The 144,179-nt window shown below is 36.2% G+C and overlaps 1 protein-coding gene across 1 annotated transcript; it reads right to left on the bottom strand.

Moving 5' to 3' along the window:
- Nucleotides 1–37,450: 37,450 nt before the first annotated feature.
- LOC150107433 (carbonic anhydrase-related protein 10-like) lies at nucleotides 37,451–110,987 on the bottom strand. The gene is made up of 10 exons (XM_090392095.1): nucleotides 110,896–110,987; nucleotides 93,738–93,785; nucleotides 72,303–72,439; nucleotides 71,910–72,104; nucleotides 68,396–68,497; nucleotides 65,212–65,278; nucleotides 51,707–51,861; nucleotides 46,484–46,612; nucleotides 41,287–41,329; nucleotides 37,451–37,548 (listed from the first exon to the last, which is right to left on the bottom strand). Exons 1-10 carry the CDS (start codon nucleotides 110,951–110,953, stop codon nucleotides 37,451–37,453), a joined length of 1,032 nt encoding a protein of 343 aa, XP_090248221.1. The 5' UTR covers nucleotides 110,954–110,987.
- Nucleotides 110,988–144,179: the final 33,192 nt, after the last annotated feature.

The following is a 144,179-nucleotide window of genomic DNA, read 5'->3' as shown; positions in this document are numbered from 1 at the left end:
CTGTCTTTTCTTGTATTCGGGTTACTGCAAAGCTCTGCCCATTTATCTTGTTTGCACTTCCAAATTTCCTGCTCTATTTTGTGTGTTATGTCCGTTAATTTCTTTCCGGATTCATCAGTTTTATTAATTCTGAATTGTTCGTTGATATTGTCTCTTTCTGTAATCATTGAATCAATATTGTGATCCTTTCCAGTGTGGTTTTTTTTCCGCTTGCCTCTTGGTATTGTTACTTTGGCAGCTTTACTGATGTGTGAAGTAAGGATTTGTAATTTTCTGTCGAGGTTTCCAGAGTCAGGTTCATCTTGACAGAGGCTCTCCAAAATTTGAGTGAACCTTGTCCAGTCGGCTTTTCTGAAGTTCCATGTCCTTTTGATTTGCTGTTCATGATCAATCTTGAAGTTTAGTGTTGTTATTATGGGTCTGTGGTCACTGATGGCATTTCCCAAAATTTTCTATTGTGCACTTGATGCACAATGGAAAAATTTTAGTTTTAGAGAGAAAATTTAGTTTTAGAGAGATAGGTGCTCTGTCCATTGTTAATTGTTGTGAGTTCCAAATCTGTAAAGAGGTCTTCCAATTGTTGACCTCTATGGTCTAAATCGGGTGAGCCCCAGTTGGGCTTTTTGCATTTAGGTCACCAAGTATAATGGTTGTATCAGGTGGAGATTCGCTTAGCTTTCCAATGATGTCAATATTTGTATTATCAGGGTGGCAGACGTTTGTGATTGAAATAGATTGGTTTGATAGGTGTATTTCAACAGCTTGAGCTTCTGTCGAACTGTTATTATTTAAATATTGATTTAGGGTGATTTCTTTGAATTTGATTTCTGGGGTCTTCAAAAGGATAGCAAGCCCGCCACCTGCTCTTTACTCTCTATCCTTTCTAAGAACCGTGTATTCTTTGATGCTGAAGTTCAGATTTTTGTTCAGCTTTGTTTCTTGTAGACAAGCTATATGAATATTGTTTTTGTAAAGCATGTATTTAAGTTTATCCATTTTTCTCTGTGATATTGAGTTGCAAAATGTTAATATGAGTCCTCGTAGCATATTTATCATCAGGAGCCCAGACTGCAGCCCCAGACGCGTCGGCTTCCCCGGAACGCGGAAGCATTGGTCGATATCTTTCTCTGACTCTTCATTGGAAAACTGGATGCTGTTACCACGTTAGTCACCTTGAAATTGGACCTTAAGAAATTTGAGCAAGAGTTTCAAAGGTCCAGGTGGGGCCACGAGGAGGTGTGGTCGGATTTCCCCCCCCCGGTCTTCTTTTGTCCAATCTATTAGGCCAGCAGTGTATCAGATCACTGGTATAGCCCAAGAATTCATTGCTCGAATTGTGTTTAATCCATTTAGTTTTGTTTTTCAGACTATTTTTAACTCTTTTGGTGTATTCTGCTGCTGCTTGTTGTTTAACGTTCGAGTGGAGAATGTCACTGGCTTCTAATATTCCTAGGTATTTATAGTGTTCATCATCTGAAATTGCTTTTATATATTTATCTTGATCAAAATTAAAATTGCTCGTATTATTAATTCATCCTCGTTTAATAGATAAAATTGCACATTTATCTAAACCCAACTCCATTTTGATATCCTGACTGAAAATACGAACTGTGTTTAGTAAAAAGTCCATTTTCTGGGCGGATTTTCCATACAACTTCAGGTCATCCATACGCAACAGATGGGAAATTTTAATATTATATTTAGGAATTTCATACCCAAGTTTTGTTTTCTTCAAAATCATAGACAAAGGTATCAACGAAATGTTGAGGAGCAATGGTGACAAGGAATCACCTTGGAAAATTCCACGTTTAATGCTAATATCTCCGAATCGTTCATTATTGACTACTAAGGTTGTTTTCCATGATTTTATAGCAGCAGCCAGAAACGAACATATGTTTTTGCTAATTCCAAATATTTGTAGTGATTTTAGGATCCAGTAGTGTGGGAGGGGATCGAATGTTTTATTCATTTATTTATTTATATCTTTATTTATTTCTTTTATTATTATTATTATTTGTTTTATTAAAATAATGTGGAAAGCTAGTAAATGAATCAGTGCCCTCGCGTAACATTGGCTAAACCCCATCACTGAAGTGAAAAGTCCTTATAAGAATGTACGACGGAATTTGAATCTCGAGGTTTTCTCAACTGAAGGACAAACATCCTTGAGAATGCAGTACAGAAACGTTGTGTACTTATGAGGCTGGTGTTATTGGAATTAAGGTCACAGTGGTAAGAAGACATGTCTGTGTTTTTGCGGCAGGTTTGTCTGTTTCTTGGGCTGAAAACTCGACTTCTTCACCTCAAGAGACAAGTGAGTTCATTGCTGTCTTTTAGAAGGGATTAAATGGCCATTGGATTGGTTTACAACCGCATTTTTAGAAGAGTGGGAATTAAAAATATAGAAAAAAAGCCCCCCCACACATATGGGAAAGATTACTTTGTTTTTTAGAGGAATCGGATCCAGGTAAATTATCTAATTTGGAGAAACGATAATCTATGGTTAATCTTATCCGCTTTTGGACAGTTACCATAGAAAGTTCTGAAGAAACCTATGGAATCCCATTCGATATTTCCATGGAAACTGATCATAGTTTGGCAGCAAGGCCTTGTCAACAAGCTATCATCTTGTGGTCTTTTCTTACTTCCTGCAAGAAAGATCCCACTTCGCACCCACTCATTTTTTGTTAATGTCCCGATTGTTTTTCAAGGTTTCGCCTTTCTGGGTTGACTGTCACATCCAGTTTATCGTAGCACAAACATACTACATCAATAGTTCCTCAGTCTAAAATATTTCATTCACAACACAGCTTCTCTGCTGATCAACTCCGAACAGATTATAAATCTCCAGTCCGACCGAACTCTTAGAATATTATTCTCGCATTTCTGGTGGAGTACCCACCAGAAATGTAGGTACTTTTTCTAGCACTCCCCAAGTTTCTTTCCCATAGATGCTGTTTCTATAGATATCTTCGTGGACCCTGCTCTACTGAGCTGTCCACTGCCATTCTCCACTTTCTTTTAATCATGTAAGATCTAGAGCAGCCACTGACCAACGCCTATCACTGTCCAACTTTAGACATATCGAACGAACTTTTCACTACCTTCCTTCATTTCATTCACCTCTGGTCTTGGGAACAACCTCTCTCTCTCTCTCTCTCTCTCAACCATAACATTTTACTCAACTAATACAACCTCCACCTTTTAAGAACCGTTTAATTGTTTACTCAGAGTTAATCCCATCCATGTTTTCAGTTTCCAGAGACGTTTAAAAGACAGCTTCTATCTCTGTAAGAGACTGGCTAACTCACCTACCGATAAAAATCATTATAAAGGTCTTTTATGTCCTAAAAAAGAATTCGAACCCAGGTAATTTCATCCAAAGGGCGTCATCGTTAACGGCTGAGCCATGAAAGCTACAACACGCAACTCCATTCATATGGATACTTCTATATATTTTTTACGTCAAAAGGATCGCAAGCATATCGTGCACTTCAATGTGTGTGTGGATTAAGGGTCAGATAATCCTTTTCCTATGATGTGGAGACCAAACGTTTACACCTTTTTTTTCAGGTCTCCTGTAACCATGGTGATGCGAATCGCACACCCAGCGATGAAATTCATCCATCAACTAAAGACCTACAAACATTCACCGATGACATTATTCGAGCCCACGTTCATGTTGGTTGTGGAGCAGAAACACGTGACCATTCAAGTCATGTTTTCAATGGACCAATCAAGCCGAGAAACTAGATTAAATTTCAAAAATCTGAAATTCATAACTGGTGTAAAAGTCACCATTCCTTGTTAGGAAGCAATCAAATTATTCGGTTTTTCATTGCTTTCATGGACAAACGAGATGTTACAATAAATTAGACATTTCTGCTTGAAATATTAATGCTAATTTAGATCGCTCACAACAATCCGATCCACTAAGTTCAGACCACCTAAAGCAAGAGTGTCAAACTCAATTGAACCGTTTGCCATAAAAGTGTATCTCGAGTGGGCCGCAAAAAAGTTTCGAAAAGAAAAAAAAAAGCTGTACTAATTAGAATCGAAGGGAAATGAAAGAATAAGTAAAAATAAACTGGGAAATTAATAATGAAACTTTAATTTATTCTAGGTCATTACCAGACATAAAATGATAGCATAATGATTATGAGAACTCAAAAAAAATAAATAAATAAAGAATATTTTTCATTATATTAATATTTACAAATATAAAACATTTAAAGTAAATTAAACCGAAATTAAAATATTATTTGAACAAATCAAATATTTATACAGTCTAAAATAGTAAAGTCTCATTTACTAACCATCGCAAAAATTTACAGAGCCTCAAGTTAGTTTAAATTTTGTGTTTGGGTTGAAATAAAATACATCTTTTTTTATTGGAAATGTCTATATTTTGGGGAATTTTTTAAATGTCAATGATATTTTGGGGTAAATATATATATATACTTGCATAATATGATTATAGTAATTTTAAGTAATGTAATTGTAGTATTTTTTCCCCCGACACTTGACAACGTTTCTTGTTAACCAGCTTGCCAAAATTTGGACTCAAAGCTCCTACAACCTTCCTTATGGCAGAAAGATTGACGTTCGTTAGTCTTGACCTGTGGGCTGTTTTGTTACCTTTCATACATGAGAATGATTGTTCGCATAAACAGGTGCTTCCAAAATTTATTTATAATTTATTTTTTTCATTTCCGCATATTTTTGACCTAAATGAGTGTATATTTTTGGAGCGCTGACTTCTTGGTATTTCTCTTTTAGAATGGAATCATTTTGGAAACCAATAAGTTTCATTTGAATAAAAATAGGAGCTTTTTCGAAATGAAAGGAAAAAGGACTTGCAAAAAACGAAAAAAAAACTTTTTCTTGCATCTTAAAATCTTTAAATCGCCTATCAAATTCTTCTTTTATCTTTTCTAGTTTGGGACAATATTGAGAAATGGTAAAACTTTGATTCTTATTGTTCAACTGTTCACACATAGGAAAGTCATTTAGAATATTCTCTTTTTAATGATTTTGAAACAAAACTAACTTACATATAAAAATTGCCAGTGCATCATACATGTGTGTTATTAAGTGATCTTCCCACTAAAGTTTGACATTTAAATCACTCAAATGTTCGGTAAAATCAACTAAGAATGCTAGATGATTTTCCATTTCTAGGAACAAATTTATCTCCTCTAAAAAAAAAAAAAAAAAAAAGCTTTTTAGAACTTTATGACAAGATAACCAACGAATCTCTGTGTAATAAGGTAGTCTTTCAAATTTAAAGACTCTCCAAGTAAAAATTGGGCAATCTGGCGGTGTTTGAGGTCTCTGGGTCGGATGAAGTTCACAGTATTTGTCACAGCCTTGAGTACACCCACCGCTCATTTCCAATGCTTTGAGGCACAAGACCTGCTGATGAATAATGCAGTGGAAAGATTGCAGTTTTGGAATGTCTGGATACATTTTTGAAATTGCGATATAAATTTTTATTATTGCAATTATATTATAGCAGGTCGTTGCATCCATATTGTAACTATAAATGTCATATGAAAACGAATAAATCGAATGTTTAAATCGATATTTCTGTTTTATTATAAAAAGAAACCATCCTGTTTTTTTGTATCTTTCCTTGAGGCGTCACGGTCCGCAAGGAATTGGTTTGGGGGGGGCCGAATTAGACTCGAAGGCCGCCAGTTTGATACCCTGACCTAAAGCAATATTTTATATCCAGTAAACGAATTGGTGAAAGATATTTTCGTAACGCAATGTCCACAGGGCTCCGTAACGGCGTCGATTTTGACTGCAAAGACCTTGGTTCAAATCCCGTATTGGATGGAAAGAATTTTTTTTAGGGCTTTTCGAATGAAGATGAGTTAGTCTACCTCATATGAAGATGTCAGTTCCGGATTTTTCCTCCCGGAATTTGTATTTTTCATGTCACAAAAACAGACAAATCAGCCAAAGAACTCATTTCATATACAGACAAATATATGAAATAAGAAGACCAAGGAAATAAGGATTAACTACTCTATTCTGTCGAATCTGGTTTCGAAAGCCTGATTAGTTCGATATGGGCCTGCACGTAAGATGATGTCACTCAGTATTGATTCAAATGTAAGCATCGAGTTATGGATTATTGTGAAGTGTTTTCAAGCTCCAGTATCAGCAATAAATCTACGTTTGGCGAATTACAATCCATTTATCCACCTAAATCTGTTGTGATTGATGCATTTGTTCTACATTTTATGAATATCCACATTAACTGATGTCGCTTTGTTACAATTGTTTCTCCGAAATATTCTTCAGGATCGTATGAGTGAAAGTCTCTCCAATGTGTCACGTGCTCGTGCGTTATTGCATTTCTTTTGTAATTATTCTTCTTCTGCGTGACAACATTAAGCTCGTATAACTTAATCAACACCCACTCACATATAACGAAGGTGTTAGGTTGCTGTGTGTCTTTGTTTCAGAGCGAAAATGCACTTTATTATCTGATTATTGATGAGAAGGTCTACAGCATCCCTTTCCTCCGACTCCATCGGAATTCCGGGATGCTTTACTACTACTTTAAAGCGGTCAAGTTACTAAGAAGTACTTCAATCAATTTTCAGACTAATGGTGTTGGTGAAGACTGTTCTAGGAGGGAGAGTGTATCGTGGAGAGGTTCTCAAGTATCTCTCTGAAAGATAATGCTGTAAGGCGGTATTTTCAACTTGTGAGTGATAGCGAGAAGCTCGCATTTCATGCATTCACAGTCCGAGGGGTTTTTCTCTTTCTTTCTTTCTCTCTTTCCCCCCATACCTTCCGTTGAAAGTGAAAAATATGTCACATTTCAAACAGAAGAAATAATATCAAAAATTGATATGCAACTAGCTTGTAAAAAGATAAAAAGATAAAAGGGGAAAAATCTGTTAAATAAAAGTAAATATTGAATACACGAGGTGAATCACAGAAAGAAATAAAGAATAAGACTAACCAAAAGTGTATGCATCTCTAAGCACATTTCAATACATTTGAAATCTTAAAAATCAGCACGTTAACAGAATACCAAATCGAAATCACCACGCGTGCTAAATGCGTATAATAACCAATGTTGTCGATAGATGGCAGCACAGTATGATACATTACTTACTAAATTTCGATGCTGATACCAATATAGTTCGAAAATTAATCTGGAAATCATAAAACAGCAAACTTTACCGTGATAACATTAAAGTTAATATTAACAAATATCTATTAACTATTATATTATTCTAAATGCGTATAGTTATTGTTATAAGTCGTTGTAACACTTTACACTGTGTAAGTTTGACGTGATGGGAGAAGAGGAGGAGGATAGCGAACAGACGATAATAGCGATGGGTTGTCACATTTCTTACATTGGTTTCGATGTTCTTTCTACTCCATAAAGGGTAGGAAAGAAGAAGAAGAAGAAATTGAAAAATGAGAGGCGAAATGGACGAGATAAGAACGGTTTTGAATAAATTCCTGGTTGTATTTGCACTTTTGACGAATTGTAAGCATCGAACTGTCTTGGAAAATGACAGCCACCATTGCTGAGATAAAGTCATCCAGCGATAATCCAACGGCACCCTGTCAATAATACGTTCTGTGCTTTTCTGTATACATTTTTCACCATAGAAAAATGACTTCTGCTTATAGGAAGGCTGGGAAAGTAAAGCGCCTTATTTCATTGAGACCTACTGCTTGCAACTGATAAACTTCTTTAGAGTTTTCTCCCTTCGCTCAATGTTTGTTTATTTTCTGTGTACAAATATGTTGATCCCTCAAGAAAAACGTCTTCGATTTTTTGAAAAAAAGTTATTTCAATTACATACGTTAATTCTTTTTATATCCAATAGAGGGCGTAGTAACATCTCTCTCGTATTCATCTGGATGCAGATGAATATGAGAGAGATGATGAATAGGAAAATTATACTTCCCGCTGGACTATTTATTTTATTAACGGAAATCAATTTATTTATTATTCAGTGGTGTTTAGAGTCTAAAGCATTGGTTCTTAACCTGGGCGGTACGCCTCTCTCCCTGGGGCACTGTGAACGTTGAAAGGAGCGGTAAGCGGTTAGGGGAGCTCTGAGGGGGGACGGTAAGCGTTATAATACTACTAATATAACAGAAGCAAAAAATTCCGTATTTAATTTAGCCTCCCTATTTATATTGCATGTTCAGAACATTGTATGTCTGAACATATTGCTCAAATTTATTCGCTGCTTATTTTTTTAGAATTTTTACATTGAAAGTTAAGCAACTGGGCTACGTTTTGGTCTGAATTTTCTACATTGAAGATAATTAATTTGGGCTATTTTTTTTTTTAATCAAAATCCACTACTTTTATAAGTTTTATCTGCTACTTTGCTAACGCCTATCTGACAACCTTGGTTTGCAGTTTACATCTAGTCCGTGGTATCATGTGGCGCACTTCGTTGATATTGTGTAGCTCATTAAAATGAGTGAAAAAAAGAAAGTGTCGTCAATATTCAAGTGAATATTTAAAATATGGAGTTATTCCATCTATAAATAATGAGCAGTTACAAATGTGTTTAATATGTGAAGAAACTTTCTCAAACGAAGGAATTAAGCCTTCAAGAGTGATTGAGCATTTAAGAACAAAGCATCCAAATACAGGAAAAATGATGTTTTATTATTTTTTTTTTTGGTGATACCGAACAATTCAAATTCTACCCAAGAATAGTCTGTCAAGTGGCGCCGTAAAACATGGACTGTTCCAAGTAATGCTGTTTTATGTAGATCATATGGGGTCACTTCGTTGATGTTTAATTGCTGTAAATAGTTGGATAACTTCTTTGAAGTTGCACCAAGTGCACCGATAACTATTGGGATGACTTTGGTGTGTTTAAGCCACAGTCGGCCAACTTCGATTGCCAGATCTCGATATTTAGTAATTTTTTCCAGTTCTTTGTTGTTAATGTTGTTATCACTGGGTACTGCGATATCGACAATCCAAACCTGTCGATGTTCGATAATTGTGATGTCAGGTCTATTGTGTTCCAAATGCCGATCAGTTTGTATCCTAAAGTCCCAGAGAATTTTTGCTGTTTCGTTTTCCAATACAGTCTCTATTTTATGCTGCTACCAGTTATCAGAAGTAGGAAGGCCATATGTTTTTGCATACCTGCCAATGAACGCTTTTGGCCACTTGATCATGACGGTATTTATAGTCGGTTTGAGCCATCTTGCTGCAGGCACTGATTAGATGTTCCACAGTCTCATCTTTCTGATCGCGTAATCTGCATTTGCTGTTATTATCGATGTTAAAATTTTTTGCTTTGATTGCATTAGTTTGTAATTCTTATTGTTGAGCTGCTAGAATAAATCCGTCTCTTTCTTTTTTTAATATATCCATAATGTAGCCATTGCCACGTCTTTTTCACGTCAATTTTGTCCCCAGTGTCTCGAAGAATTTGGCCATGCAAGGGCTTATTTTTCCAGCGCACAAATCGGCCAGTTTGTTGTTTCTTTTTGTAATCGGATTTGTTTCCTGTTGCTTTCAGAAGAACTTCTTGTGTAATAATTGCTTGAAGAATTTGCTCAGAGTTATCGTCGATGTAACTTCTTAAACTAATTTCTTCTTCTTCCACAGTTTCTCTCACTTGCAGCAGACCCCTTCCACCTATTCTCCTCAGTAGGTACAACCAGTCAACATCGCTTTGTGGATGTAATGCATGATGCATTTTCATTAGTTTTCTAGTTCTGAGGTCCAGTTTGTCCAGATCTTCTTTTGTCCAATCTATTATGCCAGCTGTGTATCGGATCACTGGTGTAGCCCAAGAATTCATTGCTCTAATTGTGTTTAATCCATTTAGTTTTGTTTTCAGAATATTTCTAACCCTTTTGGTGTGTTCTGATGTTGCTTGTTGTTTAACTTTCGAGTAATATCATTGGCTTCTAGTATTCCTAGGTATTTATAGTGTTCGTCAGCTGAAATTGCTTTTATATATTTTTCTTGATCAAAATTAAAACTGCTAGTGTCATTAATTTATCCTCGTTTAATAGATAAAATTGTACATTTATCTAAACCAAATTCCATTTTGATGTCCTGACTGAAAATACTAACTGTGTTCAATAAAGAGTCTATTTGCTGGGCCGATTTTCCATACAACTTCAGGTCATCCATACACAACAGATGGGAAATTTTAATATTACATTTAGGAATTTCATATCCAAGTTTTGTTTTCTTCAGAATCATAGACAAAGATATTAAAGAAATGATTAAGATATTATTATTATTATTATTATTATTATTATTATTATTATTATGTTGAGCCCATACACGAGAGGTTGGTAGATCAACCTATAATACATTAGTACCGCGTATGTGTTAAATGTGGAGTGGAGTTCTTTCGCGAATTTAAAAATCGTCCTAGACTTAAAAAGGGTTGTTTGCAAAACAAAGTAACCAACAAGAGAAGGGACCTGTCGTGTTTCACAAACTTTCAAAATTAATTGCGAAATGCGTAAAGCTACGTACTATTGAAGAAACTCATCTTACTGGCTATAAATGAAGTTTTCGATATGATGATGATTGGCCCAGGTAAAAGTAATATGACGTCATCAATTCCTCTCAACAATAGTTCAGTATCAACAAGAATTGACGAAATGGCAAAAGACATTGAAAAAAAAAAAAACTTTGTGATGACTTAAAAACCATAGAATCCTCTTCGCAACTCGACGAGACAACTTGACAACGAAGCTTTGTTAATGGTCTACGTGCGTTATATAAATACTAATGAAGAAATTATTGAAGAGTTTCTATTTGCTGAACAACTGAAAATTGACACAAAAGATTCTCCGATCCGTGATGTTGTTAAAGACTTCTTTAATGCTAAAAACATTCCTCTCACAAATATTATTGCGCGTGCAACTGATGGAGCATCAGCTATGATTGGTCGTCCCCGTGGATTTATAGCACATTTAAAAGAAGCAGTTCCAAATACCTTTACCAATTCACTGCATTCTTCATAGACAGCACTTAGTTTCAAAACGTCTTAGTGGTAGACTACATAAGACTTTGGATGATGTTATTAAAGCAGTGAATAAAATAAAAGCCCACTCATTGAATATCAGTTTTTTTCGGGAACTTTGCCATGAAAATGAAGAATTTGAGCGTCTTTTGCTTTACACTGTAGTTAGATGACTTTCAAATAGAAACTGTCTGCGATGCTTTAATATTATTTTCACCAAATTCAGTGAGATTAGCATCGAATTGCAGGAAAGCAACATGAATATTATTAAAGCAAAGGGAATTATAAAGGTTTTATGCAAATTAACATTCTACAAGCAGAGTATTGCCAGACGAGATTTTCTGCAGTTCCAAGTCTACAAATAATAGAATGATGATTTTATATTCGATACAGATTTGGATTGTTATTGTTCTCATCTTCTGACACTGAAAGTACAGATCAGATTTAAAGACTTTGATGAGTTTAAACTACCCAATTGGATCATCAACCATTTCTTTCTGATCCCACTTCTGTTCATCCAAATTGGTGAAGAATTTATTGACTTAAAAATGATTTTGAAGCTCAAGTACAATTTCAACAACGTGGGTATGAAAGATTCTGTCCAAACATTCAATTCAAGTATCCTCAGCTTTGGCAAGAAATAAAATAAAATAAAATAAAATAAAATAAAAATGCTGATTGCTTTTCCTTCTTCATACTTGGTCGAGAAAGGATTCAGTGTCGTGTTGCAATTGTTAGCAAAGCAGCGAAATAGTTTGCAAATAACTGAAATACGAGACTTGAAACTTCATTTGTAGACCATTCAACCTAATATTGAAAAAGTAGCAGAATATAACAATCTAATCAGACTGAGGGTAGCCATTAATGATTGGCTTATTAAATACACTAAGTTTACATTTTTTTTTTTTGAATAAACATTAATTTGTATCAAAGGTTAATTTTTATTTAACTATCAGTTCAAATATGTTGATGGGAATTTAGATTTGCCTAATAATATATTATAATTATCTTATTGAATCATTAATCTAGTGTAAAATTGAGCAGGGGGGTCATACAAATAGCTGAAAGGGGGCGCCAGACAAAAAAAAGGTTAAGAACCACTGGTCTAAAGGTACGCGATCTTCTACGGATCCTTGGCTTTGGCAATCAGAAATTTATTAGGAAAAGGTGGTTGGTCTTATGCCTAGATAAAGAACAAATAATTAATTTGCAAACGAATTTTGTTCGCGAAAGGGAGTGACGAGGCTTTTAGAATCCGAGGATAGCCAATCTCCGTCCTTAGATAATTATAGTAGCTGGATCAAAACTCTTGACGATTTTAAATGGTATTCGCGGAAGAGAGTACAGTAGACAACTCCCGCCATCTAGCGGTCCCTTACCCTAACATTATATATTTTTGTCTGAAAATGCACGTTCTGCGGTGCATTTTCTTGAGTTGAGGGATTAAAACACTGAGTTTTATAGGAAGAAAACCGTAAATGCCCCTGCCAGAAATCGACTAAGTCAGGAACCAGTGGAAAAAAAAAACTCTTAGAAAAAGTTCCATAGTCAGAAGCTAGAATCGATCTTATGCCTATAAAAATATATTTTTGTACAGAAGTTGGGCTTGTTCTTGTGGCCCGTTTGTGAAATAAAAAACCGAGAGAGAAAACCCTTCTGCTCCAGTGTCATAATGGTTAGTTCACCTTCAGCTGAAAAGTCCTTAATAAAGACTTTGCGTCATAGACGGAATTTGAACCTACCTCTTTCCAAACAAAGGGCATCCATCGGTACCAACTGAATTATAGAAGCTTTTAGAGCATCGCTAATTTCCTAATATTCATTTCAGAATTATAAATTGCGTTTCTTATGGAAATAAGATCCCTTTATAAGTCCTTTTGCATAAATATATAGAGTGTGGAGAGCTACATTTTCTTTAAAAGCTTGGAGTTTGATATTTAAATGCTGGGTGGCTTAACTGAGTGACCTCATTTTGCCAAACAAAATTTCTCTTCGACAGGATTTTTTAAATGGTAGAGGCAATGTGTATGAAAGCCGTTTATTCATATTGATTGGATTTTTTTTCTTCGATATGGCTTTTTCTCCAAATTCATAAGATCTTTCTTTTAGTGGCATTTGTGTAAGCGAATACTTCTTAAATTCTCAAAGTAATTTTTTTTCTACTAATTTTAAAATCTCAAAATAAAAAAAAATGTTAAGGACGTTCTTTTTCCAATTGTGATTTTGAATAATGATTTAAAATATTTCCTCGCAATAAAGCGAATAATTTTTTTCAGCTTCATTGATTGAAACAAAAATAATAAAGAAAGAAATATAAAATGGATTATAAAAACTCGATATCTTTACGACAAAGATCTCAAGCAGAAAACAAAAATATTCAAGGAATGAGTGAACTACACCTGTGGTTCAAACACAAAAGGTGACGAAAAATTCGGAAACCACAGGCCCGTTGAACAATGCAGATTTACATTAGGTCTTGAGAGACAAACAAACATTCACCCATTTTTATAGATGAGATTATTTTTAGTAATTTAGGAAGATAATATCGACAATTCTTCTAACTGCAACGTTGTATCGCGATAATTATTAACTCATTTTGTTTTCTTATGTAAGCATTGATGTAAACACAAATGCTGATTTATACATAATTATTTGCTTCATGGTTATCACACGCATCTGCTAATTTTTACGAAACAATTAATGAGCTTCCACAAATGAATTGTTCAAATATCCATCACCATAACAACAACAACAATAAAACCAAAGCGACCTCTTGTGTTTCGCTGTAACAAGTAAAAAGTGTCACTTTTTATGCATTTTTGCTGGTGCAGCCAATAAACTGTGTCATCACCTAATCATTAATCGCTAAAGTTACATTGGGGATGGCCACGCGTGCAGAACCCCATTTCTTTACTACGAACAAATACCCATCAGCCACCCCCATCGCGTTCACCTGTCACACGATGCTGTTGACTCGCCATTAATCTGCTGATTTATGGTTCGTTGGGATTTTTCTCAAACTAATGACGTTAGACAGCTGCGTTTCTTATAGCCTCCTCGTGCATCTTCTCATTACCCTAATCCCATCAGTGATGACTGCTTTGCAACCTAAAGTTCGGAAAAGGAGAAGCTTGATGGCAAACAGTTGGTTTCGTTGGCGGATAGCGTTACAGCAGACGGAAAGAACGACACCTGTAGCAACGCTCTACTAACCCCCCAACCCCTCTTAACCACCATAATTCGAAGTCTCAATGCCCCATTTATACCATCGGAAGGTGGAACTTTTTTTTTGAGATTGTCCTGTCCTTAATAGCTCCCAATTCCTAAATATCTTTCCAAACTCTCTACATTCGTTTTTTTTCTTTCTTTTTTCCTTCAAAGATTTTTAAATTTTCTTGTGAGATATTTTTGCCGACGAGATTCTTTTACTATGTATTAGGAGGCTGAGCACTACTTGTTTCCTTCATATATATAATATTATTATATTATGAAAACATAACCTTTTAAAACTTTCTATAAAAATATTAATTTTTTTACATTTGATTATAAAATATCGTTATATCTATAATATTTTCTAAATTAATTTCTTATTTTTAGAAAAATTTACAATTTTAGTTCTATTTCTTAGTATTCAATTATGCACCTATTTAGAGTTCACTTATGAAAAATTTAACTTTTTCTAACATTGGATTGCGGTGGAGCTGAATATATATACATTCATCCTTTGAAGTAAAGTTATTATACATCGATAATATGAAGTGATAAGGAAAGAAGCGACTAAATAAATAAATGAAGACGTGTTGAAAGAAGTAAACCAGACATTAATAATAGAAAAATACAGAATTAAATGGGCAATAATATTAACGTACTATAGGTTGATTAAACAGCCTCTCATGTATGGACTCAACATAAAGAAAAAAAAGAATGGAAAGAGCATCTAGAACAAGATAGAATACTACTACCCAGGGAGATTAAGATGACAAACTACAAACCAAATGGTAGAAACAGACCCTTGAAACACTGGGCCGAGATGGAAACAGGCCACCGGGACTAAACCTGAAAGAAAAAGAAGCTTTTGTCTGGTCTCTGATGAGAACCAACAGTTCTAAACAGCTGTTACGCCAATGAAATCTTAGCACTAATAAAAGGCGAATATACACATTCCTGCGCAGAGTTCGTTTGTTCGTTCGTGTTCTCTAAATGGTGCAAACTAAGGCAACTCCTTTACCGAAAGATACATTCTCCGAAATTTACCGGAGTAAGCTCTCTTAAATTTCAAAGCTTTTAAGTTTCTTTCTATATTTGTCTATAAAATATGGATGGATCCATAATATCCTCCATGACAATATCTTACTCATGCTGAATTAAAGCACTGTACTTTAGCATATAGCTACTAATAATGTTAGAATACCTCACGTCATGGATAGAGAAATCAGGGTATGGATGGGAGATATTCCTATCTACAAAAATATCCTGTTTTTAAGGGGAAGTTCAAAGTTTTCTGAATGGAAACTGTATATTATAAATCTGCAAAAAAATTAATACAATTATTTATTTATTTTATTTTAAAGAAAGAATTCTCACTTAATGCAATCTCCCTTTACATTTCGGTAATTATTTATTGGAAATGCATTAAATGAGAATGAGCCAAAGTATATTGGAGGAAATATAAATTCGCAACGTGGCACGTAATCACTCACGGGTGTGGAAATAAACAGAAACATGAGCAACATTATTAAAAAGAAAATATCAATAACAGGGAATAATACATCATAATGTATCGTTGAAGTAATAATGAACAGAGCTTTGTGTGACGTGTTAAACTGTTCGTTTACAGCATTGTGACGTAAGTGAAATATTAAAAAAAAAAAAAAAAAGGAAATGAAATCTTATAATGGATACAGTGCCAAACGAAGGTAAAACCGCACTTTCACTATTTTATTATTAAATTAACTCATAATTTCAATTTAAAACTATTTAAATATATTTCAATTAAGTGTATTTAATAACGTCAAATTAATACGATTTGGTCCAATGGTTTGGAGATAATTAAGCGAACAGTAATTTGTACTTTGCAAACGGAAAATTATTTCGTTTCGATTTTTTTTCTTCTTCTTAATTTCTAAGCGGATTACAATCTGGATTTGCATTTAGGGAAATCTGCATCCGACACACCTGGACAAAAAAAAAAAAAAAAAAAAAAAAAAAAAATTAAAACAATCGACATACTTTCGCAAGATCTCTTAAACTAGGAATTTTAAGGAATGACAAACGAAGCTTCTGCAATTAAGGGAATCAACCTTAAGAGCAAAATCCGGAGCTTCTGATAAATGGAAAGAGAGAAATGACTCCAAAAGTTTCTATTTGCATTTCATAGATGAGATGAGGAGACACATAACATTAATTATTTTTTTTTACTCGTTATGAAAGTTCTTCTTCTTAAAATAATAATTTAAAAAAAAAGTAAAATTGTGAAGCAGAAGTGAATTTTTGAATTCCCCGATTTTGAATTTTCATTGTGGTGTTTAGCAGAATGATATTTGCGTCCCTATCTATGAATTGGCGAGCCTCTAATTCAGTTTGCAAACGACGATGCCCTTTGGTGGAAACACGCGAAAAACTTTTATGAGCCCTTTTCTATCGAAGGTGAGTTGTGGGGGGGGGGGAATGGATTGCAGGATTTTTTCTCCTAAAAACTCAGGTTTTTTAACCCTAAAAAAAGAGACAAGCCGGTCAGAATAATACACAATTCAAATACAACAAATACTGCCTGATGGCCTTAGTTGTTCAGCCGTAATGTCAAAATAATAAACAACCTACGAGAGGCCCATTTTAATTCGTGAATTCATTCAAAGCATTGTAATAATTTGCAGTTTCTTTCATTGAGCAAACATCGTTTGTCCCAACGGAAAGAGTGGTGATTCAATGGTGGTCGTGGTTTTTCCCTTTCAGTCGTTTCCGACCGTAGGTGACTTTGTAGGCATTACCTACAAAGTATTCCTGGTGAGATTTTCACGGGTAGTTCACCATTGCTTCCTCTCCCCCCCCCCCCATTTTTATCCGGGATCGGGACCGGCATGTGGCTGGCACTTATTCATGACTGTAATCCATGTGTGTTCACGGGGCCGGTTTGCCTGTTCTAGGGGACGAGAAACCCGAGTTTCCGGGTGAAAAAATCCCCTACCTCCGTATGAGACAGGTTAACTCACCTTTCGTCGAAAGAGACCAGATAAAGGTTCCTCAACGGGAATCGAATCCATGTGTTTCCGCCCGAAAGGCTTCGTCTATACTGACTGAGCTACGGAGGCTCTGGTGATTCAGTAGGCATGTGCATTTTAATTTTAATTGCAATACAGACGATGGGCGTGTGCCTTTATTTCGAATACGCTGACAGTTGTACGATATTAACGGTATCTTTACGGGTCTGGTTTGCAACTAGAGCATAACCACGCTCATAATAACTGAAATCCGTCTTTACTCGCGAGCGTGTCTACTGAGTGCCGTACTTGATGAAGACAGAAATATACTTTCCGAAACGTCGTACTGATATCACGATACCCCTGCTATATTGCAAGGGTCGGTATTACTTCTCGTCGTGTGATTTTATTAAATGTGATTTCCTATTGGTTGTTATGAGGTCTTGTGGTTCAGAAAGTCCGTCAACTAACGGGAGAAAAAGAAAACTTCCAGAAGCCATATTACTATCGCCCCCCCCCCCCCTGTTTCCTGCAATGTCAGTAAACCCGGCCTATCGAATGTCGAAATGGAGACGGCGCATTTTACGGGACTGTGAGGTTAAATTACTAGCCATTTGCGCACTGGTGGCGAAACGGTCTCATCTCGAAGGTGGGGGCCCTAGTGGCACGCGGTGTGTGCGGGGGTAATGAAGTGAGCGACAGGCTGACTTATGGCCCACAATTACGTTCTCCGAATGACCCCACCTGCACAAATACCACAAAGAAATGTGCACAAAGGCACGAATTTGTCACCGCGAAGGCTGGTGTGTGTGTGTGTGTGTGTGTGTGTCGTTTCCTTCCGCTCTCGTGCTTCGCCCTTATTTTTCATAATCACGAGAAAAGCGTGTGTGAGCAACCGATGTTAAATAGCATTCACTAGTCTTCGGCTGCGCGTGTATTTAGAAATGCTCTTTCCTCCCCCCCCCCCTTCCAGACAAGCTCATCCACTTACACTTTCCAATCGGTTGTACAAAACACAAAGACAGCCTTTTAATAGTCTGTTTAAAGGTCTTTCAATCACAAACGAAGTTTTGTTTAAGTTTCGTCGAATCTCTTATTAGTGTACTGGACACAAAAATAACACTACAGTTAGGAATTTAAAACAATAAAATAATTTAAATGTTAAACATCTTTCACATTTCTAGCATCATTCATTCTAATTTCCAATTAGTTTTCTTTCTCATACGTTTCAAAAGCAATTTATTTTGATTTTTTCTTTCCTTTTAGTATCGGATGAACATCATCGCTGAGGAAACTTGTTTCCTAGGAAACATCCAATTTAGTTACTGAGAAAAGTTTCCATATACGCATATCATCCGTAAAATTATACCGAAAAACAAATACTAAGTTTGTTCAAAAAAAAAAACCACAGATATGTACAATGAATTATGACGATATCAATCGCTTTTTCATTTTTACGACAACGTAGAACATGTCCGTACATGTTTAGACAAAATAAATTTATTAGCTGCAGCGATGAGCTAATAAAGCTTAATATGTTTTATTTACTGGAAGTTTTCACGATGTGGGATAATCCTGAGAACCGTATTTGGATTGAAGACTCATTTGTTGAAATTAGTTTAATATTGTTAGGGGACGTAGACAAGTTTTGAGTCCATAGATTTAAAGAGTGAAGAACTTACATCCACTGATTCTACTCCGGATGTCCAACAACGTTCAGAAACGAATGAACTGCTGAAAACGGGGAATTTACTTCGCAATGGTCGACGGTTAGCTGCACGTGAGACAGGTAAAGACACTGGAATTCCTATAGGCTTAAGCAACTCAATTTCAATCCAAAACCTAAACACGTAGTGCCTTTAAGAAACGTTTTTCTGTCTCGTCTGCTAATATTTTTGACCTGAATGTGCTGAAGAACAGCAACCCTTCGTTGAGAACCGTGTGGAAGGTGCTTAAGCCCGTTTTCAGTAGTTCAGTCGTTTTACTTTTACTTTTTTTTTTTTTTAGTTTTTTACTTTGAATGAGACTAAGCCGAACCATGTAAGTCTCCTCTTACTCTTCGTTGCATTACATTAATTTGGGCATTTTTTTTTAAAAAAACCGAGCTGCTGTTTGGATCAGCGTATCAGATTTTGCCTATTTTTCATATATGCCGTGAAACGGAAACCAACATCACGTGAATAACTTATTTTTTTAAATATCGATCCCATATATGAGAGGTCACATGACCTAATTAACACAATAGTATCACGTGTGGACAATAATTAAGAAGCGAAGTAATCTATTGAAAACTTTATTGAAAAGCCGAGGTTGCACTCATTGGGAAAATCAGCATGGAGAAGGCTGTTCTGGAGAAGAAAAGTACGAAGAATGAAGGCAGATGGTCCGAGATGTTTAAAGTTGAATTGTGTGGATGCTGACCAGTGGTTGCTTGCATTATGAGAGTGGGAAGTTCGGTGGAGCAGTGCTGATGGAAGTACCTTTAAAATGCATAATATACAAAAGGCGCCTACGAAAGAGGCAGGAGGGATTGTGTGAGGGGGGAAATCACCTATTAGGTGGATTGCCCTTTTCTGTATACACCAAAGAATTCTTAGAGAGGTATTGGGTACACCACTCCAAAGATAAGAACAATATTCCTAGATTTCATTAGTTATTGATGTGAAGAAAGAGAGTGGAGAAGAATACAGAATCACTCCGGCCTTGTATAAATAAATCTGATCCGATGAAACAATTCTTCATTACGCGAACTGCCAGAGCTACTTTTGTCATATCAAGAGCGACCACACAGATTTCTTTAAATCTTTCAATGACCTTTGTCCAGAGGTGAGTAAGTTAGCGAGGAGATTTGCTGTCGAGAAGTCGGAATCCCTATTAGTGATCACTAATTAAGTGATGGGTCCTCAAGTTATAAAGAAGTTGGTTGTTGATTATGTTCTCCGATAGCACTTCACTTGAAAAATACCCTAGGTTATATACGATTCCATACCGCAAGTTTACATCGGACACACTGGAAGAAGTTTTGAAATTCGTAAGGAAGAATAGCTAGGAGACGTGAAAAACAAAAAGAAAGAAAAATGTAGTTTCACTGTACACGTCTTCTCTGAGAAAGATGAAATGGATTGGTCATCAGCATCGATGCCTTACCTAGAATACAACGTTTTTACTTAGCATGTGAAGTGATTCATTCACAAGACACCTTAAACCAGGGCCTTGTTCTTCATGACATTTGGAGGTGCACCAATCTTTAGGTCGTCATTCGCTGTTCCAAACATCTTGGAAAATTTTGAGCAGGACATCTATGGTAGTTTCTCCTCCTGCTCTGAAGTTACTCCATCTCTGCCTGGGGATTTTCCCATCTTCATAGAATTACTTGCTACTTCTACTTCTTCTCTGAAAATAGGGAAGTCTCCTCTTCAACGTTTGGATTATTAAGGCCACTGTCTTCTGAGAAAAGATTAGCTGAGTAACCATGCTGCAGGATTTCACCCATTCTGGTCAAAAGCTTCCCTTTTCATCCTCAATGGACCAATTTGTGTTAGTGAAGGGTTTTGTTAATCCCCTTATAACCGATCTTTTAAGTATTGTCAGAACAAGTATATGATCAATTAAATTGTGCGCAGATCCATAAGTCCAGGTCCACTTTCTTTTTGTCTTATGAGGACATGAAGTCTTAGTAATGGTTAAATTATTTTGAACGGCAAAATCACAAAGTTTGCATCCTCTGTCACTGGTTTCACCAAACCCGAATGCACCACAATGGCGGAGAAAATTCGATCCAGTTTCTACCCCCAATTTTTGAATTCCAGTCTCCTCTCCTTGGACAATGAGATAGTCTTTAGTTGGAATTTGTTTTATCACTGAGTTAATTTGTCCCTAGAAGCCATTCTTCATTGTATAACGGTGCACATGGAGGTACATAGACCTGTGCTATTGATACATTTATTGGTTTTTATTTAAAAATAATATAAAGCATTAAATAAAAACGTAGAAATATAAGTTTAAATTGTATCCGTGTGCTTAATAGTCTTAGCAAGTTGCATAATAGTGTGACGCGCCCGCACGCACACACACATGTAAAGTGTTTCCATATTTCATTCTTAGCAACAATCGAAAGACACTGAGAACGAGACTTTCCGCCACTCTTCTGTTCCTTCAATCCCGTGATTCCTCGCCTATTCGCACCCAGCTTAGACTTTTCCTAAGCACCCTGGCAGTTCTGTTTGCTTTGATAGCAACTTCTCAGCTCCTGGTCCACTGAAACGCTTTTGACTTAGGAGTCTTTGTATGCGTAACGATGACGGCAAGCACTGCTGACGTATCGATAGTTTTTCGGTTCCGTTCTTTCCGCTATTAAGAAAGAAATGCAAGAGTAGGGATGCTGACTGTTATCTCGACCACTTCCTTTTTGCGTTCGCGGAAACTGGCACGCGCGTGACGTACTTGTTTATAGACAATCCGGAGGAACGTTTGCAAGAGATAACAAACATTAACGGCAATGGCCGCGTTCCGATTCGTTGTTATGGCAACGCTACTTCTGTTTTCCGGATGCAAGAGGCTCGTGGAGGAACTAGACAACACTTCGGGTATCGAAACGATTTCAGTAAGAGAGTTGACTGAATTTGTGGCGATTTTATTTCGGAGCAGTTGTTGGAGAACGATAGAGGCGATACTCGCACGGTTCGAAAGCTCTACCTGTTTATGAAATTCTGCTCATTGGACTGTGTGCTAGTGAAATGAGCATCAGTAGGATAAACTGAAAATAAAAAAGAACTCTACTTAACTTTTATGATTTTATTTAATTGCTTCTTTCATTCTCGCTTAAGATTATTTTTAGTTTTCTTTCCTTAGCAGCTTATTCTATTTTAGTTATTTAGATTTCACATATTCTTTTGGCTAAAAGAATAATATTACTTAAGTGTTTTGTTAATATTATTAATACAGTATTGTTGTATATCTAATCTAACTTTTATTATTATTATTTGTGCCTCGCACGTTGCGTTTCCTAGCAACAATCACAGTTAATTGCGAATCAGTAGCATTTTTTTTCCCATACAGTTACTGACTAATAGTATGTTAGGCATTCGACAATACACTTCATTGTTGTCTTCGATTCGACGTTGCTTAGTTACCAGCCCGTTCATTTCTATTGTTCATTTCTTCTGTATATAATGGAAATTCGGTTATTTATTTCCAGCTCAGCGTTGCCAAGGTTACCCAATTATACATTGTTACTTTCCTAAGCAATCTAATGAAATCAGAAGATAGTTATTTTAATTGTTTCTTTAAATAGTTAAGAACAATTAGTTGCTGGTTTTTTCCCCCACAATACATTAATCCCCAAAGCAAAATGTCTTATCTGTTGAATGTGTAAGCTTCAAAGGTATTCTAGAAATACGTAATTACCAACTAAAGGACTTTGAAAAAGAAAAAAAAAAAAAACGGGAAAGCAATAGTAGCATCGAGAACACAAAGCACTATTTACTGTACACTTGAGCACCACACTTCGGTCTCCACTTATAGAGAAACGGCTGTCAGAGAAAGGGCATACATGAAGGCACCACATGTAGAAAATTCCAGGTAAAATTGTTCCCTTTGCGTAGTAATTTTCTTCTCATTCACACGAGAGTGGATTCCATGAAAACGCCATCGTACTTGGTAAACTCCTAAAGGATAATTTGGATTTTTTTGCGGTGTTTATAACATCATCCCACTACTGCATCGTTTACATACTCTTCACCTAACCATCATGAATATTAGCACCGTTTGTTTGGTTATTATTGCTTAGATTTTTTTTTTTTTTTTCAATTCGCAGTATTATAATAATTGCCCTTGTTTCAAACTTTTATTGTAAACTGTGTGAACAGGTCAAAGAACTCGATCAGGAGTTTGATGTGGTGTAAATGAACACCTAAGGGTTTATCACATCAAACAACGCAAGTCGACTGTAGCTCCCTTACTTTATTGTGGGGGGGGGTGGATGGGAGGGAGAGATATCTAATGGATGTCTCACGCTTTATTCTTGAGCCTAGCACGCCACTTCCTACTTATCGTTTAGTCTATCAAAGTTTTCCAAGTAAGTTTTGTTTTATTTGAAAAGGCATTCCTCTTCCTAAATGTCTGCTATAAACAAGAACAATAAATCAAACTTAGAGTTTGCCTTTGCACTTTTCATAGTTTCAATTCTTTTCGTTTTGGAAACCGGAAGTGACGTCATTGTTGGTATAAAGTGGAGTGTTTTGGAATTTGTAATATCAATGACCAACTTCTTTGTTTACGCACAGTAAAAAATTAAATCGTAATTTAAAAAAAAAAAAATAGAAGGTATTGAGACACTTCCGGTTTGGAAGAGAGTGGAGTCCTTTGCAATTTACCATTTCAATATCCAACTTCTTTTTTTACGCGCAGTAAAAATTGACGTCACTACCGAACCGGAAGTGATGTCATTATTGTAATATTGATATTTCTATGCCTTAAAAAAAAAATGGAAGTTACGATTTACTTCCGGTTTCAAAATTTAGATTTTTTTTTTTTTCTGAATTTCGTTTTATGCATGTTCGAATTTTCACAATCTTGAAACTTACGCTAACATTGTTTTCATCAAAAGTTTGTCTGCAACGGAAGTCTTTTTAACTTATTGTGTGTCCTAAGCCTTTCCGTTTAGATGAAGATGAATCCGAGCTACAGAATTGCTCTTTTCTAAGCCTATTTGAACAGCAGCAGCTCTTTGTTAGTGATTGGTAAAGATATATAGTTCCTCTTCAGGCATTTCTCCTGTTTTATAGCTTCCATAATTACGTCACTTTATCTCGCTTCTGGAGATTATTATGTTTGTTCAGCGGATTAACCAAATATTGAATTTTCAGCGAGTTCTATTCAACAATTTCTGATTACCATTGATCAGATTTTAATTACTTTTTTTTTAATGATCATTACGCCTTCCAAATGAAAAGATTAACGCTTTGATTTAGGCAATTTAATAGATTTTTTATTATCATTTTTCAGTGACTGTGCCAGTTATTTTAATTTGCAGGAAGTCTTCTGCGCAGGCGCAAAGTTCTATAATGACTTCCAAGTTGCTGCTGTAGTTTGGTAGCCGAGTTATAATATGGACGATGTCTCTTTTCATTGCTTTTCACTTATGGCGTCAGCCAAAGCTAAAATTTTTTTTACGCTTTTGTTAATAAAAAAAACACAGAATTTCACAGGTGTACTGGAATCTCAAGTAAGCAACAGACACGGAACTCTCTCTCTCCTATCACGAAAAGCAATAATGTAAATTCGATACGGCTCCATAAAAAAAAAGTACTGCACCAAGCATCGATTATACATTAGTAGATCGGTCAGTGCAAGAGACTATTGCAAGTGTGTATGAACTGATAGAACGAAGAACTCACTGATTAGAATTGTCTTCTAATAGCAAGCAGCCAGGTGATGACAAATGATACTTCTGAAAAGGGCCAGGCGAAGCAACGGCGTGTAATTATTTGTCTAGCGAATGACATTCCTAAGGATTTATGTTATATTTCAATTTTTTTTCGGTTCTGTATATGGCTCCCTCTAGCGTCAGACGAGTGCAATAATGTGAAATTGTTAGATAGTCGGCTTGTTATAGTAAACGTGGGACTGTTAAACTAGGCAGTCTTTTAGTTTGTTAGCAATCCTAAGACCTCATCGAAGAAGTAGCGCATGCGCAAGAACTCATTGACACGCATTTCAACCAATTAATGAAATTATTTGATTTCTGCAGTGGCACGATAGCTCTTACCAACCCATCAACAAGTGAAAAATGAATCACCAACTTCGCTGCTCAGTTGAACTTTCCATAAAACACTCGTCGAAAAGCAACCATCAGGTCAGTTTTGCTCTTCCTTTTGTCCGCCCTTCCATCGCCTTCCGTCGCTCTCGAGACACGACTTCCTCGACGGAGACAATATTAAGACAAGAAACATCAATAACTCGCACTCGGTGACGTGTGGCTTAGTGCTGGCCCATGTGATCCGCCTGCGGCCGCCTTTCCTCCCTTCCTCCCCTCCCCCCGTATAAATCCAGAATGCCGTGACGGAACATCGGACTACGCAGGGGCTTTGCCGAGTCCTTGGCAGCGGCCGCTTTTCGTCGCCCCTAATAGCCTCGGGACACTGATACGGACGATATATCACTGATGACAACTTCACTACTCTCGGAAGCAACGCAAGTACGGACGTAAGATAAGTTACGAACAAGCTGACCGGACGACAAACCTTATTATCTTGTCCACCCTGCGCTGTGTCATGTGGTTGATGAAAGATCGGGTTGAGAAGACGCCGTTATCTGACTAGACACTTCAGTGGCCAGTGTACAACTTAACCCTAGTGTTACAATGTCTCAGAAAAAGACACGAACACAATAAAATACATTTTGGGCTACTGAAAGTCGCTTTCTGAAACAATACGAATGAAGTCAGGTTCATTACTATCAATACTATGTACAAAAAGCACTTAATTTATTATCAAACACAGAAACATATAGCATTTACTGCAGCTTACATTGTTACGTCATCTTTTTTTTTAATTTTTATTTTAAGTTTTGACAATTACAGAATTTCAATTGTTTGTCATACATAGAAACCTGAAATATACACCAAGCCTTTCACTTACTCCAGCAATGCATTGTTATTTATTTGTTGTTTATTAATTTTTTAACAATTACAAAATATCAATTGTAATACCGATATTAAATATAATACTTGATGAGTAATTGTTGGCTAAAGAAAGTAATACCAAGTTTTTTTTTTTAATTAAAAAAAGCAACATGATAAAATATTAAATCATTGATAAGGACTAAAAGAATAGATACATACTGGATTGGACATCAAACGAATACAGAAAAAAAAAATCAATATAGTGAAATTGGTCGTTCTAGATATTTTTCATGTCAAGGGCAGTCTGAGAATTATATCGTGGCTACTAATTTTTGAAGCTTATAAGTAATGATAAGCCATACCGGTGATATTTAAAAGCGGTTGATGACATTGAAATCGCTCCAACAACCAGGACAAATAAAAAAAAAATAAATAAAGAATAAAAGAATGATAGTAAGAAAAAGACAGAAAGTACTTCCAGGACGACAACAATCCCCTTAAAAGCCACCGATACATCATATAATAGCATAAATAATATCTGCTTCATTGCCATTTCGTCTTTCTTAAATCAATAAAATAATAGCTTTTGATTTTATTTTTATTTTATTTTTTTTTTGTAAATTTCAATTTAAAAATATTTCCAAGTAATTTTTCTCCTAAAATATGTTTACAGCAAAGCATTTTACAATTTTTTTTTTCTCTCACTGGATTAATTTTAAGCTATAAATAAAGTAAATTTCTGAGTGCTCCGAATTTTCCTTAAAAGCAGCCAAACCAACTTCAGAACCCAGTGTAGTCAACAAACCTTCCATGATGCGTAGAGATCAGCATCTAAGTTTTGATTTGATCAATGGACTGTTTAAAAGTGTATCGAAGCACACGAACAAAGTTTTTGCTATTGTGTTATGAAAGCGGCAGTCTGAGTGAAGGGTGACTATCGCCTGACTGGGCTTTTCTATGTGAAATCAACACAAAAAAGACACTTCCGTGGATTTAGTGCAAAGCCACAGTTACACCCTCAGCCATATGATATAATCCCAGGTAATGGAAGATGTGGTCGGCAAAAGGTATTCCCTGTTTAAAACTTATGGCATCTCTTATCACGGACGTCATAGATAGCCCGGCTAAGTAACCATGGAAATTGAAAGGGACGTGGCTCATCCTCTACAAATTGGGTCTTATAGTGCGGTTAGGTCTTGCAGAGAATATATTTACTAGCATCGGCACGATCCAGGTCACGTGACCTGTAGCAATAACACCCCCACCCTATCTTGTTACTACGAACGGGACCCTGTTATGGTGGCGTAATAAGTATGCCGGTTGCGTGGAGCTTCTGAGCAGTCCAGTTTCAGCTTTTCTTCTTTAGCTTCTTGTTATGATACGTCTTATTGACAAAGAGTTGCATCCATACCTACAAGACTGGCTTACCAAACGGTGTTCAATATTCGAGTTTTGTTTCGCAAAAGGTTGCAGTGAATTTAGTGACTTGGGAATTTATTTGTGCACATTTGACAGTTCAAAATCGAATTCGAAAAAGAAAAGTTAATAATACTATTAAACATAATAAGAATTCTGCTTTGTGCTTAAGAAACTTATTTTCTCCTTTTTTTCTGTGTTAAATGAAACAATAAAAACGGGAAATGTATGAATAAACTAATTGGATAAAAGCAACAATGGCCCTGACTAAAATATGAAGTAACAATAAGAAATCGGAAATGTACAAACAAATTGGAAATAATAAAAAAGAAATAATAGCATCGACTGAAATATTTTTTTTAACAATGAGAGATCGGAAATGTACAAACAAACAAATTGAATAAAAAACAATAATGGCACTGACTGAAATATAAAGTATAACAATGAGAAATGTACAAACAAACTACAGTACTTGGATAACAAGCAACAATGGCACTGACTGATATATGCAATAACAACAAAAAAGAATAAACAATGAAAACGGGAAATCTACAAGCAAACTAATTGAATAAAAGCAACAATTGCACCTGACTGAAATATGAAGTAACAGTGAGAAATGTACAAGCAATCTAATTGGATAAAAGCAACGATGACACTGACTGAAATATGAAGTTATCAATGAAAAATCCGAAATGTACAAACAAAATAATTGAATAGCAAGCAACAATGGCACTGACTGATATGTGCAATAACAATCAAAAAAGAAATAAAACAATAAAAACGGGAAACGTACAAACTAATTGAATAAAAGCAACAATGACACTGTTGAAATCTGAAGTACCAATGAGAAATCGTAAATGTACAGGCAAAACAATTGATAAAAACAACAATAGTTCGTGTGCTAACAATCATCAGAAACTTGCAAACGATTCTAAAGGCGCCATTCTCGTTATTATTTTTAACAATTGTTATAAACGACTATAATAATCTCGTCCAAACTGCCTGTAAGAGGTGCATATTACTAAATAAGATTAATTATTTTTCTTCGCTACAGAAGTGTACTGTTAGTCCCTAGTCGTATCCCAATGTTCATTGGCAGCCATGAAAAACGTGTATGGGATCGTTTACACGAAGAAATAGGAAAGAAGATACTTTGTAACCCTCTCAGGATGATCCACTTGTCAGAAACACTTTCACCTGTTCGTTTTTCCATGGCTATCTCCTCCTTCCGGTAGCGTTGTTAACCCTACCGAAACATACCACATCGTTGTGCACTAATGGCGGCCAATTATTTAGCGGTTCAGAAAGAATTGGTTTCATTTAGGAGAGTTTCCAGATACAAAGAACTTTGTTTTTATCGTTTCTTTGCCTGTCTCTTCGCTCTATTTATCTGGAACTGTTTCTCGCATGCCTGCTAATGGCCTCGTACCATCGTTAAGGGTACTTTATCCAACAGAACAAAAAACAAAATTGAGTGTTTGTCAGAGTCTTAAAAAAAATCTGAGATTTCTCTTTCGTTTCATGAATTAAGTAGCAGAAGGAAAAAAAAATCGTTAATGGTATTGATATATTAATAAATATTTATATACAATTAAGTGATCATTGTTTTCTCCATAATAAACACCGTGATTGTTATTAGCGGTTAACAATGCTTACCAAACAATTATAACTCAATGTAATTATTTCTGATAGTACAAAGCAGGGGTCGACAATCCGCGGGTAGCATGCTGCCCAAACGTGCATTTTTGGCGTCCCACGAAAGGTTGAGCATATTTACATGGCATGTGGCCCATATGTTGAATTATTTAAATAATATATTTTATAATACGACTCATAAATTAAAAATAATTTTATATCTATACTTCGTGATATCGCGTGCAACAAATCTTGTTGATTTTCATAAAAATAGCATCGAAATGCGATTATGTTTGAACCCTTTTAATGTCGACATTGATGACGTACCAAACCAACTACAGATGGAAGTTTTGGAATTACAACACAATCAAACATTAAAGAACGCATTTTCGTTAGAATATATCGAAACATTTTATCGATGCTTACCAAAAAAAAATTGAAAGTATTAATCAGTTTCGCAGAGAAGATGATAGTCGTATTTGGAAGCATATATATTTGCGAATAAGCATTTTCTGAGATGAGTTTCAGAAAAAATAAATTTTCTTGTCGACTGACTGACTGATGAATATTTGCATGCTTCGATTCGAATTTGCACCTCAGGTTATAAAGTGGTTATATAGATAATTTGGCTAAGGGAAAACAATCACAAAAGTCACATTAAGCAGGGAGACGCATATTGTGATGCATAAACTATATTACTTTGTTAATGTGAAATTTTTCATTGAGTTTCGCTTGAAATATTTCTTTTTTTTTTTTTTTTTTGAATTGATATAATAAAAATTGATAACTTAAATATTTTTTTCCACTCACTATTTTCTCTTAATTAAATGCTTGCGGCCCGATTATTAAAAATAAAAGTTGAATGTGGCCCGCGAATCTGAAAAGGTTGCCGACCCCCGATGTAAAGCAATTCGGTTTGCTTCCGGTAAGTCATTTATAGTCAGACAAGTGTTGGAACTTGTCCAAGGAGTCAATTTATTATTGCTATTACAAGAAATAATATATTGAGCCGTTTTATTAAGATCTGTTGGACGCTCCAACACATCCTTGATTTAAGTCTTTCAAGAATGCAAATCAACCGCGAAATTTATCTCAAAGGCGTCAAATGTGACCGGAAATAATGAACGATAGAAGCGTAAGATGATTGGTGGATAATCGGAATTTAATTGCTGTCAAAATGATGGAATAACTGACGAAGATATTTAGGTCAAGAATACTTGAATTCATTTGCGTTGCCAACTTGTGAAGTGTCGTACGAGGAGTGAGTGATAGGAATCAGAGACCATCGTTTATGCATCGGCAGATGTTTGCTTACTTTGCTGATCTTAATGAGTTCCTCTGAGGACAGTTTAAAGTCTGTCTTTATGGATATATTCAGTGGAGTGTGTTAAAGAAATATTTTCATTTTTTTTCTTTTTTTTATTATAGCGAGTATTTCTTAGAAATAAATTGTTTAAATCGAAAAATGTTTTTCTTGCCCTTAAATAAAGAACCATGTGTCGCATCGATGTTCCTTCCCAGTACCAATAAAATCATGCACAGGTGACGTCATCCAGATTTTAAAGTTAGAGTTTATACACCCCTTCCCACCGTCTTGCAATAAACATTATCATAGTTTAAAAATATATTACGAAAAACTACAGTGCTGTTCAAGATGACAATTTATTGAAGAGTATTTTTTTTTAATAGATTAGAGTTTCGGTGCGCAATGCGCGCTAAAGGGCAAAAGGCGGTGCCGTTTTGGCAAACATCGTGCGATGCTACGTTCTTGAGTTAAAGGATGGATTTACAGCGCTGACATTTGAACATCAACTCTGTCATGCAATATCACAAACCATGTAACGAAGTCCTGACTTACAATTACCTAATTTCCACTATCAAGCACCTAAATTTAAAAAAAGTGTATTTTTATATCTTCCACTCACAAATGATTATAAACTTATATAGTGCATTATTACCGAGGATAAACTGAGATTTTTTTTTTCTATTTTATTAATTTTATGTTATATTTTTATTTATTTTTAAATAGTCCGGAAATCATGCGCTTACGAATCCCAGTAAGCGGAGATGCAATATCACACCGGACATTCATCTCACCCCCCCCCCCCCCATGACTACAGAGGGAACCCACAGTCTGTTTGGTTGGAAAGCGGGCTAGGAACATTATTGAAGTTAATCTTTCGAAGGACAATGGAAATATGCACTGACTACTCTACCACCTAATATACGCAAGCAGAACCTGTTACAGTCATGCCATTTTAGTAGACGGACTGAAGGTATTTAAGAATTATTATAGGTTATGAATGGTCAGTACAGCTATGAACCATATTCTTATGATTTAAATAAAGAAATTCCCCCCCCCCCAATTAATAAACAAGATATTTATTTTTGAAATGTGTTATCTTGATAGCAAAAGATCCTCAGGTAAGAATACTGTATTGCAACTTCATTCAAGATCACACACACCATTACCGGACGTTATGCAAATTCAGTGTTTTCATTTATCATATTTCAAATTGATCTTAGACAATTTTTTTTTTTTCAGATTTAAATTTTTCTACTTGGAAATCAAGTGTATTATCCAAGTTATTTCCAAAAATATTTAAAGGAAGCAGAATACTGAATAATCAATTTTAGCATTTGGAAATATTCCTTACCTTTTATTATTATTATTATTATTATTATTATTATTATTACGTTTCCCAAAATGGGAATGGTTGAGATTTCTGATAAAATATGTCAAGTTATCTCAATTTTAGTTGAAATGCGGCAATTTCTATTGACAAAAGTAAACGAAACAAAATTATGTCTGGAGGAAATAAATCTAAAACAATTCTGGGTTCAACTGTCCAGAGAATCAATGACGTCACAATACAAGAATGCTATTGCGAAACACAAGGTTTTGAAATTCGGATTATTTCAATTCTTGTTGCTAGTACATGCTCCCATTAAAACCTTCTATAAACAGAAAATATTTTTTTTTTTGCTCAAAGAGAAGTAAAGCGATTTTTTTATATTCTATTAGGTTACATATTATCATTATTTATTATTCATTTAATTAAAAATGACCTGATATATAAAGAAGCTAGCAAAATATTCTGCAATATGTACTTTCAGGCACATTCGCAATATTTAGGTTAACAACTGTCATTTAATACACCAAAGGCAAAAATATAAGACTAAATACTTGCGAGGTAGATTAGGTTTACTGAGTGCGAATAATATCCTTAGGGGGGGGAGTTTAAATCACCTGAGCTCAAGGGTAATTTCGCTTCACTTGTTTGATTCAAAATGGATTTCGGTCGTCATGTAAAGGGCTACTTATTATTATCCTTTCCCGTTTCTTCCAGATTGCTTAATCCATTATCAGTTATCTCTCGTGGATAGTTAGCTAATAAGGGCCGTTTGTGTACAAACGAAACTTAAACGTCAAGCAATAATAATAATAAGGGATTGGCTGCATTTAGAAAGCGGCTGACGTTATTAATCGTTAAAAATGTATCTCATTGAGTGATGCAGAAAAACCTTAAGATGAAAACGATGTCATCTGAGTAACTATTTCTAAATTTCAGGATATCTTGCGTTCCTCACTTTTCTCAGCATTTTGACCATTTTGTACCTAAGAAGCATGGATTTTTTTTAGATAAAATAGTCAAGCCGTTTTAATATTTACGATACAACTTACTACGTTATTTACTGACAGTTGAGTTTCTCAGCGCTACTTAGGACTTGAAGGAATATAATCAGTAGCCGTGTTTCAAATTTGGTCGAAATTCGTTGAAATATGAGACTTGAAGTGTATGAACAAAAAGTGTTTTTGATTATCCTTCTATCATTTTAGACTACTTTAGTTGGCTTTTGTAGGTAAGCAGCGTAAAGAAACAACCCTATTTGAAATCTAGCTGCAGTAAGTTTGCCGATGTGTCTCATTAGTTTCACTTCAAAAATAAAACAAAGCGAAATGAATATTACGAAATCAGTATAATCTAATTGCAATGACATTTCGAAGATATATTCTCTGCATCAGCAGACTACCTATGCTGGCGATTGAGTTGGCAATCCATTATTAATTTCACTCATGTTGCGTTAACTTTGAGTAACTTTTTATTTGTATTTTTTCGTATGTTTTACGTAAGTTTGATTTTTTGCGAGTTGCCGAGCACTCAATGACGTCATACAATGACGTCACTATATCTCGCCATATTTTCACATGATTTTGTTGGCCACAGGCGTGTCGATCAGTCGTGTTTTCTTCAAAATCATAAAGGTAAGTATCAAAGAAATATTTGAAGAGTAACGGTGACAAGGAATCATCTTAAAAAATTCGACGTCTACGAGTAATGTTAACATCTCCAACTTCTTCGCTGTTTTTTTTAAAATTCCGAGTAGCTTTAAGGATCCAAGAATGTGAAGGGAGGCAAATGTTTTCTTGTCTTGTTTAAGTTCGGTTTTCGCGTCTCTGAATCTTTGAGGATCATTTTATTAATAAGGATCTGGTCTTTTATACCTCTACTTTTTTTAAAAAAAAAATTGATCTTGTGTTCAGTTGGATAAATTTCATCATCTGATAAATAATGGTACACGGAATTACAGTGAACAGCTTAAACGTAGCTGGGATTATGTATATTATTTCTGGGAAAACTCCCATGTTACGGCAAAATAGCCGTAATTATAATAGTTATAATAGCTGGGATTGTTATTGTACTTGTATCTACGCCCTTATTCTTATCTTTCATGAAGAGAAATGTATGCTCTGATAACGTCTATTTTAATTTTTTTAAAACGTCTTTAAAATATCTTTTAAAATTTTATGTGCAATATTGCAACAGCTCTTTGCTTTTCTTCTATAACTTCAGCAATTATTTTGTTAATCAAATTATATTTATTTATAATCTTATTTTCGATGCTATTATTTTTCGGAATGTGTAAGATTAAGCTCTATAGCGCAATTGGAAGAATGGCGGAACATTGCACCCTTCAGTTGGAGAAGATCCAAGAAATCCAAAAGATCGTGACGAGAGGAATCTTTTATTATTATTATTATTATTATTATTTTCAATTGAAGGTGAGTTGGCTGATCACATGCAGAGGTAATAGGGTTTTCCCTCCAGGAAATTCGGCTTTTTTTTTTTTTTTTAAATTCTCGCATACAAGCAAATGGGCCAAGAGAACACACACAATTTACAGACAAAATATACCATTAGTGCCGGTAGATGGCGATGTGTGGTTGATGTGTAGTGTGTGAAGAAAGTGACGTTGTGTAGATGGAGGTTTAAAATAGTGTGGAGTAGAGTGTCCTCCGGCGACGAGTCCTTGAATTTCTTGAAAGTGTCAAGCAATAACAGTAATAATGTGTTGCTAAGATCAGCGCGCAATTTGTTGACTTTAATAGGCCTTTCCATGAGGCTTGGTTGCAAACTGCAACCAAGCCTCACTGTAATGAATATGGGCTGTGCTACATAAAAGCTGATTTGTTTCCTTTAAACTTTCATTTGGAATTGTTTTTATTGGCCACATTTGCGTCTAATTGAAGATATTTTAGACTACATTTATGGAGGGCTTTTAATGTTGGTAGACTTTATCGCTCATTAAAAGCCCTCCATAAATGTAGTCTAAAATATCTTCAATTAGACGCAAATGTGGCCAATAAAAACTCTTAAGTACTTACAAGTACTTACTAAACTCGAGTTTCACACAGCATTTCAATCAATATAATCAGAGGTCGTCAGCATTTTCATTGAGTTGCATTTCCTAGTTCTGTAGTTACTTCCTGAGCAATTGTAACTACTGGAGGTGTCTGTTTCGTACAAAATTCTTGAAACTCGAGTTTAGTAAGTACTTTATTGTGGAAAATAGAATTCCTTAGGGTCCATAAGTGTTTGTTCTGATATTGCGGCATCTGGGAAGTTTGGGGGAATTCCAAATCATGCTTTCTAAAACCCGTTTTTTCTGTTGTAAAAAACTTTTCGTAAATTCTTTGTTCTTTAGAACAGCCCATTTTTTTGTTTGTTTAGTTTCTTCCATTCGATTTTTAGCTGCTTGCTCTGTAAGGAGAATTCGATTCTGTAGCCCACTTCCCTGATGGCCAGGATCCTCCAACGTATGACGCACTACTTGATGACCACGGCATTGACCGATCCAGTATGGATTTCTTCTTAGTTTTCACCACTAACATGAAAGTGTAATAATGTTAGTCTAGCTTTTCAGATGAGATTACTCGGTCTTTAGTGATATTCTGGTGCAGTATGTATACTGATGGTAACATAGCTACCATTCAGGTAGCTATGCTACCATCAGTGTATATATATGATGTTATACAAATCTAAAGCACTTCAAACAGAAATCAGATCTTTCTGCTTAATTGTATTCCAAGCAGGATTAGTTTACTCAGTCATGCTTCGGTATATGATCTAGAAAAAAAAAATAACATACCGTATGTTATTACGATGGTTAAAACATCTGTGAATTGTGCTATAGCATTGTTAGTGTATTGAATTCTTGGCAAACAAAGCTACTCAACACGAACTCCTTTCTCTACTAACAGAATCAGCCATTCAGACAGTTTTAGATTCTCCATCGAAAAATGCCTTCTCAGGGGGCTTTCCCCGTGATTCCCCCAATACAAAAGTCTACGAATGTTCCGACCGAACAAGGCAATTATCTGTAAAAGAGCTGAGAGGGAGTCTGCCGGATGAGCAGCTAGATGCGGCTGACTGGGTCCTCTGGATGGCTGTGGCGGCAGATTACCCGAGTCTGCTGAGTCGGAGACTGAAAGTGCTGAGCTCCGCACCCAACGGCGATGACCTCCGATGCCGATAGCAGATAAAGGAGGCGTAATGCTGTTTAGTAAGTGACACGATTGGTGTGAACTGGGACAGAAATATCCGCTCGGTTCTAAATAAAAAAGTCCGGGTACGTTGCCGCTGTTGTATCTCGCGTTGCACGCGCTGAAGTATTGTAACCGCTCACGGTCAACGGACAGCTCTAAGTTCACAGAGGCGGCGCCGACAGGAGTGAATATCTTTCGGAGGAAACGCGAGTCATGATAGCGTCAGGGAACAACAGTTCGTTGTTCGTAGATTTGACTGTATTTGGTCTCGTAGAACTTCACGTTATTGTTATATTCTGTTGTAATGGGGGTCATCATATGACTGGCGATGTTGTCTTTCTTGGAATAATTGAAGGGGAAAAAAAACATACCGATCCTTACAGTCCATTATTAGAAATGGACTGTAAGGATCGGACTTGCGTAAAGAAATTGGTATGAACAGCTGTTATGAAGTCGAAAGTATCCAATACATAAGCGGACATGGAAACATTCATTCGCCTGTAGCCACGAATTTGGTTGTGTGATTTTTTAACCACTCACAAATTAGTGTTAAACACCAGTATGGAAGCCACTCTATTGGTTGTTACTTCTGATTCATTTTTTATTGCGTTGTTGTCATTATCTCCACTTGCGAAGGAAACTTTCATCGAAAGTTGGCACACTGTATTGAGCTTTCAACGCGGTGAAAATATTCAGTAGTATTGTTTCCTTATGTTGACCAGACTCTGTGGATATTTTACAGTATAAGTTCGTTTGCTCATGGAATGGGACGTAGTGTTTCGATGACAACACTTCCGCTTTTAGCAGCTCAATGGTAAACTGCGCACTTCAAAACATTCTACGCTGACGTACAACTTACGTCACTAATTTAATTTTGAATTTTTTATGATTTTGCGTGCTCTGTAAACTACACGGGGTTGGATGACAGTTGACAAACTATTTGCAGTCCAACACATCGTATTTTAATGCCATTCTTAATTTTAATTCGTGTGTTTAAGGACAGTGAACTTAATGTCACTTTTACGTACTGATCAACTACGATGGAACTTGTAACGTGAATTTAAAAAAAAAAAAAAAAAAAAAAAAAAAAAAAATATATATATATATATATATATATATACATTGTTTCATTGCCAGAGGCAACCATAAAACTATTACCATCGCGCATGCGTCACATTACTTTAGTACCAGAAAGTGTTCGAAGAAAGAGCCTACTGAACCTTAGGTATCAGCTGATTACTTGGTCGTCGATGTGGAGGGTTAGATGACGAGAGAGAGGTGAATTTGGTGCATCTATGACGTTATCGCAGCACGAGAAAGCAGGCACCTTATCGCTGTGTTATGCATGAAGGGATCGCTGTGTGTGTGTGCTATCGCGTAGTCTTTCTCTCTTGCAACGCACCTACGGGTGGCGTTGATTCATATTACCTGGTGCAATTAACACGTCTACGCCACGTGCTCTGCAGGATGGGATGGTTCAGGTAGTAAACGGCACGACAGATATTTTAATGAACGTCATGCATGGCTTGTTTCCTCCCCACAGCGGACCGGTGCAAAATGGCGTCCCTCAAGCCTCAGCGAAAACTTGGACAATGAATGTTCTGGATTGGAATTAATTACTTAGCCGTTTTGGATATCCAAAGAATTATCACTTAAATCTATAGAACAACCCCCCAAGTGCTTTGAAAGGGGCTTTCGAGCAGTCAAGAAGTAAGAAATTGAGTGAAAGATTGGCTGTCATTCAAGGAGATCGAATGACAGAAGAAACTCCAAACACATTACGAAAGTCTGAGAAATTATGAATTTTTGAATCTTTCTTTCTTTCAATCATTGTGTTTTCTGTTAAAGGAAAATAAAAAGACAAAAATACACATTTAAACTGTGCATAATTTAATATTAAGAGGTTACTTTATTTCCTATAGAATCTCCGACATTCAAGGCGTAAGTCTTCTCCCTTTTTTACATAAAATATGCCAAATTGTCAACGAAATTTTCATCGTCAAGTAATCTTAAGGCGATGAAAAATATCTACGATCCGAATAAAATGACTTTGCAAAACCGTCGGCCGCGTAACAGCAAAATAAAACGTGTATTTACGCCGTTCCCCCTTTCAAGAAACAGCGGTAGGCAGATTTCGGTAATTATGTGTCTTCCCCCCTTCATAGACTTCAAGTAAGTCTTCGTTCTCTTTCAAGGTTGCCGAACAGCGACAACAAATCATCATGAGAAGTTGTCGCACACAACATCACAATCTGTACCTTCTCACATGGAAGTCTCAAGATCCGGAAGACATCGTCGAAGCTATAGAAAATTTATTTGAACAAGGTGTCAAAACTGGAATTTATTGCAGCATTACAGAGCTGCTGGAAGACTCATAAATTGTAGGCTAAGACCGACTTTGGTGGTGTTAGCTATTGATATATAGCCTAAATAGAAGCTGGCTTTGTTTAAAAAAAAAAATCAAGTCCTGCCTGGGCTCCACCACTCACTTCGCTGTTTTAAACATAAAACAGGTAATGGAGAAAAAGCCTGTTTTCCATCCCTTCTTGAGTTCGAAGATAACACACAAAAGAAGCATCCCCCATCTTCCTCCCCCTCCACAAGCCATCTAAGAAACGGTAATGGGTTACACTGCCTTTTCTAAACAAGCCTGAAACCAGGTCTTCCACATCACTTCTCCTTTTTAGTACGGATTAAAATTTATATATCGAATATATCAAAGAACAGACCGTCGAATCTGAATAGGTGGCTGAAAGATAGTCATAACGTTAGCATAATTGGGGAATATAACGAAAGAACTCCAGCAGATAAAAGATATTGGAATCTCGTGTTTAAATATATAGCAATCTGGCGTATCCTTTGTTTTTTTTCGATTTCAAGTCATTTTAAGTGTCGCATGAATTTTCTCTTACCCAACTCTACTTCGGTACATGTCGGGGATGGATTAAGATCATCGCCGAGTGTGGTTTATAGTTCAGTTTTCTGTCTTCTATGACAACGACAAAAAACAGAAGTAGATATGCGGAAAGATGAGATTTAATTAGGCTGGCGGTCAGGTGGTTTGGCCACCTAGGATAACATATTTTCAACTGAAGGTAGGGTAAATGGTCTCATACGAATGTGGTAGGATTGTTCCCTGCCGAAACTGGGCTTTTTTATTCCTGAAAAATAGACAAACATGATGAACACCGTAATCATTAGACAATATACTGAATTCCAGCCATAATTCAATCAATGTCAACTGCATCTCTGTGTCAAGAGTAGTTCAAAACTGTCCAGAAAGACGTATGTAGTCATTTCCTTTTAAAAATGCAGTAGAATATAAAAGAAAAATTTTCATCTACGAGTGGAAGATCATCTGAAAATAAATATAAAAAATACCACCAAAAATCTGTTTATATAATGTTGTTTCTGTATCGTACATAGGAGAAATGTATCTTCTCTCTTTTCAACCAGTTTATTTCCGGCAAAGAATGCATCTAAACAGAAGCCTTCAGGATTCTCATATGTATGCTAAAGATAGAAGTGGCGGACTTGACTGTGAATTTGCATGTTCCAGCAGCGGTAAAGATGACAACAGTAGCATTTAATCTTGTCTTGCCAAATAAGAACTGTCAATCGAAGTGTCGGAAATAGCGAATCTCTGTGGGAATTGGAGTGATAAAAAATACGAAGAATTCTATAGAGTGTATGTGTGCAAGGAGAGGATGGATTTTCTGCCGACTTTTGACAACAACCGTTTTTCTCTCAACAGTGATTTGATTTTGTTTGTGGATAAGACGTACAGGAAACAGAATTAAGCTGTCCACCTGCAATAACAAAGCTTCCAGAAATTCCTTCTTGTATTTGTGTGCAGTTCTTATGTTAGCTAATGGAACATAAAAATGTCTTTGTTTTTTTTTTTATTATGATAGCAGAAAAATGAAGGAATGATACAATTTTTTATCTTTTATTTCAACAATAAAATATTGGATTCTATTCCATGCTGTTTTTGTATTGTTTTCACGTTATATGAAGACAATATCGTATTTATTTTTGTGAACAATCTGTCTTTATTTTCCAATATTTATCAGAGTTTGGGTGACCATGAAATGAATACAATAAAGGCCTGGAAAAAATTGAAATAAAAAAAAATTATCTGGACAAAACTTTATACATTTATCCCATAGCGAAATACACACAATGAGGTATATTTTGTTTCTTTTCGCTTGTTCAGAAGTAAGCATTCAATTGCTTAGGAGCGAAGAATAATTGCGATTTTGAAGACTCGTGGAATTATCTTGATATTTCTTGCTGCTTCCCGTTGCTTTCTGGTAAGATAGACTACGTTTTGCTGGTTGAACATTTTCGCTGGAAGAAGAGACGACATGTTTGGATTAAGAGAAATTATTTAATTGAATTCTATGCAAGAAAGTTTTTGGAACTGCTAGTGGAATGATTAACTCATAACATTACCGATTGTTAGTCCTAATGAGGTTTAGTGTTAATTAAAGATTTTGACCAGTGTACGTTTTATGAATTACATTTCCCAGCTAGCAAATTTGTTTTTCATCAATAACACATTCTTCTAGGGATTAAATAATTTTAATTCAATTTTACTATCAAATATGTAAATTTTCTATATCGATATTTGCTTTATAGGCCTCCGATATCCTTAACTTTCTTGCATAACGTAAATAGGAAACTACAGAAAGAGAATTCATACAAATATCACACAGCAATCCAGTTCGCATGGCCATGAGTTAAAGAGAAGATTTGTTTTCTGGAAACTGAATTCCTTTAAGTTCGTATTATCACACTGAATAAAGTCCTTTAAGTCCTAGAAGCTTGAGGATCGGTATTTAGAAGTCAGTGCATCCTTTTCTTTTTTCTTCTGTAAGTTATTTATCCGAGCTATGCATCCTGAATTTGTCAGAAGTTGCTCACAATTATGACTATCATACAAGCAGTAGTTCCCAAGACACCCAGTCACGTTTGGTGAAAGATGCTAAAAAGAATAGCTCTGCTGTCTAGCCAAAGGAAGTAACATCTGAAACAAAAAGCACAGAGCAGTCAATGAACGATTTTGCTTTAACAACCGTTGAGTTTGTTCCTCCGATGGCAAAGAAACGTTGATGATGTAGAGCCACTTGTTGTTGCCATGGATACAGAGAGAGATGCTAAAGTTCTCACGATACTAGATGACCACAGTCTTTTTCTGCATTCAACTTCTTGTTAATCCCCCTCTGTCTCTGGAATATTTGGATGACAATTCGCTTCAGGGATCCATATTTCAAGACCAGGAATTGGCTAAAAAAGAAACATAATAATTAAGAGTAAAATAGTAGCGATATAAAGTTTGACTGACAAAAATGAATAAGTTAGGTTAATTTAAAGAAAAAGAATTAGACGTTTACATTTTTCTTTTGTTATATTTTAATCAGCAGTTTAATTTATAGTTTAATAAGAATTCTTACAGGAAAAACTAAGTGTATGCGGCTATTTACAGAGGAAGTGTAAATAGCCGCATACACTATTAACGCGAGTTGAGGATAATAACCGACCAATATAAACATAAGAATATTTGTTCTTACTTACCTTGATAATACATCTGGCGGTGCATTGTGGGACAGTCCTTTCCCTGTAATATAAAAGTAGGATTAGTTCAAAGCATGCACATAATGATGAGTCATTACTGAAGATCGACTAGAGGTACTTATACGAATGCCTCGTCTCGATTAAGTCTGAATGTTCTTGATTTAAATGATGTGTTTCTCGAGATTTTTAGGGTAGTCTAAGGTACATTTAAACCTCATTTGTTTCGCATAAATAAACAGCGATCCTTTACCTTTTATTAACTGTCCTCATTTAAAATGGAACCTTTTTTTTCGAAGATGAACTAATGTAAATTTATGGGATGGCGTTCCGCACTGTTTATTTAAATAATTCTTTAGTTCCTTTAGCGATGGATGAATTTTCATGGGGGCTTTTCGAAATATAAATATTTTATATAGGGTTTCGCAGTCTCAAAAGTTTTATAAATATTGAGCTAGAGAGTTTCTTAGATAAATAAGTCCTTCTAACTGTTTTCCTCAAGGAACTAGAGTTAGCGGTGATAAGTCAGCTATTGGAAAGTCCCCAAACTGAACAGAGTTGAAGACAATCACCTTCGAAGTAAATCTGGTTTGTGTTAAGTGGAGGAAAAGTGGAATTAACAGAAGAATTAGAGAAGTACCACTTCGGTATAATTGGTATTACTGAAACAAAGTAAACAAAAACAGCTGAATGACTTCTTTGTGTAATATGGTACCAGTAGAGAAGATGATAAGGTTGGTCGATTGGTAGACCCTCTGCTATTAATCGCTAACAAAAACTTAAGCAAGTTGGAGCGCGGTTAATAGTTGGAAGGGGATCAATCTTTCGATGGTGTTGACACACTCTCCCTCGATGAGTCTTTGGACTCCCTGGAGGTGTCACATAATAATAATATAAGTGATGAATTTTTTAATTAATTAAAGAAGTAAATTACAAGAGAAAAAGAACAACTAGTTCTTGTCAGATGCGTAAACAGTAGAGTACAAGGTGAATCGAAAGAATGCTGAAATGCGACGAGACATTTTCAGGAAAAAAATGCAAAACTAATGGAAACTAATAATAATGGAGAATATTAGGTATATTTGTTCTCAACACATAGATATTGCCAATATCGATCTTATTTCTTTGATGTGCATATCAGGAAAACGAAGAAAAAAGAACCCAAATTTGTAGCATGTACCCCCATTATATTAACGACATAGGCTATATAATCCTTTAAAGGTTATATATATATATATATATATATATATATATATATATATGTGTGTGTGTTTGTGTTGATTATTGATGTCAAATTGTAAAGTTTGACATTTGAACAATAGATGGCACTAGCTGTCAGCTACAATTCAATTAAGCTTTAACATTTATTTACTTGAGTTAGCATAAAAGCAGTGATCGAAAGAAAAGCTATTCACAGCCAAATGAAATTCTAACAGGTAATCTTTTTTTTTTTTCCTTTTGTTTCAGAATGAATCTGTTTGTTTTTAAAGAGAGTTTCAATGACCAGAAAGCTTAGTGATTGGTAATTCGTTTAGACGGGCTAAAAAAAATAGAACAACATGTAATTTAAGAAGAAAGTTATCCAAATTGTAAAGCTTTAGCGTTTTTTTTTTCAGTTCTTCAAATAGTTCAATGAAAATAAATGTTTTAAACATGCCTGTTGAGTTTATTGGTTCGTTTTTCCAGAACAATACATTAAAACGCACTAAAGATTCTCTAGAGATTTTTTTTTAATGAATACAAATTTATAATTGCTATATGAACCGAAGCTCTTACACCAGGTTTTCATCGTAGCCATTAACTCCTTTTTTTTTTTTTTTTAAATCTTTACAAAATTCTAGACATTCATAAGATTAATGTCTACTAATTATAAAGATGTTTAGAATTAGCACCAATAACTTAATTAGTGAAAAATTCATGAATGATTCCTATTGGGTGCAGATTATACCATACATAGCAGTGTACGTGATTAACGTACAGATTTTCTACCCCAGGGACTGTTTAAGAGTTTTTAGGTGGGAGATGATTATCATCGTCCTACATGAGACCCCGACCTAATTTACTGGAGGCCTGAAGTGGCTTGGGAGAATGTCATATCGGTCCCTGCTAGGATTTTGGGTTTTTCAAATCCATAGTCTGCCAATTAAAATGCACTACAGGTCTACAGATTTCGCTGGGAGAATTCACATGCAACTATTCCTTCGATCAGATCTTAATCTAGTTTCGAATTGTATTTCGCTCGTAACCAAGATCATATAAGTTTGAATTAACGTGTATAAAGTCCTGCTCGTCTCTAATAATTACCAACAAGAAATAGTCCAGTAAAGATGCTGGCTTTCATTTATTCCTTCAACAGCATACTACAGTATTTAAACAGAAAACCCAGGAATGCAAAAAGAAAATTTAACTTCGAATGTTTTCCACTTGTGAATGTTCAACACAGAACAATCTTCAGGGCAACCAAACAGCAATCATTCAGAATTTATCTTTTACGTTATCATTTCCATTATTTCACGAAATGTGTACCGAGACGAACTAAGCCTTAAAACAACGGCAAAATCGTACACCCAATTCCAACAGAACTTCATTTCTCATTTTAATTACGACTAAAATGAGATGCATTCGCTCGAAGTGCTCTCCCTTCGACGTTGCCTGTCATATTAAACATTGTGAGCGATTCCATTAGGGTAGGCCATTATTTGTCCTTATACATTTCGATGCCAATAGGCACCACTAATCTGTTTCTCTGATGACTGCGAAACACCGGACATGCACTATGACTATGAAAATACACAAATCAGACAAGAGAATACACTGTATTCATGAATGCCATCATCTACGCACACGGTAACAGAGCCGGTTGCCTCGTCGCGATGTTGCTCAGATAATTAATGATGGAACGATGCAGTCATTGGAGTGAACTGTCTCCGGAATAGCTGAATGCGTAAAGGAACGCTTAGCAGCTCGTGATGACAAAATAATCGCGATGGCAGCGAAATCTAGAAGCGTTTATTTTGGTGAATTTTGGTGAATCGACTAAACATGTTTAAGCAAGAATAACATACTATATTAAAGTCTCGACCATTTTGATACTTATAATGAGTTTAAAAATTCGAAATAGCAAGAATATAGAACACTTCAACTCATAAATATTAATAATTGCTCCAGAAATACTCAAAGAAATGCTTAGCATTACATTCTTTAAAATAGTTTTTACACATGCTTTTAAAGTAATCGTGAGAGAGTCAACTGCTCCTTCAAAACCTAGCAGATACGTGTGTTGTGTTTAAAAATGTGATAATGTTATAATATTGCTATAGGAAGTCATATTTTATTTTTAAACTGATAAACTGTTACTTCTGTAAGCTACTTGTATTTTAATAATAGACAAAAGTTATGTTCAGAAGTGATGCCTTAAGTGACACTTTTTTGAAGTGGCCTTTACAAACTTACTTTCAAGTGATATTTTAAAAGTCGCTTTCAGAAGTGACAATTAAAAACAACTTGAAAAATGACATTAAAAATCACTTTAGTAGTGACGTTCTAAAATATCACTTTCAGAAAGTGACTTTTAAAAAAAAGCCACTGCGAAAAATGAAGTTTAAAATGATATTTAAAAGCCACTTTCGGAAATGACATTTTGAAACACCTTTAAGAGAAGGACACTTTAAAAAAAAGCAGATTTTCAAGGAGTGATGTTTTAAATTACTTCCAAAACATGCTTTGAAAAGCCACTCCGAAAAGTGACACTTTTCAAAAGCCACTACAACAGTGACACTTTAAAAAAAGCCACTCCGAAAAGTGATGCTTTTCAAAAGCCACTCCAGCAGTGACACTTTTAAAAAAGCAACTTTAATAATGTGATACTTTAACCACTTTCAAAAAGTGATGTCTTAAAAAGACACTTCTAAAACGTCACGCTTAAAAATCCACTTCCAAAAAAGACAGTAAAAAATGCTACTTTCACAAAGTGACGGTTTAAAAAAAAACACTTTCAAAACAGTGACACTTCAAAAAAAAAGGCACTGTCAAAAAGTGATACCTCTGAAAAAATAGTAACACTTTTCACCAATTTAAAAAGTGAAATTTCTTTAAAATGTCAGTTTGATACTGTTAAAGGTGCTTCCAGTGTGACAATTTTGAAAGTCACGACACCTAGCCAGTTTCAAAGGAACTAGAGAGAGAGAGAGAGAGGGGGGGGGACTTCTGGTAATACGGAATACCATTTTACACATAAAATTACCCGAAGTTCCTATATATATATATATATATATATATATATGAAATATCTCGGATGCACTTCGCTGTGTGTACGTATGTATGTAATCGATCCTGACATGAGTTCGGCGCTCCTGGCGATTCGGTAGCGATGATGAAAAATCAACAGTGCACAGAAGTCAGTTCTCCTTTCCCCGCTGTCTCGTTACGAGCGCTCCCGCTGACCCTTTTGCTCTTCGTTCACGCGATGATGTCACAGAAATCATTAGTCCATCCGAGTGACGGAATGTTCGTGGAATTAATCACGTTTCCGAACGTTCTCCGGTCCTCGAGTGAAATAATGCAAGGTAGGGTAGGGTAGGGTGGGTGGGCTAGCGACTTACGACTGCGTTCTCTTAAAACATGGTGGAGAAAAGAGGATAAAGGAGCTCCTCCATTCACTCGGGATCACTTGAGTTCATGACATCCCTGCTCTACCTGCCACTTATACGTGCGACTTCATAACCTTAATTGGGAGGCTGGCTGCCGGGAAAGTGAGACGGGGGTAATGGCTGTGGCGTGAACTGCTTCAAATTAGAGATAACGAACTTTGCGAAAGGAAAAAAGTCAGAAATTCGATTGCAAGTCTTCTCATCTTTGTTAAATTTTACACTTCTGGAACGCATCTGCAAAAGATTGTGCGGAAGATGTGATCCACAATTGCTGTGGCCACCTTCTTCTGACCTATGAAATATTTGACGCATGCGCAGAATGAAACCCTCGACACAATGAAATCCAACATTGAGAAATGCACATCTTACAGCCTTCAATTTCATCCGTTTGGTTTTGACTTTTTTTTTTTTCCTAGTTAACAAATGCAAGTTTCTATAACCTAAATCTCAATTGACTTTTTTTTTTTCCAGAAGAAAGTGAAGTTATATTTCTGTACATAATTTCTAACAGAAAACGCATGCGCAATTAATAGTATCGCCGCTTATTTTACCTCCATGCCAAAGTCAATATTGGTCCGTACAGCTCTGTGGTTGAGTGGAAGGACTGGTCGGAAGTTGTTCGCTAGAGGTGCTTTCGGGTTACTTTGATCTCCTTGCAACAGTTTCCGCAATGCATACAGCTGTAATAAGGAAAGAAAAAAAAAACACCGACAGCAATCATATTCATTAGAAATCTCTGTAAGTGGATTTCACAAAGCAAAAGAAAAGAAATTGAATTTAAAATCAGACAAATTTTTATTTTTATTTTTAGAAATATTGGGACATGTAATAGACCTGCTTACCCAGATATTGCCCGTCCTGGTTATTAGAAATATCGTCTCTGTCACCTCTTCCATGCAATGTAGAACAATCTTCGCTGCTACAATTTCAATCAATCCCTGTTTGGCGTTCATTACAGATATGGAAAACAACATTTCATTTGTTGTATACTGTGTACTCTGCAGTCCGAAAGACTTGGGTTCGAATCCTATCTAAGACACGAAAATCTTTATAATAGCGTTTCAACTAAAGGTGATTAGCAGGTTCCACACGGACGTTGTAAGTCTTTTTTCACTCAGGGAAGTTCATTTGTTTTTATTCCACAAAATAAACAAACCGGTCAGAAGAACACACGCAATTAACAGAGATCACTGGCCTCATAACTTTAGTCGTTTCGATAGTAATTCCAAACGACGACAATGCTGCTTGTGCAACAAATGAAATAAGTAGTGCAATGCTCACTACATAATCGATCGCCTGGCTGAATTACATACAAAGTGGATATTAAAGATCTAACATTATTTCAAAGTCGAATGTTTGTAGATTACAATCCTCGGGAAGCTAAGGCAATTCCGATGCCGAGAATTGTATTCAATTTTGTAGAAACTTTCGTAGTTTCTACAAACATTCGGCTTTGAAATAATGTTGGATCTTTAATATCCACTTTTCCACTTTGCCTGTGTAATTTTACAATACAATACAAAGTTTATTATTCTCATCACTTATACGTAACATTTATAAATATATAGTTCAAGTACTACTACCATATTTTCTTTTGGTTTTTACATTTAATTTTGGCTGATTATTTTGTTATTGACAAATAAAAATATTTTCCTTATATATACAAATAAAGTAAAATACATTACCAGATAGTTTTCGTAGTTTATAAAATGTTTAAAATAAATTAGTGAGTTTTTACATTTCTTTTTTTTTTTTTAGTGATGCCTTTTCTATGAGCCCTCATAGAAAAGTCCAGTGACTATCTATGAGGGCTCACAGAACATCGTGTATACTTGTTAATATATTAGAATCATAATCGGGCATGATATGTAAGTTATAGTGATCTCTTATAATATACGTTTAAAATAAAAGGTCAACATTACTTAGTCCCATGAGGTAGCCTCTCAATTATTTTATGGAAGCACATTCTGAGGTTATTGATTTGATTTCATTTGAGAATTTATTGTAGCTGCTTGCTGCTAAGTGTTCAAAGGATTTATGACAAATTTCTTTGTTTGCCTTGGGACAGCAAGCATAAACCAGTCTACATCATATACCGAAAACTTACAGCATTCTTTCTTACATATATAATACACAATCATAGAGAAGGAGTTTCTTTAATGGCAAACAGATCGTTTGTTGAATGTACGAAGTTAGTAATAGCTATAGCCTCTAATTATTCTGTTTTGTCTTCGTATCAACGGAAGTGAAAATTGTTACAACAAAGACTGTTGTAGTAATCTCCACCCAGGTAATACCATATTGCAGTGAGGAATTTACCCAAGAATAGTATACGCATCTAAGGGAATGCTGCATTTACAAACTTTTAAACATAATATATTCTGCTAATTACGAACTTCAACGTATTTGTTACAAATGTGATGTGGGAGTTCCATTTCAAATTGCTATCGATGTGGAGGCCGAAATACTTGACTGATTTTTTTTTTTTTTGACTACCATTTTATGGTTGTGTTGTGATCTAGCTTATCTGTTAACGTGAAGTACCTCATTTTATCGGTATTAATTTTAAGAGCATTATTGCTTCTTCTTCTTCTTCCCTTTTTCGTATTAGGCCTATCGGCCTGTTACGTAGCTATCATAAGCCCTTCTAAGCTGTACCCGTCTCGAGAATAGGGTGGCTAGCCCCTATGTCTCGGGGGGGGGGGTGTCCTATGTCTGCAGATGCGAGTGTTCACGGGGTCGGTTTGCCTGCTTTGAGAGAGAAAACCCCCCAGATAAACTGGGGGGGGGAGGGAACTCTACGGTCCATGCCCAATACTGGCTAACTTGGTTATGTCTGAGAAAGATCCTTAAGCTCCTTTCCCAAACATATGGTGTTGCGAAGCGCATAGCCACTTGGCTAACCGCGAGGACCATTAAACCATTTATTTAGTTTCGACATATCACGGTTAATTCGATTTTCTAGATCATCAGGGTCGTTTCGGTTTATACTAATATCGTATCGTCAGCAAACGATATAATTTTGGCAGAAAGTTTGTATTTACACAGGTCATTAACATATATTAAAAATAAGGTGGATCCTAGCACCGAACCATGCGGGACTCCGTATTTTATTATTTTTGTTGCGCTATTGAATGTGCCGTAGCTAGTATATTGTTTTTTTATTATTCAGATAGGATTTGAACCAGTTTTTCGAAACTGCTCTAATGCCGTATCTCGACATTTTGAGTAGCAATAGGTCATGATGAACACAGTCGAACGCCTTAGATATATCAAGAAAAATGGCTGCTGTGTGTGTGTGTGCGCGCACGCGCGCGCGTGCATTTCTTTATTTATTCACTATAAACTGATTATTGGTGTTACCAATAGCGCTTTTTCGGTATTGAATTCGGTTCTAAACCCGTATTGATTAGATGTGTAAATGGATATGGTATTTAGTAGCTATTTAATTGTTTTTTTTTTCATTGGGATTTCAATAACCTTTGACACTGTGGATAGTATAGGTATTGGTCTGTAAATTCTTATTTCATTTCTGTTACCTCCTCTTCTAAATAGCGGAGTGACTGAAGCAATCCTTAAGTGTTCTATAAAATTCCCATTTTCAAATTGTATTAGCTACATCAGATGATCAACGAATATTTCCTCTCGTGTTGCCATCAGTGTATGCTAGAAACCCATGTATAGATAATATATTTTTATATTCTTCAATTTTGCTACTGTTCTTATATAAATCCAAACTTATATCGCAACTACTATGACATTATCATGTTTTAAGATCTTTCGGATATTTAGCTCTGACAGAAATATGTCAACTAGGCCATCGTGTTCACGGAATGTAGCAAATATAAGTTCATTCATTGCTGTGTTAATAATCATCACACACACAGCACTGTGCATATTTCATTGCAGTTTATGAAAATTAAAAGTATTTTTCGTAGCCTACACAATTAATCCGCCAGAACGATTATAATCACGACAGTCATAGCACGTGTCGTAATTAACGAGAGAATAACAATCAATTTCAGGTTGGGTGATCAAGATTTCACTTAAGACTAGTACATCTCTATATGGTTCGATTTCTGTGAAAAGTAACATTAAATTATCATAATTTTACCTTAAGGATCTAATATTTATATGAAATAAGTTGGTGTTCTTTGACGAATTTGAAGTGGTATCAAAAACTTTTTTTACAGAGGTTAGATTATATAGTTTTTTACAGTTGCACCAAGATCTACGTTATTCATGTGCTCTCTTAAGTCCATTGGTCTTTATTGTTCCAGTTATTCATAGGCGGCTGCCTTCTTTGACTGTGTTCGTTGAGGTCGCCAGGTGTCACGTCATTGTATTGTCGTCCTTTCTTATGAACAATTTACCGTCTTTTATCCATACATACATACTTGACTGTACCACTTGCTCTCTCTCTTTTGTTTTGCTTCGTAAAGAAGTTGGTTATTGAGTTCAGTCAAGTGGTCCTTTAAATAGACGGGCATCGGTTTTAAATGTTCATCAAACTGTTGAGCTGTAATCTTGTTGCGTTTTCTTGCCTCCGCCATCCATTTACTTTTAATATTCTTGCTCATTATTGGATTAAAATGTCTGTTTTTCTGCTGGTAAGTATTCTGTGGGCGTACACGATGTCTTCCCATTTAACTCCAAGTAGATTCACCAATTTTTCAGTAATAGTATGCATATTTTCATCACGAGCTTCTGGTAATTTATTTCAATATTGTTCAACCTGGATCACTGTTGAATTTCGTTAACTTCCCAAGTTCTGCGTTTTTAGTGCACCAATCCTTGATTAGTTTCACATTGCATTCGGCTTTGTTCTTTAAATCCTGAAAGCATGCAAACGTGCACTCCAGCGATGACTTCAAATAGTTTATATCAGCTTTAAATAATTCTTCCAATTACCCTTTTATCGCCTTTAAGTTTTGCTTTAATAGATCTAATATCTGATCCCTAAAAGTGTCTTAGGAAAAACCGTCACGTTCCACGTCATCTTTATTTAATGCTTTAGTTGAATAGTCGCTGCTAGCATTTAGTTTACTTGTAGCTTTGATGTCATTTCTCGGAGAAGCATTAGCACAACTAAGGCATTTCCATTTTAATTTCTTGTCCTTAGACATTTTTCCAATATTAGACTCTGTAATACCTACACATGCAGGATGATAATTTTCAAGACATTCTAAAGAACATTGCTGTAAGCCACTTTTATCTATCTTACCTTTGCAGACTACGGCAAACATGACTTGGCTGGTGACCCTGAGGGAGGATTATTAGTCAGGTACCGTTTAGGTGAAGTTGGCTTGAAACCCTAGTTTTTCAGGAACCACTGTTTCGATTTCGATGATTAACACGTCCAGATTACCAATACCTTTCATTTGAGCACATTTGACATGTGATTATAATAAAGCGATTACTTACTTTAAGCATGGGACAGAAGTAGAATCAGCACACCGGCGTTCACTATGCGCCCTCGCGCATCTCCTGATTTTACATCGTCGAAATGAAGCCTTATGGCTCTTTTTTTTTATTAATTAGTAACCCTGAATGAATGTTCTGATTGATGAAGACGTCCATATATATATATATATATATATAATAAAAATAAAAATAAAAAAAATAATAAAATGAAATCGCTATAGATTAAAGTACCCGTATTGAACGAAGATTTATATAGCAGAAAAGTAAAACGAAAATGGAATGAATGAAAATCTACAAAAAATAAATAACCAAACCATTGGAAATGTAAGTAAATTCTATTCTTTCCTTACCTGTTGCTTAGTCACATAAATAGGCTTGTTCATGATGATCCACGTGACACTTTCGTAACATCCGGGCATAGTAGTAGAGCCTTCGTATGTCATGTAGTATCGCGTGTCTGGAATCAAATCCCTAACTGACAGGAATTTCAGAGGCGTTTCTTGACCTAACAACAAGAAATAAATACAATTTAACCAACACATGCAATAGAAAAGTCTTGTTCTGTATATATATATATATTTTTTAAATTGGTTTTGAAAAAATAAGTATTCTGATGTCCAAGATCGCAATGTTCTTTTGTCTTTCCACAGTGGTAGGCCGCCTAAAGAAAGACAGTTCGATTCTAGTCGTTGCCAGAGGAACTTTCTTTTTTTTTTTCTAAGCTTTTCTTCGACCAGTTTCCGAGTGAGTCATTCTCTTCACGGGCAAGTTTGTTTTTCCCCTCGGAAACCGAATTCTTTTCACTAACGAGAACTAATTTCAGCGCAGAAACGATCATACCGTACTGGAAAGTGGAATCAGAAACCGGAGAAACCTGGTAATTTCTATTAGAAGACACCAATTCCAAAGGCTGGGCTGGTTTTGGTAAAATATTGTTTGATATTAATCTGTTCTAAATACAGTATACTCACTGTAGTTTAGGGAATTTCACAAAGTTCAACGTACTCCTCACGACCAAAACCAGCATCGAAATAAAACATTTTTTTGTTTTTATTTAAGGTTATTCATAATTTATTTTTATCACATATAGTATAAATGATGAGAGAGAGAGAGAGAGAGAGAGAGAGAGAGAGAGAGAGAGAGAGAGAATTGCTATAATCGATCACAAACTATAAATGATTGAAAATGAAGCCAGCTGCATTTATCATTAAGTAACGATGAAGTCAGTGGCTCCCTCTAGAATTGAGAAACAAACAAGCAAAAAAGAAAGCCAACAATGGAATCTCACGCAGCATGAGAAGGCAAGTCATAAACACAGATGCACTTCCGTATTTACTAGTGAAACTCAGAACGCTGAATATTTTTCGTTATCTGTTTCCGTATTCTGAAATATTTATTTCATGAAACTTCTCCGAGCCATAAACTGCGAGATGCACTACTATAAAACTATAATGGATGCGTGCCATTTGCGTAAAGACGTACACTGTGGTGTTTTTTTTTGTTTGTTTGTTTGTTTCATTTCTTTTTTTCTGGCCAGCTGTGCAGGTTGGTGGTAAGGAACCCTATAAAGGAATTTTTACTGATGTTAGTAAGAATGCAGCCAGCAACCAAACATGAAATTGCAATACCTACAGATAAAAAAACATGCATTCACTTTCCCATAGGCCTATCACAGAAGCGAATTAAAATGGATACGGTGTCCCTTCAATCTCTTTTTCAATTCTTATGTTATTTCTGGAAGGTCTCGAAGGTACAAAAGAAACAGGAAATGTGTTGGAATAATTCTCATTTTATATGACCGTAGCACTCGTAGAAATGGTACCATCAGTTTCTGCCAATAACCGCACATATTACATTACTCCGAAGAAAAACATCGGTCGGGTTGAAAGCAGCGTAAGAGGATATTGTAAAAAAAATCAGCTTTAAATGCATTTGTTGAAACACTTTGGGTGATTAGACGTTTATGTTTTCTGTTGCTTTATTCTCTGGTGACTTTTTTTTCGTGTTTTTACACCGCAAGGAGTGACTTTCAATCTACGTAATACATTCACTGCGTCATATAGTTACTTCCGGTTTAAATTTTAAGTTCCGGCGGAAGTTTCCTAGGAAACAGGAAACTTCCGGTTTCATTTGGTTGAACAAAAAAAAAATTTTCCACAAAATTTTGTGGAAAATTTTTTTCCCACAAAACCGGAAGTGATTGGGGTACCGGAAGTGATTGTGAAATTTCTGGTTGGTTCAGCTTCTGATTTCTGCGGTGATTCGTATTTTTGTAGAGTTCTCTGTTTCCTTTCGGCTACTGTTGCCAACGTCGTTTCATAGCTACGTGGCTAGTGTAGGGTTGCCAAAACCTAATGTTATTTATGTGGACCTCTAAAAGCCTTTGGAGCAATATTAGATCGGTTAAATGTATAGCCGGGCATTCATTTTATTTTCTTTTCCCTTCTCTTCTTCCATCCACGACTTTTTATAAAGTGAAAAGTATTTGTTCTGCGCTACGTGCTTGGTGTGTACCGAAGGGAGTGTTTTCAGAAGTGGGGGGGGGGGAGGGAGGAGGAATCGATCAATAAACCTTTAGAGAAGCTATACAGACAAAGTAGCACGACGTTTTTTTTTTTTTTTTTTTTTTTGTGAAGCGACAGTGACGAGAGAAATGGCGAACACTGAACCGTATCAGTCCATCTTTAAATACTGAAAGTGTCCCATAACATTGGCTATTCTCCCGTCTCTCCTCTGTCCTAGCAATAAGTGACTCACTCTCCCTGACATTGTCTGTTTTCGTGACGAGTAACGACTCAAGGAGAAGACACATCAAGATATATATCTGGCTGTCAGTAGCGGAAATCAAGGGCTACTTTCTTCGCTGGTATCTATTGATTTTATCCCTTTAGTTCGGTTCTGTGTGTCGAAGTTTCACAAAGCCTCGATACCGCGGATCTAAAGCTTGGCCGAGTACTCGGGGTAACCGATCGATAAAAAATAAAGCACAAACTATTCTCATGATATATATATATATATATATATATATATATATATATATATATATATAAGAAAAACAAGGCCAAACTAACTACTTAAATAGATAAATACCAGAAAGATGAAAATATAACAACTTTCTAGCATTTAACACCAGTGTCCTCTAGCGGCAATTCGCGTAATGACAACAATACGCGAATGATCTGTGAACAAGTTCGATGCAGGCCAACTTGCTCTGTCATCTTAGGCAGAAATCACGTGCTGGCCAATATCAATCGCATCGCCATCGCACGGCAGGTTTTACTCGGTAATCTGGAGAGTTCTTCAAGAGTGAAAAAGCGGACGGCGAAAAGAGCAGGCGTCTAGTGACGGCTGTCTCAATCTCGGCAACAACCCACAACCGAAAGGCGAAAGAAAAAAAAAAGGTTGAAAGCTGCAATTAGCTGAAGAAGGAGTTCTTTAACAGACCATAGCATCGAATGGATGGGGTTGATCGGGAAAGGATTTCGTTTGACACGAACTTATGGAAGATTCTTTCGTTAGAATGAGAATAAACGAGCTAGCGGAGGGCAACAAAGAGCATATGCTCTCTGCGTGCCCGTATGACCTTTCAACTCTAGTTATGTGGTGAGTAGTTTAAAGCGGGTCTCTCTCTCTCTCTCTCTCTCTCTCTTTCTTATTGGAATCATCTGGAACAGAAGCTTTCTTCGCCCGCATTTCAACTACAGTCATAAAACACGGTACAGCTCCTCCTGGTGACGTCAATACAAACAACTTGGGATATTTTCTCTTTTTCTTTTCTTTGCGGATTCGTTTGGTCAGTGTGGGTTGATCAATGAGTATGCAGTATACGTGGTAGAATCGATCCTCATGTTATTGATTGAATAAAAAAAAAAAAGAAAGAAAAGAAAACTATGCGAGCATTCATCCCACTCGTGCATGGCCAGCAATAACAATGCTTCCGTACGTGCACCAGTCACTAATCGTGGGTGCATTTAGTGAAGGCTGTCTGGAGCGGAATTGGTAAAAATCTCGCAAACGAACTTGACCCCCCCCCAAAAAAAAAGATTTTTATCTTCTGTATTAGAGAGTAAGATCTACTATTTTACATATAGTCCCATTAAAAAGTCCCGTTCAATACACTCATTCTCTCCCTCTCTCTCTCTCTCTCTCTCTTGGCACGATGCCAGGAGAGGAGGAAATGTACAAGGAATGTGCTCGTAATATTTCGTTAGTGGCTGTAGGTGAAAATATTCCCGTGCATTAAACTGCAAAATTGTTGCCAATAATAATACATACACGATGTAATGATAATAATAAAATAATCCACGGCGGCCTTACTTTCATTTCGAAAGCCCTGATAAAAGTCCTTCACGTCCTAAACGGGTTTCCGACCCAGATCTTCCCAACCAAAGGACTTCTAGAAATCTATTGCTCTAAGACGGACATAACAGACAACGCAGATGTTGTCTGATGAGGTAATATCAATACTTAAGATTTTATTCCTGAGACTTGTCCCCTTCAGAAATGTCCAATGAACGTGAGTGTGATCTTCGAGATATGGGTATTTGATATGCAGCAAGTGCGCGGACATGTCCGCGCATGAACCGTTTTTCGGTTACCGAACGTTCTCTCACATGAGTCTCAATGAAAAGAATATTAAAGTTCTGACAAACAGCAGATTAACTTGGAAGAAAATTGTTGATAAGAAGCTAGTAATGATGAAACATTAACAATGTAGTACAGTTAACGTAATCCTGTACACCCATTGAGAGTACACGAGGAATTTGATGATGACGGATTCTGTCACAGTTGATCCACGAAGAATATATTTGCTTATACCTTTGGACAAATACCATGGAAAAGAAAAGTTTGGAGAAATCTGACAAAAATAGTTATTCTTGCTATCTCTGAGGCCTTTGATCATGTTTAGCACAAAAGTCTTTTGTTCTGAAAGTGAGTTGTCGGCTTTCTCTTTGGTTTCCAATACGTGCGACGATGAATAAATCTGTTCCCTAAAACTATACAACTAAATCATGGTCGAAAATCATCTGCGAATGTTCCGTTTTACATTCTCTAACGAGAAGTAAGCGGACCTACATTTTCGTGAGGATTTTATAATGGAAATGCGACTTCTAAGGTTGAGAAGTATCGGAAAGATGATATCCATGGAGTGTTTATCAACGGATGCAAGAAAGTGACTTATTCCGAATGTGGCAACGAATGACGATCGAGCTTCTCGTATACAGTAGGAGAGGGATGAGGCAAACATTATTGAAATAGTGCAGCTCAGTGCACATGTAAATATCTCCTTCCTTGTCACACTCACGGCAGTCTGGAAAACATTACGGTGAAGGATTGTATTTGTGCCGTATCCGTGGAATTCGAAACTCTGACAACTGGATGAAGCCTGTTGGAATTTTGGCGTCAACTGTTGAACTCCCTCTTCCCACTTACATCGCTATATTTTCTTCATCTACTAGTTTACCCGAGATGAAGTGAACAGTACCAGATATCCATTCTGACATTCATGATTCGGAAAGATTAGCATGATGTCGTATCACATCTTTTTTTCCAGCTGAATGAACCGAGCATCTCTCGCAACTGCAGAGTAACATTTCCACTGGAGGTTTACAAAATTGTCCCTTTAATATCACCTTCCTCTGTGAACTCGGATAAAGATGTATCACCAGCATGAAAGGGATACTAGAAATCACGTACTATCTGAAGAAGCATTTCCTCGATCGACGTGCATTTTCGAAGAATTGGCTGTGGTGGCCATCAGATATCAAGCTGTAACTAATTTCAACGTAATGTTCCAAAGTATATCTAAGCTTCCAAAGGCTAATCTAAATATATCTAAGCTTTCAAAACTTGCAAATAAAAAAGAACATACATCGATAATAAAAAAAAGAATTATTTTAATCCAGGGAATGGGGAAAAATTGAAACTTGGAGAGAGAAAGAGAGAGAGAGAGAGAGAGAGAGAGAGAGAGAGAGAGAGAGAGAGAGAGAGAGAGAGAGAGAGAGGTATTAAACTAAATCAAATCTTATCCTGAAGCAACTGACTGTTTGCACGACAATCACTCAAAAACCAAAAGATTTGATTTTGCCGCATCCAACACTTGAGAGCCGCTAGAGGGCAGTGCGAGTGGCTCACCGATGGTCCGAATGTGAAAGCATAAATGAAGGGCCTTGATGAGGTGTGTGTGTGTGTGTGGAAATTCTAATAAAAGCAGAACGCTGTCCACGTCCCTTACACTCTAATTAATCTCGCGACAATGTTGTCGAGAATGACCTTTCGTCAGTTCGCGATTCGGCGAGCACGGACTGCCACTTGCGGGAGTAAATGGGTAAGAACTTCGCCTGCTGATTGAATGTCATCGTGATTGTCGATAGACGTCATAAGCAGCGAAGTGTGGGTTGGAGGAGTTCGTTATCGACTGAGGTTGTTGATTAGGACGAACTGAGTGCTCAAAGATGACATCGACATCTACTGCCAAATAGTTCCCCTCCTCCCCTCAAATTGCACGAGAAAACCCAATCAGCACTGCACAGATGAAGGACTCGGAAGCATCGCGTAAACTGCTACCAACTTAAACAGTAATTTTCTGAGATGGACTTAGTAAGTGATGTGATTCGAAGAGTCCCTAGGAAAGTGTTTAAAGTTTTCACTCAAACAAGCATTCGTAATTTTTTTTTTTTTTATGATAGTCATTTCGGATGATTCATTTCTCTTTCAAAAAGAAATAATTGCATCAATTGTGAAAAAATAAGCCAAGTGCGTCGATGTTGTCGTTTTCTATTTTTACTTCCATTATTGTTGCTTTCATAAAAGAGCATTCCATAGTTACTGTTCAAAATGACATTGTTGCGTATCAAATAATGGTGTGCAATGCTATTGTTTCTCGTCAAATAGATGATGAGTTCATAATTGAACAAATACACAATCTGTGAACAATCGCATTTCATTTTCATGTGTAGAATCGATCCCAGTTTTCTCGTTACATACATTAGCATAATTGTTGAATTTTTTTTAAAATTTCATTCAACATTTCTTTTGATTTTTTTAAAATTAAATTTTAGTTACCATTTTTTAAAAATTTTATTTTATTCACCATTTTATTCGAATTATAGTGATAAATTTCTTTAAATCTTATTCACTGTTTGTATAGATCTGCTTTTGTCTCTTCGTTCATTACGATGCACATCCATAAAAACACTTCTCTGAAACAAATATTCATCCTAAAATTTACTTCTCTATTCTTATTTTAGCATTTATATAAACTTTAATTCTACGAACGTTGCTCTGTACAACTGTTCAAAGAGCGGGCAGTACAAAATAATAATTATAAAATAGGAAAAAAAAAAGGAAACGCAATATCAACAGGAATAAGTCAGTGCAAATAGTAACAAGTGATCATAAGTATTAATGTAACCACTTATTTTTTTTTGTCGCAATATTCCTGATATAATAGAACTCCCTTCATTAATTTCTAGGACGGCTTATTTGTCAATAAAGCTTAATACATCTATTTTTAGTATTCGGTGCTGTTTTTGGTATTGTCTTCCTTGAAGAGAATACCATTATTGAGATGATACCCCATAATCTTATGAGCATGTATTTAGGACGAAATTTATATGAACGGACGTAGATACCTTTGTGTAAATTTGCAATGCAAAAGTGCCTCCAGGGAGTGTTGTAAGTAGTCCCTTCCCATGCAAAGGGGGTTATCAATAAAACAGTACGCCATCATCATCACTGCTCAACTGGATTTCAGCAATTCAAATAAAAGAACTTCTGTTTCAGTTGTTGAATTGGAGTTCGTGCTGTATTATTTTAAAGGCTGTTGCAGGAACTTCACCTACCTGATCTCTTTTTCTTATTTTTTCTCTTAAACCACCCTTAGAACAACGAAGAGGTAAAATTCTTCTTTTTTTTTTTTTTCTGTGCGATCGCTAAGTATAATTTTCCAATTTTGGATAAAACGGTCACCACTTTCCATTTTAAGATGGTCATGGCCAGTTTTACCATTTGCTTATTCCTAGCCGTAAACTATGGATAATTCACACTACCCCTTTACTAGAGACATAAATATATTCATTAATGTGGCCTACACATACTCAATCGCTCAGTGGGTAAACAAATCGTACGAAAAACGCCTTCTTATTTCTATGGCCATTCGCCTAATGTTGAGATTTCGCCGATGGAAAATCATCGGCGAAAATCGGAAGGTTTCCGAACATTATCGAATAACATCACATTGTTCAATGATGTTTACGCCTGCAAAATGCAGTGCTCGTGCTGCTGTTTTTATTGTATTATTGTAAGTGTGAGACATTACTGGAAGCTTTTTTTTGAGCGAACATTTTTTACTGCCAGATATCATACTTGTAAGTTTGCAGGCATTGAAGCGCCACCTATCGTCCGTTAACTTCTTCAATAGTTGGAATTTTAGTATGAGGGAAATTTTTTCTTGTATCGAATGAATTATCGGATTAGTAATGAAAAATAGAATTCAGATTGAAATTTCAGTGGCTAAATGAATAGAGATGAGCAGTAACTTATTTGTCATAGGAAATTGATACATTTTCTATAAAGTGGTGTTCAACTTACAACATGCTAATATGCACTCCAGAATATATTGAAAAAAAAAATCGATTTTAAAACATAAATTTGTTTGAACTCAAACGAAACAAGCCCAAGCATGCATGAATTTCCGGAAATTGTAGCTGGGAATTGAATGACATTGTTTAACACTCACCCACGAGTGTAAAACACGTGCATTGGTCAGCTACTAGATTGTTATTTTTAGTTCTAATTTAGGTGGTGGAATCATCTACAATTTTTAAAATCATTTCTACTGCTAACCGCGACTCTTGGGAATCCCAATTTAAAAGAGATTGCCAAAATGCATTATCTACAAACATCCCACTGAGATGTGGATTTTTCTTTGTAATATTTTCTAATATTTGCAATATTTTTGTGAGCAATTGATATCGAGATCAATGAGACATATTTTAATAAACTATTTTAATAATTGTGTGCGAGTTTATTTTCCTGCGAATTTACTTCACATATATCTCATCTCCTCCAGTTTTGAATAAATATAAAACTGTTCGATTCCATATGGCTTTTCATAGAAAATCCAGCTGCCATCTTCGACAAGGTAAAAACGTGCTCAACACACACACACACACACACACACACACACACACACACACACACACACACACACACACACACACACACACACACACACACACACACACACACACACACACACACACACGCCATTTTTCTATTTCCTGCACTTTCACTGGTTAGTGACTCCGCCAATGATAAACTTCGTTAGCTTAAATGCTAAGGGGAGGGAGAAGTACGCAAAGGCAAATCCTGTATTAAATATTTTTGTAATTACGGTAATAATTAATAGACATCTATACCTGCTACAGATGAAATCATCTGTAGATCCTCGTGATATTCTCTTTACAGGAAAAGGGTTTTTGTTGGTTGTTTTATAACAGCATATTTCTTAGTTTCCACGAAGACTTAACATCATCTAATACAACACGTAGAATGTATTTACAGATATAAGAAGTTTAAGTAATTAATCTCACTCTTAGGACGTTCATTTTCATATAAATCAGCACCTCTGAGTAAGTAAAAGCAACATGATTTGATGATAGAAAAAAAAAAAGGACAACACAAGGAAGGTTTTTTCATCTACAACGAAACGACCTTCGACTTCCAGAAATTACAAACTATTTCTTGATGGCTTTTCCTGGTAGCGTCACATACAAGTGTCCACTCGAGGCTTTTTATTTATGGCGGACTTGAGAGTTTGTCAAAGCGGAATTTTGCAGTATTGAAACAAATCGATGAACGTGCCGTAGATCGGCGAGGACGTTCAGTCGGAGCAATTGGGGACTTTCCTATCGATAATGCCCTTATGAATTACTGTTCCTTACTCCAAACACTGCACTCAATCTTCTCCGTGACCACCGTTCCGACCGTCCTAGCAATTACAAAAGTCTTAGACGTAAGTGCTGCATGAATCGAAGGAAAGAATTCCGAAAGTGGAGTTTCGTCATACGCAACACCAAACAAAACACGGGGGTTTCGGTGTATACAGCGCTGTCTTCGAAACTGCCGCCAGCCAGATTTACGACCGTCATTAAACTACCTCATAACGACACTGCCAATTTCCGGTTGCCGTAACCATTTCGACCCATTTTGGATTCGTCGTTAAGAGAAGTTGTGTGTTCCACCTGCTGCCAGACACAAGTCTCGAACTCTTTCTTCCATTCTCCCCCCCCCTCCCAACATCCTAGTCCTTTCATCCTTTTCATTGCCTTCTTACGTTTCCTCTAACAGATTTTTCGACTACAAATTCTTAGCTCTTAGAAAAGACAGACCGACAGAAAGAAAGAAAGAAAGAAAGAGAGAGAGAGAGAGAGAGAGAGAGAGAGAGAGAGAGAAGATATCGAAATTCCAGCAAGATTTTAATCCCAATCTCTCTCTCTCTCTTTCTTTCTTTCGATGCAAGATAAGAAAAAGGATGACTTCTAGTCAGCATCTTTCTTGATATTGCATGACATACATTTAATCAAATATAATTTAATATTGCAACAATAGAGTAGACAAAACTGCTTATCAGCAGTCATATTATTCTGAACAATTGACTTCGCACATGAGATCAGTGGCCATTGCTTACTGTGAATTCAAAATTAAAATATTATTTTCTCAAAGAAACTATGAAAGTTGAGCTGAGTGCAGTTTAATTTATATATTACTGTATTTCTTGGTTTGATTCTAAACAAGACAGTAATATGCTGTAAAACACGAGTTTGCGTGAATAAAATGCAGTGGATATATTATTAAAAAGATTCATGCAGTGAAGTTCGCTGAGTGCAGTGGTTCATATAGGATATATTTAAGCAATAAAATAAATAAATATAAATAATAAGTGATCAACAATCAACAATAACAAAGCCCAAATCACCCAGGGACTCAGTCTACATCTATGAAATAAAGCAAGGGAAATAAATTACTACAATCGCTTACAATATTCTGATTAAGACATTTTATCAAATTTCGGTTCGGGTGGAGTTCGCTGAGATAAAACAGATTTACTAGATGTGCTTGAAAGACCGACTTTAATCGCCGGCATGCAGATAAGACTTGCTTAAAAAGTCTGATAGGATAGCAAACTTCGATGATGAGCTGGTTCTGGAACTTCATTAATTCAAATACGTGCGTGTGTGCGCGGTTTATCTTTTAAAAACACGTCACGATAAAGCGAAACTCATCAACTGGAAAACAAAATGCAGATTTTTAAAATAAACCCACCGTTTTTCATAGTTATTACAAGTTAGCGTTCTTCTTGTGCGTGGATAACTTGAAGTCTATAATTTCTCTTCTCACACGCCATTATTTTAAAGTCTGAGCCTGTCATTGGTTAATCAATGAGCAGATCTTAATTTTTATCAGTTTCCATTAAGTCTTGAAAGACAGTTTTGATTACGCTGCTGTTATGCGAGGACGCACACACGCCCAGTAAGGAATGACCTAATTTGTTAACTACGTCCTAAGTCACTAGATATCTGTCGTTAATTTTATAAAGAGATTCTTTAATAGAAATTAGCATCTGGCAGACAAGGGTTTCTGCCACAACACATTATGTTAACACAATACATTCCCGAATGCGTTGGAATGCTGGAACCATTAAGTTATCTCACTCCACACATCGCAGTATTTCCCCCCTCATTACTAGCTCAACCGGGTTACTCCATTATACACCATTCACTCAACTTAAGCAGTTTTCTCAAAGCCAACATTTTCTGCTTCTCCCATCCATAATTATTCAAGCCATAACAGTGTAGAGTTGATGTACACGGCTAATATTTAGCCGTACACTGTTATGACATTAAAACGTATTCTTATGCCGATAATAACAATTACCATTCCTCAGTGTATCTTGCAGGATACTGTGATACGCAACAATATTTCTACAAGTAGGAACTGAACAAAAGGCACATAAACGAAAAATTTGCAAGCAGGCGATAAAAAGTTTTCATTAAAAAATGCTATGCTCAACGCCACCTACAGGGAGTTTGTAGTTTCCTGAAACGAAAAATGCTGAGAAATGTTTCAGTTATTCTACGCACATATCACCTCCCAGCAATTCTTAGAGCACGTGACAAAGGAAGCAAAACACCTCTTATCCGTGTGTTTCCTGCTAAATAATATATATATATATATTAAGGATACCAAGTAATTTTATAAACTTGGTTTTTTTACTGCTAATCCCAAGTAAGCAAAACAGTTAAGTTTGCGTCTGAATGTAGTTTAAGTCTAAAAGTAGTGAACACCATGGCAACTCGTTGTAAAGGTGGGTAAAGATCTGATCACTATTCTTAGTATTTCCCATAATGTAAAAAAAAAAAAGTTTATAAAATTACTTGGTATCCTCAATATATATTATCCCCAAGGTAAAAAACTTTTCATATATATATATAATAATTTATAATATTTTCTACCGAGTAAAAATGAATGTTCAGAATATATATATATATATATTCTGTCTCTCTCTCTCTATATATATAGAGAGAGAGAATATATATATATATATATATATACAGGGTGTTCGGGATAAATTTGACATATTTATAATTAATTATATTTTTCCGTAAGTTACATGTATTAACACACACTTCTCTTCATTTAAAAGTTTGGACCCTTCTTCATTCATATGCAAGATGTCAGAAAGGATGGATAGCTGGAACCCACCTGAATCATGGAAGAGAATAACTTGTATCATGATGATTCGTGCCCGCCATCAAAATAAGGATATTACGACTGCTGCCCAATGCTCCCTGAATACAGTAAAAACAATCAGGCATGAACTAGAGACTTGCAATGGTGACTACGAGGATGTAGCAAGAAGAAAGATCCCTAGCAGACGATCCGATTGCGTTCGTACAGCAGAATTCCTCGCAAATCTGCAGGAACAGGTGTTGAAGAACCCTGGCATTGGAATTCGGGCTTTGTTCGTGGAGTTGCTAACTGTAGTCAAGCCCTGGATAACAAGGGTAGCCAATGGTAGGCCGTATGTATGGCAGCAGGATTCGGCCCCTTGCCACACCTCTGGGAAAAGTCAAAAATGGTTGTCTGAAAATTTCTACGACTTCACCAGTCCAAATGTTTGGCCTCCAAACTCCCCAGACCTTAACCCCATGGATTATTTTGTATGGGGCGCAGTTGAAAAAGACACCAATCGCACTTCCAGTAATACAAAAGCCCAGTTAATGGATAAAATTAAAACAGTTTTTGCGGCCCTTCCCAGGGAGACTGTAGCATCAGCTTGTTCGAGGTTCCGAAGCAGAATTGAAGCTGTGATCGATGCTAATGGTGGTTATTTTGAGTAAATCTTGTTGATAGTATTGTAATTAACTCTGCCTGTAATGTTTTTTTGTCAATTCATTAAATTTAATAGGTACAAAGAAGATTTTCTTTTTCCTTACGAAACTGTCAAATTTATCCCGAACACCCTGTATATATATATATATATATATATATATATATATATATTCTTTCTCTCTCTCTCTCTCTCTCTATATATATATATATATATATATTTTCTCTCTCTCTCTCTCTCTCTGTATATATATATATATATATATATATATATTCTGTCTCTCTCTCTCTCTCTCTCTCTCTCTCTCTCTCTCTCTCTCTATATATATATATATATATATATATATATATATATATATATATATATATATAAATATATATATATATATATATATATATATATATATATATAGAGAGAGAGAGAGAGAGAGAGAGAGAGAGAGAATAAAATATAACTTACCTCGATAAATGATGCGATGCAATTGGCTGGTAAGGATCCGCAGTTCTGGATTCGATAAATCGCCCACCTGAAGAGGAAAAATCTATTTACATAAATCAGAGGTGATACAATTAAAATCGATTCTCAAAAACAAAACAATAATTGGAAATAAAATGGCGAATAGTTTTGAAATTAATCTGACGGGAGGGAAGGTAATCGAAATCTGCTTCGGGAGGAGCAATCGGTCGACTGTTTAAGCATTTTAAAATCGTCTCATCAGTAATTATTTAGTTATTTTAAGTAATTGCTTTAGTATCCCATAATGCAAAGCTCGCACAATTTATCTTCTGGGTCTGGCTGGCGGCTACCACCCATCTGCAAAGATATGTGCTTTGCATTATGGGATACTAAGACAAGTGATGGGATCTCATTAGCTTTTATATATGAGTTTCCCCAGTCCTGAAAATACTTCAGGCGCAAACTTTGTTTGCTTACACTTAATGGATTAACCCAAGAATATAATTTCTTGGTATCTTTAATTTATAGTATAACCAAGTGAAGAAACTTTCAATATCTATCTCTAATCCAGAGTATTAAAATACTCTGGACACCTTTCGGTTACTCATATATGAAAATATGACTTCTGCAATACTTCAACCTTGGTATCATTGCTGGGTCTGGTTCCCACTGGTGAGACCTCAATAGAGGTCGAAACCGGTCTGGGTAGTGACTCTTTCCATAATGCATGGCATTATATACACCCGTAAGGATATACGCTTTGGCAAGTGATGTGAAATCATTAGCCTCTATATACGAGTTGCCCCAGTCCTGAAAATATATCAGGTGCTTACACTTGGATAAAGGATTAAACCAAGAATATAATTTCTTGTCATCTTCAGTTTTTAAATACAGTTATCTACCATTTCGATAAGAATATCTCCTAATTTCAATTCAATTTGGTCTAAATCTGCCATAAATTTCATGTTTGCTATGTCATCTTTAATTTTTATTTCTTGCTTTATCTGTCCACTTTAGTAATTTAGTAATTAATCACTTTTCCTGTGATTAATTACTAAATATTATTTCCAAACTTCAATTAAAATAGTTTAATTTAAAATTTTAGATGCAGAATATCCTATGAGTTCTACATTACAACGAAGTAATAACGAGGTGGTTTTGTGGGTCCCGAATGAGTCTTTCTTAAAGCTTTCGAATGGCGTGTTGGCAATCAAACCTGCCATAGTAATATTACAGGGGTGGAGAACCCTTGGCACGCGTGCCAAATGTGGCACGCTAACGACTTTTTCCCGGCACGCATCCCGGGGCTCACCTTAAAAAATAATTAAATAAATATCTGACATCTTCGCTGAGTTGTATATTTTAACTGAATAAAATGCAATTTTATTAAGTACAGCGATACCAAATAAAAACTCAACAAAGAAGCAAACCTTACCAACTGTGTTAGTAATGATAAGTACTAAGAAAATGAAACAAACATCCTCTTTGCAAGCCATCCGTCGGAGATATACCGACTTGTCCGTCTTTGTCCCGTTCAGTTGTTGCATCATTCGCCAGACGTGGCGTGACTCCTTTACTATCATTTTATATATTTTTGTCTTGTTTCGTAAAGAATTTAGCGGTTTTCTAAAGTGTGTACACACTTAATTACACTACAATCATATTTCAACGCAAATAAAAAATATCCACAGGGTAGGACTTTTAAGTAAAAATTCCGTCACTAATTTTTACATTCATTCAATCTTACATGACTTACAATATTCTTTGATTTTACTTCTCTAGTGTGATTTCTGATTATTTGAAAAGGTTCTTCCAATACTTAAAAGACACCAATTTTGCATCACAGATTTGACGATTTTGGCACGCACACCTGAAAAGGTTGCCCACCCCTGTAATATTAGATGGAAACCCGTCAAATGCTTTACAAAATATGGGTAGGAATTTCCAGATTCAGATTAACTTAGGTCTTCGCCACTAAGAATTCAAAACTGCGTGGCAGTTCAGTTTTAGATCACAACCCAAGGGTTTAGAAAATGCTCGTGTAGAAATTATCACATGCTCAATGGTCAGAAATAAGGGCTGTTCGAAGCTAACACTAGCACAACTAACAATTACAGTTCGTTGTTAGAAACTAAAGAAGGCTCTGCGGCGAACTGTAACTAGTTTAATTGGACTTTTTTTAGCCAGCTCATTTAGCAACAAATGATCTTATTATAGCGGACGCAGTCGCACAGTTGCATATATTTATTCAAGGGAAACAGTCAGATGAAGCCGCACCACCCCTGTTGTAAATAATCCCCCATAAGGAAGGGTTGTTCCATAAAAAAATGAGTGAATTCTTTTTGCTTTCTTTTGTATTTATTTTCCTTAAAATTCTCTTGTATGCGACCACATCTGGATTTCTGTTTACAAATGCTGACCTGGTCTCAGGCTGTTTCCTTCAGATTCTTTTTTTTTTTTATTTATTTCTTAACTTTTAGTTATCCAAAGAGAAGGAATTAAGGGTAGGAATCGTGTCTTGTTTGTGCATCTACCAACTATCGTGCTAGGTACTGCACACACACTTCATTATAGCAGAGTCCATGAATTGCCGCTACCATAACAATTGTCTAAATTAGGACATTAAAGTAAGCCGTAGTTGTCATGCGTGCTGTGGATAACGGCGTTGTTATCGGGTTGTCCTGGCGCATCCCTCTGATACGGCATCACTGATAGCTTCGCAGTTTACGATGTGTTCCCCCCCCCCTTTCTCATTGGATAATTGAATTGACTCCACCGTCAGTTCCATCGCGTGGTACACATTAACCCTTCCGAACAAATTTCACCCTTCATCTTTCCAAGAGAAGATGCAGTTCCTAAAAGAAGTCAAGTCCTCCTTCCACAGATACTACAGGAGTTCCTCGAGCTACTTACTTTCCAACTAAATCGATCCTTCGAGAGCAATTGCAAACTAACCTCCAGTCTCATAAAAAAACAACTCAGTATCAAGCTAATTATTTCGAAATGAAAATGGATTTACCCAGATTAAATGTGAAATAAAATGCAGAATTTTAGCCAAAAATGTACAGTTTATTTCATATTGCTCAGAAGCAGATTCTTGCAAAATTCATAACTATTTAGACAATGCCTTCATAACTATTGGTATGATATTGTAACGAATGTGCATGACCACAAGGAGACAGCTTACCTGTAGCATGACGGAAATGGCCACTATGCCTTGGTTCTTGTGGAGAGAAAGGGCCTCTGATAGGTTGTGATACAAGTCAGAATTGTAACCGTAGATCTGCAACTATAATAGAAATGCATTTTTGTATTTATTGATATAAATTTAAGGAATACAACAATACATAAATTATGAATTGTAGACGAGAGTGGCGTATGAAATATTGTCGTATTTAATGCCAGACGACAGGGGCCAAAAGTATTACTTTTGGCTCCCTGTTAAAATATTGCGTGAGGCCTAATATCCCTTTATTTATTTATTTTTTTAATTTATACCATTCAGATTAGTCGGCGCGATTAGCCTAGTCATTGTGCGCTTCGCAACCATATGCCTGGGGAAGGAGTGTCCTGGGTTTGATTCTCGTCGGTGACGTGAGGAGTTCAAGGATCTTCCTCAGCCATAGCCAAGTTAGCTGGTCTTGGGCGCGGGCAGCAGGGTTTTTTTTTCAACCGAACCCGTGAACACACAGGATACAGCCATAGGATATAGTAAGGTAAGGCAGGCAACGGGAAACCACCCTGCTCATAGTCACTTCCCTAGTATGGTAGCATAGCTGCCCCTATCATCCGTACGGATGAAAGGAAACTAATCAATCAATCAATAATCGCCATTCGGATTACGTTGTAGGTTTGCTAATATCTTTCCATTTTCTCCTCTTCCTCTTAACTATACATTCCAGAATAAAAATTTGGCTTATTACTGACCATCCCCCGCTGGAGGGGGAGAGAAAGGATGGGTGGAAGTTTAGCCCTCTACCTTCGCATGGTCGGAAATGAGAATCAGCAAACAGAAACGCAGAAAGTTGACCCCCCCTCCTCCGAAGATACTTTCCGCATGAGCCTTCCTTCGTACGTATAAGATTTCGTAAAGATGAAGTTACTGCCGCATTCTGAAATCCCACCCTACTTCCCATCGGAACGTGCCTATTTTGCATCCTTATGACACTTGCACGAGTGCCCCCCCCCTCCCCCCATGCGAGGTCTCTCCTGACAAATGCACTCACTCAATCCAAACGTTACGTACGGATAAAACCCGAGATTCGTCTCTTTCTTTCCCACGTGCAAATTCCCTTCCTCCCCCGTAGTTTTGCAAATCTTTCAATATTCTCCATTGTTTCGTAAAGTCCCGCCTGATTTCCAGTCTCTTCTCGCGCACTGAGAATGATTTTTGCTTTTTTTTTTTCTCTTTCTTTTCTTAGGTGTTTTTTTTTTTCTATTGTAAGGATATTTCCACTTCTTATCTGCCTTTCTTACTTGTCAAGTCTTCACATCAGCATGCAGAAAACGCCGCTGTACCGGCAAGGATCGAACATTCTTCGTGGCTCAGGTTTCCAAGCAGTGTGACGGGCGACCGATGTGGGAAGACAGCCGGATCAGCGGAGAGTCGAGAGTTGTTCTTCTTTCCAGTTTTCCCCAAATATTTAGCGAGAGAGAGAGAGAGAGAGAGAGAGAGAGGAAGCTTGCTTTCAAAAGTTACGGAACACCAGCCGCACTTTCAAGGCGGATGAAAATCAATTATTTCAGTTGGGTGGTGGAAGATTCGTTGGGTTCCGACTGCAGGGATGTGGAGAGTTCCACTTTAATAACTGAGCGAAGCGAGAAAAATCATAAATCAGAGATGGTTGTTATGGAAGCTCTTCAAGACCCTCAATTAATGATGCCCCGTATTTAATAATTATCCTTGCTTTTCATCTTTAAAACCCAATTTCTCCGCTATTTCTTTGAATTGGGGTGATTCTCTTGTATTATCATCTTGTATCATACAGAAAAGAGAAAACTTGGAACCTAAGTGATGAATCTTGGTTGAAATCGTTTTTAAATTTTTAATTAATTTTCTTTGGATTTTATTTCATATTTCGTGCAACGTTTGGTTGTCTTTTATCACTGGTTCAAGATTAGTTAAGTTCTCCAAGAGCGAAAAGTTGGTTTTATCTTCTTGTGCGATGTCATTTTCATAATTTTATTTTGCAACTTCAGCAGCTGTTCACTGGAAGGAACAACTCGACTATATTAGATTCCGCGGGTTCAAAAAATCTGGACTTGCTGAATATGCCATTTCCTCCAAACATAAGGTTCTGTATAAAAGCCGTCTTCTAGTGGAGGGATGGTAAAAAAAAAAGAAAAAGAAAAAAAAAGTGAAACGTTTTTTACATCGCCCCAGTTTAAATAGATTTAGTGTATATAAGTTATTCCCTATTCTTTAATCAGCACCCCCTAGTTAATTTTTTAATCCTGTAATCATGTTATTAGTTTTTCATCAGTTATATTCTTTGTGTCTTGTTTAATTTGGAATTCATATTGAAGACGCTCTTGACACTTGCACTAAAATTCTAAAGTAGTTGTTCGTTGTATTTTTTTTTTGTTTAAATGTACTATAAAGTGCAGTAGCAACAAAGAAAGTAGACTATTTTTAAAACAGAAAAATACATTAACTACTGTAGAAATATATGCACAGTTAGCGGTGTGGAATATCTTTATATCACTTTTCCTGCCATGCTAACGTCGTAACTAAAATATGCAGCCAAAAGTCATGATTTGATGGATGACATCAAATCATGACATAATGGGTACAGTTCGATGGCTAGATTGGCAACAATATTAAGTGCAATTTTTTAACGGAAAGATAGCGATAGATAAATAATGGGATTACTTTGCTCGTTTGTACACGAAATTAAGTGACACTCTTGTTGATATGAATTTAATCTTAGAAAATATGAGGCGTAGATCTTAAAAAAGCGACAGATTTAGTTGTGTCCGCTTAATTATTTTATTTTATTTTTTTAAATAAACAAATTGTATAATATAATTATGCTTAGGCTTGACAAAAAATGTTTCTAGAATTTTGTTTTTCTAAATTTTACCTTATATGTTTATTAGGTAGATGCAATACTAAGCAAACTAATCACGAATCTCAAAGCATATAATTAGAAAAAATACACAGAATGATATAAAATTGTTTGTTATTTATGAAAGTCTGGTTTAATTTACCTTTAGGACATGAAGGTTCAAAATTCAATTTACGAGGACATGAAGGATCTTTATAAGGACTTTTCAACTGAAGGTGAGTTACTTGATCTCATAAAGAGATCGGCAGGGTTCTTCATCCTAGAAAACGGACAAACTGACCAGAATACATACAATGAATAGAATTATACACAGAACTCATAGTAGTGTCAGTTGCTTCTATTGTTTAAAACAACATAACAATCAAAACGGTCGATCTCATTACTGCCTCGAGTGATGTAACTTTATATTAGACGTATATTGTGTATTTCAGTCGTCTGATAGCACACCAGCGCTGGGTATTATTAGCAAACAGATGCTCTCACACGGTATCTGTTTGCTATAGGCTCTTCTGCCTTTCGCATGTGGGATAAATATTAAAAATATATAAAGAGCTCACTCACTTTCTCTCAATATCTTCTTTTCATATTCCTTTTATTCGTTAATTTCTTACTATCTCTCCTTCTTAAACTAACCTCTGCCGGAAAAGCGTACCCATCAATAGTGTGCTCTGACCCCTTGTCATCTGACCTGCCGTAATGCAGATGGATCTCGTGAAAACGATACCTGTACGACAAAGGCCCTCCAGTGATGTTAACAGCATCTGACAGGACCGTTAATTCAGTTCGGAATATTATGCTGTGTCCGGTGTTCACGATCCTGCCATTGACCTGCAAAGATAAACCATCAGTTGCTATATTTTGCGTGCCCGATGAAGAAAGAACTAGAGAAATATATATATTTTTAAAGTAATTTCAAGTTTTTTCTAAATCTAGAAAACGTTTTACTAAATTAAGTTGTAGTTCAGATAGTAATGATTATGCACTTTAAACCCCCTTCCCCCCCAAAAAAATGCAATATTATATTACCCGACTTTTATCCATATGTACAGATCGTAGACGAGGGTCAAACAACAAGTCTGAAGGAAGGATGTTAATAGGCGATTGCCTTCGACCCTTATTACAAAGATGCCATTCGGGATTAAGTAGACCCCAAAAGTCTGGACCTAAGAGAAAATAAAAAGTTCAAATTATTGTAATCATATTATTTGGTGAGTTGGACAGATTAAAATGTATTTACAACTTTAATTTCCATATTGAACTGCGTATATGTAGTATTTTAAATGCGTATATAGTACATCATTTTGTAGTTTCGAAGCATTGTTTATTGTTATCTGTTGTGCATTGATATTTAAAAATTAGTTCATGCTGTTATCCTGCATCATATCAAACTTTACTGCTTTTCATCCATTGTGACGTTTGCCCATTGTTCTAGATTGTATCCCAACAATTTTTTGTGACGTCACTAGTTCACATTGGAGCAATTAAACTGTTAAAAGGTGAATTGATATGAGGGAGCAATCTTGCAGTTTTTTGATAAAATTCCGATATTTACAGAGATAAAACAAATGTTGCCTTACAATATTGATTGTTTTTTGTTTTTTTTTGTTTGCTTTCTTCTAAGGTATCCTAACAAGTTTGTTATTCAAATATTGTTAAAGTTAATGTTTTAATGATGGGAAAAAAAGAAAAAATAAATGTATTGCGCAGTTCTTTCTAACCGTCTTATTCTATTTGCTAACATATTTAACAGCCAGATGTTTCTTACAGTGCCATGATAATATTGGAAAGTGCTTCATTACAGGAAAACAAAAACTCCTGCTTCTTCTACAATAAAAAAGTACAAAAACGAATCTATCAGAGCTTACCCAGATGACTGATCCATCACTTCATCACCACCAAATCGTTTCTGTTTTTGTTTTTCGCTCTTCACACGGCGCCTTGAGGCAATTTAGAATTTCACGCCTTACCCACCATCATCACGGGTAATTTCAACTCAGACCGAACATATTGATTTTTAGTTTTGTCAACAAATTACCGAATAAAAACTAAATCGTTTGTAATAGCGCAATCATTATTTGGGTTATTTGGTGGCGAATTGCCTTCATAATATACACGAACTTTTGTCTAGTAATTTCCTCACTTAGATGGAACAATCAACAACGATTGAAACTTGCTCAAAATTGTACTTTTTTTTTGCACTGAAAATAAACGAACAGAAACATTACTGTAATTGGCCATTGCATCTATTCGGCTCTTCCATTTGTACCATCATCTTAATTCATAAATAATCAGATGGATTAATCAGCTGTCAATATCAAGTGGTATTAATGACATCTGAACTACGCTAACGTAATGTCCGCTTTAGTGTTTGTTCCGGAGAATAAGAATATCATTTGTCTTGCAGCTATCAGACAGGATTCCGACTACAAACTGTAATTGGGCACATGGATCATAGCAACAGCACGTGAAAAGTCTGGTTTACAGTTTGTGTAATTGCTGCTTTACAGTTTGCTACTTCCGATCCATTTTTGGAAAGCGGATTCTATACAATTGCAACTGTAAAGAAATATGGTCTCATGTCTCTTTACAGTTGAAATTTCCAGTCCATTTGTGTGGTTGATGTTTGCTTTACAGCTGAAACTTCCAGTTCCATATGCGTGGGAGCTTTTGCTTTAACAGGTTCCACTTCCGGTCCGTTTGTGTGGGTGACGATACTTTACAGTGGCTATTTTGTTGGAAGCAAATGCTTTTCAGTTACAACTTCCGGTCCACCTGAGTGGGTGATGATACTTTGCAGTGGCTATTTTTTTTGCAAGCAAATGTTTTACAATTATAACAGTTCCATATGCGTGGGAGCTTTTGCTTTAACAGGTTCCACTTCCGGTCCGTTTGTGTGGGTGACGATACTTTACAGTGGCTATTTTGTTGGAAGCAAATGCTTTTCAGTTACAACTTCCGGTCCACCTGAGTGGGTGATGATACTTTGCAGTGGCTATTTTTTTTGCAAGCAAATGTTTTACAATTATAACTTCCGGTCCAGTGGTAATGTGTTTTGCAGTTGCTATTTCTAGGCTATTTGGGTGAAGCATCATCACTTTCACAACCAGATTTGAATGATAGCAGCAAGTTTTGCTTTTAATCAAAGCAAAAAAAAAAAGTTGCGTCCACAGTGAAGGGGAGAATCTGTTACTTACCTATCATATAATAATATATTATACGAAGTAAGATAATTAGTTTTTCAACTAATACATAAATAATGAACAGTTATCAAAAGCTCAATTAATATTTATCAGAAAAGGCTGTAAATCAACATATGCATATCAGTACACCGTAACTGTACATATGTGATTTTGTACCCTCTTCTGCGTGCTAGATGAGACTTATCTGATCCTTTTCTCCTCAGTCTTCATTTATAAGAAAAGGATAAAGACATGAAATAAACGGTTTAAATTATTTCAAACAGATAGCTTCTCAAATAAAACTCATTGAATATCTTAAGCAATGGGCTTATGGATCCGACCAAACCAAAGTAAGCGATAATAAAGGAACCGGGAAAAAATATAAGCAGAAACCGACACCTAAGATTAAAAAGATCCATTGTATGCAGTCATTCATCACTGTCAAGGCACGGCCTAATACAGACTGGCACATGGAGGTAGAAAAGGGGGCCCCGCAGAAAAGGGGGTTGTTCAAACTTTCTGGCTACTTTAGCTTCTACTGGCCTGGCGAATATTAGAAAAGCAATCAGCGTGTTGTGCTCTGACCACTAGAGTGATGTTGAACGATGTGTTATGTTGTAGCTTGTGCTAATAAAACCCCCCGTCATATCGCAACAAACTGTTAGAGTGGAAGGCAAATTAGGGAAACATTAAAAAGAATTTTAGCAATTAATGGGCTGCTTATTCTGTACTTAGGTGTTGCAAGATGATGGCTGGATAATGGCGGCTCCATCGGGATACTGGTGGAGACTTTGACTAACAAGTATTTGATGAGTGTTACTACATCACCGAAGGTGCTATTTTTATAAGCACTCACTTTATAGTGATGTTATGTCACCGACATCTGCTTCTCACGACTGTCGCTCTTTGTAAGGCGGTACGAGCAGATGTGTTGCACTCTAAACGAGAACTACAACAGCAGTTTGGCATAATAAAGTTTGGAACAATAGAGTTTATGTTACGTAAGTTATTCTGGGTTTTTTTTTCGTTTTAGATGAATTATAGCTTTTATATTTCGATAGTATTGGAAGTACATTTTTGTCTCTTGGAAGCAGAAGAATGATGATAATAAGATAAATTCAAGTGATTGTTTCTCATCAATCAAGATGATATTTTGTAAGCCTAAAATATCTATAAGTAGAATGCTATATTGGATAGAAATAATGCAGAATAGAGAATTATACCAATTAAATTGAAGATAAACAGTATCAATATTAAACACTAGGAATAAATCATAATTTAAAATATTAGTACACTTAAGACAGTTTGTTTTACAGGGAGAAAAAGTTGAATTTCTGGAGAGAAAAAAATCAGCCAGTTCCGTGAGATCAGTGACTCATCTTTATTTAAACACATCATAATATTTCTTCATCCTGTATGGGATTTAAACCCTGGTGTTTACCTAGTCTAAGGGCATTATTGATACCGACTAAACTGATACAAAATCAGATTTTTTCCCAAAAACTGTATTTAAATAGCTTCATTCACTAATATCCTAAACGAAATTGGTACGAATCTTACAATGACTGAAGAAGTAACAGAAATCATGATTATATTTCAAGTATTACGTTGACATCCTGGCTGGTCGAGTAGATAGCATCTCCACTCTACGGCTGACTCTGGATAGAAATCCCGTGTGACATGTTTGAGTGGTTTGATGAGTCAAAAGCTACTTAACAATGCTTAGTGATATACTTGCAAGGATTTCAGTGAGTTCTTCACTAATATCCCAATATCGGGATATTAGTGAAGCAGGGAATCAGAGCTGTCTTGAATTTCAATACGTGTTAAGTGAGCAATGAAAGTGATATTTCAACAATATGTTGTAGAAAGATCTAGCGCATATCTTTCGGATGTGTTATTATTTTGCATATGATTGAGAGATCTATTATCATCTCAGTCTTCATCATCGTGACAACAAAAAGTATGTGATGTACGATACTTTTGAATATGCGATAGCATTTTGTCGTCCCTTCGGAGATGTACATCATTCGATCGACTCAGATAGTGCATTCGAGGAGTTTTTTGCATCACTAGATATCAACGGGTTAGTCTTGGTCTAAGTAGAAGATACAGTAAATTGTTAGAGAGAAGATTGGCAATGAACCTTCAAGGTCTTTATAAAGTTAAGTAACCACTCCCCTTAAGCATTTTCCCTGTTGCACTAACTTCTACTGGTAATAAATATTAAATCTTCTAACCACGTTTGGCGTGATAGTCGTTCACAATGCATTATGTTCCATAGTTCTTACCAAGGTTGTTCCTATTTGTGGAGCATGCACAGTCCCTACAAGAGCCTTTGTAACTCCGTAAGTATCAATCCTTTCATTGGGATGGAAAGACCTGGGATCTAATCCCGTCAAGGATGTGATTCTTCCAGCAGAGCATGTAAACAAGCCAGAAGAATACGCATAACTAACTAACTAACTAACAGATGTAATACACTGACTTATAGCCTTAACTGTTTCTGTCCTAGTTCCAAACAATAACAAGAATCGCCCCTTCTGAAATGCAGTTTGTATGGTGCATGTTTAGCCTACTAGAATTGGTGGAATACTGATGCGGACATAAGGTTTCTAATTTTCGGCTTATTCATTATATATGCCCAAAAAAGACTTAAATAGACACCACATGCAATATTTATTTCTAACATTAAATATCAAATCGTAACTCAGCGCTAGACGATAAACGTGTGTACTACGCCTAGATAAAATTTCTGTGTGAAGGATCTCAATATATATTGCTTCAATTGAATTTTTCTTATTTCTAGGAACATGCAATAAACATGGTCAAATGAAAATAAGGTGCTGCGTATTCCGGAAGCGTCTTGACAGTCAAGTTTAGCGAGGAAATGGCTTATATCCTTGCGGAATTATCTGCAAGTCGACGAAAGTTATAACCAACAATTCTAAGGGAAAACAAGTGGTGGACACATATTAGCGCCGGAGGTCACTTTAAGAGTCGTGTCTGCAGGCAGCCAATGTTCGATGCCAGGCGGCAAATGAGGTTAAGTGTGGGCACCTTTCCTTGGCGTATACACACTCGGCTGCCGTTAACGATCAGTCAGATGCCAACTCATAGAGAAAGGGTTTTAAAGGAGAGTGAAAGTCAAAAAGTTATTACATAGCCGACTAACGCATTGGCGAATGACACGCTCCACGTGCTATAAAATCGAATATTCGGTCCTTTTCCTGTCTACGGGAATTCTTGACGACTTTCCTCTTTCTTTCACTGTCATTAAATTTTCGGGGTGAAACATTGTAGCGTAGTTAGAAGCAAATGGGGAAACTACGACAGCTGGTCTCCTGGGATGTAGCTTCTCCCGCAAAGCATTCGTGTATATAGGAGCTGCATGTACTCTGTTCAGAAAATTTTTGAACACTGAAACAGGCAAAGTTTAAAATATCTAAAATGAATTGATTAACTTCGTTGCTCTTGGCAATAGTCTATTAATCGCACAATGCATTCCAAGAAATTGACTCCCTTAACGTAGTTAAACATTTTAAAATTCTAAACATGTTTTAATTAAATTAAATTAAATTAAATTAATTCACAACTTGAATGTAATCATTGATTTCAGGTCTACTGTTCAGGCATAATGAACTGTTTTCCTGAACACTTTGAGATTTTAATTGAGAGAATATTAATGATGAGATTGTAATAAAAATAAGTTCATGCAGCTGAATTTATTGTTTTTTATTATTATGACCTCCTACTAAGGGATATTTAAGGAAGACTAATAGGTAATTAGTATAGATGGGCAAGATGGTGTGCTGTGTGTGTGTGTGTGTGTGTGTGTGTGTGTGTGTGTGTGTGTGTGTGTGTGTGTGTGTGTGTGTGTGTGTCAGGGGAAGGGTTGCAAAATTTGAATGGTTTTACTATCGAATAACCTGTATTGAATGAATACTCTGTATCCATGACAATAAATCTGGATTGGATCGATCCGCTAAAGACTGTACGTAATCTGTTTTGACAACATACACTGTCCAACACGAATTCTACACCTCGATTCTAACTTGAGATTCTCAGACTTTGGCTCATGGCCTCACTCAAACTCTAAAAAGCACTGAAATGCAGTAAAGACCCGTCGTAAACAGCTGAACAGGTGCTTTAAGGGGAAAAATACAGAAGAAAAGAATAAAAAAGGGCAAAACTAGTTTTACGATCAAAGTGAAGGCGAATCTGACTAAAGGGCGCAATCAGTAAGTTTAAGGGGGGCCTCTGTTTATGCCGCTCTCCCTTTCGAACACTGGGTATGAATTCGGTTAACAGAATTCGATTAACGCGGGAGTCGTATATCTGCGGATAACATCGCAAGAAATTTATTTTTAAATGAAATGGAGATCGGAGACTCCCGCTGGTACTTGGCGGGCTTCGTCCGCACTCCTTCACATCCCTGACAAGAGTAGTTTGCATACCATTTCCGAATGTAAATTTGAGCCTTGTTTTCCATTACCCGGGCCTCCTAAGAGCTCGAGCTGCAGCTGTGCCCGTCACGTGTAGCCGCTCTTCCGTGCACAAGCTGCCACCACACGATCGACCGAACGGTGTTGGTCAGGGCTGGCACTAGAGGGCGCCACGTCCAGAATCAGTCCAATGCGGACGATATAACGAGAACAATAATTGGAGTCCCGTTAGCATACGCTTTTCGCTAATAGGTTTGTCAACATTTGCTTCAAAACATTAGACCCTCACTACGATCGAGTCCTCGTGTCGGCTGCCTAGACGTTCCATCACCAAGCAAAACACACACACACACACACACACGGACTTCGGCAACAACCATATAATCACCCGATCAACCACTCGGATCGATCAGTCGCATCACAGGAAGTCAAGGAGGGCCCTTTATTGGAAATTTAGCGTCGAATCGCTTTGAAATGGCTAAAGCAGTTACGTTGCGGGACGGGTCTCCTGAGTGCCGTCTCCAGGACGACCTATCTAACACCCTCAGGCAAATATGTCATCTCGAAGAGAATCTCGACCTGCTGAACGACCTATAAGGAAGCACTTACAACACTAACGCAACCCACATTCCTCTTGGCTGTAAGAGATGCCAAGAAATAATTAACGGCAATCAATTCTAGTCAGGATACGCCGGAAGCGCCATCTGTCCTTGTTAGATTCACTTGAAATGGAAGGACGTTTCTCCGACCCTTAACAATAATATTAAAGAACAATAACTAAGTCTGTTAACATATAATTTAACTCAAAACTATTCTCTCTCTAAGCAGCAGCAGCACTCACAGCCCAACAGAACCAAAAAAAAAAAAAAGGAACTTGAAATGGAAGACAAATGACATAGTCTATAATCCTGTTATCTAAGTAGAATAATTGAATTAGAAAGTTTTTTTCGAGTTAAACTGTTGAACGAGCTCTGCAATTGTTCTTTTTGCGATAAATAAAAAACACTGCATTGAGTTTTACTAGGTTTCAAATTAAGAAGGTTATTAGTGACCCATTGAAGAATGGTGTGAAAAACAGAATTGAGGATTACAGAGATTGATATCTAGAGGCTTTGCTGATTCTTGTAGTGCAGGCTTGTCAAAGTAGGAAGAAGATGCATTGTATTGTGCTGACATCCCTAAAGTATATTCAACTGCAGTCAATTGGAAAATGTGTGATGCACAGTGAAAGAAAAAGACTTAATAAGCCTTTGTGCAAAGCCCAATCAAATGTCTTAAAGATATCAAGAGATATTATTTACTTGAAATCCTCCAAGCTTTTCGTTACATATGTCTAAAGGTAGAAGACACGAGCAAGAAGATTTCCGTGCTGATTGGTGGTTGCCTAATCCATACGGGTAATAATGTATTCGTTGAAAAGCTTCAAGGTAAAAGTTGAATGCAAATAGTTTGCTCCGTTGCTATTCTAAGTTGGAAGAAATGACGTGAATGAAATATGCCGGTAATTTAATGGTTTCTCACTCTTCTTAGGAAATGGCTCAATATTGGCTAATTTCGCGCCTGCTGGAGAGATGTTAGTGTAATAGGAGAGAATAAAAGGCAACATCGAACAGGAGTTAACCCTGGGGCAAAGATCTGCAAACGAATCAGAGAAACACCACCAACGCCGAAAGTCTTTTTGGTATTCGGTTTGGACAAGAGTCTTCTGATTGCTTTCTAGCGAAACATCAAAGAGAATACTGAATGTTTTATCTCTGTAAAGGTAGGATAATATTTACTAAGAATGTCTCTTAAAGAATTCGAAGAAAAGGAAGAAGCCTGGAGTTGAGTTCTTTCCAAGGTAGCAGAGTCATTCCAAAGGGATTGGGTGTAAGGTCAGACAAAATTTACAGCCAATAGCTCCGGCAAGAGATCAGACAGCATGATTACGCACATTAAGATTACGCAGGGGTTGTCTGCTTTTATCCTTTTCAAAACCACTTTGGGATCTATTGATGGTTTACTGACCGCTTTTTCAGGCTTCGGCGTGGTCGGTAAAGGAAGATGGTGATTTCAGTGAAAGTGGATTACGGTTGGCTCGTGTTTTTTGTTTTGTTTTGTAGTCGCAGGTAAATTTAATATTTAATAAAATGGAATGGAGAGATTTTTATCCTAAGAACATTAAAAACAAGAGATTATAAGTTGGAAACTCTGCCATGGTCTATTAGACGAACACATACACACGAGTGAAATGTACAGTATTAACTTTACACCCATACAAAAGCGCAATCTGGTAGGGGGGGGGGGTATGGCATGGTACTATCAAGCTAAATGATTATAATTTGCTATCTCAATGATCAATAAGTAAAGTGGACGATGCCAGATTTCTAAATAAAGATGAATTAAAAATAAACTGTGTTAAATAATTTTATTCCAGGGTAAATTTTTATTCGAGGTTCATTTCTCATTCGTCAGTTAAAACTAAATTGATTTTATTAAAATGATTAATGTATTATTTCCCATGCTGTAGAAATTCCATAGGATTACAAAATAACTACTAGTTGTTCAAATATTCGAATCGTAGATTATGGTAATCCCAGATTTGCAACCTAACGATAGCTAAAGAAAGAAGAAAAGTTGAAAGATAGAAAGAAAGAGACCAGTAAAGAAATGATTAACATTGGGATCACGATTTGATAGCCGTCGGATGTAGTTGTTAAAATATATGTAAAGAAGAAGGGACAACTGCCACGTGTGAGCCCACAATGGTAGCAGTGTTACGTTGTCACTCTTCTTTATCACAAAAAGAAGAGTTACGTTGTCACTCTTCTTTTTGTGGTAAAATAAAATGTGCAATTTGCTTAAATCACTTAAATAATGTACTCAAGTGGTCCTAAGAGGCAACTAGAAAAAAAACAGATACAAATTAGCAAGTATTTCTCGAAATATGAATTTTGAAATCACGTACCATACCCCTGTGATGCTAAGCCATTGAAACAACCAGAACCCTTCAACCCTTAGGGTGACAGTTCGTTCAACGAATCGCTTCATATTACGTAATCCTTTCTGAACGTCACGCTTGAGGATAGGGCTAAAAACTGCAACATTTGCGATGATAAGTTTTTTTGATAAACATTAATTATTACAATGTTCTCGGGAATGCCAGATATTATTCGGTACTCATGAGTTTGGCAGAAACAAATTTTGTAATTAAAAAAAATAAAGTTGAGCCTATTGTGGTAAATTTAAGACATCAGGATTGGAGACAAGATTCGAGTGAATAAAAAAACACTGTGGAGTACAATAATAATCTTAAAGTTTTACTTATCATTAGCAAATTTAAGAATATTAATATATACATTAACGAACCTACAATCAAGGTCACGAAACGATTATTTCGTGTTGTAAAATAATTTAAAATACCAAATGGCATTTTAAATGTTCCTGCATAAAAGACGGCAAAATGGGTGGTGTTAGTTCGTAATGAGGAAGGCATAGAAGACGTCTCGGAAGGTTCAGAAGGACCTATAAACTTTATATCTGAATTAGAATCAAAAATTAACTTCTATAGAATACACATAAACATGAGAAACTTAAGAGAAAAATCTGGAAGAGTTTCTGATTCTACTGGGACAAAGTAGAAGAGATAAGTATGTTCGCTATTACAAACAAACTTACTGTATACGTAAGTATGTTTACTATTCACAAACTTACCTCGCTAAAACAAGTGCAAAGAAATGGAGATCTCAAGGTGAAAAATGAAACAAAAAATGAATAAAGACTTAACTAATAAACAATAAAATAAACACTATACAAAAAACATAAAACGAACATGAAATGTTCGATAGAAACCGAATACAGATTACTTAACAAGCTTCTGACAAATGAAATTAAAAACGCAAAGGTAGTGTTATTCCAAAAGGAATGTTTGAATTTTTGGCAGCGATTCAAGAAAGCAATGGAAATGCTTGGATTCACTTCTGGATAAGCAGGCATAAGCAGAAAATATGCACAAATATGAAACCATAGTAAACGAAATGAATATATTCTTTATGAAAAGCAGTAGCTGTGTTGAAAATTATCCATTGGATTGCTGTCAATGTTGGCTTTAAAGAAGGATTAAAGTCCATGTCTTCATTTGAAATCTTGGAACACGAACTACAACAACCATAAGTGGGCTAAACAGCAACAACACAGCTGAAGTGACCGTCAAAATAGACAAAGAGAAGGCATTTGATTCATTGATGATGCCGTATTATTAAAAAAAAACTGCATACTGCAGGAATTTAGGAGGTGAGGTGTAACCTATGATAATAATCGTATTTAGAAAACAGACATTTAGGAATGCGTGTTTTCTAAATGCAGTTCACCTTGCTCGAATACTAGCTCATCAACACTGGAGCTACTGAAAGCTAAATTCTGAAAACCATCTTATTTCTACATGGTTAAGTAAGGATAAAATTAAAACAAAACATATCCTCTTTGAAACGAAAAGTAGAGAATCAGACTTGCAAGTTTTTCCTGTGATCCTAGAAGCAGCTGTAGTTATTATTATTATTATTATTATTATTATTATTATTATTATTATTAAGAGAGACCGCCAGGGAGTCAGAGACTCATCGAGGGAGGCCACATACTACATACACCAGCTATCATACTTATTCTTGAATTCATTCACATTGCTTGCACTCACAACATCCAAAGGCAATCCACTCCAATCATACATCACCCTCTGAGAGAAAAAAACTAGCCCTCACATCCTTCTTGGCGGCCTTCATTCTCAGCTTCCAAGGATGCCCTTCATCCTTTTCCCACCCTCCATAAATCGAAAAATTCCATCAATTGAAATTCTGTATGACCCTTTCAGAAGTTTGTAAGTCTCAATCATATCACCCCCTCTTTCTGCTGTCTGCTAGTGTCTGCAGTCTACAGATTCTCAATTTGTCTTCATAATCAGTATTTCACAATCCTGATATCATTTCTCTTCTTTGTACTCTCCTCTCCAATATATCAGAATCGCAACGGAAACCAGGAGACCAGACCTGCGCACAATAGTCCAAGTGAGGTCTTATCAAGGCCTTGTAAAAAGCAAAATAACATCCTTATCTTTACATGTGAACGTTCGTTTGAGCATTGCAATTATCTTTTGAGTTGTATTTGCAATCTTTGCCACATGGCTCCTAAACTTCAACTTCCTATCTATTAACACTCCAAAATCCCTAGTCTCATCAGTTTATTCTAGCCTAATCACACCGATATAATACGACATTGGATATCTAATCATGCCGAAGTAAATGACTTTACATTTACTGACATTGAACTGACATTCACTTCCCATGTCCAGAATTTCAGCCTATTCAAATCATTCTGCAAAGACTGCATATCAGCAGCATTCCTGATTACCCTACTATCTTTGCATCATCATCATCATCAGCAAATAACTATGTGTCACCTGTCAAATCCTTCCCAATATCATTAATGAACAGAGTGAATAACAGTGGACCAAGCACTGATCCTTGTGGCACGCCACTTGTTACCTTAAACTTTGCAGACTCAGCTCCCCCTTATATCACTTTTTGATATCTGTCAGTCAGCCATCCTCTTATCCATGCTAATGTTGTATAACCAAACCCATTTTCTCCAATTTATGCAGCAGTCTGCCATGCTGTATTCTGTCAAAAGCCTGAGCAAAATCCAAAAGTGTCATGGTGTATCCATTCCCCTTGGCTAGTTCAATAGTAACATTGTTATAGAATGTGAGCAAATTTCTAAAACATGATCTTCCCTCAGTAAACCCATGTTTCAAATGTCTCATTTTTCAAATGAGATTTTGAAAAAAACTAAAATTTTTTCAAAATCTTCACCACTACTCCTGAGATACTAATTGGTCGAAAGTTGGATACATCGGCCTTTGCACCACCCTTGTGCAATAAAATTAGTCTACATTCCTTCCATTCCTGTGGAATCTTCCCTGTTCTGAGACTCATATTAAACATCCTAGTCAATGGAATGGCCAGTACAGCTGAACACTCTTTTAGCACACGTGCTGATACTCCATCAGTCCCCATTGCTGAATTCTTATTCAATTTGTGCAACAGCTCTAATACCTCGGCCTCACACACCTGCGTTTCTTCATCTAGTGAAGAGGTAACAGTGAGCTCAGTGTTGCGTTCACCAGGTTGATAGCTTCTAACGAAATGGGCACCCATTAACTGAACAACCTCTTCTGCATCTATAACCCTCACGCCATCTGGATTTAGAAGAGTTATTCTTTCATATTCATTCTTTATTTTACTTGCAGCATATCGACAGAATTCTTGTGGCTTGTCTTTAGCACGCAGAGCCAGTTTCTTTTTATAATCAGACTTTGCTTTCCGTATAACAGTTGCGACTATTCTAGCCTGCTGCTTATAACGTTCATAACGGATGTCATCCTTATGCAAACAGTATTCCTTCCACATTGTCCTTTTCTTACGAATATCTTGCTTAATAAGATTATACATGCATTTTACTCCTACTCTATTTATTCTTCGAACTGTCGGATATCGTTGTTGCGATATCATTCACACGTTACACACGTAGATCAAAATTTGAAATGGACAACACATGCCAGTCAGTTAGAAACAAATTAAGGTATATATTATACACATTGTACTACATCAAATCCCTTGTGTTTCACAAATTTTTATTACTCAATGGTATATTCTAGAATTCGGTATGGGATATCCATCTCTGGGAAGCACACAAAAATATCCTTGTGAAACTAAGCAGTTGACAACAGAATCTTCAAAAAATTCAGTTATAATCACACTGTATTTAACAACTCTGATTTAATCCTAATAAATGTTAGCTAGTTTTATATAAAAGGAGTATTATATGCTGTCAGACAGCATATTTATACATAGTACACATCTCTTTTTACATTGAAATGAATATTGAATTAGTATCAATGACAACACCGTATCCTCAAACAAAACACTTTACTTTTCCAGATACCTCAGGCAAAAAAAAGAAGCACCTGACCCTTTACTTTGCTGGTACCAAAAATCTTTAACTCTTTTACAAAAGCGCAGCTCAGAAATGAGAAATTGGAAGCAATCGTTAAGAGAGGATTAAGACTATATCTCGTGGGCACAAATGGCGCTGAAACATTGCTGACTGTTATCTAGACACTAATGCGCTTGAACATAGTATTCTAGTGATATTTATTTATAATGAACAATTATTTCTAAAGTACAATACTTATATTGGTATAACACGTAACGAAACAGTTTTAATATACACGTGCTCATATCAATACGTAATAGCTGCGTACTTTAATGGAATGTGTATTAACTGAATTGATATCTCATTTAGTTTTGCGTACAAGTTTCAAATGAATCTTGGATGGATGCCCTTGAGATTTAAATTATAACGCTCTAGATCAAACCCCCTTCTGATTAACTCAAGTTTCTTAAGTACAATGTTATGTGTATAAATTCATGCAGTAATCACTGTTGAATTTTTTTTTTAATTAAAATATATTATTTTGTCTTAAAATATTCAAAAAGATTTTTAAAAAATCCAGAGATAAATTATTTTGAACATTCTGAATGGAATATTCGTGCTTGGAAAACCATCTTGCTGAATTTTCCAATTTATTTTATTAATTGAAATCACTAATAAAATGGCAAAGATATGCTCCTTCTTGCTGTATAAGTTGTAGCACTGTGACAACTCGTGGTAAAGGGTGTGTGTGTGTGTGTGTGTGTGTGTGTGTGTGTGTGTGTGTGTGTGTGTGTGTGTGTGTGTGTTTGTTTTGAGAAGGGGGAAATAAAATCTCATCTGCAATTACTTTTAGAAAATCAGTCTCATAGTTTAGATTTAGGCTGTCTGAAATCATGGCCAAAGCAGTCAAAGTTCAGAAGTCAATATTTTATTATTGATTGTTAACTGCGTGTGTGTTCGCCCGTTAGTCTGTTTTTGTGGGACGAACAAACAATAGTTTCTCGGGGGTAAAATGTATTCCACCTATTCAGCTAATCTCCTGGTGTCGTGCTTCCACTTGTTCATTTATATCTACTTAGTGAAAATAGATATTTTAACCTTATTTTAAATATCTATTAATTTCTTTCAGATTTTGTGACTGACTGAGATTTACTTCCAATGCATACTACTTCTCAAATTTGGAATCACGGTCTTGGGTTCTTCAGTGGTAATTAAAACTAATCTCAATCTTTAATCCTACAACCGTTGACTAATGGACTTTATTAGAGTTGTATGAAAGCCAAATAAACATTTTAGTTGTTTATCTGGCTTTCATAAAACAGAGTCAATAAACAAGGGTTTATTGACTGTTCTAACAGAAATGGAGTTGCACGATGACATGGATCCTTGTTCAGAAAGAATTATGTTCAATTCCGTTGAAATAACATGGTCCTAGTCTTTGAATATGCCTGTTCTAGGCACTCAAAAGGTAAGTTAACCTTTCAAACGGTAGAAACAGAGATGTTTACTCCAAGAATGTCCCATTTTTCGTTTTGCAAAACATCTCATATGTAAGTAACGTACAAAGGAGGAGCTTTTGCAAAGCAAATATCTTGTCATTTTATAGAAACATATCGGAATCCTCCTCCCACAAATAGAACAGTCTTTCTTTCTTTCTTTCTTTTCTTTCTTTTTGGAGTAAGGGAAAGGATTGTTATTAATATAATTTACTGGGATATGTTCCTCAGTGGAGAGAGACAGCACTTAAACTAGAAACATGAAACTGGATAAACGGAAGTGAGTCTTTCTAAATAGACTGCTTTTTTACAGTCATGACTGCAACAAGCCATGAACTTTTACGACGTAATTTAAACTACTTCCTGCTTCTTGAAATACGATAGTTTTTATAGAAATTAAAAAGGGACCTGCTGCTTCTCAAATGATTTCCCGGTCTACTAATGAGGTCACTGAGATCCGCTATTGCTTCTGAAATTATTACTTGCTACCAAGAAGTAAATATAATATCGCTGACTTGATAGGAAAAACAAAACAAAATCAGTTTTGGTTTTCGTGTTTAATTTATCCTGTTAGAACCTTGGAAAGATTATTCAGTCATTTCAAGGTTAAATTTCACAACCGCCTTGCAACAAGTACTTCGATTCACGGTGTTATGTAAGAGAAAGAGATTCTGTTTGATGAAAACAAAACTGAGATTAACAGATCCTTTTAATAACTTTCCAAATAAGTAGGCAGTTAACACGTACAGCCACCGCCTAACATCCCTTCACAGTACACCTTGAAACCCACAGAATAAGTTTCGTTTTCTTCCTTCTTCATGCCTGTTGCTGCTGTACTGTGGAACAGTCTTCTCCCTGATGTATTTCCCAAGGAATACAATCAATATACAGGATTTTAAATGAAATGTCAACAAGTTCCTCCTTTCCTAACCCACTACCCATATATAGTACTAAAGTACTATAGGTTGATCAGCCAATCACTCGTATATGGGCCCAACATAAATAAAATAAAATTAGGGATATCTAAGTCATCACATAAATGGTAAATAAACAAAAAAAAAGTAAATCTCCTTAAAATGTGATAAAAGACCGAAATAATGACACTTACGAGGTGTTTATAAAGTAGTGAAACTGATTTCACTACTGAGTGCAAGAATCAAAACAGGGCATGTTTCGCTTTGCTATAGAAATAGTGTGTTAAATGGTTTGGTCTACGACTAGAACCATTGTGAGGAGTGCTAATGCTGCAGTATTGTTATAGATGAGTAATCGTAATAAAATGTTCATCCTTTAATATAAAGAATTAACTTAAACTTGAAACGTTTTTTAGATTGTTAAAAATTCCGATTACATTTTATACATTACTTCGAACAATGTGAACGGCATTGGTTTATTTGCTTCAGTAATTCATCATTGACTTGAATAATTCAGATTCCACTGATTTATTCATTAAAGCAAAGAATAAAAGAAAAAAGACAGATGGAGAATATTTTGAAACACTTAACCGTCTTATGATTTGATCGCTTAATATTAATAGATATCTATAGATACAGCACGATAATTTGCACACAAGTTTATCTCGTTTGTTTCCTTAACACAACACGGATTTTCTTCATGTAAATTTACGATACTGCGGCTTAATTTCAAATGTTTCCTGCATGTATTTGTGATGCGTGTTCTGCTCAACTTTGCATTCAAGTTAGCGAGATGATTGGTGGAATCTAAGCCACCATTAAAGTGAGAATGTGCTATCAATCTTGCCCACATAGACGCACTAGCAGTAGTAACATATGGCGTTAATTATTCTCTCTCTCTCTCTCTCTCTCTCTCTCTCTCTCTCTCTACTCTTGAACCAGAATCCATCTGCACCCCTTTGTACTAATTTATACGTGCGTGACTACACGAATTAGAGCATAACTCATGAGGAATACAGTACGTTTCATCATGCAGATTGGTAATAGCATTGCTCTGGTAACCAACATCGAAGCATTCTATGGGCACCTCTTCAACTATCCACTGATGCATAACAGTACTCTAATTTTCTTCACCGTACAGCAGAAGCACAAAGGAGCGATGGAGATTTCAACAAGTTGAAGCATAGTTACGATTAGTTATCCGCTCTTTGTGCCAAGGTAACAACGGTACACATATACGGACCTGTTAATGAGTGACCAGACATCGTGCACGGAATTTATTGTCACGATCTGATCAGTCAGGAGAGTGTATAGCTTGTGTGTCATTTCTTTGATGCCTTCATTACACGTTTAGTCAGGTATTGATTCATGGTGGAGTCATTCGGATTAGTAATTCATTATCGATTTGATCTATTCACGTTCCTTTGATTTATTCCTGATTATTCTGTAGGTATTTAGCTCATCCCTGAAGAACTTTCAGACTTCGGTTTGTTTTCTAACAGCACACAGAAAACATACGAGTTAATATAATAATCAGATAATTTAATTAGGAAAACAATGAAATGTTGCTCCTTTCGCAGCGTGCTTCTAGTTGAGGATGTGTAAAAGCTGAGGGAAGTCGTTCTGAGGTTAAATGTGCTCATCACTGTTAGATCGGCGTATTAAGATTAGTGAAGAAACTGCTTGCTTCTATATAAGTTTACGCAATAAAAGTTTAAAAAAATCAAGTTTTTAAATGCATTCTTGTTAAACGTCATTCGCAATTAAACAAAAACAAAAAAAAAAACGTTTCTTCAAATAAATGATTCATCATGTTAGTCACTGTACTAGGAAATTACGATCTCAATCTCCTTGAGATTTTTCCTTCTCAACAATATATTTTTCATGTGTGGCATTGCGAATATTAAATTGGCAAAATATCATTGATTTGAAAGTTATAAACTGTTACTAATTTAAAATGTAAAACTGAAGACATTCTATTTCATCGTTTGCTTCCTTTGCTGATGAAAATTAATCAGCTAAAACGGTATTAAGTGCTGCAGAGTAAACAAACGACTGTTTGTCCAAGTTATAGGTTGATAATGCCGGCCTGGTTGGCCGAGTGGTTAGCGTATCCGCTCTCCAGCCAAAAGGCTGCGGGTTCGAATCCCGCCGTCGGCATGGATATTTATGATTGTCTGTAAAAATACTAGTGGTGATAGTGGGCGGTAGATGGTGTTGGTGTAGATGATGATGATGATGGTAGTTGCGGTTCGTTGTAGTGGGTGGATTGAGTGGTGGAGACAGAGAAATGAAGCTTAGTTGAGATTTCCCCTCTTTGTGCCAAGGTAACAATGGTACGCATATGCAGACCTGTTAATGAGTGACCAGACATCGTTCTACGTACGGAATTTATTGTCTTTGATTAGTCTTTGGACTGCTTGGAGGTGTCACGTAATAATAACGAAATTCGCTATTCAAAGTGGTTATGAAATAAATTTCAAAAGACGGTGAGTAAAAAATATGAACATTTACCCCATTGTTTTGTAATTACAGAAGCCCAAAGCAGTGTTAGGCGCATGTGCCACTATTAACACTTCTATTGGTACAGTCGAACAATGGACAACGTTTTTTTTCCCTTCTTCTGGAATGCTTTAAGCATCTAATGGGGATAATCTACAGAAGTAACTGATTTATCCAGTTTTCCAAACTAACTGAAATCCGTGCTTCCTATCTATACATACTAATTTCATCTACACTCTTGTCATATTCCTTATCATTTAAGATGTCTAATACGTACATATCAGAAATTACTTGCATATTTACTTGCTGATAAACAATCCTAAATCCATTCTTGGTAAACTCCCTATATACTTGGAAATTAACAATTGGAGTGCTGTTATCTGCGCATGACTAAACTCTACATACAATGTGCATAGTTCACTTTACACATACTCAGAGGAAAGAGGGGAGGGAGAGAGTAATCATAATGGAAAGGCAATTAACATTGACGTCCGGGAATAATATATTTGGCATAACTCGCTTATTTAGCGTGCCGGAACTATATTGAAACGCATACACACGGACCAACATATAACTGCAAGAGAATATGCCAGTCTGTGACTGCATTCCATTTCAACAATTGCTTTGTTCTGTTGTCGAACTCGGACATAACAATTCTAGTTTAGTTAGCAAACAGTAAGTAAATGGATGTTGGGGCATTATTTATTCCCTTATTTCACCTTGTTAAGGTCGGATCTCTACCAGAATCCCATAAACCAGATAGATATTGAAAGAAGGAAAATCCCCCACCCCCATTGATTCCTTTCCAACTTTATTATTTCTATTAAATGCTTAAAAACATCGTCCTTATAAATAAGAGTGTTCCGTATTTTATTGACAATGTTTTAAAACTTTTATTAGCATTATTAGATGCCGGTATTATCAAAGATATTCTTTTTTCTTTTTAAAATTCATTTTGGAGTATTATGTAGTTGCAAATTTACGAGGTCAATGTCCGACTCCACCCGAACACTTCGTGAAGTTCTGACACACAAAAGTAACATTAGGAGTTATAGGCTCGAGCTGATACCATCAATTTTACTTTCCTTGAAGCACTGGAAATGCTGTCGCTCGTAATGGACGCTCATTTGAAAAATTAGTCCTCCTTTAAAAATTGCTTTCAACTGAGCATAAATCTTTGTCTTCAGCTATTTCATTGGACTGGATTCTAACGGCGAATTGCTCTTTTAAAATCTCATAACAAAATGAGTGGATTTGTATATCAGTAGCTGCTTGCCGAGCAGATGTTTTTATCATCTACAATGGAATGATATCCAAAATAGTAAAAATTATGTTTCACATTAAAATAATATATAAAATTCAAATTGTGAATTTTAATTCAAACCCTTCGTCCCTTAATAACATGAGCAACGTTTCCAATGAAATTAATATTCAAAATCAACCTATTTCAAAGAAGAAGGAGACAAAAATGGAATTAAATTATCCTACAAGTAACAGAAAAATGCCTCGAATACTATAAGCGAGATATTTATTTATTTTTATCTACAAAATAAAAACAATCCATCCAAACGAACAGTTTGAGATAATTACAAATTCCAATAGAAAACGTTAAAAACGGATGGAATTTACTTGTGCACTTTTTCTTGTATCAATTTCAACCGAAAACTACACAGTTATTAACAGTAGCGTTACATTTCAATGATATTCACCCTCCTTCCCCTATCCACCAGACCTTGCAAATTATATTTCCTCAATCTTTCTTCATATCCAACATTTTGGAAATCAGAAAATCACCCTACTCAATCTTTTCTTGGCCCTTTTCGGTACATCGTCATTCTTTTGAAAACTAGATGACCAAATCTGCACATGGTAACCCATATTCAGCCTGATCAGGGCCTCATTCGGGAAAACCATAATTTCTCCTTACTTCTACATGTCAATTTCTTTCGCATCCCTGTCCTAATTCGTTATGATGTCCTCACTCTCAGATTCCTTCTATCCCCCAGTAAAATATTCCTTCCTCCAAGAATTATATACTCTGCATACCATCTTTGCTACCCGAATGTTAATCGACTACCCCTTGCAATATTGAACTGGTGATGCCATATTCACTTGCCTACTTACCGAGTTTATTCCAGTTCTTCATACGCATAAGATTCTCTGCAGCAAACTATATCTCAAGTCAGACGCAGCTTCCCCTCATTTCATTCATTTTCTAGTATGACATCCCTTGTTAGAGCTCACTGATAAAAGAAATAGATCCACTAGGTTTTCTGCAAATTAATGATCGAATACTCCTGAGTATCCTTTCCAATTAGTAAAGGAATTTAGGTCTGAATTTCGTCTAGGACACGAGGAACATTTATAGGCTTTGGAAATCAAGGAGAATCCAGTCTCTTACAGAAGAGGGAGGGGAGTTCGTACAATAATCTCGTGTTTATCTTCTTAAAACGAATTTAAGCATGGTGGAATTGAATGACATGGTGACCACTTCAAAAAATACCTGGTTTTCCCTTTCAGATGTTTCCGGCCGTAGGTGACTTTGTAGGCATTACCCAAAAAGTATTCCCCCCCCCCTCCAATTTTATCCGGGCTCGGGACCGACACATGGCTGGGGCGTATTCATGACTGTAGTCGTGTGTGTTCACGGGGCTAGTTTGTCTGTTCTGGGGGGACGAAAAAACCCGAGTTTCCGTGTGAAAAAACCCTACATCCGTATGAGACCGACTGACTCATCTTTAGTCGAAAGAGACCAGATAAAAGTTCCTCACGTCACTGACGGGAATCGAACCCAGGGGCTTTCCAACCAAAGGGCTGCGACTATACTAAGCTACGGATACGACGCTTTCAAAATATAAAATAAAATAAAAATAAATTAAAATAAATAAAAACAAAGTACACTTATAATAAAATCATTTTTAATACTTTACGATGTTCTGAAAATTATATTAGTACTTACCGGAAATTCCTTCGTATGTCCACCATTCTTCCCAGCTGCTCCAGATCCCTAAAGGGGAAAAATGCTTTATTTATTCAATACGAGAATAATGAAGGGTATTAACAGCGTCTACTTACGAAACATTTGTAAGTAGACGCTGTTAATATATTGTTAAAATATGCTAAAGAAAAATAATATTTTTAAATCTTACCGTAAATTTCTATAACAGATCTAACCCACGTGATTAAGAAATAATGTGGACATGTCGAATATTTGACGGCATGTTCAATGCTGGCTATTGGCTGTTTCGATTCATTTTATTAATCGAAGCAGGAGGCGATGAACAGAGAAAATGTAAGTACGAGTAAAAAAACAAACAAAAAAGTTAAAGGTGTGTGACCTGGCGGCATACGTTAAAGGGAGGGGAGAGTATAGTATTGAAAATAAATAACGATCATAGTCAGCAATCTGCGGTATGTGTTCGGCGCTGATACCATGCTAAGTATGGTGAGCATCCTGGTCCAAGTAAAGACATTGCGTTGCGGATCGTTAAACAGTTGGAAACAACATAAAACATGTAAGGTCGTAGGGCAGCACGTGTAATGATTCGTGAAGTGAGGATAGAGTGGATGAAGCCAGGAATGATGATACTCATCCTAAGGTAGTTTGAAGCAAATGAAAACAACTGGATATTATTCAAGGAAACACTTGAAGTTCAAGTGAAAACTTGGTGCACTAACTTTCCCGTGGGACTCAGTTTTACTTACAAGAATACATCAATAAAAATATTAGACTTGGAATATTTCTCTAGGGTAAATAACAGAAGAAATTCTACTCGAGTCTCGAAATTACGATAATTTCTCAAATCGCATTATCTGAGTTTACTTCCACAATAAAATTGCATCATTTTCTTAAAGATGTGCTTGCGTTAATTCCAAATACAAAATATCGTTTGATGTATCGTATTCTAGGAGTGTGGATTCAACTGAAGGTTGAGAGAAAGAAATGAGTTGGTTAATATTGGACTAGAATGTATAAAGTTGAATAATTAAAAAAAAAAACTCACCTATGAGGGAAATTTTTCCTTAGAAAAACAGAAGCGGATGTGTGAAGTAAAATTTAGTATCTTTGAAGATGAAGTGTGTGAATGGATCGTAGCTTGCCATTTGTGTCTTAAGAGGTATGAAGAAAAGTGGTGTCATTGAAATGGCAGTGATGAACAATGTCAATGGAAATATCTCTAGAAAAGAAGTGCAGCCTAAACTAAGAACATATATGATTGATTTCTAGACTAAAATGACCAAGTTTATCGGCATCCATCTATATCATCGCCTCCATTTGCGTATTATCTAAATTCACATTTCAGGAGTAATATTTTGAATTGAAAAACATAAAAAGATTGTAACAGAATATCATGAAAGCACTGACGATGTCATCAGTAACTTTTTAGGTGGAAGATGATTTTCCTTGCTTGCTGAAAGACCAACATCTTGCTTAACATCTGGCTTGAAGTGTTTTGAAGATGCTCCATGTTTACACTCTTGATCACGGTTTTCTTATCTACTATTATTTCATCCTCGGTGCTAATTAATGTGCTATAGGTTTATAGTCTTTCATGGATGGGATTCGCATCAAAATGAGTGTGCAAAATCATAGATAAATAAGTACTGTTTGAAAATTGATTGCCCTCTTTATGTCAAGAATAATACAATGTATGGGGGAAACAACGCAGGACACACATTGATAATGATTTTTTCATGCATATTTTCTACTTTCGCATGATCTTCATCATCATCAGTGGTTCTAAAAGGGCACTTAAGCGTCCACGACCCTCCAAGGATACTTGGAAGGTCGTGGGCGCTTAACCATTTCATAACCATGATACACTGCTTGGAAAGAAGTCAACGGGCATCACAGTGTGAGGAACAAACAGGCACGGCGCCCACCTCAATAAGATGTAGGATTTCCAGTCACTGCAATAACTGCAGCAATCCTACAGGACATACTTTCCACAAGCGTACGATAGCCATCAATGGGAATTTTGGACCATTCTTCCTGTAGGTGTGTAATGAAGTTCTGGACTGTTGTGGAGCGAACGTCCCTTCAACTCACCCGATACTCAAGTTCATCCTATAGATGTTCAATAGGGTTGAGAATAGGACTCTGTGGAGGCCAGTCAATTGTGGTGAATGTTCATGTCCATAAACCATGCAGTTACAGCAGCAGCAGCAGCAGCCTTATGACATGGTGCATTGTTTGCGGTCCGATGCCAAAACAGAAACATACTATCACACAACCAATTCCGAATTTCATAATTGCGGTTACGCATTCTGGTATGAGGCATTCACTAGGCATCCGTCACTCCCACTCCCGTCCATCTGCTCGGTGGAGAGTGTAGCCTGATTCGTCGCTCCATAATAACACAGCTTTCCCAGTTTCTAAGCCCTACCGTACACGCTCTTTGAACCATTGAAGACGAGGCTGCATGTTGGTTCGGGTAATATGGAACTTGCATATTGCGGTCCTACCATGGAAACCCATGTTGTGAGCCTCGGTGCTAAATGTTTTTGGTACAGATTCGTGTTCCACTCGATGCCCGAAACTTTTCATTCAACGTGTTGGCCGACGAATGGCGGTTTTTACGTGTTATCCTTAGATCGCCCTACGGTCACGTTCGGTGAGTGTAGTGGATCGTCCACTGAGGGTAGCACTTACAGTTGACTCCCTGCACTTCCATCTCAATATGGTATCACTCATGGTTGACCTGCGTAGCCATTTTACTCGGACACAGTTGCACTAACTTGGGAGCATCATATTCTTCCAATTTATACCGGCTACAAATGACTCATTACATGGCACGATGCACCTTGTTCATGGGGGTGTCTGTTGACTTCTCTCCAAGCAGTGTATATTATATATGTAGATTATGCCGCTAGTTTGCTTGAAAAATCCTTCCATCTCCGTATAAGAACGGCTAACAAATTTTCAGTTAAAAATCCTTGATAAAAATTCTTCGCATCCTGGACGGAATTCGAAACCAAGTCTTTCCGACCAAAAAGCTTCGTCTATATCGATTGAGCCATGAAGGATCTCTCTCTAATTTCTCAGCTGATGTAAGGTGTACAGATAAGAAAAAGGAAAGTGTCTGTTTCGCATAATTCTCATTCTTTGCTAATCCGTTGCATTTTAACTAGTTAATTTGTATATCATACATCATTCTGAATATAAAAGTAACATTTGCAATACATTAATGTAGAGAAAAAGTACATTAATGTACTACAAACAGGAAGGAGGAGTAGACTATTTTTGTAACTTCCACCAAGGTCTTATTGGTAGTGAGACAATTCCTAAATAAGGCAACGACTGTAACGGGTGTATCAATGAACACAACAAGTAATTCTGGCTAAAAGCCGAAAAGATATTATGAAGAGAAATATGCGATAACAGAAACAATCTCCTGTGTCAGTTTCTCTACATGGATAGAAGGGAGTTCGGGAATGAACTCAATGATGCGACTGTATTCTCCAGTATATAATGTTGCATAAAGTAGCCTGAGAATTGTAGGATATTTAATGCTCTCGAAATATACTGATTTTTTTAAAAATGAATGCGATAAAACTGAAACAATCTATCTGTAGTTTTGGACGGTTATGAGCTATTGAATATAATCAATTACTTGATTATATATTAATGAATATAATCAATTCAACATAATCACAAGGGACATAGCCTACAGTTTAATTTATATCGTTATTTGTTATCATTATAAAAACTACAAACATTCCTAGCAATCAATTCTATACAGATGCAGATACTCTGTAAATAAAACAAAAGTGAAATTTTGAGTGTATTCGATACATTCACATGGCCAATGTCCAAAGACTTTTATAATGTCTAACGAAAATACATTTGGACATATTCTAGTGTAAGCAGCAGCCATTTTTAAGAAAAAAAGGAATATTTCCAATATGCATTCTAAAATTTGGAGGGAATGTCACCAATTTAAAGCTGCAAGTTTCCAAGTGTGATGGTGATGGAAAAATCAATGACGGAAAGAGGTCCTAACCGGGGCAAACTATTGGTCTGGTTCTTTGACATCGTACCCCCGAAACAAATAACCTCTCGAGGAATTTCCGCCTCTGCTGAACTATCCTGGATATCATTACATGTCATTTCACTTAGCAAAGATTGATCTGATTAAATTCCCACTCGTTTTCGTGGCTCCGATAGTGAAAATGTCGGATCCGAGCAATGACGCTGCACATTGCCGATCGACTTGAATCTGAATAACATGCCTAAAATCCAGAACGAGTCAATCGATATTTGTTTTTATAATAGCGAACGTTCCTCCGAACTTTCAGAATTCGGAACATCAGAAATTTCTAAATGCGAAAAAAAAAAAAAAAAAAAACGTAACGAGTTTCAAAAAATAACATCAGATTTGAATCTACAGATGGTGGAAATTGTTGGTATTCTTCGTTATCATTCACTGGGATATAAATTTACTGTGAAAAGATTCATGCAGCAAACAACGCATAACAATTATTTGATGTTTCGCTTGGCAAATATGTAGGATATACAATAAGAAGTCAACAGAGTACTCGAATAACAGAATTAACCGAAATTGGGGACAAATCTTTGTAAGGATGTTTCCTTTACAGTAAATCATTCAGTAGATGCATAGTTTAAAATATAAGTATGGATGAATGACGAGATTTCTTTACACTCAGTAAATAATATCTAAAAATATAGCTTTTTACTTATTGGACAAAGTGACCCTATTGGTTTTCTTGAGTGGAGACGTCATAAAAAAGACCATAATAGGCGACGTCAATGGTACTAACAAAATACGAGTATCTCTACAGTTTTAAAAATACAATCAGTTGTGAGGAAAATAATGTTTCATTATCTGTGTATCTTGTTCTAAAACCAAAATTTGTAGAATCTTTTCTTCAGAGAGCTGGCTCAAACCTGATTGTCAAGTGAATCGGCTTCGTTCTATACAATAATAGGCTGCAGGTTTAAATCTTGTTACAGCATAAATGTTCGTGAAGGTATTTAGATGATGGATGAATTTCAATGTCTGGTGTGATGCCACCAGTTTGTTTATTAGGAGGGTGGGAACTGGATTGACTTAAAAAATTCAATGTTTGGTGTCTAGAGTAGGATTTCTGGATTATCTAGAATCATTTGGAAACCCTTCATCAAACAACTTTGAATGGCTGTTTCATTTTAGAGGATAGAAAAGTCGGATTCTCAATCCATTCGTGTTAATCTTAATAACATTGAAGATTTTATTTTTAGTAAAAGATTAATTAATCGACCGATGAGTAAAAGGAATTGTTGAAAACGTGAGTTTGACGTAATGGCTCGTGTTCAATTCTGGTGCTCTTTGCCGCAATCTATTCACAGATTACGAAGATTAATCAGAAAGTGTGCTTTCTAATCAATAAATGTTATAAGAAATCACAAACGAATCAATTAAATCTAAAAACACAAACGAAATTGATAACTGTGGAAAAATAATTGGTGGAGGTGCGGGGTTACCACGAATCGCTCTAGAGAATGGATCTGTACGAGGTTTAGAATCTCTGATCAAACTTTAGCTCACTATGGCACTAATACGTGATAGGATTTCTGAACTTGAGTCGCATATTGAATTGAAATAACATTTTTGAACCGTCAATGTGTGTTTCCTTAACATTTTAATAACTTAAAAACAGACTCTCCAAGTAACTGTATAAACTCCATAAACATGTTAGGTCTAAATGACTTGTCACGACCAAGTAATTTGGCGTCATATAAACCTAATTAATGTTGTGATACTTTGAGTAATCCTATCTACATAGTCTTCGGTATGTTTGTTTTTGGGAGAGAAAAGCCAATTTTCCCAAAGGAAAATCCGATCGTCTTCTTATGAGACTTACTCCCCCCCCATACAAAATTAAAAGCTAAGCTCAGATTCTTCCTTCGAAATTTTTAATAAAATATGCTGTTCCATGTATTCGACTTAAATCGCTGTATTTTGTGCTCAAATTATGTCAAATGGTATGAGATTCCATGCTACCATAGTGTAGTAAACTTCTAAGAGGTTTAGCATGGTATATGACCACGTGATTAGCTTACTATAGTCCCTTATTAACGTTCGTCAGCAGGGTCGATACACAAACAACTGAAAAAACCGTGAAATTGTTGGATAATAAATGCAGCCATAAAAGGATGACGTCATTCGTATGAATAGTAGTTAGAAAGCATTTTTTTATGATTTTTGGATTATTGCCAAAAAACTAATTTTCATTTTAATCTGCATTTTAAATTTAAATTTCCCATTTTTTTTAAAAAACATTTCTCGGAGATAAATCTGAAAGAACGAGAAACGACCTTTTAGCTTTATCCTCAAAAACTCGTTCTCTTTGCTAAGATTTGCAATTCTTCTAGCGTATTCAGATTCCTTTATTTGTTTATTTATTTATTTTTTTATGAGGAGGCGTTGTGTTTAAAACTTCTTTCATAAAAATCGATTACCAAAGTTTGCAGACGAACTTTTCTATTTTATTTCTGCTAGCTTTTTACTGCGCGCGTGCCTTTCATTGTCCTGTCTCGTTCCCTCTATTTAAATTTATCATCGACACTTAAACGGTGTTGAAAGTTTTTCCTTTCTCTTGTCATTACTCATAAAAATTCTCTCACTTGTTCTTCGCTCTTACTATTTTCCGTTGATATATGCTTTCTTATCGACTGCTGTCAAGGCACGTTTTCAGTACCGTATTTTTCATTTACTCTTCCCCAACGTAATACGGGAGTTACTGTTGCATTCATTTTTCTCGGCACAACATTCCCCATTGCAATTGTTTCTTCTTGGTATATTAGTGTTTTCTCTGTTCACATTTGTTCTTTCATATTTCCAGCAAATAAATCTATATAAATGGTTCTAATACTCGTAATTTAAACTCCGAAATACATATTACAGAGTTTAAATGCTGCAAATATATACGTATATAAATATTCTGTATGAAATTTTATTCAGTTCTCTAGAAAAAATTAAATAAATAACCGATTTTAACTTCTCTATATTAATATTGTAAAATTTTCGCATTACATTATGCAATAATATGTCGTCTGCTTTCAACAAATTGGAAATATCTCGTGCCAGGTGGCTCGCGTAGCGCTCATTAGTTCTGTGCGTGACAGTTTGTCATTTGTATCTCAGTTGTAAATAACTATTACTGTCAGGTAAGAATTCTAATATACTGGTTGATTAATGTTTTTTTTTCAAGAAGTAAATTTGTCACCGAATTATACACGTACTCCTTTGCATTTTTACTCTATTAAATTCAATACGTAATTTAGAGCTAATATTATTTACTCTTCTTTTGCTTCTCGACGTTATATCGAAGTATTAATGTGTGTGCGTCAACATATATGTTTAGTCTTTTGATGCTAAAAATAACGGCTATGCAGCTATCATAACTAAATAACGTCCCTTAAACATAGTATAAGAATATTTATATAAATAATTTTATTCGGTAGTAAATTATTTAAAGGATAGTTCAGATGCCTGAATTTAGTATTGTGTTCGAGAAAGGAATTGTTACGCCACTCTGAACTACTAAATAAAAATATTTTTGTCTTTGCCATGGTTTCACTCTCATTAAATTAAGGGTATTTCAGTAGTATTATTTTTTCAATTATTAAGAATGGTTATGGTTAAAATCAGTTGAAAACCTGGAAATAATAAAAAAAACTTATTTAAAGCATAAAACAATATATATTTGATTGCTAGTATTTCTGTATTTATCTATTCTAAAATGCATTCGGGAAAATGTCAGGTCTTAAGAAACAGCAACGCAAGTAAACACATAGATTTTTTTTTTTTTTAAATATTTAAAAATTTGTAAATATAAAGTATAATTTTTTATATGTATTTTACGCACTGATCACACTACAAACGTCAAATGTGTATCATGTTTCATCCTTGAGATTCGCTTTGAGTTGTATGCCATACAAGTATATTCGTGCAACCGCCATTGACCAACGTAAGTGATATTTTGTTGTGCTGAACACCTCAGAGCACCTCCCAAATCTTCATTTGTAGTCATACTACATATTCATAGTGCAGAATATTTACGAAGATTTCGGAGGTACGCTGAATTGTCCAGTACAGTTTTAAATTGTGTTAACCTCTTCGTATATATTAATTAAATGTATAAGACAGTACTGAGAAGATCTCTCTCCCTCTCTGAAGAGGATATATGCAACCGCTGTGGTCATGTTTTTATTTTATTTTTTGTCACAGTGCTGTGTTTGTATATCGAATCGTGTAATATTTAAAATTAAGAATCGATTCGTAGGTATGAAAAAAAAACCGGCGCTATATGTCACAGTAGAAGGATATTAACATGTTAGTTATAATTTATTGCTTTAATTGAATTTTGCTAAAAAGAGATGGAGAACAGATTTAATTGGCGTGACGATTATAAGTTAATTTAGGGAGAAATAAGACAGACAGCAGGAGTTTGTTGCCCTGACTGAAAACCAGGCTCCGATATATAAAATTATCAAAAGAGGCATAATAAAAAGGAATGCGAAGAATAGAGAACAAATAGCAAAATTTATTATTATTATTATTATCCAACCTCCATGGAGTCAAAGGGCTCATTGTGAGGGGGGTCCCACTGTCACACGCACCGTTTATCATACCACGCCTTAAATATGTTCACCGTCTCCACACTCTTGGGCAATGCATTCCAATCACTCACCACTCTCCATGCAAAACACCTGCTCCTCATCCCCCCCCCACACTCTCCTTGTACAGCTTCCAGGTATAACGTCTTGTTTTCTCCCTTGTTCTCTTCATCCATTCTCTGTTAATTTACTCATTCTATTCTTCACAATAGAAGATCGTAGAAGTTGTCCACCATCGAGAATGAATGAGATAAATGGTGAGCAGATTACAAGTAAATACTTCAGCTGAAGTATGAGCGATTAGGATGAAATTATAAAGTAATTTATGTTTGGTTAGTAATGATACATTTAGCGATTCATCATTGAGTAAATGAGCAACTGAATATGGTTAATATAAGTAATTAACACAATTGAATGCGTTAGGCTTTTAAATACTACTACTAATAATAGTACTTTCATTAACTGTGCACAAATTTAATAGGCTGTTGATTTGACGTAGTTATAAGTGATTAACAGAGAATTATTATTGAATATATCGTTCACTTTAGTAATAATTATTACAACCGATGGTAAGTTGAACTGTTGTAGCTAACAACTGAAAACGAGTAATTTTATTGTGATTATATTTCGCCCATCCATCAGGAGAACCATTAATTCACAGAGGGCTACAAATGGTATGAACTTTACAAATTAGCAGTTCTTAGTGCGTCATTGAGTATTCCTCACATTACACACTAAGCCTGCTTGGCCGAGTGGTTAGCATATCCTCTTTCGAGCCAAGAGGCTGCGGTTCAAATTTCGCCATGGGCATAGATGTTGGTCTCACTAACTTCTCACCTCACTCCCAAAACACTACGAGGTAGGGGAGTAACCATACAGCGTCGTCAAATGTGAATAACTCTCCAGATATTAAACATTCTAATCTAATATAATGTGACTGAGGGGGAAAAATCGTAACATTAGTTTGAAAACACCACTTTCAGAACCACAGGCAAGATTAGTTGACTTCTGGAGATTTAAACAATAAAGCAGTAGCGTGCACCGATTTTGCCATAGTAAGAAACTGATACTCGTGACTCTTCCCAACCCTGTGTGCTTTCACTTTTATTAATTTTTATTATTTTTAATTAATTTAGGTTAGGTAGCAGTTGATAAACGCATTTTTATAGGGTTTTAAGTGGGAAATCATTATTTTGCAGTCACTGTTATGCCGATATGAGGGACGAATTCGTTTGTTTTATTCACAATAAAAACATCAAAATTTACGCCCGAGACCTAGATTCAAACTGGTACAGTTTCAAAGGTTGTGGCAGTTGGTCAAAATGATCATTTATGTTTGTTTAGAGGTATGAAGAGTGGTTAATTCAAACTCAACAATGATGTCCACCTTGTGTGGAAATGATCCAAATAAATAACGTGTGAACGATACTCTCGAATCTCATTCGATATTAAATCTTGTTCTATGATATGACGTCAGTGTCCTAGAGCAACCCGAAGCTTTCGTATAGACCAGTATCGTGCTGTGTTCGTTTAGCGTGTAAATGCAAAGCAATAAAGTCTTATTCATTTTCCAGTCTGGAGTGATTAGATCAAGGGGGAGTGATGTGGATTTGCCAGAGAATCTGAGAATTTCTCTTTTACTTTTAGGTTAATTCGATATAAGCTAATTTAATTTTCCATGTTTATATTTTCACTTTTTATTCTTTAAACAACATTTCCAAAATTCATCACACAAACGAAACCCTACTGTCCCTCTCAACATGAAACCCTTGTTAAGTATGTTCCGGATAAGATTTCTAATTAATTCTTTCATTACTTTGTCTTTAACGCTAATAATCCTCACTAGTCTATATTTTCTTACTTCATGCAATCAACTAACATTATGAATTGTAATAACCCTAAAATTTCCCGTCTTACTTTATCATTACCAGGTCAGAAGACTTTTCATCCTGTTTTTATTTCCTCCCTTCAATCTTACCTTCGTCTGTGTAAACACTCGCGAAGTAGTCATTAAGTTCCCCCACTATGACAGCACTGTCTTTCAACGTCACAAAGCTCTTCGATTCTTTTCTGCATATCTGTAAATATTTTAGACTTTTTTCCCCCAGTTTTCTAAGATACTTGCCAGCGAAAATTTACTTTACAATCTTTAATTAACGATTTCGAAAATAATTATTATTCCTCGTTTGTATGAATGAATCAGCAATTTCCTTTAACTTTGAATTTTTAACTGTAAAAAATCCTGAAACGCCTTCATTTTTCAAAGAGAGTTAGCTAAGCCGTTTATCCCTAACGATTTTGAAGAATGGTAGCAGCTAATCCTCAGCTAGCATTGACAGCTGGCTTAAGGCTATCAATGATTTCATGTGCATCCGAAAGGGAAGAGTACGGCATAAAATTGCCGCTATCTCGTGGTCCCATGCCCAACTCTATTCATGTATATTATTGTCTGAAATAGTGTGTTCTATAGTCGGTTTTTTTTAAATGCAGGATTAAAAATTAAAGTTTCTAAGAGACAAAAATCCTGCTTGCATGTGCCAAAGATCGACCAACTTGGGATCCAGCTGAAGAAAAGGCCCAGATATCGTTCCTCTACTTGGCAACTAGAATCGAACTTAAAATGATCAGCGGTCTAACGCTATAGATGTAAAGCCATTTCAACGATGCTACACAAGCAAAAACGTTTTCCTTTTTTGTTTCAGAACCGATTTACATAGTCTCGTGGCACCGTCCATGACACTAGTTCTGCAGAAGAAAAGAACCTCACTTAGAAAAAAAAATCCAGCTCCTAATCCCAATCCCAGAACACCGACTGGATGACACACACACACACACACACACACGTTTACACGCAAATAAATATTAGTTATGAGACACCTCATATAATACATAGAAAGGGGGGGGGGAGATGCACTCAACTTTGGTGATTGTGAGAGATGGAGGCCGACTGTCTACTGAGGCACAAAGGTTAAAAGAGGCTAAAGGGTGCTTCCCCACAGGGAATGAAAATGGTGTTCTTGAATTCCTTTTAGTTATTTCCTTGAGAACTTGACTCACGCAACCGAATCCACTATTGCTTTTAAATTAACTTCCAGGAATAAACTTACAGCATTTTTTTAAGAAAAATATCCTAAAATGGTCCCGTATAGTCTAATTTTTTAAAAAAAACATTGGATTGCAATTTCCAATTTACACTTTTCAAGTTCTCTTGCCACATGCTCAAAATTAGCTTTCTTAAAAGTTCATATTTGGCTTCTGTGTCACCACCTCAGCTTTTTATTTCAATTCTTTTATCAAGTCAAAGTGATCATGACCACACAGCGGCTCTACATAACTGGTATGGCCCCATCTTTATTCCAATGATGTCATCGATAAATCCAAGAGTTTTTTGCTTGTAGTTAGTTGGTTAACACCAGCGTTACTTTTAGACGCAATTATTATGACGTAATTCATTCCAACAAATTGCTGTTCGATACTATTTACGACCATTTCACTCTCGTAAACAATATTACCGAGATGGAAGGTAATCATCGTTATCAATACTTCACGTTTTCTTAACCCACTAAGTGTCTATAACGTTATCGCTTGCTTATCCAACAGTTAAACGCTTCCGTTCTTAATTTGGTGGGGGGAGCTGTTACAGACATGAAATCGTATATATTCCAGCGAGTTTATCAAAACGAACGCCGTCTTTAGGTGAGCGTAAAAAATTCTGTACGGTATAAACAGAGTTAAATGCAATTCTAACTTTTTTTTTAAAATTGCGATAAATGTCTTTTATCAAGTCAAAGAAAGGAAACGTTTTGTACGAGTTCGCTTCTCTAACACGAGTGGTTTGTTTAGTAAATTCACTTAAGTTTTCTTTTTAGTTTCATCATTTTTTAATGAGAACTGAAGTTTTGTTTTGCTTAAGGTTGTGATGATTCCTAGCTTTTGTCGTGAATGATGAAAGGGGTTTGCGTGGGGATTTCTTCGGTGAATTGTTATGTATTGCCCTTGTAGTTCAGTTTCAATAACGATGACTTTGAGAAACCAAAAGAAACGAATTTGGATATTAAACGTTTTATTTAATTTGTTAAATTTAATTCATTTTAATTTTATTTGTTTCACGCGTGATATTTTCTATTCTGTGTGTAGATCCTCTCCGCGAAAGAAAATTATTTCTCTGTGAGAAACAGTTTCCAGACTAGAATTGAACAGGTTACAACTAAACGCATACAAAAATGTCAATCATTTTCAGCCGTTACAAGACGAATGCACAATAGAAAAAGAGAAGATCCAGTATGGAAGAACATATTTGGAGCATTCTTTGAGATTGAGCAAGACTTTTATTAGTATTATTTTTAATTCTGGTTACAAATTTGGTAAACTCATGAAGCTATATTAGTTTATCCCAGAGTAGAGTTTGGCAAACATCTGTGCCTACGTGGGATTCAATCAGTCTTCGCAATAACAAGCAGTGCTTATTACTAAGAGCTGTCAAGGTTGGCACTTCAGTAGTTCACGTAGCTTCGTTGTTGAAACGAATATAAATTTGATTTGATTACATAAGTGTAGTGATCATTTAGAACTCTTTCAGATCGAAATGAGAGGAGTTTTAACAAAAACTGCATCTCAAGAAACTTAAATATCAAAGGATACCGACCTACAGAAATTTTGAGAGATGTGAAGGAACTTGGGACAAACATACAAATCTTGAATAGGGATACTCCCTCCTTCCCTCTATCCGGCCATGCATGCTAACACACACACACACACACACACACACACACACACACACACACACACACACACACACACACACACACACACACACACACACACACACACACACACCATTCAGTGATAAATTAGGAGGAAACAACGCTGAAGTTATATGAATTAAAAAATTCCTTATTTTCTTAAAATTAAACGTTGTGTAATGCAGCGTGTTAACTAATAATCTCTTTATCGTATCTTATAAAATACTTTAGAGTTTTGTTTAAACCCCTTGACAGGAAGTAATTACATTTATCTTTTCTCCATTCTTGGAAACGACATAAAAACGATTCCAGTCCTTCTTTACTGATATTTGATTTAATAAGCGAATGTTTTTTGTGGGTGTTTCAGCTTTCAAAGAATGCACTTTGAAACAAATGCGCGATCGCGAATGAAAAATAGATCGCGTTAGCTGAAAACCCTGCAGGATCACGAAGAGCAGAGAGAATCACAAAACTTTCTTTAATTAAACTAATAAAAATCGTGTCACTGACAAAAACTGCCGCGTTACGTTTCTTCTCGGATAAACATAAATGTTAATTACACTTCTTCTAGATGATTTGGAATCCAACTTTGTTAAGGAACAGAAGGAGGTTGTACGATTGGAGTTTACTTTTAGTTTTCACCAGAGATGCCGAAAGTTTAGCTACACGCCCCGAAAGGAATTAAGTAAACCTACAATAATTACAAAAGCAGCTTCCTCGAAGTAAACAAAAACGCTTTCAGCAATTTTATATACGAACGACGATGTTTCGAAATATATTTGAGGATTACCTCTTCTCAACCACATTATCAGAAGAAGAAGAAAGTCTCAAGAATGCAATACAGTATCGCATCCTTCTTAAGCAGTGCTCATTACAGCTTTTGTTTTATGAAGGAAAAAAAGGCTAATTTGTCATTAAGACAGGGAAGATCCAATCTGCACACCAATGGCACTCGAAAATTATCTATCTGAATAATAAGAAGTGGATTGGTGTTGTTTCTTTGCATGTCTCTGAAATATGTTGATGGGATTAGTGATGAAGTCTCCTGACACTTTCACTCTGATCATTCTTTTCAATTTAAATTTAAATTCAATTTTAAAATGATAGCAACATCAAGTTTCGCACAAAAAAAAAGAGAATACATTTAACCCGATTATAGAAAGTTTTATTATTGTTATTATGCACTTGGAGAATGTTCTCTCAAATGCCTTGGAGACAACGTCTGTTCATAATTGCGAATGTGATTGCATGGTTTACAAATTTGAGATATAAACTCGCTTATCGTGTTGTGAAAAAACATGAAAATCGAGTGCTTAAACTAATATAATCCTATTTATTAGATTGTGCATTGTTTATGAAGTTTATGTATAGAGCTGGTGATTCACTGAATTAATAATCGCCCGATTATGCTGTCAGTGATATAGTTTCAATAGCAAAGTTTTAGAAAATTTGTACATGAAAATTGTTTTTTTATCAGGGATGTTATTGTATCTGACAAATGAGATGGTTGTTGAATATAAAGTGTGCATTTGTTGTAATGTTGACCCCACACATGAAAAGTCACAAGACTACTACTACATAAACTCGATCGTATAATCTAGTGGTCTTGTAAATATAGTTTTTAAATTTTTATTATTTGCAATTTTCATGCGTTTGCCGTGCATGCTTTATTTGGATAATGATGCGATAACAAGCGAAGGGAGTGGTCTACATACTGTTTATGCTTGATTAGTTACAGCCTGGCCAACAGTTAATGCACAAAGTTACTTTTGTAGATTGACGAAACACATTTCGATTCGAATAGCACTGTCAACCTAAAACCGTTGCGATTGGAGTGATACGAATCCACACTGTTGCGTGTACTGGTGGCGACCACATTCTGAAGGAGAGTTTAGATAAGTTTCTTCAAAGTTTAGGACCGTTTTTCACTGAATTAAAAATTGTTATTGGGAAACGTATTGGAACATGCTGCAAACCAGTCATTCTTCCTAAATGTGTCCCTAATATTAATGAAATATTTTGGTAAAAGTCGTGGCTCGGATTTATATCACCCAACAGCCAATTTTTGAGCAACATCAGCATTCATAAATCTTGTTTCTACGATCGCTGGAGATATGTTGAATCATGAAGCGAAAAAAAATTAAGGTTAACGTTTATTCCTTTTGCGTGCGCTCTTTGGGATAATGTGTGTCTGCTCTAAAAGCGAGTTTCAGAAATGCATCAATGTGGACAAGGCTCACTTTTAACACTTCCTCTCATAATTCAGATACCATACTTGCAGTTCATGAAGCCAAATCTCTAGAATGTCATTTCGTTACCTTTCTTGTTTTGCATTTCTATAATAAAGCTCGAATTTACTGGATTTATCTGAAATGCTTTGCATATTTTAGAAATATCGGAACTGTTAGTGAACAGTTCGTCCTTAATATTACCCAACTTTGTGATGCCAAAAGTAATTATTTTAAAAATTATAAATAAAGTGGTAGGAAAGTTTATTCTGTTTTCTTGTGTTTATTTACTTGAAATAAAATATGATATTTCGTTCCAGATTTGAAATGAAGGAAGAATCATGCGAAATAGGTAAGTTAATTATAGAATCCATCTATTTTGGCTGATTAAGTAAAGCTTTTATGATCTTCAGGGAAAAATATTAATAACGATTAGCATAGTGAGCAGTGGGTTTTACTTCGACTAAACTGACAAACTGAGTAAAGGACACACGCAGTGACAACCATAACGAATACGGTTAGGAAAAATGTCTCTCTCTCTCCCTCTCTCTCTCTCTCTCTCTCTCTCTCTCTCTCTCTCTCTCTCTCTCCATGACCCGATACATAAGGGAATGATGGAATGGAATAAATAAAATCAAATACAGTTTTGATTTATGAAAAATAAGAAAAAACGTAATAACCAATTGAAGAATGCGTGGATTACTGAATAGAAATTTAGTGACCTCAGCAAGTATTTTATCTCCCTGAAGTTAGCCCCCCTGAATTCACAAAAGGTTACAAGAATGCTCAGATTTTGAAGCTGTGCAAAGTTTGCACTGCTTTTAACAATGACCTTCGAGCAATGGAACTGCCCTGCAAACTGTAGTCGTCAGCTGTTTCCTTTAATGACTTCTACTTGTTTCGGCTTTTGAGGAATGGCGAAACAAACAAGTAGAAGTCATTAAAGTTCTCTTCCACAGCCGTGGGTTCACAAGTGAAGAAGCTGACAGCACACTGAGATTGAAATTGCTGTCGTTGTTTAGTCTTAAAATGTTAGTGGAATACATAAGGAAGGAAGGAAGACGGAAAAGCAATAACGCTCATTCAGGATTTTCACCTTCTGTTATTCAGATAGATGACTTTTGCAGAGTTGGGGAGTATCATATTATAAAGCGATAATCGGCGAATCCGTCGATAGCGGATGCAATAGAAAAATAAGAAACAGTGAAAAAAATAATAATTTTCTCCCTTAAGTTTCTCTCATTCATTATTCTTTCTTTCTTCTTATTCCTCTATTTCGTCTTCCAATTCTCTTCTTTACTTCTGGGTCTAGCATTGTCATTTTTTTCTGAACTTCTCGCTATATTTAAATAAAGAAAGAAAGAGAGAGAGAGAGAGAGAGATCGCCACGTTTCAGTAATACCTCTTAAAACAAGTGCAAAAGTTACAACCGTCCAAGTTGACCTGTTGCACATTGGTGTATGCACCTGCGTGCGCTAATAGGGGGGGGGGGAGAGAAGAGCGAGACTACGACAAGTCACTTACCTTCAAGATAAAGAAACACTTGGCAAAGCACGGACAGCAGCGAATGCCTCAAGATCATCCCGAATTCGTGATCCTGATGTCCTACCGGAAGGATGGTCGGAGAAGGGATGCGCACATGCGGAAAAAGTTCAGTTCGTGCCTCGCAGGGCACACATACATTCTCTCAAGCACACGCGCTTTATTATAGCTTCTGCTATTCTATTTAGCCCACTCGGCAACAGACGCGACAAAAGCCACTCGCACGAGTCCGTAAGGGGAGAAAGAAGAAAAAAAAAGTTAGAAGAATGTGAGCACACAAAACAGTTCGTGACCCCCTATGGTTACCGTGTTGCTCTGGGGATGGTTATCCACGATAGCCGTTCGGTAACACTGCGGCACTGGCCCATGTGAAGCCCGTGGAAATCTTCGAGACCTATTCATCCCCGGGCAGAGGTGGCGTCCCCTATCGGCACTTCAGCTGATCAATAGACATCGAGCAGACGGGGTTACGATGATGCGAGGAGTTTCTTTCTCCCTTGTGAACGCGGGGGAACATCGCGAAATGGCTCTTTAAAAGTTGTTAGAGGCCGACCGAATTGCCGCCCGCAGCATTCTGTTCTCACCCTCGCGACATTCTTCACTGTCTGACGGGAAGGGAAATTCCTTAAATGGAAACATGCGGAAGTGATGAATTAGCTGCCACGTGAGTACACGTGCTAGTCTGGATTCCTCCTCGACTCACCTGTTTTCGGAGTAGGTCACCGCTCTAAAGTATGAGAAGGAAGATCGGCGAAGTTCACCTAGATATATAGAACTCCGGCGTTCATTACAAATCTGTTAATTAGCTGAGTTCATATGAAGGTTACGACCTGTGACCTTCGTCATATATCACGAGGGGTACTGGAAAATTAAGAGACTGAATGCTGCCATTAATTTTGATTTGACCTACTTTATTAACCTTATTAGTATCAGCATTAACCTCTCCCACGCAGATAACAAATCACAGAGAAATTTCGAAAGAAAGACGTCATTTTTTAAAACCAAATTTCTCGAAACTTAAGATAGCCATTACTTTAATTCTACAGTAAACTCTCTCTCTCTCTCTCTCTCTCTCTCTCTCTCTTTCTCTCTCCAAACCTGCACATAGGGGTAGGAGTACGCATACTATGAAAATCAAATATTTTCAAATCAAAATCAAATATAAAAATCATGTTTATTTGTAAGCTTCCGTACAAAATGTTGAACAATCATGTGTAACCGAAGAGCAACAGCTCATCCAGGTTTCGATATGCATAAAGTTACAAAAATTTACATAATGCATTTTCATTATATACACATATGTACATTCATATAATATACATATTATTATAATATAATTGCATAATAAAATCGCAGATAAAATAAAATTTCATCATACAGGGAAAGTCGCATAATAATTAATTAGGAACAAAATAAAACAAAGCAGTTAAATAGAATTTAAATTTTTACGTTTTACACATAAGACTGGATCTTCGAATACAAATATGCTAAAAATCAATAATTTATACAATTATTTTAAACAGAGCTTCCTCATTTCTGTGGGAAAATAAATACTCTTTTGATTAGCGTTTTGTATTTGTTTGGGTTAGTTTCATTTCTTATTGTTAAAGGTTGAATACTTTTGGCGCTAAATAAGTATAATGTTTGTATATTGCTTCTTTATTTGCTTTTGGAACTATATATATTTTAGGACCATATGTCTACTAAGAAAGCATCTTGTTTGATATTTACGTATTCGTTGTCGTTTTTTATGAATAATAGCACCCAATAGACGTATAAATATCTAAGGGATAGTATGTTTAGAATGGTGTATTTAATACACATTACGGTATCCTTATATTTGTTTCTAGTGAAGATTTTAATTACTTTATTCTTAGTCGAGACTAAATATTGAGTTTAACATGTTTGCGAACAGGGGAAAGTTATGGGCAGTCTAAAAAATTAATACAGTACTAATAAAGTACTAGTTATAAATGGCATCCGATCTTCAATCACATAATTATATCTATAGGATTGACTCCTAACAACACACAGCACATCATCACTTTTAAATGGCACATAAATACTCTCATCTCTCAACACAAAGCATATTTTTGGAAGTGATTTAGATTTATGTAGAAATAAAATAGAGCTCGCTTTCTGGTTCTTTTATCTTCTAGCGATTAGATGGACACTTTCTTCTGTGATGTGTGCGTGATAATTGGATAAGGTTCGTTGTGGTTTCTAATACAGCGTTATATTACATATAACAAGTTTCTGTTATTATGAGAAACTTGACGTGCTAATATGCAGCTTATTTTGTTTTCTCTTTTTTTATGAAAATAATTAAAAAGATATTGATGATGAAAGATGAATGTTATCATTTAGAAGTAGTAACGTGGATTTTATCACTTGGCTACACAATGTGGAATCCACAGTTGTCATGGAAACATGGCAACTGCAGATAATGACCAGAAAGGAGAAACAGCTGTGTTTGCAGATGATGCAGTGATTTGGTCAGATTTCAGAAGGACTGTAGAAGAAACTGGACAAGTGGAATAGTGTAACACAGAACTATGGATTACATATTAATAGTAGGAAGAGTGAAAGAATGATTTTAAGTGGTAGTGGAAATGCAAACATTAATGGCATTAATCTCATTGGACAAGATTTGAAGAGTAGTGAAGACGTCAAATATCTGGGAAGTATACTGACTAGCGATGGAATTTTAGAGTAGGAAATAATGAGGAGGGCCTCACTAAGTCAAACGTTTTTCACAGTGTAAGTAGAACACTTTGGGAAGCGAGGTCCCACTTAAGCAAAAGCTTTGGATTAACAAAAGTTACTTTTTTTTGCTCATTTTGACTTAAGCAGCAGAGACACGAATAGAATACAAGCAATGGAAATGAAAGTTTTAAGGACAATGTAGGCAAAAACAAGGAAATACAGAATAAGAAACGTGGACATGAATAATTTAGGGCTAAAAAAGTATTGAAGAAACACTTATGAACTCTCGATTGAGGTGGTTTGGACATCTAATGAGAATGAACTTAGAAAGAATACCAAGGAGAAGAAGAATACATGAAATGAAATTTCAGAGGAAGAGACCAAAAGGGAGACCACGGAAAGGGTGGAGAGAGAGAGAGAGAGAGAGAGAGAGAGAGAGAGAGAGAGCAGATAAGAGAATAGCTAGAAAAGAAAATCCTGAACTGGAATAGTGTTTCTGGCCTGACAGTTACTGTCGAACAGTTGTTGCTAAAGAAAGAAAGAAAGAATGGCAAGTGCTTCGTGTTTGACACTTTAAGTTGTCATTAAAGTACAGACGCACATCTAGTGTCCATTCGATAATCCTCTAAGTGTAGCTTATGCAAATATGCAGGCATCGTAATGTAGTCACCAGATATTCCTGCTCAATGCAGCTGATTAACAATACGAGGAGAATGGTATTCATCATCAATTATACCATTCTTTGCGGTTATAGTTACTGTAATTAGTTGGGACAGTGAAGCAGTAGTCTAGGCAACAGGGTTTCAATATGTCATTGTCATTTCTGTGTATTCTTAGAATCTTCTCCAACAAGTTGCTTTTTGGAGAAGCAACTCGAATTTGTTGGAGATACTTTCCCGAATGCACTGACATACACTTCAGTTTCAATAATCCTCGTTGATATTCCAAATACTCATTTTCTAAGATATAAAAATATCTCGAAAAAATTTGATTTTATTCCATCGATTTTTGCTCACCTTTTTATGAAAAGCAGTGGGGTCTTGCAAGTTGACGTAATTCAGTCCACACTAATACCTAAACCAGAAAACTATCTTTTAGAGATGTTAGCAATATTTCAATATTCTACTTTTCTATCTCATATAAAAAAGCTAATATCAAAATATGTGGTTATCTTTGAAAAGCGTCAGGAAATTGGAGAAAAATCATGAAAAGACATAATTTTCATATGGAGTTGTACGAAATAAACAACAGTTAATTTTTCGGTGTTCTTCGAATTAGGACGTTTTTCAATCATTAAAGTACAAATACATTGATACATTACAGTTAATCAGATATATTTTTACATCATCATCATGCTTTTCAAGGATTTAGGCCTGGAGTGGCCTGTTCCGGCCTTAGAAGTCATTGTTGGATTTCTTTAGAGGACGTCCTGAAGAAAAGAAAGAGGTTTCCTTTTTCCTAATGGCTTGTACTTTAAGGATTGTTTTGGTAATCTTTCTGTTTTATTCTTTCAACGCGTTTCATCCATTCATGTTTATTTTTTTAATTTTTTCTGTTACTGATTTCTGGTTTAATTCTTTCATAATTTCTTCATTTCTTTTGTTTTTGTTAATCTTCGTTTGTCTTTTTGATTTATTGTCCAGATTTCGCTTCCATACATTAAGACTGGTAGGGTTAATGTACTGCATACTTTTAGTCTGGTTTGTTTTTGAACTAGGTTTGGTTTAAATATAAAGTTAATTACACCTGTTATTTTTAAATATTTCGTTTTTGCATTTTTTACATTTTTACAGAGCTCTTCCTAAAAATTCTGTTGAAAAGTTTTAGTCGTAGAAAAAACGTTTTCTAGAAATAAATAATATTTTAAATCCAATTTTTCGCAGTTACTTTACTCTTCATTTAATAAGAGAAACTGAATTTAACATTCGTTCAGAAAATTTGCCGATGGGGGCATTTATACGTATTCCAACTTATGGTCAACACTCCCATATCTTTCGGACATATCTTCCCGTTGAATCTTTTAGTGGTATAGTTCTTCGGCTAAAGATTGGAGCAGTTAGAAATAGATTATTTAGAATTAGTACGGAGAACGTTATGGTGTGATTGGGACTGTTAGTGTCTAATATGCTCAAGAAGATTGCGTGTATCATGAACAATGGCTGATAAGTGGAACCACTATAGAAGAAGTAAAGATTTTCTTGATTATTAAGAGGTCTTTTTTAAGTGATAAACCGATATCATTATTCTTTTTGCAATCATACGTTAATTCACTGAATTCAATGACTAACTCTCGTTTCGTTTCTTCTCGCTTCTACAAAGCAGTGTGAGAGTAAAAATCTTTTTTTAGGTTGGAAAAAAATCGTACTTCCACTCCAGGACACGAGGGAAATTTATGAAGGCTTTTCTGTGAGTTAGCCGATTTTAAAGGAAGAATATTGGCGAGGGAATGATCTTGGAAGATGGGAGTATGGGTGGGTGGGTTGGAATATCACGGTGGATGAGTGCACACTTTACGCCGCGTGTGTTATATTATTACACAGGAAATTCATGCATGAAATAATAGGGAATTCTTGCGATTTTATACAAACCTGATTACCGCAATTGCAAAAAGGAACTAATCGTAGTATGAATATTTAAATATTTTATAAGCTTGGATGGTGCCATAATTTAAAGAAAGCAAGTAAAAACTATTAGGCAAGAGTGGTGTAGAAAATGAAACCATTGCGGTAAATTCATAGTGGAGATGAGGGGGGTTGAAAAAAACCGATTGTTAAAATTCAAAATATAAGTGGGAGGTTAGGAGATTGAAATTGGAAACTAGACTTCATCGGAGTTAGAATTAATTCCCCTCCTCCCTCATTGAAAGTTATTTTTTTAGTCGGCAACGAAGCTTCCCTCATTGGTTGACTTTTTTTTTCTTTGAACAGTAGTTTACAGAGAGAGAGAGAGAGAGAGAGAGAGAGAGAGGTGCGAATGAAGTATTTCAGTATGCTCTGAACACAGACAGAAGAGGAAATACAAGGAACTATGAAAGTATGACGTGTCAGTAACTGACAGAATTCCTTTCGGACATCGATATTATTTGTTGCACATTCCAAAACTGCCTTAAGCATTACATTGGTGTATCCGTAACGATATTGTGACCGTGCTGTTTTAGGTTTGAGGTATCCCAGTATGTATTGTATGACAGGTTCGCATGTGATGGGAATGAAACACTCCTCCTCCTCCGTAAGAAACTGACTGAAGTCACATTCAACTGAAAAGCTGTCATATTGCGCACTGTGAACACTCTAGTTTGCCAGAGTTAACACAATATCTTCATTTTCTTTAAACAATATCTTCCTTTTTTAGTGAATTACGCAAACTGTGAAAATTTGAATAAGATTTAAAAATGATACAAAGAACAATTTTGCCACTCGTCTAAATTTCAATAATACATCTTTGGCGCTCTTTCCGTGCTTTTGTCCAACTGATGTAATAGATAGAATTGATTAATGAACCTTTCTCTCTCTCTCCACACACACACACACACACAGAGAGAGAGAGGTTGCTATCACGCAACATAACACATTCATTCAATTTCTTCTGTGTGTTTTATTGAGCAAGATGAGCGGTGTTCATTTTGTTTACCCGGCTACTTCAGATAGATCCCAAACGTGGAGCATGTACCTCATCTACCTCAGATTCTTTTCGCTGGCATCATTTTCATTTCACATTACAATGACCTTTCGGCACTTAGCAACCTGCTTTCATAGAATAAGGGAACTTATTCTAAAGAGTATTTAATCTTCATTCATATCCGCCACTGCAATTTCTTTGGTGTCACAGTATTTTCCCCCATGTATAACTCATACACGAGGGTTGCAAATATTATGCACTCATTCTGTACGTCGACTTGTTGGGCAGATGTATTTTATCCGAGTTTCATTCATGTATAAATACAGAGGAATGACGCCATTGTAGACAGAGCTTTTACTATTACTCACTTGCCCGAAAGAGGTTCATATCTAATTTGTCATGGGAAGAACTCGTAAGCCATTCTTTAAAGACCGGGCTAAGATTATGATCCAATAGGCGATGGTTAGTCGTTCAACCTGTAGAATACTATGATCGCAGAATGATGGAAGATTTCTGAAAGTAAAAAAAAAAGTACTAATGTTATTTGAATTGTACTTATCAACAATGCGTTCGAGGGGAGATTGAAGTTCACAAGAACGGAAGTCTTAACAGATTTAGAGTTAGTGAAAGAATTACTTACGCCGATTATGATCAACATCAATCAATAAAATGTCTGTAACGCAAACAGCGAAAGGTAATGGTGAAAGGTGTGTGTGTGTGTGTGTGTGTGTGTGTGTGTGTGTGTGTGTGTGTGTGTTGTGTGTGTGTGTGTGTTCCAGTTTCCTTACATTTTCCAAGATCAACTTTCTCTTCTTGGGTTGACGGTCACATCCAGTTTATTCTGGCACAAGCATATTACTCACATAGCCTCTTAAATGCTTGATGGTCGTTTCCGTTCTAAACATTACTTCTCTTCCTCTCAACTCCTAATACTCTGTATAAGTCTCATATCCGTCCAACTTTGGAGTACTGTTCCCACATTTGGGGTGGAGCACCCAAGACCTCTAAGAAGTCTTGATGATATTCAGAAAACAGGGCAATCTGCTTAATAGATGATTCTTCCCTCACAGACTCCCTTCATTCAATTTATCATAGGTACTCTGGTTCAGCGTTGTGCCTGTTCTATAAGTACTCTCTTGGGCGTTGGCTGCTCTCCCCTCTTCTACTTTCTACTCACCATGTAAGAACTAGAGCGGTGCGTTCAGCTCCGAACACACCGAACTAACTTTTCATCAGCTTCCTTCATTCCATCCACCTCTAGTTTTTGAAACAATCTCCCTCATACTGTTTTTTCCACTGAGTGCAGCCTCCCATCGTTAAGAAGCATATTAACAGGCTACATTTTTTCCTTATGGAATGACTTTTGGGATATCAGTATTTAGAGATAGAAATTTTCTTGATTTGCGAAACGACTGGTTGTTGCACTTCGTTTATTTTTCTTTCTGGCTATCAAATCAGAAAGAGTAATGCAATTCGCGCTCTCCTAACCCAATCTGGATTTGATTTCGCGTCACGTTTACAGAAGTCACACACACACACACACACACACACACACACACACACACACACACACACACACACACACACACACACACACACACACACACACACACACACACACACACACACACACACACACACACACACACACACACACACCGGTCTCATAGTTTCGGCCGTAATTCCAAACTAAATCAAGTATTTTAAATCCAACTTTGAGACGTGAAAAAATAATTATTCCACCGGAACTGCTTGAGAGGTGGTACAGAGTAAGTAACGCACTTTAGAAAGGAATGTATGCAAATAGTAATTATCTGGGATCACTAAGTCGAGAGAACCACTCAGAAGCGATTTCGGTTATTTTTGGGTAAACTTCACAAAGCATTAATCAGTGTATATAATAAAATTGAAATTCCCATTGTAATTAATCTGTCGTAACTAAAGCTTTATAATCATAAACCGATTATCGAATAAGATGCAGAAAAATGTTCTTCTCGTATAGTAAAATAACGGAGGCTTTCATTCAGAAAGAATAACAGAAACAGTTACAGGATGCCAATTTGCTAGAGACTATGAATGAACAAATAAATAAATTAATTAAACAAGAAAGAGTAGCAAGTTGGGAATGGGGGGGGGGGTGATCGGAAAATGTTCGTAAGGATTTCAACAGGGCTTTACGGGTCATGTTTAGCCAAACTGCTTGGCTATTATGAAGTCATTCTAATGAGTTAGGTGAAGAGAATTTGTTCATTCACGTGCATTTCGATTTGCTACTGAAACTGGAAACGGATTGAAATAAAGAATGGCCTTGCAATGTCCAGCTATAGAATCGTTACTGTTGTTAGTTTTCATCAACTTGTCGACATTGGAAGTTCGTCTTAATCTGAGTTTGCACGTGATGTTAATATTCGTATGTGGACAACAAGATGATCGCATTAAGAAACCGCCAAAGCAATTTCTTTAATGAGTTTAACAAAAGTTTGCAATCCCAACATAAACCGTTCCATTGTACAAAACTTCGGTCAGCAACAGCCAGGATTTGCGAGTAATGGAAGGATAACCATTCTCTAGTGAAGGAAAAAAGTTCCAACAGTAATTAGAACGAGTGTTGCGATTTATGACAAAAAAGATGTAAAAATACGTGCAATGAAGTTAGAAACAAAATATCCATTTTAATGACTGTTTTTATAATTTTTTTATATAATACGATTTACTATTTCTTATTATATCCCCTCCCACATTTATATGAATTTTGTATAAAATGTATGCCATAGTTTCGTGATATACAGTTGGGCATCTTAGATTAATGTTTTCATTTCTTCGGAAGATGGCGCCACTGTTGGAAAGAATGCCAACTACTTTCTAAATACAGTATATTAAGAGAGGTAAAGATATTCGGATGTATCCACCAAAAATTTGAAAACATAATCAGTAAAACTTGATCCCTTTGACTAATCACAGGAAATGAAGCTTATAATCTGCATTTATTTTCCATTACGTCACTCAGTATTTTTAATTGGTTTCATTGTAGAGCAAACCTTAATGAATTAGAAATTTCGCTTTGCAGATATCAAGATATCAATTAAACCCTCTAGCGAACTTAATTCAAAGAAAAAAACTATGTAAACAAAAAATTGAAAAATTGTTGGGTTTACGGAAAACAACAAATCATCCTCAACAGAAAAATACAAAAATATGATAAATTCAGTAAAAATCAGTAAAAATGATCGTAGTATTGGTTTTTACTAAATAATGTTACAGAAAATTTTTAAAAAAATCATTATAGAAAAGGGAAGTAGTAGGTACAGCATTTGTTGTGAATAGAGAATATTTAGCTCATTATTCAGTAAACCTTCAAGAATGTTTAGCTCTCTGGGTTTAGCTTTTTTTATGCAGTATCAATACATAACCTTTACTAATGCTGACCCATTCTGTACCGATGATGTCTTTTGGTTGGAAAGATCTCGATTCGAATACTAGGAATATTTTCTATGCGATGTTTCAAATAAAAACGGATTAACTGTTCTCATAAGGGACTTGCAGAATTGTTATCTCGAAAAACGAGCAAAAGAAGAAACGTAATTGACAGCCATAATACACTGGACTCATAACCTCTTTTGATTGGGCCCTAATTCCGACTAAACCAAACCAAACTGCATAACCAATAAGGTAATTACTGAGGATAAAACTCACCGAAGAAGAAATTGCTGACTGCAGCGTCAGTAAAGAATATGAGATAGTTTATGCCAAGGGAAAAAGGTCTTACAGGACATGTGTAGCTAAATGGAAGTGGCGTTGTTTGCATCCTCTATCCTAGGATGCCCGAAGAAAGGCTCGAGTTCTAGACTAGTCACCGACTAGAGGAACTTTTTCTAAGCCTTTCTTCGACAACTCGTGAACCTAACTCGAGAACCGAGTTCGTCGATCTCTGGCATGGGCAAGCAGGTTTTTTCTCCCGGTAACTAGGGTTTTTTCGTCCTAAACTCAAGAAAATCGACCTTTGAACCCACACTATTTCAGACAATAACCACCTGTTGTACTGGGGGATACGAGATGGCGATACATGTCAGTCGTCTATTCATCGGATGCCGTTCATAATTAGTGATAGCCTGCTATTTCTGAACTATCTCACTCAGTCTTCAAAAGTTAGATAGGTCTAAAATTGTCTATCCTACTCCCTATAAGGGAATAAAAGACGTTAGCTAATTATCTATATATTAAAAAGATCTTACAGATTAGTTTACCTAAAAAGGAATACTACAGTGTAAATGAACAAATCACCTCACCCCAAAAAAAAGAGAAGGAAAGAAATAAAGGAAAATAGACTCTTTATATTATATGTGGGTGCATATGGAACAAAATTAAGTATTTTGTTGAGGGTAGTATTAAAAAAACTATAAAGTCATGATACTGTGAACGGTTTACTATTAAAATAGTAAATCATTAACCATTACTGCTCTTGGACATTAATTTATCATCCGCATTCCATTCTGATCACATGAATTAGTATGCACTGAAAAAGAAGTTTTGTTTTAGTTCATCCATCAAGAAGTGAGACATGAGAATGATTGATATTTAATATTCAGTGAACCTGAAAGGTCACCACACAGACTAGTGGATCCCAAATAGATTCTGTTTTACTTCATTTGGTATCACTGACCAAACTGAAAGCAGGAAATCAGTGATTAAATTTATCATCTATCAATCCAACACAACGTGACCTTAAGCCCTTTTTGTATCGGATATGAAAGAAACGCTTTTAAGAGAAGAGTTGACTAATTTGCTCGCGCAATGATGGTCCAGTGGTTTACCAAGTACCGAGTAGCAAGATTAATGAATTTCATGTGAATATGGATCCATCACTCCTCTCATCTTCCCTGTTGGGCTATGGCATGTCGACCAAGTAATTGGCTGCATACATCCCTAATAAATATTATGACACGAGAGGTAATCCCATTTCTAAAGCCTGTTATTTCTGTCTGTTAATGTGTTTATTTCTCTTGCAAGACGAGTTTGAATTTTGTCCATCGGATGCCGATGGACAGAATTTTAAATGTTTTTCGATCGACGATGAGTTTGTTTGTTTCTTATGGAAATGGAAGAGATTTTCTTTCAATAAAACTTGAGATTTTACTCTCGAAACACAGACAGATTGTTGGTGAGCAGATTTATCCTGTCGAAGAATACACATCCATCGAATCCCCCCCCCCCACAAATCCTCACACACAAATACACACTCACACCAGTCTGTGACTGATCCTAATCTGAAGCTGATTTTTCCTGTTTTTGCATACAGGAAAACGTGAGTTTCTAGGAAAGAAAGCCCGGAATCTTCGTAAGAGATCATCAATTCACCTTCAATTACAAAAACCCCCTTCTCAGCATACAAGATGGAATTCGAACCCCAAGTGTTTCCAAGCAATGCACGCTTTACACTGACTCAACTCCAAAAGCGAATATGACTGTGAACACACCAAAGTGCCAACAAGTAGAACTGAATTTGCGAAAATGTAATTGATTTGACGGAATGTGACCTTCTCGAAATGGGAGAAAATAAAAGGGAAGATGGATGAGGAAGTTTTCACATTAGAAAATAAAAATGAAGGGAAAATTAACTTTCAAGGTAAGAGAGTGTAGAAAGATCCCCCTCCCTCCCCGAGCCAATAGAACGCAGAGCATCCACAGCATGATGGACAGCACCAGGCTATGGTAACTACGCAATCATACTACGCCCTCGTCGTACTCCGAAGGCATTACGAACTTCTGCTGTTCCGTGGGTCATTTATATAACCTAAACAACTGAAGCAATAAACAGACTCTCCGAAGCCAGTTAGAGACAGTGCAAACGACGATAACGTAACAGATGGAGGTCACAATTCACACCGCCTGCACTAATTCCATCAGCCACACGTGTGCCTTTTACGGGTTCTCCTCACTTCCCCCATTCTGCGATTTCGCTAACTGGAGCCGTGATTTACAAGCGCGTCAGTCTATTTCTCTCCCAGCCGCTTGCTGAGAGTTCCATTAGATGTCACTAAATGTCTATCGAACGCGATGTCCTCTCCACCGCTTTTATACTGCACAGTAAACAACCGAAAGTCTTCAGCTTTTTTTTTTTTTTTTTTCTTGAGACATCCGCCAGGTCCAACACTGTTCCGATTTGATTAGCGTCATCTCTGAACGATAGAGAGTAAGAAAAAAAACAGTATTTCGCTTCTCTTCCCCTGTCATTTCTTCCCCCCCCCCCACTGTCACATTAATGGCGGTGTATCTGTTGCGCGTTGATAAACGCGAGCTCCTACGCAGAGTCCCTTGAAGGCCAGAGGGAATAAATTATTTCATTAAAATATCTGCCGGTTAGCTTTTCTAATGCCGGTTCGCCATACGTTAGCGATTCTCATCATTCCAGGATTCCGCTTTTCTTTCTTTTTTTTTTTTTTTTTTTTCTTCTTCTCCCATTTTGTAATCTAATCTTCCTAATGTGCAACTCTTTAAGAGTCTTGATGATCGCCCAGCGTGTCTCGCGCATTGGAAATCGTTACGTTTAATTCCGCTAGGTGTCAGGATTATAATTAGACGACCACTTTTGCAAGGGAGAATTTATAATGTTTCGGTCTCCCTAACTGTCCCTACTGAGTTTCGTTTACTGCTGTTTTTACACTGGGTTCTTCGTTGCAAATTGCACTTGCTACGAGTGGAACAATAAGGAATTGATGAACAAGTGGAATCGTTTGCCTCCTTCTCAGCGTGAAACAATAACGAACTGAAGGAATCGATTTAAATGTACGCACGCTTAAATCCATCTCATTGTATTTAAAAGGAAAAAAAATGACAAAAACGAAAAGATTTAATATATATTCCCAGCAAGTGAAAAATTTGATGAACATCTCGAATAATTTGAGTTTCCATATTGATACAAAACTATAATCCCCTTCTTACATGGCTGTCAAGGTTTAATCGACATTTCACCACATGCTGATGGCAGTTTTTATTGAGCTTGTAATAAATTAGCGGCGGCTAAAGGCCTGTCAAAAGCGCAATACATCTCTGTCGGCTACCTAGAGTGATGAACTACCACCGAGTCCCAAACAGTAACGTTTCGCCTTTACTCGAAGTTTGGGTGAAACCCAGAGTAGTAACTAACCGTGACAAGATGGTAGATCACGTGGCTTTAAATTAAGTGCACATGTGCGAATTTTCTCACTTTGTTCGGCAGCAGTTAACGCTGATGCATAAGGACTCCAGGGGAATCTTTTAAATAATTCAGTTTAATTTAAATAATAAATGATTCAGTTTCAGCTGTTGTATCCATCCTGAATCCGAACGATACTAATTTTGATCCACAATGTTTTTTTCGCCGCGTTCTTAAAGAGTGATTGGTTATTTACAGTATGGCTAATCACATAATCTCCCTTAAAAAGGAAAACGAATTTAGTTGCCATCAACAAATCGAACACCATTTTGATTTCACAGCAAACTGAATAATAGTTTTTGCCGATCAATGACAAGTTCTTCGTCATCATCATCATTATCATTTATTCATGTACGAATGGAGAAATATATAGAGAAATATTCATATAACACCTGATGGCGATAAAGTCTATTGGATGAAAGTGAGCCAAGTTGCTCTGTTTTGTAAAAAATGGCGAATGTCAGCTGGTTCATGAGCCTCATCTTCAAAAAGAAGTTTGCTTATGTATTTCCTTGGTCTTCCTCTTCCTGTGTGTCCATAAGTTGGACCGTAGGGACAAAAGCACTGAATGTACGTACGTAGGTGAAGGTGGATATCTGAGTTGATGTCCCAACTAGCTCTCTTTCTGAATTGTTTCTATTAGGGGATCTTAGCTGATCCCCTAATGCAAACAACTTTTTTCAAGAATTAGGAATGTGATCTTGCCATGTATATCCTAGTATTGCTCGAAGACATTTCGCCAAAGCTATTGATGATATTAACTGCTTGTTGAATAGCGATGTTCCATGTCTGGGCCCTCCATATATGCAAATATGAATAGACTGGTGGTTTTGTATAGGCGAATGTTGGTATTTGTGGTGATGAGATTGGATTTCCAGATATTCAACTTTTTTGGAATTAAAGAAGCATTTTCTTTTCACGTAGTCTGTTAGAGTATCATTGTAGGATCCAAGGTACTGAAAATCATTTACTTCTTCAAGAGTGGTAATTTATGCCTGATCCATAAACACGTATGTAACATACATGCTGTTTAATTTTTGAGGGAGAAGAGAAAAAAAAAAGATTTATCCGTCGCGGCCAATGTTAATTAAAGAGTGACTTGTGATATTTTGTGCTTACTAAAAGAATATGTTCATATTTCATTATAATGTTTTTTGTTTCCTTCCGAGATAAGCAATAGTGTTATATCCAATCTAATATAGCAGCATCTCATTAATGATAAATTAATGAAAAAAAACTAAACTCTTATCTTTCTTACGCCTAATGTTCACGCACTTATAACAAAAAATTAAGAAGAATCGAAATTCCATCTCGAGGTCTTTTTTTATAATACACGAAACCCTTTAATGCTTAACGGATATGGTTTGGATGTACACTAATCTTTCTCAACCAAATTTTATAGGATTGTAGACAATTTTATGTCAATCATTATATCCAATACGGAGGTGGCAAAAAAGCATACACAATTAACAGTGATAATCCACAGAGCTTGCCTTATACTTTTGTTCCCAGAGAGATACTGACAAGATGAAAAACCGCAGTTTTTTTTTCCACTGAGAAATCCCTACTAATTCAAGCAGCAGTAGAAGACTAAGTTGTATTGGATAGAAACCTTTGGTTTCGCAAACTCCTCGCCGAATAACTGATCGCCATAAATATATCCCTTATGCAAAATTCCGTAATATTTTCATTGTTAATTTATTGGCTTCTACTAAGAACTATGTTTAAAGTTAAAATATTTGAGGTAAACGTTGTGAATCGGTAAAGTGGATATTGGTAGAGAAAATTCTGCACTATTTGATGAAGAATGAACCCGCGTGGCAGAATGGTCTTCAGCTGTGGAGAAACACAAACCCAGATCCAATCCAAATGGCATCGTAGTGCCGTTCATTAAACTCAGCGGCGACAATCTACATCGGATATAATTTAGACTTCAAGAAAATATTCAAGAAAATATACATACAAGTCTTAAAGAAATTATGAGTGTCTTTTACTTATGTTTCTATAAGGTGCTCTGTGCCTCGGATCCATTAGCATGCTCCGTGATGAATCCAATAAATTATGGACGTTTTTATTTGTCTATTTTCATGTATTCTTGAAAGGAATGATAAAAATTATCCAAAATACCACTCGCATAGAGCTCTCGTCTTAAAGATACATACAAGGAAATATATTATTGGTTAGAAATGAGTTGGCACACTCTCTCTCTCTCTCTCACAGCGAACTCCGGGAATGAGACTCAATAATATCTGCAACGATTTTTACTCAGCAGACAACTTTCATTTCCCCTCCATCACAGCACTTTTTATGTATTCGGAAGAATGAACGTGTCAGTTGGTTGGAAAAGACTTGTGTTCGAAACTGGAACCTGCGAGGAAATAACAAATCAAAACAAAAGTGCTTTTCAACTAATAGTAAGTCAATCTAGAGGAAGTAGAGGTTGATATGATATACTCACTTCATTATCTCATTTACGTTGGAATAATTATAGCCAACATTTTCTTTTAATGAAGTGTTGCATCCTTATATTGTTACTGGATCTTTTCATGCTTCAATTTTGTTTTCTCTTCAATCTGTCTGAAGAATAAAAGTTCCAAAAATGAACACTTTTTCCCCTTCATTACACCATAGTCGTAAATAATCTACCTAACCTGATCTTTCTCTGACGTAGGCACTCTTGCATTTTCTTTCCATTTCTCTTAGTACGTGATATTTCTCCCTCGCGTTTTTCTATATATCGAGGAGATTATTGTCGATGTCAAGAACTGCTATCGTTCTGAGGTTGCATCATTCCCTTCTCTGTGCTGGTGGCTGGAGAAACCTCGCGTTGCCGTTAAGTAATCAATACCACGGCCTGTCAACACCTGGCCCATCACCTAATGACATTACTCGAGTGGCAAGGGATGTATCTGATAGTAGCGTATTGATTGTCACAACCCCTTCTCGTCTCCGGTGCTTATTTACTTGGCTTATTTTTCCGAGGCGTTGCTAATGGACAGTGTTTCAGTCTAAGGCGGTCATAGCAGGCGACGAAGTTTTGTAGTCGTATCTATGTACACATCATAAGCAGCTGTACCGGTTTCAACCTTCTCAGAAAGTTGTTACGCACAAACCGTTATTATAGTTTTTACAGGAAAAAAAATAAATAATAAAGCGCCTGTTCCTTCCTAAAACTCTACTATTTATTCTTCTCATAAAATGCTATTGAATTATGGTACGTGGTGTCATCTCCTTTCAACATGTTGCGCCATCACACTCGATATTTTTACTAAGAGTGCTCTAGCAAATAATATTACTTAGTTTTTTTTCTAGTTAATAGAAAGCAAAACTGTAATAATTTTTAGTTTTAGTTATAAAAAAAACCTTTGTTTATAACTGAAACCTATTAAGAGTCAACATTTTAATTTGTTTCTCTTTATATAGGCTTTATATAGGTTGAACTTTCCACCTGGCGAAGTTGTCGCAGAGAATGCAACTTTTTTAAATTTCTCTTTATTCAGTTTTTATTGTTTAAATTCAAGTCAGAATTAAAAAATAATAGATTTTCTACTTCCGAAAACAATGTTATATGTGGAATAATATTGATGATAGCTATTGATAACATAGATTGGCTTTCACTGTAGGAAATGTTTTGAGTTATTATCGCTAAGGCAATAATGTTTTCTTTAACTGGAACTTATCCATAAACAGACGAAAAAGATCGTAAGATAGCAGAAAGTGTGACCTAGCAACAGAAATCACAGAAAAAGACAGCAAATGAATTCTGCAACATACGGTAAGACATTTTGATCTAGGGGGAGATCATAAAGAGTGAATTCGATCTCTGGAATTCTCTGACATAAAATGTTATTCTGAAGAATAACAGAAGAATAGCAGATCGGATTTTAATGGTTGCTGGTGGATAGGTTGTGCAAGTGTCAATGCTACAAGTGATCGTGCATATATTCATGTATGATCATTGATGTCCTTTCTATAGTGTCTTGGTTCTGTTGTAAATAACTCGCTCGTACAAACGAAATACCGGCTGCTGCCTCTACATACCGTGACCCTTTCCGGTCACGATCAGGCATGGTGACAGCAGGATTATTCGCCAGCTGTTTGGAAAGTCTTCTTATTAGTTATCGTTAGGTTCAGTCTCGAGTATTATGCGGCGGATGGCCGCTTTACTGTTGTACTGCCCCCACGAATGGACTAGGGTCGTATGTCCCTATAATGTGTCTGGATGCGTCACAAGGATGTCACCTTGTCTGTTAATAAGCAAGGTGGCAGCAGCAGCAGCCTGAAGTAGCCGCTGTCCAGAGCAAGGTCTAGGCTGCCAATAAGCATGGTGGAAGTGTTTCATGGGGTGATGAAAGTCATCTTCCTTCTGGAGATGCAGATGGAATTTCTTCCATCTAAAAAAAGTGTGCTTTTACGATAACAACAACATGTGCTGTGTTTTCTAGAGTGGTCCATTTGTACAAATGGAACATTCTAGAAGGACGGATTAGCTTGGTTGGGATAGACGACGAGGGTGTGCTGAAAAAGTTGTGATAATCACCATGAAGGAATTGAGGCAGAACCACGTAACTTGCACGTTATTCTACATATGCCTACGAAGTGTTATACACTTGTTGCAACGCTGCTGCATCATTTGCAATTCGCTGAGAAAAAAAGTTTTTCTCAGCGAATTGCACAACCAGTCATTTTTGTTCTAGGTGTTTATCAGAACGTTTCAGTTCCCCCCCCCCCCTCCGTATATATTGCGCATCATCACTCCTTTAGTGGCCTATGACTACACATGGAAGACAAATTTCTGTTTTTTTTTTTTTCAAAACCTCTAGCGAAGTCGAACACAAATATCAAAACTGATTCAACCCACAAAATTGTAAGGGAGAGTTGAAGAAAATATTAAAATTTTATTTTAAATAGTATGTATGAAGATTGCCTGTCTGTCTCACTATCACACAAATTTTACGAACACATTTTGCATGGCTTCTTAGTTTGACTAAACATAGACCGTTGGCTTTACTTTTGACCTAAAAACTGATCCCAGGTAGTTGTTTTCATAGCCCTATTAGTAAATCTACTAGTTTATGAAGTTTCTGTCTTGTTTCAGAAGAAACGTTTGCTATAGAGGCATGAATTTGCCTCTATAGGGAAATTCATGCCTTTTGTCTCTGTCTTTTTTTTTAGTCGACAAAAGACAGAAAGCTGAAATAAAATGCCGACTACATGACAACACACGTGTTTTGTTGTCAAAATATTAGTTGCAAAGGCCATGCACTGAGCATTTTCCCCGTAAAATTAGAATTTTGATAGAAGAAACAATTGGAATTCCTTTAGTGTCATTTATCGTACGTGAATGCAGTAAATAAGCATCCCGGACGAATTGACTGTGCCCTTTAAAAAAAAAAAAGATCCCATCGAGGATAATAATAATAACATAAACATTCTTTTGGCGCCAGAAGTCCAAGATCTTTTAGAGACATCCAAGTCTTAATTATGAAATTATTAAGCTGACATTCTACGGACTGTTATTGGAAAGATCATTTATCGAAGTAATTTATCTTCCGCAACCCTCTATTCATGAGTAACGTGAAATAAATTTTCATATTACGTTAATTTTTTCCCCAAATAATGTTGATTGCCTTAACATGTTTTTCACATATTTTTAAATTCTTTGTGGGTGTGAACACTTGGCAAAATATCGTTGAACAGCGAAATGAAAGCATACAAACAAACACAAACAAAAAACTTCGTTGAATAAACACTCTATGACAAGCTTAAAAAAGCAAGTAATGTCAATTATGTCGCTTGTGCGTTACTAGCGAAGACAGTTAGGTACTGGTTGCTGGATTTTAAACTGGGGCCATTTAAAACTAGGCAGCGCGATACAGTAGAGAAATGTTTGCCACTAACTGTCATTAACTACAGCATTTCGTCTTCGATGCGTTCAGTTTGCGAAGTAAAATTTTCTCCATGTTTAAGCACGGGATCAAACAATTCTAGCAGAAGATCCGAATCATAACTGATTAAAATATTACCGACAGCTGCTACAGTACTCCTTTAGTAGCAGCTGTTGCATTAGCTGCTACTGTAATTTAGAAACACGCAAGGTGACCTTTGTTCAATCACGAAACGATCTCTGCGGAGAATGGTTTTTTTTTTTTTTTTTAAAAAAAAAGAAACTTTTCTCCTTTCTCGCAAACTTTTTATTTAGCTTTAAAGACCAATAGAAGATCATTAGAAACATAAATATTAATAAATTATAAACGGAAATGTTAATAACTGCATTACAAAAGGATTGCTGAGTCGAACAAATGGAATGGCTTTCTTATGAGATCCAAGTGCGACGCGTAAATCTGCATATGAGTTCGTGTAATGCATGAAAACAGACGGTTTGCAGAATAAGTGAATTTAAAACAGCGTTTAAAGACGATGAGATATGGGTCATGAAGAAGGTCAGTAAGCATCTTGGTTTAATTGTCAATAAAATGGCAGTTGAAACAAAACAAAACGAGCCGATATTTGCATCGGTGTGCGTGTGTGTGTGAGAGAGAGAGAGAGAGAGAGAGAGAGAGAGAGAGAGAGAGAGAGAGAGAGACAAATGTTCTCAGAACTAACTGCCTTTTTCAACTACATAACTTAACTGTTTGACAAAAACAGTTTCAAGCCTGGCGATTTTGAGCCTTACCAGAATAAACCCAAAAGAGTTACACATAGTGATGTAACTGCCGACCAGGTGGTAACGTATCCTCTCTCCTACCAAATAGGTTGTGGGTTCGAATCCCGCCACGAGAACGGATGTTCGTAACTGCCATGTATAATTCTATGTATGAAAGCAAATTCTACCACGTCTTTTTCCATTAGAGGCTTCACTCTTAAATCCCTGTAAGGTAGGGGAACAACCACACGGCAGTGTGACCAAAAAGTAGTGCAACTATTTTGTAATTTAATCTATGCATTTGCAAGATGAATCTTTTTTGTTTTTTCACGGGAGATATAAATGCAAAACGAGCTGTTGCTGCATTCTACAAATGGCGTTTCTCCTGTCTTTGTCCATGTCAAAGGAACGAAAATGAAGACATTATTGAAGGTCTTACATTTCGTAAGCGTGAGACCTTGCTGATGATCTCACATCTCCAAAGGAACCGTTTATGATGTCATCCCCCTCATGCTTGTCTTGCAAATAAATTTGTCAAAATAAACAAAAAATCTTGAAGAAGATGTTTTTATTTTTTTTTTAATTTTCTTGTAATATTTTTTCTTATTTATTTTCTCTAATTCCATTCAACATATCTAACAGCCCAATTTTACCATTATAAAACTGTATCTAGCCTATCCCAAACTAATTTCGAACAAAAATTCAAATTAAAGTGTCTTTCTTACGAATTTTAAAATGTTATTGAAAAAACATATTATAAGAAAATCATTTGAAAACAGTAAAACGTATATTGTTATCTATTAAGCAATGTTTTTTTTCTCGAATTGTTATTATTTGTGGATTGAAAAAAAAAAGAAAAAAGGAAGTATAAAAGGGGCAAAAGAGAAAGAACAAAACAGAAAGAAAAGAAAGAAGAAAACTCATAAAAAACTCTTAGTCGCCAACAGTTCTCATAATATAATCCCAAAACAGCGAAAAATAGACGGATTTATAATGGGTTTTTAACTTATGAGGTTTTTAAATCTTCCTCAAAGCAGACAGTATAATCAGTATTAGTACCGTGGATGAGCTAAGAATTAGATGATCGCGAAACCTTATCTATGGACGAAACGTAATTTTTCCAACCACTTCAGGCCATCAGTAAGGAAAGTGATGATCTCACATCCGACGATGAAATTCAATTTCCAGTTTTAAAATACTCACAGACATCCATGCTTGTAATGGGATTCGACCCTGCTACCTTCGGTCGGAGAGTGTACTCACTCAGCTAACCAAACCGGCAAACAACTATGGAGTTAAAATTTGTCTAAAGAAAGCCAGCCGTCTTAGGGAGGGGGGGGTCGTGTAAAATTGGTGCCATTTTCAAATATTTTAGTCTACTGGACAAACAGAAACACATTTGTTTTATATCTATTTTTTATTATTATAATTAGAGCCGAATAAACTATTCAAGGATGTAATTCGTGTACGTGTTATGTTAGTTAACTGCGTATACTTCTGTCCTGATTACCTCTCTTATGGAAGAAAAAACCCGATATTTTTTAGGGGGAACGGGGGAAAATCATGCGATTTCTGTGAGGGTGATTAACTCAGCCTCAGTTTAAAAGAAAGAGAGGTTCTTTGCACTTTACACATGATTCGAACCCGGGTCTTTCCAATTGAAAAGCAAGTGTCGCATCGTCCTTCTCTGCAATCTCTTATATTTGAGATGAGCACTGTACGGAACTACAGGAAAAGCTTCCTGCAATCAAACGCAACGTTTCAAGCTATACTCCGTTGAGAGGCACGTGACAATTTTTCAATAATAGCAGATTATCAAATAACGGAATATTTTGGTATCGGAGTGCACCCTGAAAAGAAGGTGTGTAAAAGAAGTCCCTACTAGCTTTTCCTTGCGTATCCAGAAGGATACGTAACGAGACGAGAAGGAAAGAAGAAAGGGGAAGAAGTGACAGCGAGAACAAACACGATCGATAGTTTTCTGCTCTTTCACACTTGTGGTCCACTTAACTGACTTCACTTCGTCCGTCAAGAAACGATGGTGTGTGTAGCGTAGCGCTTTTTTCCGCTGATTCAGCATAGTTATTTCAACCCGAAGCCTCTTTCTGCTCCTCTTCGTAGGTTCATGACAAACAGCCAGCGGTGTTCATTGTTGCAACTGCCTGAGAAGACCACGTCCTTTCCACACGCACATAATGACTGTCCTTATGAAAATCCATATCGGGCTCTAAACTCATAAGAACAATCGTGCTTATAATTATTTGCACGTTTTCTTTTTTCGGTGCAATTGAGTGCTTCGAAAAACAACAAAACTAATTGGAAATTCATTGATAATAAATGAATGGCAATAATTTCGATCAAAAATGAACTACTTCCAATTTTCTTCCATAAGTTTTTATTATTTTTTAATTTATCGTTCTTTGAACTCTCATTTTGATTAACGACGTTAATTATGTTTTTAAAAATAAAGAGAATTTTCCCAGCATTTAAAATAGCTCGATTATTTTATTCTTATGAGAAATTCAAGATACTTTAATATTAAGATGAATTCCTGACCAAAATGAAGTTCCAAATGTCTAAAGGAAAAGGGGAAAAAAAAGTTTGTGGAGTGTGGAAAATGCGTAACAACCAAAGGCAGGTAAAATACTTGAAATACTTCCGGAAACCAGTGCTGGTGCTTGGCGCACATTTTTAAAATGTTGCCTAACTTAAACGGGTTGTAAACAAAGCAGTTGAGGTACTGCTGAAAAGCAATACTTAGTGTTTGAAGTGCAGTTTCGAAATATTTCGAAGCACAGATGGATCTTACTTAAGTAGTAGATGAATTCCATCGCCCAGTGTGAAATGGAATTCATCTACTGCTTAAGCAAAATCCATCTGAAATATTTTAAAACTGCAATTCAAACTCTAAACCAACATTAAGTTAAGGGTCATTAATATTAGTATATAAACTAATGCAAAGAAAATTTATGAGGTTATTCTCAAAGAGTCTAAATTAAACCAGTCTATTTTTATGAAAAAGATTTATTCTGTATGAAAAATAAAGATACGATAAAACTAAATTTTATTTAAAGCTGAAGGGTTTTATTGAATTTTCTACAATTCAAATATGTCCTGAAAAAAAAAAAAAAGACCAACTTCTAATTATTTATCGTCGTAGTCTAACACGAGTCTGTTTGTATCTTTTTTGATGCAGTTTCGCTTCCTTTTCTTATCTTTTTTTTTAAGTGGGTGTTACAACCGCCTAATCACAGATATTCCCCACTAGTAGAAAAGCTGACTAAGAAGTAAGATGAGACGAAGAAGGGGGGGGGGGGGAAGAGAATCGCTTGACAGAAAAACTGTGGCGCCATTATATTATTTAAATGTATCTTTCATTCAATCCTATCACTTCGAAAAGAACATCAGAAGCTGTTGGTGCTTAAGTGACAGACAGCAAGAAAGAAGTACTTTGCGCTCCAAAATAAATCCAATCTGCATGAAGGAAGTAAGACTAAAAATTCTGATAAAGAAAAGATTCGCATCTTAAATACCGATATTGGTACTTATGTTGTGATTTTGTCGGCTTACGTACATAAAGATAGGACTCAAATACCGTCCCTATCATAAGAAAGAAAAAAAGAAAAAAAAAAAAACCTCACCACTTGTCACGTGTTCCGTTTCCAAGGAAACGGAGCGATCTCGTTCCTTCTCTTCTCCCTTGAATTCGTGACAAATAAACGGCGCTATTCATTATAACTTCTCGCCAAAATCATCGTTGCCTTCAGGAAACACGATAATGGCATCGCTGATAACGCCACCCCATTTCCATAAATCACGTGACTTTCTCAAGAACCCGGATGTTTGAGATATAATGAGTGCAGCTCATTGGAATAATCTGCATGAGGCACGAGAGATAAATTCCATTTGTTCACGCCACAAGAGTAAGTGCTAATAAACACCCCTGGAAAGAGGGCGTCTTAAAACGATGAGTGGGCTTCGCTGCCGGACCTTTAAAGAATCCATTTTCTTTAAACAATGACCCATCTTGTCGTTTAATGAAGAGAATATAGGTTTAAAAATAAATGGAAACACCTATCATTTAAAGAGCAACGCTGAGAGAGCTAAAAGAGTTGTCCAGAACGCACAAGTGTGCAACCATAAGTGCGATGTTCTTGCAAAGTTCTGAAAATAATTTCTTATTAACGTTTTGACGTATAAATTACATATTAACTGCTAAATACAACTTAATATGGCGTACAATACTAAAAAACGTACTCTGCATATTTTCGATTTCCGAGCGAGATGGAGCAAAGTATGCCAAACGTCTCTCCTAAGACTTGGTTCTCGGAGCACCAACGACGTGGACCGCTGAGCGTAGAAAAATGATTAGTTAACAAAGCGAAATCTGAAAGAAATCTTACTTCCAGTGAAATTATTCCTAACTTTATGCCATACAAATACTAATGTCATTAAGGAGATAATCGTAAAGTTTACATTTATTATATTCGTTGGAGTTGAGTTCCGGCCGCTTGCTTTTAAACTTCATTTGATATTAATATCATGGTACTTTAGGTGTTCAGTGGCGTAACTGTGAGTTTTCGTCACCTTTGGAATAAGGTTATCGTGCTCCTCCCCCTCCTTCAAGAGGTTTAAGTACTCCCCCCCCCCATTTAGAATACTCTAGCGCATTCATTAAATCAATTAAGCATTCCACAGTCTCCCCCATTCTGGGATTTTTGGAATATACCGTACCATCAATTTGTCTAAAAGTATTGGTAACAAATTAATAAAACAAGTGTATTAAATAGCTTTAATCGATCTATCCTGTATTAGAAACTCTTATAGTGTATTGATTATTGCGTTGTAAGAAGAACAGGAAAGTTTTAGGGACATTTTCCCAGAAACTATATATATATGCTAAATCAATTATTCAATCCGACCCTGTACAAACGCGTGGGGGGGGGGATAAAAGTTCAGATTCGTTTAGTACAACGAACCGGAAAATACGTTGATGGCCTTCAAGCATGGAGAGATTTGTGGAAGTTGCAACCGACATACTCTATGGTCGCCCTATACTAGTATATCTATGGTGTGCTTATAGGCCTTTTTTGAGATAGTGCCAAGTACATCGCTTTCGTAAAGGAGACAGGACGACAGTAAAAAATGATTCCAAAGTGATCCCCAAACTCGCTTTTCACACAGATTTTCTAGACGACTACTGCAAAAATTCTCAGTCCTGTCTTTTGTTTGCCCAATTTTCGCGCGCATCGCAAAGAGCCCTGCAAACCGCTGTAATGTTCGTGTTTCAGCTTCCCCCCCCCCCCACCCAGAATAGCATTCCGCCCTTCACGCTTTCACTGACGTCGGCCAAAAAATATCTTTCCAAAACTACTTTACAGGAGCTATCCGCAGTCTCGGATGAACTGACTCCGGAGAGCGAGATCTTCCACTTCAGTACTTCTTATACATGCAAGCTGTAGTTATGCGCGGCTGATCTTCCTCCCTATGCGCTAACCTTCCCTCCATCTCTTATCCTTTTCTCCCCACCTTTAGCAAAAGAATGGGTTCTGGGTCCTTTTGAAGAGCTAACATGCAACTGAAGTGGAAGACCTTAGGTTGGAAATAATGAGGAAGGCGCCGATATTGTGAAAACTTAAATCTGTGTGCCTGTTGACACAACATGCAATAAACGAAGTGTCTCAGTGCAAATGAGATAATTCAATAACTATGTTAGGTTTCAAGAGCAGTCAGTTAATTTTCACTACATCTAATATGCATCGGTCGTATTGCAAAAAATAATGAAATATTTACCTACAAGAACTAGTGTTAACTGTCGAGTCGTGTAGAAAGGCATGTACAAATTGTCATAGACTTGCTAACAGATTCGACAAAATTTCGTCAGTTAAGCATCTAGAAGTTGAAGTGCCTAGTAATATATGCTTTCATGTGTGAGATCTCTTTAAAGCATGTCAACTTCCGTTGCTGACATCTTTCTTTCTTTTTTTTAAGACATAAAAACAAACGCGTGTACTGCTTTCCAATGGCATTTAGCACTGATGGTACGTCATAAATACACTTTTTTTTAATTTATAACGAAAACAGTAGGAAATCATACATACGCATGTTTATCCTTAAATACTCGCAATACTCATTCATAGTTAAGGAATTCGTTTGCATTGATCTTGATCTTAAAAGATCCAAGTGGTCATTCATATAAATATTCACAGTCTGCTGTATCGAATGCATGGAATCATGGGCTGGATTGGATGTTTGGCTAAAGGAAAATTTCTCTAAGACCGGTTTTGTGTGAAAGAGGCTTTCAGTCACAGGTGGAATTTGAAGCGAGGTCTGTTTTTCACTAACGAAAAAGCTCATTAATTGTAAAAACGAATTACCCAGGATTTTGTTTTTTTTTTTGAGCATCCTTTGATCTGATTGTGCGAGCGTGTCGAATCATGGCGATACAGTAGTATTAATAATAGAATCTTGGTATAAACACACACACACACACACACACACACACACACACACACACACACACACACACACACACACACACACACACACACACACACACACACACACACACACACACACACACACACACACACACGCGCGCGCGCGCGAAATGAATCGCAGCATGTGCACTGCTTCTACAACACAACCGAATAGGAAATTATCTCAGTCATGATGAGCGATATATCGACAAATCCAGGTCACACGTCCATTGACTGTACAGTGCTCAGATTCGATATCTTCTTAAAGTAAACACAATCGTCACTCTCGAGCTACTAACTTCTAACGCTCATCTACAACTGAATCGAAGAGGAAAGCAAATAAATAATCGGAACAAACATAATAACGAGTGTTGACCCATGAGTTTGGAAAATATAAATCATGGGATTCCGAACTTACTTGTTAGGAATTTTTAACTAACAAGAACTACGTAGGTAAAATAAAAAAAATATATAATTTGTTATAAGATATTTTATTGTTTTTATGATAAAATAATAATAGAAAACGATGCCAAGTTCACTGTTGATTTGTAAATAATAGAGACGGTAAGCAACGATATGCAACAGTTTTCGTTCCCATATTTTTTCTTCATTTTTCTTGCATTTTATCTTATATTTTTTCTGTGTTGCAAAATAACTAAATTCTTTAAGGAACGAAACTTATGCATCCTGTGACTGAGAAAGAAACCGTGACTAAATTCCTATTTTTATTTAAGAAAAGTGAACCAATCGTGCAACCTCCATAGCTCAGGCGGGATAGACGAAGCCCTTGGGTTGGAAAGAACTGTTTTTGAATTGCAGGTGTTAGCCAGTCTCATACAAGGTTAGTTAGTTAGTCTTAGATGATACAACGGCCCGTTTTACTGGGAAGTACGCACCATCTCAATTCACCCGGCATAGCTGACGAATCAGGCCTATGGCCTGATCTTAATGGCCAGGTCTTAAGTATTCCTGACTGTAATCCGTGGGTGTGTTCACGGGGCCGGTGTGCCTGTTCTAGGGGACGAAAAACCCGAGTTTCCAAGTGAACCCCCCCCAACCTCCGTAGGAGACCGACGGACTCACTTTTCGTCGAAAGAGAACCAGATAAAGGTTCCTCATGTTACTGACGGAAATCGAACCCAGGTCTTTCCGACCAAAGGGCTTCGTTTATACCGACTGAGCTACGGAGGCTTTTCATACAAGGTGACAGGGCTTTTGTAAACTGATATTTTTTTTATGTGTAACAAACAAAGGCTCCCTAAACATACATATTTGCAGGCATTGACCTTAGAAGGTTGCAGCAAAGGAATGGCAAAGCCCGCTCCTAAAAGTCCTAATCAGAGGACTCCACCCGTTTTGGATGGACGAGAATTGGGTGAATGACGATGGATATATTTGGTTTTAACTTTTTCTCTTCTTCACTAGTTTATTATTATGCCTTCCAATTAGGTTTGGTTCAGATAAGTTCAACAAACTTCTATCTATGTTATATATGCCCTGAACCAGCTTAATAAACTTAAATCAAATCTTCTGTCCGTCTCCAATTAGATGAATTCATTAGACTACATAATTAACCAGTTGATTATCATAATTACCCTGATACAATTCCCCCCCCCCCACACACACACTCACGATCATTTTTTTTCTGAATACACTCAATTTTCTAAACATCTATTAAAAATTTTAATGAGTACAGCCATAAATCAATATTGAACTGAAAGAGACTATAACGGGATTATAATTTCTTTTTCCCTATAGGTGAAGTTTCAATTAAATCTACGCTTGCTTTAGCTTTGCTAATTATCGTATCCATATGATTCCGGAACTTATATTCCTTATTCCGGACTTAAGTTCGTCTTTCTGAGGACTGTTAATTCAGTTTATATTAATTTAATCCTAATGTCTCACGAAAATCGCAGATGTCAGCATTTTTTTACATAATTTTAACCTCAGGTTCTTTCTGTTCATTCTTCTAATATTTTGATATTTTCTTGTAACGAGAGGTCATCCATATAACAGTCGAGTCAGAAGCAAAGAAAAAATCTTATGCAGAGAGAGAAACATACGCAGTGCAATTGTGAAAGCAATTATTAAGACATTAAAACATCTTTTAAGTAACTAGTCATTCAGTTTGTTTTGCCGGATGGATCTAAAATCCTGGAGATTCTGGATCTATCCAGCAAGAATCACTCTGTCAAGGAATATTTCCTGGCGAGAGTGATTCTCGTCAACTGTCACCTCCATATGAGACCGACGGGAGAAAAGTCACTGATGTCCGTAGTTTCAACCAAGTCGCAAGCAATATTCATTAAAAACTTACAAATGCATATCAAGCTGCAATACAAACAATATAATATTCAGTATACCCTCCCCCGAAACTAAAGTAAGTCACCCTAACTCTAGCAGGTTTTAAGTAAGGAATTTAGCGAAGCGAGGAGAACTTGTGAGATCCGATGGACCGACATAGATAATCGATTGGCAATATCGCAAGCGAGAACTTTTGGTCGTCTTTCTTTTAGCATTTGCCGACTATCGGATAATTCATTTCCAACCAGCGTTGCAATAAAACACTCCAAAAATCGCACTACTGCCGTTCGAAATAAATAAAAGAATAACGTTAAAAATATTACCTATAAAGGCTCTTGTCAAGGGACAGAACTGAAATAAGTGTTTCCGTTCACCCACTTGCTGTCCCTTTCTTCTCTTGAAACACTGGCACTCCAGCGATCAATTACTGAGAGAGAGAGAAAGAGAGAGAGAGAGAGAGAGAGAGAGAGAGGACTACTTCGAGTATGTGCAAATTTTTACCAGTAATCCTGTTTTCTCTACGTCTAAACTTAGTATTAAGTGTGATATTTAATGGAAATGCACCCACATTTCAAGGAGAAATGTTTCCGGAGAAAAGATTTTTCTTTTGTCTCCATCTATTTGTCAAAAAGCCTCGCTTACTTATGCTTTTATCGATAAGGGAGAAAAATACTTCGAAAAATTGGACGACGCTTAGATAACGTCAGTACAAGTGTGAAATATTGGCTTAACTTTCTAAAGTACTCTCCTCGTGGGATTAAATTCTTTGCTAAAAACACAAATGACATTTACACAGCGCGTGTCACTACCACTAAAAATTTATTGTTCTAATGACTCTAATTACTGCAGCGTAGAAACTAGAAATTAAAACGTATGCATTTAAGTAGACACGCTTTTTCATCAGTAGAAAACAAAGAGGGGAAATAAAGAGAAAGAAAAAAGAAGTTAAAACATTTGCTTCAATTGCCATCCATTTTCAGAGCTCCTATAGAGGTCACGATTTTTTTTTCACAATCGATTCTCGCTTTATTTTTTATTATTCTTTTTTTTTAATCTTGAGCACCAAATGCTTCTACTTCATCAAAGGCTAAATACAAAAATAATGCAAAAAAAAAAAAGAGAGAAAAGTTTGAAAGGTGAGTGTAGACACAAAAATGTATAAAATGTGTATTTCTTCGATAAATGCTACTGTAGGCACCCGTAAAGGTTTTTTTTAACTATCAAAAATATGTTCTTCTTCTTCTTCGCCTCCTCTATGCATTGGTTAGTGTTCTTTTAGAGAGGGACAGTGTTTTGGATTTGAATTTGAAGCATTCATCTGTGAATGAAGGTTTCAAGTAATATTTTGGTTCACATCTTGAAGAGAATCAATTGAAGAAGGCTTGTCGAGCTGCAATCAGCTGATCCAGGAATTCTTGTGCTTTCAACCGCATAGAGCTTGGCATAAAGTTGAGAGTTGGTAATAAATTAAGGTTGCAAATGAAACTTCTAATTTCGGAGCATATTTAATGCATGTTTCGAAATCCTCAAGACTTTCGAGAACCTCAAGAGAAATTCAAGATTCAGAAGGTCTTATGTCCCATCGCAATTACATCTTCCCTATCCATAAATATCTCAGAATTCCAGCCACGGATTTTCAGAAATCTTTGGATGGAATTCTGAATTTCTGTAAGTGCCAAGCATGTCTGCTTTATTTTGAATAATGGTCTAGAAACACGTATGATGTTATTCGTGATCTTGACCATAAAGTATGAAGTATATGCTATCACACTGACATCTAAACGTATTACGTTATCTGAAGTATATGGTGCTACATTAACATCTAAAATTCTTTATTTACATAAATATATTTTCATGACATACTTTTGATATTCGATTTTTAAATTAGAATTACATTCCAATTTTTGGTATTAACGTTTTGATTGTATTTCAGATCACAGTTTATTTTCTGTCAGTGTCCCAAGAAATATTGGAAAATATCTCACTTTACAATATTGCGGAGTAACATTTTAGGTATGTAAAATTTCAAGACATATTTAATGAGAAAATTAGATATTGACTACTGCCAAAGAAGTTAGAAACTGTAAAGATAAATGTGTGCAATAATGAAATTAATAAACCACTGTGACTAGATGTAGCGTAACAAAGCAAGAAATAATTTAGTTACTTTATTCTGATAGTTGTGTTGTCTGTCCGTCTGTCTGTCTGTAGTATCAAAAGCATCTCATTGCACAAGTAACTGAATTAATTCGCCATCTTTGTTTTGTCCTCATAAATGCGGATAAGGTCAAGAAGGTGAACCATTCAGAACTATTTACCTACACTTGAAATCACGAGGACATTTCTTGCACCCTCTTCTAGATGTAAGTAAAGATCTTCGCTGAAAGACAGGCATTTAGTTTTTGCACAGAACTTTCTCACTTTGTAAATAGGTTGAACAGGATTATAAATGCAGATACTTAACCGCTGAGAGAATAGTTCAAATACTAAAGATAAATATTTATCTCCTATGTGGTAATTATTGCTAATACAGTAACTCGTTATGCAACAGAGGGAGATGATAGCATACTGGATTTAATCATTTTAGATCTTAAAGTCAACAACTGCACCACATTAAAAGAACAATGACAAACAATGCACGCGAACAGTTCAATTACTATCCCTGTAATTTGTAAATTTGGGAGGTCACTGAAAATTCAGCTACCTCCCAAGTCAAAACAGCATAATTCCTTTCAGCAGTTGGCCGCAATGTGGCTACGTTAGTTACATACAAATCTTCTGATGCAATCACAAGATCCAGCACTCCCAATTTCCCTAGTACCTTCCATCACACTGCTTCAAGTAATTATTTAAAGAAGGACCTTTCCTCCATCCACTCTATAATAATAATACTAATAACTCTCCCTCCACCCATTCAACTTATTTGCCGAAGCATACTATCCACAGCGTCTTCGTATTCCCTAGCCTATAGTAGCAACCGACTATATATCTTGCCTCTATCTCACAACCAGGCCTCACCTGCTTTGAAAACACTATACCTCACACACATTACATCCCAGTTATTATACATCTATGGTCAGCCACTTCTAGCTAATGCCAGTCTTTTTTTTGGATAAGAAGAACTAACCAGTGCCAAAAACTCCTCCTTTTTGTTTCGAATTCTTCTAGCATTAGAATACATATAGCTTAGTAGTGGACGCACTACTCTTCTCCAATTTTCCCTCTTCAGTATATCATACATTCTCCCATCCCCTAAGCAACTATCAACATGTCATCCCCGCTATCATTCTCTCCTGCTTAGTTATTGTCAAGAACATCTCTCTAAATGCCTGCATCCTTCCATGTTCTAATGTAGCCAATCTCTCAAATTCTTGATTTTGTTTGATGGCCAGAAAAACAAAATGAATTTGTTTTATCTACACTTACTACGTTATACCCTCATAAATAAAGTAATCATGATTAGAACGTTCATACAACACTATAGTCAAATCAAAACGAAGTCAAACTTCATGAGATACCAGTGAAATCGCTCTCCACAATGAAGGTTGTCCAGACGACTCAGAGAATCAGCAAGATATTAACGATGATCATTAGATAAGGTCTAAGAATGGGAACACACTATCAAAAAAATGTTCAGTCCACTATTTTCCCTGAGGGTAGAGATATTTTGGATAACTTGTATTGGAAGCCTTAGAAACCCTTACAAACTGATGACATTATAATCCCTTCTAATGAGTGTGTTTTTACAATCCATTGTACCAACGAGAACAAAATTGAATAGAACTAATATTTATTTAAAATGGTAACCGCAACAAAGAAACTACTCACCGTTTTTTCTAATTAATAATTCTGCGATTTTTAAACTTTTGTTCAAATCTATTTAAGATCTTGTTGATGCATGTCAACTTTTAATTTTTATTGCAAAAAAAGTCCTACAACAGTATTACGTTCAAGGTGTGCTATAATTTAATAAATATAAGAAAATATGTCAATATGTGTATAGCATAACTGATTTATTTTTAGAAAACACCATCAGCGCTTTGCATACTGCACAATTTTATCGTTTGAGGTTTCGGATATACAGAAGGTACACAGAGTTGACATCGCTGTTGCTCACACATTTACAATGTAATCGAAAATAACTTGACAAAGGAAATGGGAGTGAAATCAAAAACGTGCTCATTTTATGGGTTGTATTATTTAATGCGCTGGGACTAAACGTTAAGCATCACTGGCAGGAGCTTCTCTTTTGGGCAACGAGGAAAATGCAAATTATCTATGAACCTATCGTCCACTTGCTGAAGAATGGAACCTCATT

This window comes from Typopeltis vanoorti, chromosome 4 (assembly GCF_054136105.1).
Source record: "Typopeltis vanoorti isolate ZY-2024b chromosome 4, IOZ_Tvanoo_1.0, whole genome shotgun sequence".
Classification (NCBI taxonomy): domain Eukaryota; kingdom Metazoa; phylum Arthropoda; class Arachnida; order Uropygi; family Thelyphonidae; genus Typopeltis; species Typopeltis vanoorti.
The sequence above is the reverse complement of the archived record's forward strand: the minus strand, read 5'-3'. Positions and strand labels throughout refer to the sequence as shown.

Bases quoted from the DNA above. Each gene is read 5' to 3' on its own strand.
- LOC150107433 (XM_090392095.1), bottom strand. From the start codon at position 110,953: ATGATCTTGAGGCATTCGCTGCTGTCCGTGCTTTGCCAAGTGTTTCTT. The intron at 72,440-93,737 runs GTAAGTACTAAT...ATTTTCTCTTAG, and splicing joins GACATACGAAGGAATTTCCG to GTCCAGACTTTTGGGGTCTA. The intron at 72,105-72,302 runs GTAATATAATAT...TTATCTTTGCAG, and splicing joins TACATATGGATAAAAGTCGG to GTCAATGGCAGGATCGTGAA.